Source organism: Crinia signifera, chromosome 1 (assembly GCF_055691185.1).
Source record: "Crinia signifera chromosome 1, ASM5569118v1, whole genome shotgun sequence".
Classification (NCBI taxonomy): Eukaryota; Metazoa; Chordata; class Amphibia; order Anura; family Myobatrachidae; genus Crinia; species Crinia signifera.
Window position 1 is genome coordinate 232,541,492 of NC_139217.1, and position 144,179 is coordinate 232,685,670.

Here is a 144,179-nt window from a genome sequence, read left to right on the forward strand (position 1 = left end):
AGAAAACGGAGCACCAATAACAGGTCCCAAGGCTCCACAGGAGGAACAAAAGGAGACTGAAGGTGCAAAACTCCTTTCAGGAACGTCTGAACCTCCGGGATCAAAGCAAGCCTTCTGCGGAAGAAGACGGAAAGAGCAGACACTTGCTCTTTAAGGGATCCTAATTGGAGACCGGCTGCAAGGCCTACCTGCAGAAACTCCAACAAATGGGGAAGACTGAAAACCGCCTTTGGACATTTCCTTGATTCACACCACTTGATATCTGCCCGCCAGATCACTCATCATAGTGGGGATCACTGCCAGTGGGATCCCCCTGCGCTTGAGGAGGTCGGCCTCAACAGCTAGGCCGTCAAACGCAGCCGAGGTAAGCTGGGGTAAGCGAACGGACCTTGTAGAAGTAGATCTAGACAGAGTGGAAGTCGGAAGGGAGGAGCTGCCAGGAGAATGCGGAGATCCGAGAACCAGGCTCTCCTCGGCATATCCGGAGCAATCAGGATCACCGAACCGGACCCTCTTTTTACCTTCGGAATTAGAGGGAACGGTGGGAACAGGTAGGCCAGTGAAAAGTCCCACCAAATTGATAGGGCGTCCACCGCCACCACTGCTGGATCCCTGGACCTGGAGCAATAAAGGGGTACCTGGTTGTTCAGCCTGGACGTCATCAAATCTATTTGAGGCTTTCCCCATCTTCGGACCAGTAATGGGAAGACCTCCGGATGGAGAGCCCATTCCCCGGGGTGGAAGTCCTGTCGACTTAGAAAGTCAGCCTCTGTTGTCAAAATCGTCCATGTGCGCACTCTGAAGCTCCTCCCCTGAAGGAGGTTTTGTGTGCACAGCCACCACTGAAGGGACTGGCAAGCCATTCTGGATAAGACAATCTTCCTGTGTATGGTGTGGTGTGACCCTGACCACTGTCCAAAGTGACACCACTGAAAAGAGCGTGTATGGAAAAGCCCAAAACGAATCGCCTCGAAGGCAGCAACCATGAGGCCTAGAAGACGAGTGCACAGGTCGGTGGAGTCCCTTGGAGGCTGCAGAATTTGTCTCACAACCCCCTGCAAGGTCACCACCTTGTCCAGAGGCAAGAAAATCCTTTCCAGCCTCGTGTCAAAGACCAGCCCGAAGAAGACCAGCCTTTGAGATGGGAGAAGCTGGGATTTTGGGAAGTTGATAATCCACCCCATCTTCAGAAGAAACTGGCAAGTCAAGAGAGCATCCTGCTGCAACTTTTCTCTGGATGGGGCCTTTAGGAGCAAGTCATCCAAATAGGGTACTATGACGACCCCCTGGAGGCGGAGAGCAGACACCATACAGGCCATGATTTTGGTAAATATTCTTGGCGCTGAGGACAGGCCAAAGGGAAGGGCCCTGAATTGAAAGTGTTGGTGTCTTACCACAAACCGGAGAAATTTTTGGCGGGACTCCCAAATAGGAACATGCAGCAAGGCGTCTTATGTCCAAAGACAGGAGAAATTTGTTTGTTTCTAAGCCTGCAATCACTGTCCGAATGGACTCCATTTTGAATTTGTTGTAGACAATGTACTCGTTTAGATACTTCAAAATCAAAATGGGCCTGACTGTTCCATCTGGTTTAAGAACAACAAAAAGGCTGGAGTAATACCCCTGGCCTCTCTGTCCCACCGGAACTGGCAGAATGACCCCTGCCTCCAAGAGTTTTTGAATGGCCGCGCACAGAGCTGCGCTGGACTCTTGTTTTGGCGGAAGTCCTGTACTAAAAAACCTTTCTGGAGGAGAATGAGAAAACTCCATTTGGTGATTTGCTGGACCCATGAATCCTTGCACTCGAGTGCCCACTCTTCTGAGAAACTCAGAAGGCGAGCGCCCACTTTGTGGTCCCCCAAGTGAGCCAGAAGACCGTCATGCCACCACCTTGTCAGTGAGCTTGGCGTCCTGCTTTCTGGCAATGGGTTAAGTTGAGGCGGCGGCTCTACCACCTCTGCCTCTGCAACCACGGAAGGAGGAGAAAGCTCCTCTAGATCTTCCCGTATAAGTAAAGGACCCTCGAAAGGAATGAAAGGAGGGACCTGGGAGGAAGGCAAAAAGGAGGACTTACCCCCCCCCCCCCCGTGGCTTGGGATATAAGCTTATCTAATTCTGCGCCAAACAGCAAGTCCCCTGTATAGGGAAGCCTTCTTGATCTTGGCTTCAGACAGAGTAAGCGGAGGCTCTTGCCCCCAGTTCAGAAATGTCCCAGTAAGGGAACCAATTCCTCTCTAGGGGTGTTCTGCTGGAGGCCTATGGACAGTTATTCCGCCCACTTTTGCATGGCCCTAGCCACCCATGAAAAAGCTAAGGCCGGCCGTAATAGGACCCCTGCTGTGCTGTAAATGCACTTAAGGGTGGACTCCAATCTCCTGTCTGGAGCTTTCTTAAGGGAGACCGCCCCCCCCGGTACTGGAAGGGTGGTACGTTTAGATAGGCGGGACACTGAAACATCTGGGGGAGGTGTGTTCTCCCATTTACTCCTAGACTTGGGTGCAAAGGGATAAAGTGTCTTCAGCCTATTAGACAGTTGAAACTTCCTATCCGGAGATTTCCATGCCTATCCAACTCTTCAGAGTCAGGAAACACCAAAGGTTGTCTTATAACTCTCCCAAAAATGGAGACCCGCTCCGGGACAATATCCTCTGCTATATTCAAGGTGGATTTGACCGCTCTGTACTTATTTCCTAGCACGGCGCCCGTCTCATTGATTGTATGCCTTAAGTGTAAGGTACTTAAGGCATACAATCAACGCAATGGACCCGATTTTCTGTCAATCACCTGCTAATTTGCCGGTGAAAGAGAAAATCGCTTTGATCGCGTCCATCGCGGCCCATTATAATGGGCCGCGATGCGACCGACACAATCAACGTGATTTTCCCATAGAGAATAAAGATTCAATTATTTTTCAAGTCAAAATCGGGTTAAATCGCGTCGGTCGCGGCCCATTATAATGGGCCGCGATGCGATCAACGCGATTTTGCATAGGGGACAATGGGAAATGGGCCAATATGGCCCATTTCTCATTGAGTATGGTTATAAAGTATGGTTAATGCCCCCCCCCATTGTTAACGCCACCCCACTATTGACATCAACCCGAAGCGTGGCGAGCGGCGGCGGTATGCGTCCTCCGACCTTTCCATACCCCCACTATCCATGTCGAGCCCGAAGCGTGGCAAGGGGACGCGTATACCTGTGAAGTTATGCGCGTCCCCTCGCTGAGCTCGCCACACTTTATAAAATCAACTCCACGCCGACGTGGATAGTGGGGGTATGAAAAGGTCAGAGGACGCGTACCGCCGCCCCTCGCGGGCTCGCTGCGCTTGCCACGCTTCGGGTTGGCTTCAATATTGGGGTGGCTTTAACATTGGGGGGCATTTAAAACATAAGGGGGGTTTTCTATTAAAATGGGGGGTTTTGGGGCTTTTTACATTGAAATCAATGTAAAATCGGGTCTCGGACCATTTTACATTGATTCCAATGTAAATATCGGGTTGATTGCATCGCATGCAATTTGGTTGGCATGCGATGGACGCAATTTTTCCGACCCGATCAATACAATCAAAATCGCGGGCGCCGTTCTAGGAAATAAGTACTCTTATCAAGCCATCAACCCCCTGAGAAACTTCTTCAGCAGTATCATCCTCTTGCATAGCCTGTTGCAATGAAGGCACAAATTCCCCCTCTTCTAGATCGGGGTCATCTAAGTCAGGGTCTGTGAGCAGCACTGAGGAAATTGGTCTCTTCACCGCAGATGGCTGGGAAGAGGTAGAAGGCCCTTAAACAGACTGTGCTAAGTCATTGACTGACTGTATGAGAGAATGAGCCCATTCTGGCTCTGCTGCTGCCAAATTAGAGACCTGCACCTGAAGTGCTTCTCTGTCCCTGCAAGACGCTGCCAGCTCCGCTGCCAAACCCGCCAAGACAGTCTGCAAAGGGTCCCCCGCCCCAGCTGGGGTCTGGGGAGCAGGAGAATGTGTTTGGATGTCCACTGGATGCACATCCACAGGGGCCTGTATATCCCCATAACACTTGGCACACAGGGAAACATCCTTGATGTGTTGGGTGTATTGATCGTTACACTGTTTGCAAACATACAATTTTAATGCAGCCTTTGATGCTGCAGCCTTTCCTGCCATATTGCTTTTAATTGGAAACGCCACACACACGCAAACACACAATAGGTACAGCACACCAACTACACACAGAGCCTACAGGATAGCGCGGCCTGGGTGGGAACAGGGGTAGAGAAGCCACAGCCAAAATCCCCCCAAAGTGCAGCCCAAAAAAAACCTGCAACAACTCACAGTACACTGTAGTGTTGGAGGGTGTGGTGTAGAGAAAATGCAGGAAGCTGGAGGAGCCCAGGCCTGAACTTTGGACGCCTTCAGCAGAGAGAGAGAGAGGCTGACTCCACCCCCACTGTCGTCACCCCGCGCCGCACCTCAGCGTCAGTGCGAAAGACCTGAGGGAGTTAGGCCACTCCCCTCCGCTGTGCGTCTTCAATGGCAGCGTTTAAAGTAAAGCGGCAGGCTGCAGGGACTGGCAGTAGCCAGCTCTGCAAGTGCTCCCTCCGTGCTGCGTGCCCTGGCTTGCTACTCACATTGGTCCTGGAGTGCGGGGTGGCGAGCCGGCGGACTCGTAACGCTAGCCGCAAGCAGCTGCGGCGGGTCCCTGGAGTAAACTACGGTGGCTAGGATACTGGAGGTGCACCGCAAGCGGTGGCGACCAGTGCTCTCCAGGCATCCTCGGCACAGGCAGACCCTCTTGCAGGTCTGCCTGGTCACTATCTGTGTAAAACTAGTATTAAATAAAAGTGAAAGATAAAATAAAACCTAAACTCCCTCAGGAGCTATTGCCCAGGAGACCGACTCCTCGGGCACTTTTTCTAAGACTGAGGTCTGGGTGGGGATAGAGGGGGGAGGAGCCAGCCACTGTAAAACTTTACAAGTGCCGACTCCTCAGTACACCAGCTCTATCCCCAATAGTCTACCAGACTGCAGTGTCCCCTGCTGGACGAAGGGGAAAGGAGAAAAATACTTATCACACATGATAAAAAAACAACCACTGAGGAGCAGAAGTACGGAGAACAATTGTGCAGAAAAATACATACACACTGAATGCATAATAATTAATGAAATAGCACAAAATGAATATATGTATATACACATAGCCACTGATATTAAAACTCGAAATGAGCTACTGTAAGTGCCTGAATAAATACATGGCCAAAGTCAAGGAGCCTGAAATCATAGGATGTTAACTCGGCAACCCTAAGCATCAACAGTCATAGGTGCCGATTTATGTTTTTGCTGGTGGGTGCTCAAGCCCAAAATATAGAGGAGTGGCTTCATGGTGAAGTGGTGTGGCCACAAAATAATACCAATTTATATTATGGAGCACAGTTGTCTCCAATATTCAAATTACGGTGTCACAACGGATTGTTGTGGATCCACTGGGGGCGTGGATTCTGACACGGATGCCAATGGTGGAGAAAGAACTGCTGGTCGAATATACTGGCGTCTCATAGGAGTCTCCAAGGAGTTTGGCTATACTCCTAATCAGAGGCGCGGAGTCTAACTGAGTGGCGGTTTTCACCAGGGACCCCCGCAAGGGGATTTGGACTTAGCTGCGTCCACCCAGCAGGTCGCGGCCCCCCAATCAGGAGCCTCCAAGGAGATTAGGACGCTTGCTGGAACAGATGGATATAGCTGTACTCAGGAGACGCTTGAAATAATAATAGAACTTAGGAGACACTTGAAACGTGAACTGAACTCAGAAGGCACTCGGAGGGTTAACAGAACTCAGGAGACACTCGGAGGGTTAACAGAACTCAGGAGACACTTGGAAGATAAACTGAACTCAGGAGGCACTTGAAGGGTTAACGGAACTCAGGAGGCACTTGAAGGGTTAACGGAACTCAGGAGACAATTGGAAGGTAAACTGAACTCAGGAGGCACTTGAAGGGTTAACGGAACTCAGGAGACACTTGGAAGGTAAACTGAACTCAGGAGGCACTTGAAGGGTTAACGGAACTCAGGAGACACTTGGAAGGTAAACTGAACTCAGGAGGCACTTGAAGGGTTAACGAGATGCTTCTGATTGCAAACAGGACTCAGAGAGACCTGGAGCTGTGTACACTCTCACTGGCTGTCAGCAGGACACTGAGCAGAAAGCAGAAGTAGCAGCAGCATTGGAGGATAGGCGGCCCAGCCTTTTATTCCTCCAGGCAGTGATGTCACAGGCCCAACCTTCAATCAGAGGTTATATCAGACCCTGCTCCCTTCTGCCTAATGCCACAAGCAAGATGGCGGCACCTGTCCCAGGAGCCGACCACGGGAACAGCCGGACCCCCAGAGTACCTACCGCCGTCCCTGCCAGTGACACCAAGTCGGGGAAGCGCTGAGTGACGGGTGTAGCACCGCCAGGAGTACAGCGCCCGTGCAGGTGAGTAATGCATGCGGCGCAATGCTCTGCAGAACCGGCGGCGGCCGGAGGACCTGACAGTACCCCCTCTTTTATGAGTGGACACCGGACACTTCTTAGGATTATTTTTCCAAAACCTTTCAATCAAACGAGGTGCATGAATATTGGAAGCATCGATCCACATTCTTTCTTCAGGACCGTATCCCTTCCAGTCCACTAGAAATTGTACCTTCCCCTGTCGTCGTCTAACATCCAATATTTGTTTTACTTCGAATTCTACATCCTGTTGTACTCGTATACCGGACCTTCCAGGTGGAGTTTTTCGAAACTGATTGAGAATTAAAGGTTTTAAGAGTGAAACATGAAATGAATTGGAGATTCGTAAGGAAGATGGTAGCTTCAGCCGAACGGCTACAGGATTGATTATTTTTTGGATTACATAGGGTCCAATGTAGCGAGGAGCCAATTTCATGGATGGAACCTTGAGACGAATATGCCGAGTTGATAGCCAGACACGATCACCAACTTTATAAGGTGGAGCAGCACTTCTTCTCCGATCAGCACTGAGTTTGTACCTACTGGAGGCCTGTTGTAAGGCTTTTTGTACATTTTTCAAAATGTTTGCAAAAATTTTTACAGAAGATTGAACTGCAGGCAATTCATTACCAGGGAGTTTGGAAAACTCTGGGACACGAGGGTTGATCCCATAAACAGTGAAGAAAGGAGTGGTTCGGCTGGAAGAGTGATAGGTGTTATTGTGAGCGAACTCTGCCCAGGGTAGGAGTTCAAGCCAATTGTCCTGTGAGGATGATAGGTAGAGTCGGATGAACTTCTCCAAATCCTGATTAACTCTTTCAGTCTGACCGTTGGTCTGAGGGTGGTAGGCTGTAGAGAATTTTAATTTAATTTGGAAGACGGAACAAAGAGACCTCCAGAATCGGGCTACAAACTGGACACCCCGGTCAGATATGATTTCAAGTGGTAAGCCATGTAAACGAAAGATCTGGGTTATGAAAAGGTGTGCCAAAGTTGGTGCACTTAGAAGTCCCTTCAAAGGGATGAAGTGGGCCATTTTGGAAAAACGGTCGATGACCACCCATATAGTATTGTAGTCATTAGAGGGAGGTAGATCCGTAATGAAATCCATGGCTATATGGGTCCATGGTTTCGCAGGAACTGGAAGGGGTAGAAGTTTCCCTACAGAGGGTTGGCGTGAGGTTTTATGTCGGGCACACACTGGACATGAAGATACGAAGTCCTGCACATCGGTTCTTATCGTTGACCACCAATATTTCCTTTGGAGGAATTCTAAGGTTTTTCTTGCACCAGGATGCCCGGAAAACTTGGAGTAGTGGGCCCAATGGAGTAATTTCTTTCGGAGGGAAGGCCCTACATAAGTCTTGCCTCTTGGAATATTGACTATTCTGGTAGCCGCGAAGACAGAGGAATCCAGAATAGGATATGGCTGTCTCTCCTCAGCATCAGGAGAACAAGAGCGGGATAAGGCATCTGTTTTAGTGTTCTGGGAACCCGGACGAAAGGAAAGCTTAAAGTTGAAGCGGGTGAAGAACATCGCCCACCTCGCCAGTCGTGGGTTAAGGCATCGGGCGTTTCGGAGATAGATCAAGTTTTTATGGTCCGTGTAGATCTGGATGGGAAACTGAGCTCCTTCGAGGAGGTATCGCCACTCCTCAAGTGCTAACTTGATCGCCAGAAGTTCCTGTTCCCCGATTGCGTAATTTTTTTTCAGCGGGTAAAAACCTTCGGGAGAAAAAACCACATGGATGTGTGGACCCATCTTCATATTTTTGAGACAGAATGGCTCCTACAGCCTCAGAGGAAGCGTCCACTTCCAAAATAAAAGGTCTTGCAAGATCTGGCTGGTGGAGAACAGGAGCAGAGATGAAGGCCTGTTTCAACTGTTGGAAAGCGAATAGTGCCTGAGCAGACCAAACAGCCGGATTGGCTGCCTTCCGAGTTAGAGCGGTGATGGGTGCAACGATGGTGGAGAAACCCCGGATAAATTTCCGATAGTAGTTGGCGAATCCTAAGAATCGCTGCACTGCTCGTAGAGTAGTGGGCTGAGTCCAGTTTAGAATCGCCTGAACCTTCTCTGGATCCATTTGTAGGCCTTGACCAGAAATTATGTATCCCAGAAAGGGTACGGAGGCTTGCTCAAAAATGCATTTTTCAAGTTTACAATATAGATGATTATTTCGAAGTCGTTGAAGAACCTCCTTCACTTGTGACCGATGGGACTCTAAATCTTTGGAGAATATGAGGATGTCGTCCAAATATACTACAACGGACAGATACAGTAGGTCCCTAAAGATTTCATTCACAAAATTCTGAAAGACTGCGGGGGCATTGCTGAGGCCGAACGGCATGACCAAATATTCGTAATGGCCGTCCCTGGTGTTAAAGGCCGTTTTCCACTCGTCCCCCTCTCTGATACGAATGAGATTGTAAGCCCCTCTTAAGTCTAATTTGGAAAAGACAACCGCTCCCTTAATGCGATCAAAGAGTTCCGGAATCAGGGGCAATGGGTATTTATTTTTTATTGTTATATCATTCAGACCTCGGTAGTCTATGCAGGGTCTTAGGGTTCCATCTTTCTTCTTGACGAAGAAGAACCCCACTCCGGCCGGGGACGAAGAAGGACGGATGAATCCCTTCTGTAGATTCTCGGAGATGTAGTCACTCATTGCTTGGGTTTCAGGGATGGATAGGGGATATATCCGACCACGTGGAGGCATCCCTCCTGGAACCAGATCAATGGGACAGTCCCACTCGCGATGGGGAGGCAGGATATTAGCTGCTTGTTTGTTAAAAACATCAGCAAATGACTGATAGGGAGCAGGAATTCGACTCTTCTTATCGGAGGAAACTGACTGTAGAGGTACCACTTTCATTAAACAACCTTGAGAGCAAGATGGACCCCAGGCTACAATTTGCATAGCTGACCAGTCAATCTGTGGATTATGTTTCTGAAGCCATGGCAGACCCAAAACCAAAGGAAAAGTGGTTTGAGGGATAACAAAAAATTCTATACTCTCTCGATGGAGTGCCCCTATACCCAGTGACAGCGGTGTCGTACAAGACTCAATTAACCCGTTCGGGATGTAACTCCCATCAACTGCAGTCAGACGTAGTGGATTTTCAATTGCTTTAATGGGTAAAGAATGTAATTCAACAAAATTGGCAGAAATAAAGTTCCCGGCAGCTCCGGAATCCAGAAGGGCTTGGATCATCAACGTCTGACCTGCGAAAGAAAGTTGCACTTCAATGACGGAATCGGGCATTGTGGAGGAGGTAGAGAGTTGGCCCAATCTTACCTCTTTCTCTTTGCCCTGGGTTACTCGACTGGTGCGAAGGGTACATTGAGACACTTGATGACCGGCCTGTCCGCAGTACAAACAAAGTCTCTCTTGGAAACGACGCTGTCGCTCTTGGGGAGTGAGTCGAGCCCGATTTATCTGCATAGGCTCGTCGACTGTTGCGGGTGAGGAGACCTGAAGTAGTGGTGGAGGAGTGCTCCTGTAACGATCCCCTCGAGATCTCTCCGCCTGACGCTCTCTGAACCTCAAGTCAATTTTATTGCAAAGTGAAATAAGTTCATCTAGCTTGACGGGTAGGTCACGGGACACTAGGTCGTCTTTCAACCTATCCGAGAGTCCACTCCAGAATGCGGATACTAGTGCTTCTTCATTCCAGGCGACCTCGGAGGCTAGGGTCTGGAACTGGATCACATACTGTGCGACCGGACGATTCCCTTGCCTTAGCCGCATGATGTCCTGAGCAGCTGAAGTTGCTCGACCCGGTTCATCGAAGATTCTGCGGAACTAGGTTATAAATTCATCATACTGGGAGAGTAGTGGATCGTCCCTCTCCCAGAGAGGAGATACCCAGTCCAGAGCTGATCCCGACAAAAGGGAGACAATGTAGGCAACTCGGGACTTGTCGGTCGGGAAGCTTGATGCCAGGAGTGAAAACTGTACATCGCATTGGTTGAGGAAACCCCTGCACAATTTTGGGGTTCCATCGAATTTGCTGGGTGCAGAGAGATGTAGATGCCCTGGTGATGCTGACGGCAGGGCTACCACCCGGACCGGATCAGGAGCAGGCGGGACTGGAACCTCTCGAGAAACAGAGGCCTGCATTATTTCTTGTCGATGAGCAATATCCTGGAGACCTTGAGTTAGCTGACCTTGGGAGACCTCCAAGCCTTCCAGGCGGGCCACAATTCTTTGCAGTAGCTCCGTATTAAAATCGACCCCGGGTGTGGAATCCATTTGGCTGCTGCTAACTGTCACAACGGATTGTTGTGGATCCACTGGGGGCGTGGATTCTGACACGGATGCCAATGGTGGAGAAAGAACTGCTGGTCGAATATACTGGCGTCTCATAGGAGTCTCCAAGGAGTTTGGCTATACTCCTAATCAGAGGCGCGGAGTCTAACTGAGTGGCGGTTTTCACCAGGGACCCCCGCAAGGGGATTTGGACTTAGCTGCGTCCACCCAGCAGGTCGCGGCCCCCCAATCAGGAGCCTCCAAGGAGATTAGGACGCTTGCTGGAACAGATGGATATAGCTGTACTCAGGAGACGCTTGAAATAATAATAGAACTTAGGAGACACTTGAAACGTGAACTGAACTCAGAAGGCACTCGGAGGGTTAACAGAACTCAGGAGACACTCGGAGGGTTAACAGAACTCAGGAGACACTTGGAAGATAAACTGAACTCAGGAGGCACTTGAAGGGTTAACGGAACTCAGGAGGCACTTGAAGGGTTAACGGAACTCAGGAGACAATTGGAAGGTAAACTGAACTCAGGAGGCACTTGAAGGGTTAACGGAACTCAGGAGACACTTGGAAGGTAAACTGAACTCAGGAGGCACTTGAAGGGTTAACGGAACTCAGGAGACACTTGGAAGGTAAACTGAACTCAGGAGGCACTTGAAGGGTTAACGGAACTCAGGAGACACTTGGAAGGTAAACTGAACTCAGGAGGCACTTGAAGGGTTAACGAGATGCTTCTGATTGCAAACAGGACTCAGAGAGACCTGGAGCTGTGTACACTCTCACTGGCTGTCAGCAGGACACTGAGCAGAAAGCAGAAGTAGCAGCAGCATTGGAGGATAGGCGGCCCAGCCTTTTATTCCTCCAGGCAGTGATGTCACAGGCCCAACCTTCAATCAGAGGTTATATCAGACCCTGCTCCCTTCTGCCTAATGCCACAAGCAAGATGGCGGCACCTGTCCCAGGAGCCGACCACGGGAACAGCCGGACCCCCAGAGGACCTACCGCCGTCCCTGCCAGTGACACCAAGTCGGGGAAGCGCTGAGTGACGGGTGTAGCACCGCCAGGAGTACAGCGCCCGTGCAGGTGAGTAATGCATGCGGCGCAATGCTCTGCAGAACCGGCGGCGGCCGGAGGACCTGACATACGGCAACAGAATTCCACATACATAAATGCCCCCACAGTGCAGGTACATAAATTTCCCCCACAGTGCAGGTACTCCACAGACAGAATACACTCTTCCCGGCATACTGTTTCCCAGGTGGCGGGTCCGGTGATGTGGGTGCTGCAGCCGCAAATTAGCAAGTTAATGTTTCAGGCTAGCAGCGGGACTCGCGCCTGTGGGTGCTCATCAATTTCCGTGGGTGCTCGGGCCCTTGAGCACCCACAGAATCGGCACCTATGTCAACAGTTCTTACAGGCTCTACATCAGGGCATTCCCTGTAATTCGTTCATTGAGGCCATTGGGGTGGACCGTATTTAAACCGAAAATCCACCTAGCCTCCAATCTTAATAATGCTTTTTGTCTATCTCCTCCCCTGGGGAGGGGGATATGGTCTATGATAGAATATTTTAAGGTGGATAATGGATGATTCATGGCCTTAAAATGCACCGCTACAGGCTGGTCAATGGGCTTATTTTCCAGTGCTCCTTTGATGGCGGATCTATGTGCAGCCATACGTTCTTTAAGCTGTCTTGTCGACATGCCCACGTAATATAGTCCGCATGGACAGATGATGATGTAAATTATAAATCTCGTGCTGCAAGTTAGTATATGCCAAATCTGGTCAATTTCATCTGTGTGTGGGTGTTTAAAGGTGGAGCCTTGGATCAGTGATGAGCAAGTAGTACACTTGATGCAGCGGTAGCATCCATTAGATTTTCAGTTTTGATTAGGGTGAGAACTCGTGTCGAATCCAGTTCTGTCCGTGTGGACAAGCATATCCCTGAGGTTACGGCCCCTTCTGTAACATTCCATAGGTCTTACATCTTTGAAACAGGGCAAGCTTCTGTCTGTGGACACAATTGGCCACAGAGACTTGCTGGCAATGGGAATTACCATACTGTTGGTATCATAAGTGGTGGTCCATGTAAATGTTTTAGACTGTTTGGGTTTATCCAGTGTTTTAACAAGGAGGCTTTCTCTATCCAAACTTAATACCTTTTTCTTGGAAGACTTTAACCCAGCCAGATCGTAACCTCTGTCGTGAAATTTATTGATGATAATGTCCAACTCAGCTGGAAGCATGTTGGTGTCACTGCATATCCGGGCTGCTCGCAACATTTGCGAGTAGGCCAATCCTCTTTTCAGAGGAGGTGGGTGATGGCTGCTAGACAGCAATAAGGTGTTGCAATTAGTTTTTTTTATAAAATATGGTAGTCTTGAATTTTCCATCTTTCAGGTATAAGGATACATCTAAAAAGGTCATCAATGAATCTCCGCTGGCCCTATGCTGGTGACTGGCAGCTGGGACTGGGATTCATTTTCGGTGGCAGCAGCAGCGGGGAGCACAGCAGCAGCAAAGGGGGGCATCGTGGCAGCCCCCCTCCTCTGCAGAGGTATGAGCCGCCATTGCTCAGTTCTATTTATATTTGCTATGGTACTGTATATTATATTTGGTAATCTAAGGGATGGGTTTTTCCCAACTTTATATTGTACATATGTGGCTGGAAACCTGTTTTTTTTTTTTTTTAATTGTACTTCTTTAAACATTTAACTTTTCTGTAAAAAAAAATACAGAGCATTAACAAGATATCCAAAACCCATCTCTTTAAAACACAGAGATTTTATTAAACCATTCATTTTCCTTTTATGAAACAGATACATAAGCAGAACCTATATATTTGCTACAATAAAATAAAACATTAACACTTTTTTCCTTGACATTCTGCATCTATACCTTCTCATGATCCTTTCAAAATACACAAATTTACTTGTTTGTGGGTTTGTTTTCTTTACAAAAATAGTTGTCTTCCTTAGGGACATTCAAAGACCAATAAAGACATTACTTTCAACATCAGAAAAATACATTTTTTTTTAAATACCCTTTCTACAAAAAGTTGCAGTTTCCAGTGTGTACAATGTTATGCCCTAGCAATAGGGTGCGGTGTAGCTCACAATGTCTAGGTCGACAAACAATAAGTTGACCCAAAATGCCAACATGCAATGTCAACACTGAAAAAGGATTGACACAAGCAAAAGCTTTCACGCTTTTCCACACGGATGTCAAAGTTTAAAAAAGGTCCAGAAAATTAGAAAAATAGTGAAGAAAAAATGTCAACCTTTTTCAAGTATCTATCAATGTCATGTCAGCCTATTGCATGTGTCGACCCTTTTACATATGTATGTGGACCGTATGGTGTTGTCCTAGATATTGTCTGCCAGCCATCCAGATCCCCTAGCAATATATGTCTGTAAATGGGCCCAGACTCATCTAAAAGAGTTCAAGGGCAGATATTTTGTTCCTCAATAAAAAGCAATGCTAATTGATTGTCAAAAGTGTAAGGTCCTGTCAGAGACACAGTATATGAAGGAGCACAGGCAATATTTATATTAAAGAGCCACTAAATCTAAAATACCAGCTGGTTGAATATGAAAAGGCATTTTATGACATTCATATAGTTTAATGTCCCTAAGCTTTGACAGTTATTAAGGTAGTTCACATTTTATGTACAGTGGCACAGTGGTTAGTCTTGCAGCACTGGTGATGGGGACTTAATGTTGTGCACAGTGCTGTTCTTTCCATGATTGGGTGAGTTTTTTCTACAGTATTTACTCCAGTTTCCTCACATGGTTCACAGACATTATTGTAGGTTACTGAGCTCCTGACTAAATGCCCCCTCTGTTAAAAGATGTACATAAATAACATTTTCAGCTCAGTGATTCACAGAATGTTGCTCATTGTGTTTTTACTGTATATTGCAGTTTTACACAAAGTGATTTGAATTTTAGGTTTAGTGGTTCTAGCATACAGATGCTCAAAATCACGTAAATGTCCCAATCACTGTTTTCAATGTTTGTTGTAATATTGCTGCAACAAGTATATTCAAGCCTTAAACTCAATCAGGCAATAGTTCCCTACATTCACTTAATTACCATTAGATGAACAACACAAACCACAAATATAAGGAACATACATAATTGTCTGACATTCACAGGTAAGAGCTTAGCAACATTTCCTTTTTGAACACCCAGTGCTAGATTTTGGTATTAGGTGCTTACAACCCAAAATACACAGTTATCCATCACCCCTTCATTTAGATTCAAGACCATATTTTAATATACTGCAGCAGTGTGGCCAGCATAGTGTCTTATTGTGTAACGGAATGGTTCCCAAACTGTGTGCCTAGGCACCTTGGGGTGCCTCAGGACACTTACAGGGGTGCCTTGGGTTGGTGGACCAGGATCAATTCATATTATTTATGGTCAATGTACCAGGCAAAATCAGTGCTGATGGCTGCCAATCATAATATATGTGGACAAACAGGAGCAAATCCTGTCCCTCACCAGATAACTGTGACATATAAACACAATGTACATAATTAAAAAAAAATATTCTCAATTTCTCGATAAGAAGCATTTGGCCTAGGGGTGCCTTGAAAATATTTTGATGCTCTAGGGCGCCGTGATTCAAAAAAGTTTGGGAAACACTGGTGTAACAGATAGAATCAGCAAATTAAGGCCCTTATACTGGTTCACCCACAAAGGCAAATTCCTTCTCAAATGGACAAAACCATGTGCACTGCAGGGGGGCAGATGTAACATTGGGGTGAGTTATTTTGTTTCTGTGCAGGGAAAATACTGACTGCTTTATTTTTACACTGCAATATAGATCTCACTTTGAAGTAAAACCCCACCCAAATCGAACGCTCTTTGCACAAGTTACATCTGCCCTACCTGCAGTGCACATGGTTTTGTCCATTTGAGAAGGAATTTGCCTTTGTGAGTGAACCAGAATGAGGCCCTAAGTCAAATGGGATAGAATACTACAGCTAAGCTGTATAATTGGTGTAGTCAAATGGCGGTATAACACCGCCATGCCGTATTTTTGTATGTCTTTGCTTACTGGGTGATGTGGCAATGTAATCAATGCACTTTGAGCCTACAGACTACACTTGAAACCACAAGAATAAAACCATAAATAGGGTTTATCAGAGAGTTACCCGTGCAGCATACTTGGTGACTTCATAACTGTAATACATTCAATAGTGGTCAGAAAGAACTTTATGTCCCATATATGGCATTATAAACAAAGCACAGAACAATTAGTTGGTCATTCTCAAAAGACAATTCATAATTTATAATGTTAACAATTCATGTAGTTAACAATTGCATCCAGTGCCAAATGGTCTTTGCTGTTCCTTCCATGGAGCAGGTGGATGCCAGGTTATGCACCTCCAAATATGTGTGTGAACTGCAACAGGAACACAGAGACAGTAACAGTAACTCCAACCGTACCACCACATCATTAAAAACCCACTAGTGTTTTGATAATATCCAAAAGGAAGTGGTGATGGGTTTTCTCGCAGTTTATATACACAATAACGGTCATTGCTCTAACTGGTCCGTAGGTCAGTATACTGAAGCTCAGAGCTGAACACTTCCTTATAAAGAGGAGGAAAAGCATTGGCTGTGTCCGGGTGAAAGAGACGGAAAAACTCCAACTTGTCAAAATGGAGGTTGCAGATGGTTTTCATAAGTGGGAGTTTTGAAATCATCTGCAAATAGAAGAAAATAAACAATATGTAATATTGAATTGATAAATCTGTTTTCTAATATTGGATTTATGTCAACTACTTTATGCTAAAATGCATACAAAAATCAACTTATACACATGTGGCAGCCTTCATCTTTTTAACATTGATGTTGTGACCTCTTTTCAGTATGTGGCTCTGTAATGAATACCACAAAAGTGGATCTTAAGTACATTTTTGTAGCACAAATTGTTCATATTTGTATTGTGCATGTCTACAAAACCAATACACAAATAACCAATGTATCTGGCACTTGCAATTCCTTATATATTGAGAGGCAGAAAAAAGGCAAGGAGTGTGCAAAGGCAGTCTGACAGTATTATGTGTACAGAGGAGGAGTGTTCAAACAAATGGGAGGTAAAAAAAAGTAGAAGGTAGTAGGACTGCAAATAGCGCATATGCTCTGTGGGGGGTTGGGGATAGCCGGCAGCACCCCAAGGCTGCTTCCCACTACATTACGCCATCACTGAATTCTGCCTACGATGGGGTGTCCCCAACTACTTCTATAACACTGCTGTATACATTGCTAGATATCTGGACAGGGCAGCAGCTGCCCATCTACTTGCCCCATTACTCACCAGTGCCTCCTCCCTTTGGCTGCAGGGTCTCTTGGGAGAAACCTCATGTGAGCCAAGAGAGTTGCACAAAAACAATGATTAGTTAGTAGAAACCACAACTAAAATATATGACAGTGTGCTGGATCAAGCAATCTAAAAGGCCCATACAACGTGGGACATTTTGAGCTCAGTTTAGCCACTTCAGCTCAAAAGCCACCCAGTGTGTATTACCAGCAGATGAGCGAAGGGGCGGATTTTCAGACTGGTGATTTTCCCCATAATCGCTGTGCATACAATCAGGAAAGTTCTCTGTTCAAGTTCTGTGTCATTGATGTATTGCATGAAGAGTGGAGGGATGAGCCAGTGTAGAAGGTTCCCAAGTAAAGCTGCCATCCAGAAATATAGAGACATGCACCGGAGTCAACGCAAACTCATCCGCAATTGTGTACACATTAATAGCCTACACGCAGCAGCAAGGAACGTTATGGCTAAGGGTTGTCCTATGACAGTGATAGCTAACCTTGACACTCCAGCTGTTGTTGAACTACACATCACAGAATGCCCTGCATCTATTTTAGCATTGCCGAATAGTAAAACTGTAGCAGGTTATGCTGGGATGTGTAGTTCAACAACAGCTGGAGTGTCAAGGTTAGCCATCACTGCCCTATGGCTATGCAGACAGGCTGCAGTACTAGCAACGCTGGCACCATGTTTCTCTGCATACATCATGATCACAATGGAAATCACACACACAGCCCAAAAACAGCAATGAAACGCATTAATTTTAGCTGCCAATCCCTAATAACTCCCCAGTAACCCCTCTGAACGATCACTTTCTGTCAATCTATGAAATCCCCATTGTGTGCAAGATCACAGCAGCACTTCTGCGCCTGCAGCACATGCCAATAATCTTTCTGTTGTGGTAAAAACACCATTGCGTACATACTTTTGTACTCTTCTTTTACTCCCTCCCTTTCTACATTAAAATGTACCTGGTATCTCCAACTGATGATTTAAGTGCACTGTAATACTTTCAATGGTAAATTACACTGAAAAATATATATATACACACACAGTACTATTTTTCTGGAAAAACAGGTCCAGGAACTCCAGGTCTGGGGATGAATCAACTAAATAAAAATATGTATATAATAGAGAGAGGGAGAGAGAGACAGATGTATATATTGTATTTAGAAACAAAGGCACTCACAGGTGACATTAAAATAACACTTATCTTATGGAAAGTAGATTTTCAGTTCCTGATGATGTGATATTTAATTAGAGGTTCAGGAACTGAGTTCCTGCTGGTTCCTGCTGAAAAATAGCACTGTGTATATATATATATGTGTGTGTGTGTGTGTGTGTGTGTGTGTGTGTCTTGTGTTCGCTGTTGGCAGCGTGTGAAACTACATCTCTTTCTCTCTCACACATGCACCAACACAGAGGCAATCACAAGGTAGAAGACCAGCTTTCAAAGCATTTGCTTCAAGCTTCTAGGCTTACTAGTGGAACATATTGTGTTCAGTGCAACTCAAAGTTATGGTGGAGATAGAAACGTACCTTTGCCAAAAGCTCGTCACTACAGGGTCTCTTCTGTAGTTCCTTTTGCAAGGCCAAAAATATTCTGTCTTGAAGCTTTTGTACTTTGTTGGATTCTGTTAGCCAAGGGCGATCTTAAAGACACAGAAATAAGTAATACATGTCATTTAAAAATGTCAATATATATATATTTTTTTGTTTTATTTTAAGCAAAAAGTTATTTTTATAAAGAAAAACATAATATAAACACAACAGAGTTATGCTGTGTACACACGGTCCGATTTCCTTTCCGATGTTGACGATAGTCAACATCGGATCGGCATCGGATGCAGATCGCAAGGTTTTTAACCCTTGCGATTCACGTATCAGAAGCCAGAAAGTCTTGGCTGCCTTGTCTATATAGTGCAGATCTGCACTATATAGTCAAGATAGGATGCAAATCGGATGTGCCTTAAGATCCTATCCACGATCATATCTGATCAGATCATGGATAGGATCTTAAGGCACATCTAACGTGTGTACACACCATTACATTGGGGCTGAAGGGTATGGATTGCAGAGGGGTAGGGATCATTAGGTAACCAGCAAGTAGGTTGACAAGCATTAGGTCGACACCACTAGGTTGACATGGATTAAGGTCGACATGCCGAAAGGTCACCATGACTAAAGGTCGACATGGGTTAGATTGACAGGGTCATTAGGTCGACATGGGTAAGGTCGACATTGAAAAAGTCGACCTTTTTTCCATCTGAATGTCGACACAGTCAAAATAAACAACGTAAACACTAAAACATAGCACTGTGTCCCCTCGCAATGGTAAATTACATTGGAAAACTGTTAGCAAAGGAAAAAGGAGGAGCATAGAATCATCTATATACCAGGCACGGTGCTGACGGACTCCCGGGGAAGGGGGGGGGGGCGTGGGGTGCTGACAGGCTTCTGGGGGGGTGCCTTTGGAACGGCACTGACGGGTAGCCGGGGGGTATCCGTGTCGACGGGTTGTTGGGGGGGTGCTGACCAGGGGGGAAATCGGCCAAATCCGGACCGGCCCACAGGGAAATAGCCCGGTCTCCCAGTGGCCCAATCCGCCTATGCTGGTCGCTGATGAAAACAGTACACTGAGCAATATATTGCTGAGCCAAATTTTTAAGCCAAACTCGCTAAGTGACCAAATCGCACCATGTGTACACAGCTTTAGGCCTGTATTCAATGCTGGTGGCGAGGGGGTTAAATGGTGTGGACCGCCGAAAACAACCCCCGTGCCGCAATAACAACATATAAAATATAATTCTAGGGATAAGAGCAGGGGTAGCCAACCTCAGTCCTTGAAAGCTACTAATAGGTCACGTTTTAAGTAAGTAAGTTTTATTTATATAGTGCATTTTCTCCAACAGGACTCAAGGCGCTTTAAAACCACCTAGCTGTTGCATAGGTGCACTCATTACTCACTGACACATTTTAATAGAATATCTATCCTTGTGTATCAATGCCTATTTCCCTATAGATTGTAAGCTTGACAGCTTGACTGTCTGTAAATAGGTGCCGGACGAGGTCCCGACAGTCATTTACCCGATGTCGGAATCCTGACAGTCAAAACCCGACACACGGGGGCCTGGCGGCCACCAGCTATACTCCCTCCTGGGGATTCATGACCCCCATAGAGGGAGAAATGAATAGGTGGCGAGAGTAGCGAGCCACCGTGCCCGCAGCATGGCGAGCACAGCGAGCCCGCAAGGGGCTTTGTTGCGCTCACCATGCTATCTGGGTCCGGCCAGTCCAGATCCCGACATCGGGATAATGACTGTCGGGATCCCGACTGTCGGAACTCTATACCACACCCCTGTAAATACACAGTTTGTTGTATCACTGTCTCCTATTGTAATGCCCAAACGGAATATGCAGCGCTATATAAGAAACTGTTAATAAATAAATAATAATAATAGAGCCACAGGTGGAGCTAATTACTTCATTTTTTATTTCCAGAGACCTGGAAAACATTAACTTTGGTAGCTCTCAAAAACTGAAGTTGGCTACCACTGGATTAGAGTAAATATGAAACAAGTGATAAGTGATCACTAGACAATACAGGCACAGAAATGCATTAGCATTGACCAGGTGCTGCAAAAACATCAAAAGAATCATACTCTAAAAGACAGAGGGACAGATGTATTAAGCTAAGAAAAGTGATTAAAAGGAAAGTAATAAACTACCAATCAGCTCATAACTGTCATTTTTCAAGCACATACTTGGCAGTTAGGAGCTGATTGGCTGGCTGTTCTCATTCTCCAATTTATCACTTTTTGAAGCTTGATACATCCTTCCCTGAGGACTCAGAAATAGGTTGCCAACTGAGCATGAATAAAATAATCATTTTATACCGCTTTCAGACGCGCTGTGAACACGGGTTATTGCCGTGTTCGCGGGGCTTAAACACGGGTGAAGGTGTGGTATGAAAGCGCCACACTCAGAAGACCCGTGTTGAGTAACACGGCTTTTCAACCCTGTTCTTTACCAGGGTTGAACACGGCTCTAACACGTGTTTCTGTGCGGTCAGAAAGGCCCCGACCCGTGTCATCCGACACTGCTGTTTATGAAATGCCACAATTGGTGGATTCCTGTGAGGTCAGCAGTCTGACCCCGGAAAACAACAAGCAGCACGCTGGAGCTGTGGACCACAGGACACAGGCACCATCCCAGCCTGCGCTCCACACTTTAACAGCCTGCTGTTCCCCACGTTAGAAGCCTATTGTTCCACTTCTACAGCCTGCAATCTACACTTGTCTCTGCCCAAAACTGTGCACTTTTCCTCAGCATGAAATAAGTGTACAGCATGTTGCATAGTGTGACACTATGCTGCATTCTAACACCTGAATCACACAGAATCAAAGCACAATCATCCATGAGGTCAGAGAATTCTGCCATGCTGTTGCTCCAATGCTGTGAACAATCTTCGCCCGAAAGGGGTAATTTAAGAGTCTGACGCGGCTCTCGGCTGAAACAGGTTTGCGGTCTGAAAGTAGTATAAGTAATCTGTGCTTTTCTTATATCCAATAAAAGAGCCAATTTATACATCCTACAATTTTTAAAACTAGCATAAAAATATAAATGATATGCATATTAAAGACATTAGCACACAAGAAAACCACAATGTAGATTATATGTGTATTAGCATACAGCAAATGTGTATCATTGTCTGATTGGATACAAGTGTGTTAATTTCTATTATGTTTCTTGTACCTGGAGACATCAGAACTGCAGCACTGAACAGAGCAATTTCCTTGTCTGACAAGTCCAAATTACAGAGGGCACACCCCAAATCAAAGATGGCCGATACCAAATCATCGCATCCTGTACATGAATACAAACAGAAAGTTAAATGAACATTATATTAAAAGATAATTGAATATATTTATGAAATTTGGTACATTGGTTCTGTAAACTATAGCAAACAATTTGATTTTTGCTTTTAAATTTCTAAACTGTCCTAGAAAAACAACACAAGGCCTACTTAAGTGATGGACAAAATGTTGATGTTTGTTTACACGGTGGAGTGATTTGTTACTGCTGTGCTTCCATCTTGGTCACATCGCACATATGCCACGATGGTCTTGCAATAAAAGTGGGGTTTAATACATAAGAGACCATTTAAGGGAGATAACATGGGAGAGATGACTAAAAGACAGGCATGTTGCGTCCATTTTGCATGGGAGGGGCGATGTCTCAGCTTGTGACTATGATCTTATATGTCTTACTTCCAGTTGCCATGCTGCATAACCCTTTACTCAGGTCAATGCTCAAAAGATGTGATTCCTATGGTATGCAATCGGTGAATAAGAGACTAAGGGGCCCAGTTACAATTTGATCTGGGTGGAATATTACTGCACAGAATCGCATTGTAAAATGCGATCCTAACGGCAGAATGTATCATCCCCTTCTCGCAGGAACAGGGCTCCGAAAGCAGCCCGTCCCTGCGATGAGCTGAGCTGGGCTCCGGGGGGGTCTGCACATGTGCTGATATCGTTGACCCCCCGCTGACCGCACTGCCCCAGCAGCAGTGCAGTGTGTAGCCTATAGGCTACAATGCGCTATCGCCAGCTTAGAATGAAGCAGGGCCACAATCCTGTAGCTCAAATTTCAGGGATATTTCATAAATGCTCTTTTTTTTTTACTAGTTCATAGAGTAGGTAGTATTTAGAGATTGAGATATTTACTTTCAATGTACTAAATCAGTCCGTTACATTCTGCATTGCTAACATGGGTTTCTGCACTGTTGCCTTTGGCAGACTTGTCCACTGTATATGCTGTAATTTAATGCCTTATCGTATCATAGAAAAAATGTCTAAATTCCCCTACACTTGGGGCGACCCGGCCTCTCTTGCTTAAGCACGATTGCTCAGCACACATGGCGGAACACCCGAAATGCACACCGCGATGTGTGCTGAGCGATCTGTGCAGAGTGGGGGTTTGCCTATTAGGTACTTATGTAGTATCTGGGCTGCCGATTTTTTGATTGTATGCCTTAAGTTAAGGCATACAATCAGATGCGATGCGATGCGATATCGCATCGCATCGCATACGATGCGATGCGATGCGATGCGATGACCCGATTTTTCCATAGGATTCAATGTTAAAATGGACTGAGTCCATTTTAACATGAAATTCAATGGGAAAAAGGGGTCCTTTTCATACCCCTACTATCCAAGTGGGCATGGAGTTGGATATAAACCTGTGGCGAGCGTAGCGAGCCACCGAGCCCGAAGCGTGGCGAGCGAAGCGAGCCCCGCGAGGGGACGGTATTCTGTGTCCCCTCGCGGGGCTCGCTACGCTCGCCACGCTTCGGGCTCGGTGGCTCGCTACGCTCGCCACAGGTTTATATCCAACTCCATGCCCACTTGGATAGTAGGGGTATGAAAAGGACCCCTTTTTCCCATTGAATTCCATGTTAAAATGGACTCAGTCCATTTTAACATTGAATCCTATGGAAAAATCGGGTCCATCGCATCGCATCGCATCGCATGCGATTTGGTCGGGTGCGATGCGATGCGATGGACCCGATTTCAAAATCGGCAGCCCAGTTACTACATAAGTACCGCCTATTATTTATAGGCTAAGCCCTGTGATCTAGCAGGATAGACAATGCAAGCACTGCGGGCAATAGCAAGGAGCGGGATTCCACATTGCCATCACCCGGGCCTATAAACAAGGAAAAATCCGTGCTTCATTTCTAAGCGATCTGGTAAGATCGCTTAGAAATGGGGTGAAAATGGCCTCATGTGTATGACCCTTAAGAGGGATATTAGTCTGTTTATTATTTCAGGATTATTAGAAAATACATTTAAAATTAAATAGCTAGAATTAGGGAATATTTTTTATCTTAATATAATTTGTAAAAATTTAATTGTAAATAATGATTTCTTTCTTACCTAGAGATCGAAACATTTGGTTTCCTCCAAACTTTCCTTCAAAAAGCACTGTACTATTACTGGGGTTAAACACCCGGGTCATTCTAATAAGCAAGACTTCCAGACAACCTAATGCAGAGAGATACAAGAGCCAGCGGAGGTAGGGAGAGCGGAAGAAATGTTCCCAGAAACCCATGAGAAACAAAAAAGATATAAATACATTTAAAAGAGAAAGGTTATGTCAAAATGTATTCCCATATTAAAATGTGAAATATTAATTATAAATCCAAAATAGTTTGGCTCCCACCCAGGTCCATAAAAGAGGGAAAAATAAGGATATAATTTAACAGATGATTTAAGTAGGTTGTTTGTGTATGCAGTAAAAAGGGAGCAAATTCCAGTTTGGTTGGGTGAAGGTGTGTTTGATAGAAAGATGAAAAGAAAAGAAAAAGATGAAAGAAAAAGATGGAGGCAGAAGGTTAGAAAGGTAATTGCCAGAAAACAACATGAAAATAGTATTAGACAAATAGAGCTTTCAGTAATAAACTGAATGTATATTCTGTTTGTTTCTTTATTTGTTTTAAAGGAAGAACCACAATGGTCTGCCTTGCAGGTTACAAAAGCTTTTACTACTAATATTATTCCATATCTTATATCATTTGTGCCACTGTATTTCCTGCCAAATAAGCTGCTTCTTTATGTAGTATGTGTACGGTGGCACAGTGGTTAGCATTGTTGTGTCACATCATGCTCCTATAGGGCATGGTCTGATGTTACTCACTACACAGAACAAACGTGCTTTGAATCCCATTGGGATAAAAGTTCTGTATACATCATTATAATTATCAGGTTTCCACAAGTCACCCTTAGCTACGTTTGCCACCTCCTTGGTTTTCTACATACACCGTGTTTAGTTTTCTTTTCCCCTACTAGCTCTGTCAATTCAATTTCAGTCTTCCCAATCTCCATGTTCCACTCTGTCTTCACTTTCCTACCTGATTTAAGCAGCACTATCTGGTCATTTTGACAAAGATCCATGAAACCATCCAGACGTTTTGCAAACTCCACCACGTATTGAATTGCATTCGATAAATGGATGGCACATATCTGCCACATCAACTCACAGGGCTAAGGGGAAAAAAAATAATAATTTTATTAAAGACAATTAAAAAAGTGTGTGTCAATTTTATATCACCCATTTTAATAGAATGCTCTAGGTGAAAGTACCACGTCCAGCAGGTGCGCTAAAACATTAGGGTTTTAGTCACCGCAACTCACCACACAGCTGACATTTGGATAGTGGTGGTAATTATAGTTATACTGAAGGAGCACAGAAGCAAGAAAGTTGGCAGTAGCACATGAGGTAGTCCCGTACTGCACTGTGAGAAAAAAATAAAATAATAATAATAATAATAATATATATATATATATATATATATATATATATATATATATAAAAACACCCGGAGGAAAAAAAAATAAACCCCTCTGTCTCATATATAATATAAACCAACAGAAGGGGAACCTGCGCTTCTTATTGGGTTGTATGTGGTAATATACAGATAATTCATCTGCAATAGAATTTCCATTTTAGTAAATATACCCCTTTATTTCAGGAATAATGCTTCTTTGTTTCACGTTCCCTCCCTGTCTCCCAGTGGTGTGGAGTAAATGCAGACAGAGGAAAAAATAAATAAAGCACTTCATGATCCAGCACAATAACGATGACAACATTATACAATATCCTGCAAGAACAGCATGTCCAGTCTTGGTTGATATTAAAGCAAATGAGCATAGAAGTCCACATGTGCTATTGGGAGGACATTAAGCGACATTTGCTGGATGATTGCTGGTTTTGGGCATGAATGTTTTTTCTTCTTACATGCATGTTGTACAATGAGATACATATATGCAGTTATAGGTCGAGGAAATTTTGTTATATTACCTTGCTTTGAAGCCTACGGACATCCTCCTGTGAATGAACACTCCAGGTCATCCTGCTAAGCTCTTCACTTGTGTACTGGCAAGTGTCTAAATGGGATCGGATTATGTTCTGTGACACACAATCTATAAGAAATGCGAAAAAACGGTCACTTGTGTTTTTCAGATATCACTGAGGTATGCAATTTATAATATTAATATTGTAGCTCATTGACTCTTTAATCCTGCTACTCAAACGATTTTGTAGTTCACAACTGAACTGTCTTCATTGTCAATAGATGAATAGTCCTAAAGATATTTTATTAAGCCTTATCTTTAACTACTCCATGCAGGTACCTACCTATTTCTGTAGCATTAATGTCCATCACAGTTGAGTCATCTCCAGGACCCCTAGAGCAGTGTCCACTGAGTTGTTCTGGGGTAGACCCTTGGCTAGGGTCTGGGGAGGGTTGTGTTGAATGTGGTAGCTCAAGGCTGTAGTAAGAACTACCCTCATCCGGAGTTAAGGGGAAATCGAAGAGTAGACCATCAGGTAAGCCACTTAGATCTTCTAGATCAGATAAGCCACTGCTTACACTTGTGGGATAACCCAAAGGAACTATGTCAGGTCCCTCTCTGCCTAGAACTTGCTCCTGGCTCTGTTGGTGCTTCTGAACCTCAGCATACAAGCTATCCCGCTGCTTTTTTGACATTCGACCAAACTTCACAGCTGAGAATAGAATGAAAAGTTTAAGTTATGAACATAGATATGCTGTATGCATTAATTCACATACATTATAGTTATCCTGTTATCTTCTTTATGCAGAAAGAACAAAAGGAACACATTTGTGTAGTGATAGGCCAGGGCCGTAACTAGGGGGGGGCTGGGGGGTCACGCGCACCGGGCGCTGGAGGTGAGGGGCGCTGTGAGGTCCGGTGACAGGTATGTCCGTCCATCTCCTACTAGCGCGGCTGCAGGAAGCGCTGATGACTTCGAAAAGACTTGCCGGACGCTGATTGGCTGAATTCAGCCAATCAGCGTCCGGCAAGTCTTTTTGAAGTCATCAGCGCTTCCCGCCGCAGCGCTAGTAGGAGACGGACGAAGTCAAAGTAAGATGCGGCTGCGGCTTCAACGGTGAGAGGACTGTGCGGGGAGGGGGGGGTCTCCGGCGCCAGGGACAAGGCGTCATTTGGTCGGTCCCCCCTGTCAGCTGCTAACTAAGCAGCGGGGAATAAACGCTGTGCGCATGCGCACAGCGTCTATTCCCGCAGCCAGGGGGCTGGGGGCATGGCTAGAGGCTCACAGAGCCTCTGGGTCATGCCCCCATAGCGGCAAAATGGGGGCGTGGCCTCGCGGGAGAGCAGCGATTATAGGCCACGCCCCCAAATTAGGCCACGTCCCCAAAATTTCGACGCGCCTCCGGCGCGCAGCAGCATCACTAGAGGGGGGGGCGCACCAAAAGACTGCCTTGCCCCGGGCGCCGGAAACCCTAGTTTCGGCCCTGGATAGGCCCATAATGTATACGTTTTTATTTGATAAGTTGGTACTTGTTTCCTAGCACGCCGCCCATGATTTTGATCTTACTGCATCTTATACATCGCATCGCATACAATATAGTGGCATACGATGCGATGCGATTTTAAGGCTCACACTATCTAAAGTCAACTCCCCGCCGATGTGGATAGTGGGGGTATGAAAAGGTCAGAGGACATGTACCGCCGCCCCTCGCGGACTCGCTGCGCACGCTACGCTTCGGGTTGGCGTTGATAGTGGGGGTTGCGTGTAAAATGGGCGTGCATTTAACATTGTAAGCACCCATCAGGGTTGCACAATTAAAAATCGCATCGCATTGCATAGCATGCCATTTGCTGGCATGCGATGCTGTGCAGTATTTAATTGTACAATCCGGATCATTTACCCGATTATCGCATCGCATACCATCGCATACCTTATGTAATGGTATGCGATGTGCGCTGTGCTAGGAAACAAGAACCGATAAGTTTACATTAATCATTTACATTTAGATTGTTGTAAGCACTTTAAAATCACAAGCATTCATTTAACATAACTAATGGGTATATATCTCCCCAAACCAATATATACCTTTTGTACAGGACTAATTTTCTCTTGCTTCTTTGTACTTCTAATACTAAGAGTTGTGTTCAGAATATTGGGTATATTCAATTAGTGTGGGATCCATTCCGACATTCATAGGTATGTTGTTGGGAGACTTGCTTATCCTTTCAAGGGGCCAGGGGGGGTGGAGGGGGGGGGGTGTGTGGTCATGTGATTTTCGGGAGCCTCCCAGTGGATACAGGAGAGTTTTTATTTATTTATTAACATTTTCTTATATAGTGCAGCAAATTCCATTGTGCTTTGCAGTTGAAAACAGTGAAAAAAAGAAACAGGGTAGTTACAGGCAGTCATAGAGGAAGGCTCTGCTTGCAGGCTTACAATCTAAAAGGAATACACAATACACAAGGAAATATGTGATCTACTGCATAATGGTCCACCAGATTGCAAAGTTATGGTCACTCCGCAATGTTGGGCAGGGGCCTGGAGGACGGGAAAGTGAAAAAAGAGAAAAGAATTGAGGATAAGTTTAGACTGTATAGTGGAATTGGATAGGAAAGGATTTATGAAGCGTGTAGGCACATACGATTAAGGATCACCTAGAAGCAACTCATTATTCACTTCCTGCATGCCCATGTTTTTCAGAATTTCTAATTACAATCCTCAGTGAATATATTTGCCATTAATCATAGGACAGGACACATAACACATACTGTATAAACTATACATATGGTAACATCAAGGCAAAGCAGATGTAGCCATGGAGTAACACACATAGGGGGAAATTTACTAAAGGAAATTTGTAAAAAAAAAGGTGTATTTGTATCCAGAAATACACTTATTCGTATGTGCTATCAATACGAATAGCCGTATTTTCGGGATAGTAAATGTCAAAAATAAGTGTATTTCTGGATACAAATACAAATATTATTTTACAAATTTCCTTTAGTAAATTTCCCCCATAGTATGCTAGTACTTTTTCAGAACTTGCTACCTCTCAGGAAAAATAACCAGAACAGCAACCATTTTTTCTTTCATCATCTCAGCCATCACTATTAAATATCTGCAGAAATTGTAGTCTACTTTGTTCTATGTCCTACTCACCATCTCGGGACATACCAAGTTCCAGGCACTTCTGAAGCCGGCAGTGCTGGCAACGATTGCGGTTAGTACGATCTATTAGACAGTTACGCTGTCGGGAGCATGAATAGCTGACATTATTCTGCTGGCTCCTTCGGAAGAAACCCTAGGAAGAGAGTCAACCGGTGATCAGATGTATTGAGATATAATATACAGTCCAAAGGAAATCCAGAGTCATTAAATAAACTAACTTTGGAATGCTGTTTTCAGATAACTTACAGTTTAATCTAGAAGTGTAAATTTGGTAGACTGGAAATAAATTCTATAATAGTTTTCCGCATTGTGTTCAGTCATTAAGGTTACAGACTTGTGAAGCTATCTTTCAGGAATTCACCTCTATATGGCATTAGCACAGTATACAGGCTTGCCACATAGCGGTTATATCCTTGTTGGGCTCCTTTAGAAGACCCGAGTATCCAGTCACAATGCTGGTATACAGTGTTGAGTTACCAAACCGGCAGAGTAAGCACCAGCCCATGAGCCCCGCACATTTTAGTGGCACGAGGAGAACAGATCAAGTAATGATATTGATTTGATCTTGAAAGAACCACAGAAAAAAATCAACTCAAAGAAATTAATCTTTACATTAAAGAAAAGTCTGTATTAATGTAATGTACCCATTAACATCTTAAAATACATAAACCATAGACATTGATTTCACATTACAGTCAAGATCGTAGACTGTTGGTTGGTAAAATGAAAATGTATTAAGAGGCCCCCAGATTTTTGTGCGGGGGGGGGGGGGGGGGGGAGAGATATCAACTACCTATGGCCTTCCACATGGTTTAATATGGCACTGCTGGTATAGTAACTGATGTTCAATAACGGACCCTTCTAATTTCCAAACAAACTCTTTCAATATAGTGAACAACTAAAGATTGGTAACATGTTCAAATCAACGTTAAACCTTTAAACGTCAGCTGGGAAAGCACACAACTTGCTTGGTAGAGAAGCTGGTTGTAGGTGTTTAAAGAACAGGTTCAGGTAGCAGGAGCTAAGCACACTGAAGGATTCTGGGCCTGATTGAAAGATTGATGCATGCATCAAGATCCGCTGCGTACAGCACACAATGAAGATGATTTAGCAAATTGATTTACAGGAAGTGACAATTTGGTTGTGTTAGCAGGGAGTGGTTCTAAAAATGCAAGTGTCTCAATCATTTTCAGGGCATGTATCTTCGGGCTCGTTGGCTCACTGCGCTCGCCACATTATATAAAATCAACTCCGCGCCGACGTGGATAGTGGGGGTATGAAAAGGTCGAAGGATGCGTACCGCCGCCCCTCGCGGGCTCACCATGCTTCGGGTTGGCGTTGATCGTGGGGGTGGCGTTGGGGGTGCTTTTAACATAGTAAGCACCCATTACGGTGCTTATACAATTAATTATCTTATAGGGGGCACATTTAACATTGAAAACACCCATTAGGGTGCTTATACAATTTTAAATCGTATACCATTGTATATGGCATACAATGCGATGGTATACAATTTAAAACTGTATAACATCGGCAGCCATTGCGTAACAGCGCATCGCATCGCATACCATCGTATGACTTATGGTCTGCGATACGATGGGCGCCATCCTAGGAAACAAGTACCGGTATTAAATAATAACTGCCAAATTTATATTTTATTTATAAAATGTAATATATTTTTATTTGGAATTTATATTTGAGTAAATTCAATAAAAATACATAAAAATATATTCAAATAAAATATTTCCCCCATTAAAAATGAAATGGGATACTTCTTTTTGGTAGTTTTTCAAATGGAAATGACAAGTGAACAAAAAAACTACTGATTTTAGTTCTACCATCTGATTCCACAACCAATCAAACCAGTATATTAAGTAGCTCCTCACAGGTGATGCCAATCATACATTACCAGGGAAGTCAAGGAACATAGTTTTGTACAAAATAAATGCAAATATGAAAATAAAGGTTACAAGGGCTGTGGTGCCGCCTTTATTAGGAAAGGGGGAGACATCCTAATGGTAGTACAAACAGTACATGTTGTGACCATATAGCAACAGATGTGATGCCATTTGTACACCTAAAAACTCTAAGCTAGGGAGGCCAATCCCGGGATCGGCGGGATCCCCGGGATTTGGCCCCAAAATGTCCAGAATTTCAATCCCGGGATTGGAGTATCCAATCCCGGGATTAGACTGCGCATGCGCAGTCTAATGCCAGGCAATGTCTGAGCAGCCGCTCAGACGCTGCCCAGCTGTTCCTGTCCCGGTGTGTGGCCTGCACAGCGTGATTCGGTCATAGGTCACGCTGCGCAGGCCGCAGCGTGGCATCACCAGCACAGGCGCTCGCCGGCGGGCCTATACCAGCCTCACGCGTCATACCCAACGTGCCTCCCAGCCGCCTGCGTCATTCCCGATGCCTGACCCCGCACCTCTGCCGCCTGCCCCCCTCCACAGCTCCCAAAAAGTAAGTTATGTGGGGGGTACAGCGGCAATTTTCTTTTAGGGATGCCAATCCCGGGAATCCCAGGATTGAGCATTTTTCAATCCCGATTCCCGGGATTGAAAAAATGCCCTGGGATTGGCATCCCTACTCTAGGCTTCTGCAAATACAATGAGCTGAAGCAAAGACCATGCACGGATAACACAAAGTACAACATAACACACTGCAAATCCTGCTTCAGGCTACTTCTCAGCCACAGCCCACATTTACATTCTCGTCTCAAATCTGCCTCTCCATTTGTCATATGTACGAGTGCCTTATATGTGACCTTCCAATGTCTCAATGGGCTTGTCTACCTTTTGGCGCTTGGGGGACAAAAAAGACATTGAAATACAGGCCAAATGCCAAACCCTTTGAGTGCCAACATCTCTGTGAGAGATGTTCAAAATATCCGCCAAAAATGCCAGCACTGATCACATTTGTTATATAAATGCAAATAAATGATGTTGTGTAAAAAAATATTTGTATTTCCTATATATGGTAAACATTAGAGGTCATTATGATGAATACAAATGTTTACTTGGCAATTTTCATACCTTGGCACTCAAAGGGTTGATGGAGTTTGAAAATAAAATGTACAGTACATAAAATTAAGTGTGTGGATTGTATTGTCGACCCAACTTAGGTCGACAGGCAACTAGGTCGACAGGGTTCTAGATCAACATGGGTGAAGGTTAACAGGTGTCTAGGTCAACATGGGACAATTTCGACATGGGTTTAGGTCAACAAATGCATTAGGTCGACATGGCTTAGGTTGACAGGTTGCAGGGTCTACATGTTTTTTTCACTGTTTTTTTACCCGAATGTCGACACCGTCGACATGGACACAGTTGGAAGTCAACTGCAGCCCCTTGTTTCTCTCGCGATGCTTTGTGAACTATTTTATTCTCCCATCACGCCCTAGTGGATGATAGGGCATGAAATACCGCCTGTCGGCACATGTCGGCTCAAAAACAGTGAAAAAACCCATGTCAACCTCGCGATCTGTCGACCTAACCCATGTCGACCTAACACATTTGTCGACCATGTCCCATGTCTACCTAGACACCTATCGACCTTCATCCATGTCGACTTAGAACCATGTAGACCTTGTTGCCCAACCCAACGGTGTCGACCTAATGACTGTCGACCTATGTTGGTTCGACAATACGACCGTATCCCAAAATGAAAACGGCAGTACTCTCTACCTCAACCCTTTGATCATATTTAATTTTTCCCTAGACATGCGACTGACAAATTAAAAATATATACACTCATTTATATCCACAGAATTGATATAACTGAAAGAACCATCATAACACATTACACTCAGAGTTAAAAATCCAGACTAGTTTACAGTCATGCTTTGTTTCATTGTTTACAGGTGTAAACACAGATAGAGGATACCTACCTTACAGCCTTCACAGGTAATAACACCATAGTGTATTCCAGATGACTTGTCTCCACATATTTTACAAGGGATAACTTCTATCTGTGCTGTAGATCAAAATAAAGGCTTTATTTTAATAATGCATTTAAGACTGAGCAAAATGTATAAAAATAACTTATATATACTCTGAGGATCCTTTTCAAAAATTCTATATTTTAAAGCAATAAGCTGCAAACCAACATTTTGGGGCTACAATGCCCCTTTGTCAAGGTGAAAATAAATAAATAAATAAAGAGAGAAATAAAGCTTTAACTAAAATGAACGAAAGAGGTAAATGGGATAACTGTGTAGTTAGGGTCCACTTGTATATGTCATTTTAATTTTTTTCTGAAACCCTAGCAGAGCATGTTTTCCTAGTTTCCTCAAGAATCACAAATCATATTAATTCCCAACTGTTTTAGTGAAAACTAAAGAGCAGAATTGAGAAACACTGTAATAGGACATGTACAGTATGTCCGCCTGTCCCTAAAGCTGGATACACACCTGAAGATTTAATATTAACAGTTCTTTATATAGCGCACACATATTCCGCAGCGCTTTACAGAGAATATTTGAACATTTACATCAGTCTCTGCCCCAGTGGAGCTAACACTCTATGGGGCAGATCATCAGATGTATGATCAGACGATATGGGGGAGAAGGGTATCAGCGCACGTTATGTGCACTGATACCGATTCTCCCCCATGTATGACGGCGCCATATAAATGATAGCAGGCTGAATGTATGAACAGCAGCAGACTGGCGAAGCCCTATCTAAACAGCAGGGACAGCGCTGTCCCTGCTGTTAGCTGTGGGCTGCGCTGGGGATCTCGCGTGAGCAGCGAGATCCCACGCATGCCCAGTGCAGCCGGCCGGGGGACAGGAGACAGCGCATCAGTGTAAACTGATGCGCTATCTCCAGGAGGGGACATCGCTGAAGGGGGGAGTTAGCGATCCCCCGCTTCGGCAGACAAGATGTTAATACATCTTGTCGGCCTCCCCTCCTGCTTCGCCTCGTTAATGAGGCGAAGCAGAAAGTATTATAGCGGCGCGATCCATCTGCCTCTATATTCCCTACCACATACATACACTTTAATTTTAGGGTTAATTCTTTATTTTTTTTTATTTTTTTTTTGGGGGGGGGGGGGGGGGGGGGGAGCCAATTAACCTACCGGTATTTACATTGCCAGATATTTGTTCTCACCAGGTGAATTGCACAGAAAAATATGTAAGTGTGTACCCAGCCAAATGCTGTGACAAAAAGTTGCCATTGCCATTAACTAAATCACACATTTTTTAAATCATTAGATGGTTATAAGTAATAGCCACAATAACAATATACATCCAAATGAACCTTTATGGAAGTAGAGATTGGAAACCTGTGAATTGAAATATGGACCATTTATCTAGCCTTACAAAACAGTGTCAGCCAATTAGGAGATGGTAAACTGGAGACAAGTGGTGGTATATATATAGCTTAAAAACAACAAGACTTTCTGGGACTATAAATGGGTGATATTGTATGTAACTGCTAAACAGTGATACAAAATCAAGGTCACTGTGTTCTGAACAATGAGTGAATCAGTGAAGTGCTTATCCAGGATGTGCTGTAAGACCCAGTTTCTGAGATACTCATTAGGTACAACAAATTCTAAAAATATCATTAAAGGACAAGTGTTAGTATTACACAGTACATAATCAGTTAGGAGACCCAGTTTTCCTTCATATAACAAATGTACTCCTGTAAAACACCATAACAGTGGATTACAACTTCCATGGATGCTAATGCTATGGTAAATTTTTTGTGCTTGATTACCAACACTGTTGAACTGACAATTACATTTTTGAGCTATAATACACATCTCTTAAATCTATTTATTACTGTATATTTAAAAATCTTCCCTATCTGCAGTGTAACATAGTTTTGCTCAGATGTAAGGTTACTCCTTTTGTATAGCTTTGCTCCCTTTATACCAGGATTCCTACTTTTAAAAAGTCTCCTCTCTGGGAGAAGCCTGGAAAGCAGGTATAGAGGAGGCTTGCCCACCTTTCCAGGGGGTGGGAGGTGGACCCTCCTGGCCATTCCAGGAAGGTGGGTAATCCCGCTTTATTTATACCTTTTTTCACACCACACCTCAAACCCGAGTTATTGTATATGTGCAGTGTTAAGGCAATTACACCCAGAATATAAGAAGGCTTAAATCTGGGTTGCCCTGTGTATAATGGGAGACCTGGGTTTAACAAGAATGTCCGGACCCGGCAGTTGCGATGTGAAAGCAGTAATAACACAGTAGGTAGAGTACCATACCCTCCAGCATGACCCATTCCATTAGGTACAAAATGTTCTGTTCCTTGACTTCCTTGCCAGTGAGCCTGCAGCACAGTCCAATATTCAAAAAGGGAAGCCACACCAACTGCCACCCCAAACATCATTGTCCTGAACTCACTGACAGTTGATGTGACACCCCCCCCCCCCTCCTCTTTGAATTTTGGACTGTGCTGGAGCCACACCTCTGTAACTGCCTATTGGCGTAACTATAAAATCTGCTCCCCCAAGCCAAAAAAGTTTCCTGTGCCCCTCCATTAGCATTCTAGTGAAATTGGGCCCCACCAATAGATTTTTTTAAAATAAAGAATGCACACATTTCAAAAAAGTATGTGCGACCTCGCTTCAAGGGTTAATGCCCTTTAGAAAAATGCCACACACTGTTATGTCCATTAACAATGTGTCACCCATCTTAATTGCCCTTAAACATTATGCCACACACAGTAATGTCCATTACACATTATGCCACTTATCGCAATGACCATTACATAATATTTGACACACCGCAATGCCCATTAAACATTATGCCACATACCGCAATGCCCATTACACAATATGCCACACACCACAATGACCATTACATATGCCAACCACCGCAATGCCTATTACACAATATGTGACACTCCATAATGCCCATTACACATGGGACACAAACCGTAACGCCACTTACACATTACGCCACACACTGTAATATCCCTTACACCAGGGGTGGCCAAACCGGTCCTCGAGATCCCCCTATATATATGTGTGTGTGTGTATATATATATATATATATATATATATATATATACACACATACATACATACACACACACACACACACACACACACACACACACACACACACTATATATATATATATATATATATATATATATATACACACACATATATTATATATATATATATATATATATATATATATATATACACACACACATACATACATACATACATATATATATATATATATATATATATATACACATATATACTCTCCCCTCTCTCTGTGATGGCCCTGGTGCCCCTCAAAACGATGGATAGTGGGTGAAGAAAAGATGTCACTCTGAGGACTTTTCAATGTAGGAAACCCCTGTATTTACACAGCAAATGAATAGGCTAATGTTATTTATATATATATATATATATATATATATATATATATATATATATATATACATATAACATCTCCATAATTAAAGTAAGCCTTCCGCTATTAACTAGCATTCAGAGAGGCAAAGGGAGGGAAGGGCAGGGGGAGTCGGACAGGCTGTAAAACTGTTAACTTACATTGTTCAAGTCACGGCACTGCACTGCTGTACCGCACGCCCCAATTCTAACCCTCAGGACAGCTGCTGTGCTGCCTGCCGGGGAGTCGGGGACCAGGGAGGAGGACAGACGGAGCCGTGAGCCATTGGAGGAACTGCCCGCGGCGCAGCAGCCCACCCGTGGCCATCTTGTTTTCTGGCAAAATGCCAGTTCGCCGCAGCTGACAGGTGCCCGCAGCCCACCAGCTGACAGGCGCCCACCACATCGCTGCTCCTCCAAGCCACCGCGGGGGCTGCCTCACGGTGGCTACGCCACTGTAACTGCCACTGTCAGAGAAGTCCAGGAACAGATCATTTTGTACCTAATGGAATGGGTCATGTTGGAGGGTATGGGGTACCCATTTAGGAGGGGCGTATCTACATTCAAAATGGTAAATTGCAGTATAAAAATAAAGCTGTCCAGCATCTGTATGCTACATATGCACAAGCAGCCAATATATACCCTGCATAACAGAAAAAATACAGTTCTATTAACAGCATAGGTGTGCCAGGGGTGCCCCTCCTATTGACCTGCACCCCCTGCACGATTTTACAGGGGGATAAGCCGTGCAACTGCATGGGGTGCTGCACGGCTTGTCCCCGCTGTTGCACGGCAGATGACATGGCTCTTACAGAGCCTGTCACTGTCTGGTGTCAATAGTACAATAGAAAGTTTGCACCAGGCCAAACTGCCCATATATCTGTTGTTCAGGAAACCAGGAATATGTTTCATTATGATGCCACTAGATGGCAGCATTTCACTACTATACAACAAAACTAATTTTCCAACTAGCAGTGGAAAACTAGCACAAACACTCAGCCTACAGTTGTGCAAATGAAACTATTTCTTTAATGGAAGAGCATAGATCTGTGGACCAAGATGGAAGCGATTATAAGGGTACAGAAATTTGGCCTTGCTGATGGGGAAAACTTGGGAGAACTTATGGCATTGCCTACTAAGTGCTGATTTAATGCACAAGTGCACCAATTTTCCACTGAAGTGAGAAACAAAAAAAAAAAAGATTGGATTTGGGCAGTAAGAATGATTTAAATGTCAAATGCTATGCTGATATGCAAGCAAACAGCCAATGTTTTTCTTCACTTGCATCCTGATTGTTACTGAATGGACAAGCAGCACAAATTTGGATATAAAAGGATTTGTTGAATTCATGGGCATACCTGGGAGTTAACAGGGGATGGGGTTTGGGGGAAGGAGAGGTAAGGCAGGCATGGATACTCACATGACTCAGATGCAGAAATGGCTCCTGCCATAGAGCTGTTGCAAGGTTTGATGCATTACCATAAGATGTAGCTGCGACTTTGGCAAAAGAGACAGCTGTGTCTGCATGCAACTCTTAACCAGGCTAAAAAAGGTGTCTGAGATTACATTTACAGATAAGTTTCCTGCTTTTCTCCACACTAAAGCCTTCAGTTCTCCGGGAATTCAGAGCCCGTCCCTATTTGTATAATGGGATGTACTGTACACCATTAATTTGAACATCCATGGTAACTTATTTTCTTTTTCTTTTTTTCAAAACAAAAACTATTTTAGGTACTTGTGTAGTTTCACAGCAGCAAACTACGGGAGCGCTGCCGATGCGCGCTCCCGTGTGAGCGCAAAACGGCAGCCAGATAGAGAGGGCAGCCAAGACTATATAGTGCAGATCTGCACTATATAGTCTAAATTGTGCCCCTCCATGCATGCCATGCAATGCGAGTCCCGATGTGATCTGATCAAAACGGGACTCGCATAGCACGGCATATCCTGCCGTGTGTACACACCATAAGACACAGAAAGTACATAAATGTATACTCAAAACACAGTGTGTACAAATTAAGACATAATAATTAAGCAGTTTGTGCAATCAAAGAAAATAACATAGATTTAGTATAGAAGAATAACCTGGGGAGGAAAAAAGAAAAAGAGATGGAGGGATGGGGGATAACTGTACAGCGATCCATATTTTCAGTAGTAAACTGAATGGGCAATGTAAGCCAATTATACAACATGCATCGTTATGAGGTGTTCAACTGCCTATATAAATACCAGGTCATAGTTTCAAAGACTTTAAATATTTTTGAAGAGACAAGTGATTCAATGTGCGCTCCCCATTTTCTTCATTCCAAAACAGGCAATACAGCTTGTATGTCGTAATATAGGGGCAGATGTATTAAGCCTGGAGAAGAGATAAACTGGAGATAAAGTGGAGATAACTTGGAAGAGATAACGCACCAGCCAATCAGCTGTGTTTGAAATATCACAGTTGGGATCTGATTGGCTGGTGCATTATCTCCTTCCACTTTATCTCCAGTTTATCTCTTCACGAGGCTTAATACATCTGCCCCATAGAGTGGTAAGTAAAAGTGACTTAACATTTCCCAAAAATGGAGCATTACGAGAGGTCCAATTACTTAGTATAAATTTCTTTGCCACGGTCACTATAATCATCAACAATGGGATCTTGGAATTGCGATTAGCACCAAGGTCCCAATTAACACAATTAGCACAAAATAAGGCCAGGGGATCACCAATAAGGCGCAAATGTAGGATGCGATTTATAAGAACATAATATTCCCCCAGAATCTTTTCATTTTCAGGCAAAGACAAAAGTTGCATGTGGATGCTTACATTTAAGACATGTACCCGTTTCAACTGGGACCATGTGGTGTCTGCGAGCTTGCAAAATATATACCCTATTGTCTGTAACACAGATGTGAAAAAAAGTACTTTATCCTGCCTTGCAGACTTTTTTCCTGTTATTATTATCATCATCATCCTTTATTTATACAGCGCCACAAGGGATTCGCAGTGCCCAAGTACAGAATACATAAATGAAACCACAGATATAGGGCCTTATTCTGGTTGGAGCGGCCGGGCCGTACGCGCACGTCCCGGGGTTTTTAATGATCTGCGCATGCGTACATTCGCTAATGCGCAGGCGCGAACACTCCACAACGCTCACGGACGGGTCTCTACGTGCGAAAAAACCTGTACGCGAGTGTACGGGCATTGGGGGCGGCATAGGGGCGTGATGAGGGGAGCGGCCGAAATAATGAGGGAAAATGGGCGTAAATATGGGCGTACACGGGGGTGTGCACCAAAAATGAGCGGTGCTACTACCGCACGATCGACTAAAGCACCGTTCATTTCGGACACAAAACAGGCGGCCGCCAACCGCCATCTCAAACCACCCCTACAGATACCGCATGCCAGCGTGCGCCTGGGTTAGCTAATTTACGCGGATTACTACCAAACACATACACCTGAATGTAATAACCAATGCTGCAGTCTATTAAGTCCAAACCATGATTTCACTACCTGCAAGCCACACACAGCACTCAAACACATTGGAAGCTAATCTTTCTATACTTCTCTACATTTAAAGGTTTGTTTAATTTAAGGTAAGAATCTTTGTAAGACCTGCTTATATATGCAAATGTAGGTATTTGTTAAACAGTTATACACATTCACTACGTGCTTTCAGAGACTTTACACAGTAGCACACTCAATCGACACAAGTCGACATGTGTCAACGTGTTCACTCTAATACAAACATAGGTTTTGTATTTATGATACAATAACATAAACCACATCTAACACCTACAAAGGATGTTTCAGCAATGTTTTAAGCCCATGGCCACTATTTTGCACATTAATTAATTCAATCAATTAATTAATTTTCATAATTATAGTTGAAAGGGAAGATATGCTGGTCCATATATGTGAAGGGTATGTCAGCGTACACGGACGTACGCTCACTCTCACGAGCGGTGCCATAAGCTGACTTTTCTATTGAAAACAATAGGGACCCGTCCGTGCAAGCTGGCGTACGCTCAGATAGCCGCAACAAGTCGGTGGGAAGACGGCTGAGAGACGTCCGTAAACGGTGGTGTACGCTCAATTGTACGCCAGTTGTCGGAGTGTAAGGGCTGGCCCGTCCGTGTACGTTGGCGTACGCACATTTGTACGCCACTCCCCTTCGACGTTGTTTCTGGCCGTACGTATGCGGCTGAGTTGTGGGTGGACTTAACCCCAACGGCCGCGTGCGGATAGCGTACGTTATTAGCGAACGTACGCACGTTTGGCCGCTCCAACCAGAATAAGGCCCATAGTCAGTAAGCTTCCCATGATGCCACAGCCTTTATGGGTTTGTTAGAAGACACCTTTTGAATTCTTGTGTTGTCACGAAAACACACCTACATTTTTAGGGACGGTTTCCCTGTAAGGGTTTGATTGCTTTTCTTGATTCTACATGTAATCTCTGCTGACTAAACTTAATTTTTTCCCTTGAGTCCTTTCAGTGACGTGGTTCTAGGCACTGGCATCTAGAATAGCCAGTTTCTCCGGCTGGCAGCCCTCTGGCATGCGGAAACATACAATGTGTACTAAATGCCATTAGCAAATGTGGTAGTTTGTCGACATTATCCATAACACCAAAGATATGTCAGAAATTGGTGTTTTGTGGGGGTTGCCAATGCCTTTTTTAATCTGGTTTTTAATTCTGTAAATAGATATTGTAATACAACAATAGATACAATGTATTCCTCAGCCATACAAACAAATGGCATTAACGTCTGTTTATTTTGCCAGTCTTCTTAATATTGATCTGTTTTTCTAAACCCAGTTCATCTATCCACATCACATCCTTTTATGTCTGTCATCCTTCATCACTTATCGCCTTCTCTTTCTTTTTCTGTATCTCCATTTCTGTTCTTCTATTCTTTCTCATTGATCTCTGCCCCCCATCCTGCGAGTGACTCACTTCTCTCTATCCCACGTCACATCTGCGCTCAGTACTGTGTGGGCTCCATTATGTAAGGGGCAGACTGGGGGGCACGATTAACCTCTTTCTTGCCTGAGCCACATTAATGTGTCCATGCACAATACAACAATATTTAAAGATTGCATAAATCCACATACACATGAATATAGCAGTAGTAGTATGAAGTAAATTCCTATTAATGCTGCAAGAATAGAAAATTGATGGTAGAGGTAGAATTATTCAGACTTAAGAGTTTTCAGGAAACATGCCAGATACTGCTGTGCTGGTAATTTATACATAAAAATATATCAAATAATTTGACGTCAGAAAAGACACAAAGGGCGAGATGCACTAAGCTTCTAAAGTGATAACATGGAGAGTGATAAACAGCCAGCCAATCAGCTGCTACCTGCCAAGTCACAGGCTGTGTTTGAAAAATGTCAGGCAGGAGCTGATTGGTTGGTTATCACTCTCCATGTTATCACTTTTGAAGCTTAGTGCATCTGGCCCAAAGTCATTATTCATCAAAAGGTAAAAGCTATTGTTGTTACAAAAAGTAGAAACAACACTTAGGGCAGGGGTGGCCAAACCGGTCCTCGAGATCTACCAACGGTCCACGTTTTCCAAACCACCTAGCTGGTACACAGCTATAGTCATTAATAACTGTCACATTTTAAAATATGCTGCATTCATTCCTACTATAGATCCACAGGTTGCCTGGAAAACATGCACCGTTGGTAGATCTTGAGGACAGGTTTGGCCACCCTTGACTTAGGGGGATGAAAGTTATATTTCACATGGGATGTTGCTATGGCAACCAATCAGAATCTACTTCTTATTTATTTAGCAAGTTCTAGAAGATAATAGGTAGTATCTAATTGGTTGCCCATAGCAACATCCCATCTGAAATAGAATGCCTATCTTAGTCCTTTAGGGTCAAATGTAACAGGGTCCGATTGTGAAAGAGTGGTCATTTTTCATTCGATTTTGCCAAAGGATACAGTACAGGATTTGGCACTGGGCAGCAAGCAAGGGAAAACATATCTTGTTTGGGAAGTAAATAGATAATTGTCATCCACTACTACCTGCAAGAATTGTAATATGTGTTTGTGTGTGACTGATGCCCAGTTGCATGCAATGTGGGTACTAAACACAGCAAAGATCTGTTATATGATGCAGCATGTAGGCGTAAATGCGTATATTTGACTAAAGTACCATTATACGCTATTAAGAATATCGGCACCACTAGAAATCATCAGCTTCGTGATGGTGACAATTTTGTTGTAGCTGTAAGAAAAAGAAAAAAAAATGTATACAAAATAAGTAAAATTAAACCCATCTACATTCCCCCGTATGTTTTTAATTCCTTCATTTCCATTCCTCAAAATTCATCTGGGCAGGAAAGAAACCTCGGGTTCGTTTCAAGATCTTACAGAGACAAAGTCGTAGGGGTGGTCAGGGCATACCCAATTTCAAACTCTATTATACCTAAGCACAGCTTGCCCAATGTATACTATGGAGCAATCACAGAAACTCTAGAATATGGGTCCGCCTGGAGGCCGAGTTCCTCGGCGACATGCACGAGGAATCCAGAGAAGATAGTAACCCTAGGGCCACTCTCTTCTCTGGATTCCTCGTGCACGTCGCCCCAAAAAATGTTTGTGATCACTTAGTTATTTCTCACACCTTAACACTCTGGGATTCAGCTAATCATAAATATAAATTATCCCTATCCGCAACACCAATCATATCCTTATTTAATTCTAGAGACTTCATGCCTGGTCTGAAACCACAAACCTTTCTATCTTGGTTTAAGGGGGGGAGTTACATATCTGAACAATTAACCCCTGATCTCTCATTCCTCCTTTTTTCTGATCTCTAAATATTCCTCCTGAACTAAATATTCCTACAAAACATTTCAATGCCTACAGATTAGAAACTTTCACAGCACTGTAGGCTCAGGCCTAACATCTTGCCCTTTAACACTATTTGAATCCCTATCTCCACAGCCTCCCACTGCTGGCCTCATCTCCTCCCTTTACTCAGAACTATCTCTTTCCTCTCAGCCTGCTCGTGACCCCTATGAACTAGCCTGGGAACAAGATTTAGGTGAGACCATTGACTCTGAGGATTGGGTCAAAATTAGATAGAAAACAGCTACTAGTTCCACCTGTGTTAGAATAAAAGAAAACGCTTATAAAATTCTCTACAGATGGTACTTAGGGGCAGATTTATTAGGCTCGGTGAAGTGATAAAGTGTCTGTTTTTTTATCACCGGCCAATCAGCTCCTAACTGTGAAGTTACAGGCTTGGTTTGAAAAATGAAAGGTAGGAGCTGATTGGCCGGTGATAAAAACAAGACACTTTATCACTTCATTGAGTGTAATAAATCTACCCCATTGTCCCCTCCAGATTAGCTACATTTTTCCCTGAGACCTCGGACAGATGCTGGCACGGTTGTGGACTAGAGGAAACGTTCTTACACATTTGGTGGAGCTGTCCCAAAATAACTAGTTTCTGGTCCGAAGTCAGAAATTTTATCTCCTCTCTCCTTCAACTCTTTCCCCTCTGATCCCAAGTTTTTTCTGTTATCACTACCAATACCTGTGGCTACACATCACCAGTATAGACCGATCAGCCCCTTCCACCCACCCTTGCCTCTGTCATATCCAGGGTCTGGACAGTTCATCGAATGGAATTTATTACAAGTATAATCAGACATTCTTCTCAATCCTTTGACAAAATTTGGGGTCCCTTTTTTGGGGGCATCTCCCTCTTCATCTAAAACTTTTCTTTCTCTCCTTCTTCTTTATCTGTTTTTCTCTTTTCCTTTCCTCGCTTTTTTCTCATCCCTTTTCTCTGAATTGTTATAGCCACACCATTCGCCTCCCCACCAAACCCCGTTACCCCAATGACCTCTAGTTCTTTTATTTGTGTTTTATTGTTTAGCAAAATTTATTCTTAAACCATGTCTTGTGGTGTCGCACACAACTTGTGGATGGTCATCTATAAAATGATAATGTATTCTCTCTCTTCATACTCTTGTTGGTTCGCTAATTATGTGCTTGAATACGCTTGGCCAACTTGAGAATGTTTCTGTACCAATTTGTCACCCCTGTTAAATACCATTGAAAAAAATGCCCTATAACTATGTTGCATACAATGTGGTTGGGAACAATCCTCCCAGTAATTTGTTGTGAGGGTGTTTTGTAATAAGTACCTTTTTCGGTACTTGTTTCCTAGAACAGCGCCCAGATTCTCAACGTACGCAATCGTAGGGAAATCGCATCGCATGGGCCATTTTAGTGCCGTGCGATGTGATACGATGCGATTTTTTAATGTCATTTATTCACTGGTCTGTGTGCCCCAGGGGATCGCATCGCACCTCCTGCAAAATCGCATGGCAACGCATGCAATTTTATAGGGTGTGCGATGCATTACTTTAGCTATACAATGATATGATTGTATGACAGTCAATGATGTTTTACGCATCCCCCCCCCCCCCACTATCCACGCCACCCAGAAGCGTGGCGAGCACAGCAAGGCCCGCGTGGGGCGGCGGAACGCGTCCTCTGACTTTTTCATACCCCCACTATCCACGTCGGCGTGGAGTGAGGAGACGCGGATAACTTTACATATATTCCACATCCCCTCGCGGGGCTCGCTGCGTTAGCCATGCTGCGCTCACCACACTATATAAAATCAACTCCACGCCGACGTGGATAGTGGGGGTATGAAAAAGTCAGAGGACGCATACCGCTGCACTCGCCACGCTTCGGGGTGGCGTGGATAGTGGGGGGTGTGTAAAACATCATTTTATGACATACAATAATATGACTGTATACCTAATATTACATTTAAAAAATCACATCGCATTGCACGGCACTACAATGGCCCATGCGATGCGATTTCCGTACACAGAATACCCCACTAAGCAAATAGGATTCTAGGAAACAAGTACCCCTTTTTCAATAGAAAACTTATTAAAAACACTATGTTCCAATGTGTATTACAGGTAAACTAGGTTTCAGCGTATACAAATAAGGGATGTGCACCGGAAACTTTTTGTGTTTTGGTTTTGGATCTGTATTGGTTTTGACAAAACCACCTTTCCGGGTTTTGGATCTGTATTTTTTTTTTTTAAACAAAAACATAAAAACTACAACTGATTATTTTTCTCAATAACATTAATTTACACTCATTTCCATTCTATTTTTGCAGATTTACACCTTGCAGCTCACAATATTGTTTTTAGCCCAAAAGGGCTGGATAACGAAGTTAAGAGACACAAATGGGTGGCACAAACATCTGGCCCATCTAGTAGTGGTCAGCCTGTTTCTATCGCACAGACTGCACACGTAAACCTTATCACCCTGAAAAAGCTGTGGGAAAGACAACAAAACATGCTCGTGCCTAGAAGAGCAACCTGCCAGCTTCTACCCTCTGGTCCATGACATACTCCACCATCATTGGACTTTTGTATCTGCCTATTTCCACCATACTATAGAGAGGAGAACATGGGTCTCAGCATCCACTCCATGGATCTTCCTCCAGCGGTCTACTGCTAACTATGCAAATATAGGAAACAGTGCTATTGTGAGGACATTTGGATAGTTGGGGTGACATTCTATGGGTTGTGATAAATAGACTTTTTGCGATTTTTTTCGCAAAAACGGCCGAAATCGCATTGTTTTCCATTTTCGCATATTTAATGAGCTCCAAAAATGTGAAAAAAGTGCGATTTTTGCCAACAAGTTGGACACACTGGAAATGCGATGGCTGCTTTTCGCAGCACATCGCATCCAGATGTTTTCACATGGAAAAGTATACAAATCGCATATTTAATGGTATGCGATTTGTATAAACTGTGTCTATAATTCGCCCAAAAATCAGACCAGGTTCCGATGGGCGAATTAGCCAGAACCCTGCACAGATCGCAATGTTCTGTGCAGGGTTCTGGTGTAAAAAAAACAAAAAACGTTAAAATAAAAAAAAAAACGATCGCGGGGTCCCCCGCCAGAGCATAACCAGCCACGGGCTCATTGAGCCGGTGCTGGTGACATAAAATCAGGGTCCCCGACAAATAGGGGTCCCCTTGATTTAATGAAACCAGCACCAGGCTCAAGGTCCGGCGCTGGTTCCCAAAATACGGGGGACAAAATGACTAGGGGTCCCCCGTATTTTAAGAACCAGCACCGGACCCAACCAGCCAGCAGGGTAATGCCACAGCCGGGGGGACACTTATTATATAAGGTCCCGCGGCCAAAGCATTATCCCCGTGGCTGGTCAGCATGGGCAGGGGTCCTGGGGAAGTGGGGACCCCCCCAATGAAGGGGTCCCCCCCTCCAGGACTTACCAGCCCATGCTGAAAGTCCGGGGCTGTCCCCGATGCCCCTGGGCGGTGGGCATCGGGCTGATGGATAGTGTAAAAAAAAGAAGATAAACTATTGTTTTCTACTGGCAAAACTATGAGTCCCAGCAAGCCTACCCCGCATGCTGGGACTTGGAGAACCACAAGTCCCAGCATGCGGGGCATTAAAGGGCCCGCTGGCACTTGTAGTTCTACAGTACAAAAAATAGTGAAATAAAACACACTGACACCCTGAAAAATAAAAGTTTAATACACACAAAACACACACACACTGATACTTACCTACCTTGAGCCCGTAGGTCGGTCCCTGGATCCTGGGTCCGGGCTCCGGGGCTCCAGGGCTGAAGAGTCCGGTTCCGGGGCCTTGGTCCTGGGGTTCCGGGGCTGGTCCTGGGGTTCCGGGGCTCCAGGGCTGAAGAGTCTGGTTCCGGGGCCTTGGTCCTGGTTCCGGGGCTGGTCCGGGGTCCAGGATCCGAAGAAGTCCACAGGGGTACCTGAGGAAGGAAATCCTACTCACCTGGTCCCCGGCGACGACATCGGCATCCTCTCCGGCAGATGCGCTGCTCCCGGCTGCTGTGGTACCCGCTCTCGGACTGAAGAGGCGCAGAGATGTTTCATCTTCCGCGCCTCTTCTCAGAATGATTCCATTGGCCGCCTAGCGGCCAATCAGGAGCCGAGAAAGTCGGCTCCTGATTGGCCGCTAGGCGGCCAATAGAATCATCCGGAGGAAAGGCGCGGAAGATGAAAATCTCTGCGCCTCTCCAGTCCGAGAGCGGGTACCACAGCAGCCGGGAGCAGCGCGTCTGCCGGAGAGGATGCCGATGTCGTCGCCGGGGACCAGGTGAGTAGGATTTCCTTCCTCAGGTACCCCTGTGGACTTCTTCGGATCCTGGACCCCGGACCAGCCCCGGAACCAGGACCTAGGCCCCGGAACCGGACTCTTCAGCCCTGGAGCCCCGGAACCCCAGGACCAGCCCCGGAACCAGGACCAAGGCCCCGGAACCGGACTCTTCAGCCCTGGGGCCCGGAGCCCGGACCCAGGGACCGACCTACGGGCTCAAGGTAGGTAAGTATCAGTGTGTGTGTGTTATGTGTGTATTAAACTTTTATTTTTCAGGGTGTCAGTGTGTTTTATTTCACTATTTTTTGTACTGTAGAACTACAAGTGCCAGCGGGCCCTTTAATGCCCCGCATGCTGGGACTTGTGGTTCTCCAAGTCCCAGCATGCAGGGTAGGCTTGCTGGGACTCATAGTTTGCCAGTAGAAAACAATAGTTTATCTTCTTTTTTTTACACTATCCATCAGCCCGATGCCCACCGCCCAGGGGCATCGGGGACAGCCCCGGACTTTCAGCATGGGCTGGTAAGTCCTGGAGGGGGGGGACCCCTTCATTGGGGGGTCCCCACTTCCCCAGGACCCCTGCCCATGCTGACCAGCCACGGGGATAATGCTTTGGCCGCGGGACCTTATATAATAAGTGTCCCCCGGCTGTGGCATTACCCTGCTGGCTGGTTGGGTCCGGTGCTGGTTCTTAAAATACGGGGGACCCCTAGTCATTTTGTCCCCCGTATTTTGGGAACCAGCGCCGGACCTTGAGCCTGGTGCTGGTTTCATTAAATCAAGGGGACCCCTATTTGTCGGGGACCCTGATTTTATGTCACCAGCACCGGCTCAATGAGCCCGGGGCTGGTTATGCTCTGGCGGGGGACCCCGCGCTCGTTTTTTTTTTTTTTTGCGCTTTCCTGCAAACGTGCGATTTTCAGGACTAAAGACATCGCACCACCTCGCACCTATTCGCACTATTTGGCCCGTTTTTCGCATCTCATTAAATATGCGAAAAACGGCCCAATCTTGCGATTTTAAAAAGGGCGAAGTGGTGCGATAAAAAAAAACGCGCATTTATCACATTCCATAGAATGTCACCCTTGATTACAAGAACCCCAGCATTCCTCCAGTGGTGAGATCACTCCAACTACATTTATCCTTTTCAGGTGGAACTTTGTGCAGAAGGACAGAAGGTACTTTTCTCATTATGAGAAGAGGAAAGAGGAAGAGGAACAGTGAGGAAAAAACAAGCTCCCAATTACACAAAGTGGCAAATAAAGGCTAAGGCTATGGCCTGTGTTTAGTCTTGCTCCAGGATTACGGACCAAATCTTCAGTTGACTGTCTTATCCGACATGTGTCCGGATTATACTTCAGTCTGTATTCACCAGCTAACTAGTTTATGTACACAGCATTATCAGACAGGCAGCAGCACCCCTGTACTGATAGGACAAAGGGACACCACCACTGGACCTATACGCATACCTCCCAACAGTCCCGATTTTATCGGGACAGTCCCGATTGTCAGGGCCTGTCCCGCTGTCCCACCCGCGGGCGGCAGTGTCCCGCGGTGTGGGGGGGCTGTTGGGAGTCCCCCCTGTCAGCTGCTAAGCAGCGGGGAATAAACGCTGTGCGCATGCGCACAGCGTCTATTCCCGCAGCCAGGGGGCTGGGGGCATGGCTAGAGGCTCACAGAGCCTCTGAGTCATGCCCCCATAGAGGCAAAATGGGGGCGTGGCCTCGCGGGGAGCCGCGAGTATAGGCCGCGCCCCAAATTAAGCCACGCCCCCCGAAAATTTCGCCGCGCGGCAGCAGCGTCCCGACTACTGAACATCCAAAGTTGGGAGGTATGCTATACGGCAGACTTATATGATAGCACAGGGCAACACAGCTGAATTTATACGGCAGCATCGCTGGACTGCTGCGACACCCCTGGAATTATACGGCACACATGGTAGCACCCCTGGAATTATACAGTACACAAGGCAGAACCCCAGGAATTATACATGACACATGGTGGCACCCCAAGAATTATATGGGAAACTTGGCAGCATCCCTGGATTGATAAGGCACATTTAGCAACACCCCTGGAATTATCCAGCACACTTTGCTCCGCCCCTGTGTTTATTTTTTTTAAGATTTAAATATTTTTTCTTTACTACTTTATTATTTTTTTAAATAACATGGCCCCTTAGTAGTTCCTCACTGCAGCCCCCATAGTAATCCCCATAGTATGTCCCCCATAGAAATCCCCGTAACTATTCTCCATAGCAGGTCCCCTCCTACCCTCCCTTCAGCTCCCCTTCACCGCAGCAGACAGCACGGACACATCCGTTCTGTCTGAAATCACAGAATGAAAATGGCATCGACTGCCGGAGCTTATATAGGGTCTGGGTCTCGCAAGATTCCGACAGTGGGATGATGACGTTCGGCCTCATTCTGGATGCGGAAAATGGCGAAGGAGCAAGCCTGCCTCAAATCAGGTTGTAACCAAACCCGCTCATCTCTACTTCAAACCAATAAGCCATATTAGGTCTTGCTGGTACTGTTTTAAACAGACCAAAAACCTGTATACTACAGTAACCAGTTCATACTCTAGTGTTTCAACACAGGGCATTTTTCTTGTGAGGGGAGGTGCAATATTTCTTGTGGTTCCAAATGACCTAGGGCAGTGGTTCTCAACACCAATCCTCAATTTCCCACAACAGGTCTAGTTTTGAGGATGTCTGTATGTGGAACCAGGGGGATAATTACTGGACAAATCCGGTGGGGACCACTGGGGATTTCCCCAGTATCCCTGTGGGCCAATTCGATCTTGGTCTACTCTGCTTTTATACTTATTTTTTTTACACCTTGCTCATTACCACATTGTTATGCTTATATTACAAACATAACATAACATATTAACATATGTATTTTACCTGCACTACAGTGCTCTTATCTTATGTCAATGCAACTTAATGTGAATACAAGAGTACTTGGCGTGTAATTTCATGTCCAATTTGTAAATATACTACATTGTATTACTCTTCTACTGTAGACCTACAGCTATTTACTTACACAATGACTTTACATACAATGTCAAATAGTTTTGTTCTTTTCGGTTTGGGGAGGGGGGGGGGGGGGCGGGACCTTATAAACATACTTCTGTAAATAAACAGGAGATATAGTATCACTGGAGTATTGTAGGTTGCATGCCCCTTTAAACAGGAATATAATAGAAGAGGTTGCAAAACTAGACAAAGTTTAATCTATGGAAGATTTTAATTGTATTGCATAACTTGGGGCACCAGATCAGCATGTTTAGCTGCCAGGTAAGTTAAAAGGAAACTACGCGTCTGACCGTAATAGAAAAAAATGTGAATGTGAATAACAAAGTTTTAGCATGGATTTGGTTTCCAAATTTAGCTGCTTCCGTTGACTTTACTGTGCATTTTGTGAAAGAGGAACAAAGGCCCTTATTTTGGTCTGTTCGCACAGGGGGCCGATAGTGGGATTATGCGCAGCTGCATTTCTGCGCATGTGTGTTTGCTGGGTGCACGCACTCAACATTACAGGCAGGGGGCGGCGGATGGTCATGCCCATGGAAATGCCCAGTGACGTGGGCACCGGGGCTGCCCATTTCCTTCCGAATGCCCACGCACATCTAAGGTTACCTGAGAGTAACCTTAGATGTGTGTGTGCCTTCCACAGTCAGCGACCATTGAATGATGTGTGTGTTTCCCCACAGCCTGCGAATGGATGTTTATGTAAAACATCCATTCGCAGCCAGTGCGATGTGTGAGAGGTGGTAAGAATACCGGCATTTGCAGAGCAGCGTCTGGTGGACTCGCAAGGCTGCGAATTCGAATCAACCAGAATAACCCCCAAAATCAAAATTATTGTTTTTTGTGAATCCCACTTCAATCTAAGGGATAGTGTTTAAAGTAATTTCAATAGTGGGGACTTTTGCATGGCTGATTATATAGCCCACTGAAGCATAGCTGCCTACCCTCCTGCATTCTGCAGGTGACTCCCTGAAATAACAGCAATCTCCCTTAGCAATTGCCTTCATTTCACTTAGCCAACATTACACTGGTACATTTTTTGGGGGAAAAGGGGAATGAGAGATAGATACATTTACATTGAATCATCAGCACCATTTCCCAGCACTTTAGCAAACACAGTATAGTAGCTATGTAAAAAAGTGTGTGTGAGAAAAAACACAGGAACCCTGGCGCTTCTTACTGAAGTCTTGCTGCCCGTTTATATCCAAAAATAGAGACTATTCCGAAAGGAGGAAATATCAACAACGCTGCACCCTCCAGCTGCACCTTCCGGCTGACAGATGGAATAGAAGGGAGACGCACCACAGGAAGTAGCAGGGCGGACATCTTGCTACACCCATGGAACGAAGAAATATATAATACATCATAACGTCTATTTGTATATTTATTTATATTTGGAACTGAATAACAAACGTATGACATTTAAAGTACCTGTAAATCCAGGCTTAAAAAAGGTTTTGTAATGAAATAGAAGTATAGTATTGTTGCAAACAGGAAGCGGAAGTGCCACCATCTTTGATCTGAAACCTCATAAATAGCAAGCTCACTAGCAAGTCCCCCATGCCTTGATAAAGAGATGTGGATCTCGAAACGCATTGGCAGTAGGACTTGCCATTTCATTTGATGCCCTTTTTCCTGCTGGAGGTTCCTTTTTTTGGCAGAAGAACCGTTTCCCTCCTGGGAGTAAGGTAGGACAGAGGTTCTTATTGTACAGAGTCTGTTTTACCGGTCTGCAGCACTGTACCCATGCCCTGCCTTCTCTGGGAGGAACGGAACTGCCCTTCCACCAGTTGATCAAATAATTTTTTTGGAACACGGTTTTATTATGTTTTATGTCAAAAATAAAAACCTTGAAACTGACATACTGGAAAAGAAACCTTTATAAGAGGGATCACACGAATACCATCGTGAGTATTGGTACGCATTTATACACACCTGAAGAAGAAATATTTTTTATGTGAAGGGATCGCAGACAGCACCTGTATACTGGGTTGGGATCATTTGGTCTATTGCATTATGGTAGAAAGTCATTAGGTCGAATCCATTAGGTCGACATGCTAAAAGGTCGACATGATTCTAGGTCGACATGGGAAAAGGTCGACATGATTCTAGGTCGAAAGGTCATTAGTTCGACAAGGTCATTAGTTCGACATTGTCTATGTCGACATTCACAAGGTCGACATGGGGTTTTTCACTGTTTTTTTACCTGAATGTCAACACAGTCGACATGGACACAGTTTAAAGTGCACTGCATCCCCTCGCATCGCTCGCTGCGCTCGCTATGCGTCGGGCACGGTGCCTCGCTACGCTCGGCACACTATTTTATTCTCCCACCACGCCCTAGTGGATGGTAGGGCATGAAATACCGCCTGTCGGCACATGTTGGCTCAAAAAACAGTGAAAAACTCCATGTCGACCTTGTGAATGTCGACATAGACAATGTCGAACTAATGACCTTGTCGAACTAATGACCTTTCGAACTAGAATCATGTCGACCTTTTCCCATGTCGACCTAGAGTCATGTCGACCTTTTAGCATGTCGACCTAATGGATTCGACCTAATGACTTTCTACCATAATGCAGTAGACCAAATGACCGCATCCCTGTATACTGTAAAGATACCTTGATGCGAGAGGTTTTGATCGTTCTTACATAAGTAAGGTACGAATCCACCGAGACTCACGGTCCGTTGAGCAAAAAGAAACCCAGATAGGCTTACCCTCACTGCATCTATATGTAAGTGAGGTAGGAATACCTATGAACTGGGACAAAAATCCTTTTAGACAGAAAATTTACTTTGAAAACTCTTTAAAAGATAAGCATCTAATAACATCACACTAAAAATACGTCCTATTATCTTTTACCCCCCTTTATATCAATCTGTGAGACTGAAAAACAAAAGAGAAAAGGGAGACCACCACACATTATCATCAAAAAAGATAAGTATTAAGAAATCTATGATTAACCTGAAGTAGCGCCACGCAATTACCAAAAAAAACCCCTTTTTATATCAACAGTATAGTAGCTCTCACTAACTGCTTTGGGGCTCACCTACATTTGAATATACTGTAAGTCATTTTAAAAGATTCCTATCACACCCACACTTTCACAATCTATTTTCACAATCTCTCAATATATGGAACTAGACACGCCCTTTGGGAGGAGCATGACACGCCCCCTCAATGGGGAGCTTTGCAAAATTCTATTACCAACTATAATCTCCCTGACACTAGTTTCCAAAAGTAGGCAAGTATGCACTGAAGTAACCAGGGGCAGATTGGCCATATACTTTATTTAATAGGCCGACGGCCATGGGGCACCAATCAATTTATTTAAGGCATCTTTCGGTCAGAAGTTTTAAAAATTATTAATTTATTTTCATCTAAAAGGATGGGACTCTTGGCAGTGCAGATTCATTGGGGCTGACCCTAGTCCATGTGGATGGCACATCCTCGTTATTGCTAGGGCTACACAAATCAGCTACACATCCTCTTACAGTCAGTGGCGAGTTCTCAGAGCTGCTGTATGATATCCTGGGATGTCAGATTTTAAGTACAGCACTTCCTGTACAAAATATAGGGATGAAGGGCAGTAGCTTTAATTCAGCTATTCATTGTCCCCTCCAGACAATACTACAGTGTGCTCTATGGCTGCCTCAAATATGCCCCTGCTGACAGATGTCCACTCTCTGCCCCTGTACATTAGCATACACCCCAATACACACTGGTTAGTTAACACTAGCAGCACTCTTATTCAGGTGCAGTGTTATGTTTAGTTTTTTTGGTACTCTTTACCTAGAACGGCGCCCATCGCGGTGATCGCGACATCGCGGGCAGCACATAAACGGCCGCGACGCGATGCCCGCGATCACCGCGATTTTCCCATAGGGAACAATGTTAAAAAGCCTAATTGACCGCGATTTTGCATTCAATGCCTCAATGCCCGCGATTTTCCCATAGGAATCAATGTTAAATGGGCTACAGAGCCCAAATAGCCCCAATTAACCCTTAAATGTCCCCCAAATTTTTGTACGCCACCCCACGATCCACGCCAACCCGAAGCGTGGCGAGCGCAGCGAGCCCGCGAGGGGCGGCGGTACGCGTCCTCCGACCTTTTCATGCCCTACTATCCACGTGGAGTTGAGAATAGAATAGTGTGGCGAGCGCAGCGAGCCACCGAGCCCGAAGCGTGGCGAGCGCAGCGAGCCCCGCGAGGGGACGCGGATACCTTCACAGTTATACGCGTCCCCTCGCGGACTTCACAGGTGTCTGTGGCGACGCGGACACCTGTGAAGCCCGCGAAGGGACGCGTTTACCTGTGAAGGTATCCGCGGGGCTCGCTGCGCTCGCCACGCTTCGGGCTCGGTGGCTCGCTGCGCTCGCCACACTATTCTATTCTCAACTCCACGCCGACGTGGATAGTAGGGCATGAAAAGGTCGGAGGACGCGTACCGCCGCCCCTCGCGGGCTCGCTGCGCTCGCCACGCTTCGGGTTGGCGTGGATCGTGGGGTGGCGTACAAAAATTGGGGGGACATTTAAGGGTTAATTGGGGCTATTTGGGCTCTGTAGCCCATTTAACATTGATTCCTATGGGAAAATCGCGGGCATTGAGGCATTTTACAGTAAAAATTGGGGGGACATTTAAGGGTTAATTGGGGCTATTTGGGCTCTGTAGCCCATTTAACATTGATTCCTATGGGAAAATCGCGGGCATTGAGGCATTTTACAGTAAAATCGCGGTCAATCAGGCTTTTTAACATTGTTCCCTATGGGAAAATCGCGGTAATCGCGGGTACCCGATTTTGATGTACCCGCGATTACCGCGATTTTTTACCCCCGACGCCCGCGATTCTGATCGCGGGCGCCGTTCTAGGTAAAGAGTACCGTTTTTTTAAATGGTTAGGTCAATTACAAATACATTACCACATACTTGCCTACTTTTGAAAACTAGTTTCAGGGAGATTAGTTGGTAATAGAATTTTGCACAGCGCCTCTTTGAGGGGGGCGTGTCATGCTCCACCCAAAGGGCGTGTCTAGTTCCATATATGGATAGATTGGGAAAAGAGATTATGAATGTGGCACTTAGAAGCGTGGGTGTTTACTGCTACATCTGAGAGGAATCTTTTAAAATGACTTATATCCAAATGTAGATGAGCCCCAAAACAGTTACTAAGAGCTACTATATGGGGCTGATGATTTCATGTAAATGTATCTATCTCTAATTCCTGTTTTCTCAAAAATGTAACAGTGTAATGTGGGCCAGGTGAAATGAGGGAGATTGCTAGACTAATGAGGGAGAGAGGGAGATTGCTGTTATTTCAGGGAGTCTCCTGCAGAATGCAGGAGGGTAGGCAACTATGCATTACCATAAAAATCTATTTTGCACACCAGCAATATATATTGTAATCAGGATTTCAAGAACATTTTCAGGGACATACCCAGAAATCCATTTTAAAGATACCTTTTGCTTGCAAGTTGTGGGCTAACTAATGCATTATCTGTCGCTTTCAGTTATGTATGCTTAAAAAATACATAATACATGAAACTCCATCACCAGTATAGGCTGCAACTGCACATGACTGAGGAACTGGGACCAGGGCCTAACATACAGTATATGTAGCGCTAAACTATCAAAGGAATATGTTTTGCGCCTCCGAAACTGCAGCCGTTGGGGTGTACTTGGTTTACCAAACCCTACAACGCTTTTACAATAAAAATGGAGGACACTAGATGGCGCTCTCTGGTGTCCTTCATTTTTATTTTATACGTACTGTAGCTCCTCTTTGAGAAAAACAAAATAGCAATCTAGCAAATATGATACCTTTTAATGGCTGACAAAAATAAATGTTGTTAAAATGCAAGCTTTCGAGACTACTTAGGTCCCTTCCTCAGGCATGGTATAACAAGGTGTGTGAAGAAACACACATATATATATATACACAGCAGAGTAGGTTACCGACAACCAGCAAACCTGAAAAATATTATAATCCGAAGTTCACTGCCATCCATTACACAAAGAGGAACCTATCCCTGCAATGTAAGGAGCTGCAAAACCTGTGCCCATATCCTCACTACAGACAGTGTACGGATCCCCAACACACAACAGGACTATAAGATCCCAGGGACATTCACATGTTCCACTACCAATGTAGTGTACCTGATTCTGTGCACCAAATGTCCTATTGGGGGTCTGTATGTTGGAGAAACAGGACAAAAACTTAAGGCAAGGATGAGGTCCCATCGCCACACAATAAAGGAAAAAAAGACACACTTTCCTGTGGCCAAACATTTCTGCAGCCCAGGACACAATCAGGATCATATGAAAGTGATTATACTAAAAGGAAATTTCAAATCACAAAGGGACAGGAGGGTCTGGGAATACAAATTAATGACAACGTTTGACACCCTTAACACAGGACTGAATCTATCCGAGGGATTTATGGCCCACTACAACATCTGAGGCATCTGGCCCAGAGAGAGTGAGGGTATCGGAGCTCTAACTCTGGTCTGTCATCAACTTAGAGACAATAAAACTTTCACACTACTTATCTACAAACTAATTAAGGACTCAATTTACAAGCTCATTCTGTTATTTTGTTTTGTTTTGATCTTAAGAATGTCCATCTATCACATCTTGTTCCTACTCTGCTGTGTATATATATATATATATATATGTTTCTTCACACACCTTGTTATACCATGCCTGAGGAAGAGACCTAAGTAGTCTCGAAAGCTTGCATTTTAACAACATTTATTTTTGTCAGCCATTAAAAGGTATCATATTTGCTAGATTGCTATTTTGTTTTTCTCACTGAGGAACAATAAAACTTTTCTTATCAACTGGCTAACACGGTACCAAACTTTTTTCTTGTAGCTCCTCTTGTAATGCTGCTAAACACACGTGTATGGGCGCTCAGGGAATCGCCAGTCAAACTGCCCATGTGCATGTAACGAAGGTTATACAACGAATATGTAGGATCTAATGCTTGTGACATGTGAAGGAGACTTTAGCCTTAGGCTGCTCAGCTGGCATTGTAGCATAATGGCTTCTGTGAATGGGCAATCATTTACAAACCACAGTTTTGTCTTATAAACGATTGCCCCTTTAAAAAAAACTTCCAAAGTTTGGCAGGTATCCCAAATGGCCGCTGGACTCACACTACATCACTCTGCATGTGAACTGTACGCCTTGCGCATGCACAAGGGGAATTAGTGACTGAAAATGCATATGGATCGGAAAGGCAATTTAGCTGCAGTTTGACCGACAGGAAGTCAGCATGTGGGGGTGGAAACCTGTTGTTTTCTGGCTATGCCCCTGCATTTTGAGGAGGTTCTCCGATGTCAGCGCTGACCACATCCAGTCAGTCTCAGCTGACTCACATTAGCAGAGGCGGCAAAGTATCTTTGATGTCTTGAGTGGATTTGACAATGGATTGCGATTAGCTATGCATTCACAATTTTGAAAGGGGCATTTTTGCTTTCTGTCTGGGTGGTCGATTTCTCCTTGCAGTCCACTGCAAATTCAGAAAATTGGTAATCTATGATGAATTAGGCCCTATATATGGTATTTCATGGCTGGGATTCTCTTATAGTGTATATTGGACACCAGGATGCTATTTAATGGCACTCATCTGGATGCTCTCTATATTGTATATCGTTCCTTAGGATGCTGTCAGCATTGTAGGCAGCACACAGAGACTCTGTATTTCATAGCAGTCACTAAAATGTTCCGTCCCTTTATTGCTTGGTGGTGATTAGGATTGCACTCTATTGTATGGCAGTCAATTGTATGATTCACTAAAATGTACTCTGTTTTGTATGGTTGTAACTGGGGTGCTCACAGTATTGTACAACAGTCACTAGGATGCTCTCTGTATCATATGGTAGACACTAGAATGCCCTCTTTTGTATTGCAGTCTTAATGTTCTCCAATTATGTATAACTCACTCTTTGAATTTTTGGTTGTCACTTGGTTGCTCTCTATGTTGTACGGTGGTCACAACCAGTGGCGGATTTAGGGGGGGCACCCAGGCATGTGCCCCCTGTCATTTTGTAGCTGAGGACCAGGGCTTTCCAACGAGCCCAGCTCCATGTCTCTAGCCCACCGGGAACCGGAGCTATCGCCTGGCAAAGCTGTAAGGTTTTTTCCCCATAGGATAATATGGGACTCGTCAATTCCGTCCCCCACCTGGTTCCGACGGCTGCCAGTTTCCGCCCTGGCATCACAAAAGCTTGTGGTTGATCTCATTTCCAAATCGTTGGGCCTTCAAGGTGATACCAGGCTGGTCCAAATCGGTCAATTGGTTTCAGAGATATTGCGTGTAAACCAATTTTTTTATTTTTGAAATGTGATGTCATGGCTGTTCATGTTCTTTGAGGTCAGATTACTCTGGAACCAAACGTTCCAGTTTCACTGGACCAAAATCATTCAAAGCCCACTCAAAAGTTCGTCAATATGATACTTGTCTCATGTAAATGGGTCAGTTGGTTCCGAAGATATAGCCGGTTAAATGAGATAACTGGTTACAGGTGGGGGGGGTGGTTTTCTCTCCCCCTCACACTAGAAAATGCAGGGACTAGGCTGGTGTAAAAGGGGCCAACCTGGGAATGCATTTTCTGGTGTGAAAGGGATATTATTTCAAATAGCCGGGACCTGCAGTGCTCTGAATACAGCCAGGCTCTGCAACTGTCAGTGGCTATCACTTATGCCTGGCGGCGGCTGTCCCCCCATTTACCGCGAGCATGTATTCCCCCTTGGCAACGAGCATGGAACCTCTGGCAATGAGCATGGAACCCTTGGCAATGAGCATGTAGAGAAGCAGCACTTATGTAGCATCATTTTTAATAGGCATTATGGTGTTTGGCATAATACATAATGGACATAATGGCGTGTAACTTGTAACGTGTAATGGACATTATGGTGTAAATGTTTAATGCGCGCCTTTGGTGGACAATGTCCCTGTTTATGAAGCGTATTGTGAATTTTGGCTTAATCTGTGTGGCATTATGTGAATTCTGGCTCAATCCATGTGGCATTATGTGAATTTTGGGGCATTATGTGAATTTTGTCTCAATCTGTGTGGCATTATGTGAATTTTGTCTCAATCCGTGTGGCATTATGTGAATTTTGTGAATTTTGTCTCAATCCGTGTGGCATTATGTGAATTTTGTCTCAATCCGTGTGGCATTATGTGAATTTTGGCTCGATCCGTGTGGCATTATGTGAATTTTGGCTCAATCCATGTGGCATTATGTGAATTTTGGCTCAATCCGTGTGGCATTATTTGAATTTTGGCTCAATCCATGTGGCATTATGTGAATTTTGGCTCAATCCATGTGGCATTATTTGAATTTTGGCTCAATCCATGTGGCATTATGTGAATTTTGGCTCATTCTATTTGGCATCATGTGTAAGGGGCAAGTATAATGGGGTCTAGTATTTTGTTGCATAATGTGTAGAAGTTGTATATGGTGTGGTACACTACACTCAAGGACATGCCCCCTGTTGAGTGGCCACACCCCCTTTTCCACAACTACATCCTTCACTTTTGTCGCCATGGTGGGCCTGCGCACTTTAAATGCCAGGGCCTATTTTTAATCCCATTCCCACCCTCTTTCTGCCGCTCTCTTAGCATGTACACTGGCACCACTAACACCGCCCCTCCCCCACCTAAACCCTCTTGTGTCATGGTGCCCCCCCTGTCATTTTATCCTGGATCCGCCCCTGGTCACAACTATGTATTGTATGGCAGTCACCAAGGTTCAATATATATTATGAAGGTCACTGGGATGCATTCTGTATTTGTAGGGTGGTCACCAGGATACTCTCTGTATTGTTAGGCATTCACTGCAATTCTCTTTATCTTGTTTGCCTGCCCCTGGAATATTTCCTGCAATGAAAATCCATCTATATGGTTTCATTTATTGTATATAGGTCCTTAAAATGGTATCCGTACTGATCATAGACAAACTCATGACAGACATATGGTCGACCACTAATGGTCAACAGGGTCAAAACGGTCAACAGGGTTTAAAGGTTGACACACAATAGGTCAACAGGGTCTAAAGGTCAACATGAAAAAGATTGACAGGGTTTAAAGGTCGACATGGTCAAATGGTCGACGTGAAAATGGTCGACATGAAAATGGTCGACATGAAAAAGGCAGACATGAAAACTGGTTACAAACTTTGCATGAAAAGGACCTTTTCATTTAATGACCCAACTATAAAAATATGAATTTAACCATGGATTAAATAAGTATATTGGAAATGCAAAGGGATATGTGGCAGAAGGTAACCTGCATCAGCTATAAAAAAAAAAGATATTGTTTTATTGAAAAACTAGTTAGGCCAGGTATATCTAATTAAAGTCTGTATGGAATTAAGTAAGAACTTAAGGTGCCCATACACGTACCAATTACTTGGTACTTTTTGTGCTAAAATAGCATCGTTGTGCCTATGTTGTGCATGGGATGCGATGCTATTTTAGCACAAAAAGTACCGGGTAATTGGTACGTGTATGGGCACCTTTACATCTTGGCAATCTGTTGATGTCCTCAAGAATACCTTGATTTCACTACTTTGCAGTAGTTTTAATGACAAATATAAGTAGCTCTGTACCAAATGCTAAAAATAATTTGTCTGTGGAAAAAGATATAAACACTTTTTTTCTGATTTGAATCATTTAGAAACTTTTGGGCTAGGTGTGCCATGAAAAAAAAAATCTGATACTCAAAGGTGGGGAACCACTGCCTTCAAGGTTCATCTTATATAACGTCATCTAAGAATGGCTTTACGAAGGAAATACTTATTTCAGATGAAACCTGTAGGGATTCACATACAATCGGACCTTGTAGGTGGCGGAAACTCCTCCCACTCCGCTCCCATCAATACAATGCCAGTGTACTTGGGAGACAATAGGGATGGCCATTGTTTCCTGTGCCTTCGATGGCAAAAGTGCAACTGGCCATTGATAGTGTGCTATGCAATGGATGACCATCAATGTTTTACATATCGATGGTCATCCATTTTCTTTAGTTGACTTAAAAATAACAGTTAAGGCCCATACACATTGGGTGTTTTTGAGCTTAAAGCAGCTCAGTTTTGTAATTTGAACTCCTTTTCATACACGTTGGGGAAATTCGCCCAGTGTACATAAACCTTCAGTAGCTGATTTTCTGGTGCATTATCATTTTGTACTTTATCGCTTTATCAGGCTTCATACATCCGCCCCACAATGCGTAGTCCATACTGAATGTATTGTCCAGTACTTCAGTGCTGGGCAGACATTGCAATGCACACTGCTGCTTCCTCGTGAAAACCCAACCAGCAAAGGACATAGCAATACACTTTTTGCTAGTCTGCAGTACAGGGGCGTAGGGATGGTGGAGCATGAGCTCCGAGGGTCGAAAGATCACAGGGCGATGGAGCCATGCACTGCAAACTGTGCCACCCTGCTCAATCCCCTGCCCGCTCCCCGCTGTCCCCCGCTATTATCAATTAAGTCTCCTGCTGGACCTCTGGCCAAAAGGCACTTGCAGTCCAGCAGCCAATCAGAAGCAGCATTGGTGGCTGCTGGACCGCAAGCAGCTATTGGCTAGTCATTAGTCCCCCTTGACAACGAGCATGAAGCCGCTTGGCATCGAGCATGAAGCCCCTTGGCATCGAGCATGAACTTCCTAGTAATGAGCATGTAGGGAAGTGGCACTTACTGTATGTGTCAAATGTGTAATGGGCATTACAGTTTGTTATATAGTATGTAATGGTCATCATGTGTGGCCTTATGTGTAATTGGCATTACGGCATGTGGCTTTATGTGTAATGGGTATTACAAAGTTCGCTAAAATGTGCAATGGGTATTACGGTGTGTGGTATAATGTTAGGCATGAAAACATGCCCTTGATCCGGGCACTGTGGCACCTAGCTACACCACTGCTGCAGTATAAACTAGAGACGAGCGGGTCCGGATCATCCGGGATCCGAATATGGTGATCCGAGTCAGGATCCGAGTCGGCTCGGGAGTTCCCGCCTGAATTCCGGACCGAAAAAGAGGCAAAACGTCATCATCGCGCTGTCGGATTCTCACGGGATCTGGATTCTATATAAGACGCACGCACGCCCCGCCATCTTTACTCCAGCATAGGAGAGGGAAGAGGGTGGTTGTGCTCTGTGCTGTGCTATAATAAGAATATATTATTTTGCTGCTGCTCACTCGATTAGGGTCTGCAGGGGCTGCTGTACACAAGTCCAGTGTACAGGGGCTGCAGTGGCCAGTGTCCAAGGGGCTGTACAGGGGCTGTGTTCAGTGTGACAGGGCTTGTGTCCAGTGAGACAGGGCCTGTGTACAGTGTGACAGGGTCTGTGTCCAGTGTACAGGGTTTGTGTCCAGTGTACAGGGGCTGTGTCCAGTGTACAGGGGCTGTGTCCAGTGTACAGGGGCTGTGTCCAGTGTACAGGGGCTGTGTCCAGTGTACAGGGGCTGTGTCCAGTGTACAGGGGCTGTGTCCAGGGGTTGTGTCCAGTGTACAGGGGCTGTGTCCCGTGTACAGGGGCTGTGTCCCGTGTACAGGGGCTGTGTACAGGGGTTGTGTCAAGTGTGACAGGGCCTGTGTCCAGTGTGACAGGGGCTGTGTCCAGTGTACAGGGGTTGTGTCCAGTGTACAGGGGTTGTGTCCAGGGGCTGTGTCCAGGGGCAGTGTCCAGTGTGACGGCTGTGTCCAGTGTACAGGAGCTGTGTCCAGAGGCTGTGTCCATTGTCCAGGGGCTGTGTCCGGGGTGACGGGCTGTGTCCAGTGTCCAGGGGCAGTGTCCAGTGTCCAGGGGCTGTGTCCAGGGCAGTGTCCAGTGTCCAAGGGGCTGTGTCCAGTGTGACAGGCTGTGTCCAGTGTAAAGTAAGAAAAATAAATAATAGTAATAAATAAAATAAAAACACATTTTTGGAGGATGATGGAGGAGGAAATAGTGGGAGATCAGCAACCTGATAGAAGTGCTGAAGCGTCTACCACCAGTCATGACAAGGCCGATACCTCTTTGTATTTTTTGCTCTTTGGAGCATTTCTCTTTTTTTGGGGTAGTTTATTAAACTGCCACCCTGTCTGCTCCTGGAGTGCCGCTCTGCTTCCAAGATGTGCCAGGTTGGAAGTGTAAGGTCCACATGTATGTGATGCCCACTGCTGTCGCTTAGCTTAGTCATCCAGCTACCTCGGTATAACCTTTTGGCCCAACTACAGTAAATGAAAACAATTTTGTGAGCTGTGAAGGTGATCAAAATTGACTAGAAATGAGTGGAAACTAATGTTATTGAGGTTAATAATACTTTAGGGGCAAAAACAGGCCCAAATTCTGTTATTTTAGCAATTTTTTGCATTTCCCCCCCCAAAAAAAAATCCAGATCCAAAACCAAAACCTGCAAGGGTGGTTTTGCCAAAACCAATCCAGATCCAAAACCAAAACCCGAAAAAGTGTCCGCCGCACATCTCTAGTATATAAACACAATGTAAAACAGCTTTTGGCATGACAAAATGACTATTGGAAATATAGCATAGACTATACACTGTGTTCTGTTGCAACAGAAGAAATTAAGGAAAGACAACATGAAAAACATGCATAAAAAAACAAAAAGTCCCTACATACATAATAACTGTGTAATTTCTGTTACACCAGAGCCCCAAAGGCTAAACACATGTGGTAATAGCAGCAAACGCATAACAGACACAGCGAGCATTGGTTGCCGACTCCACCCCGGGCTAATCCTGCTGCTGCCGGTTATATAAGCAGCATCTGTCGCTGTGATTATGTGGAAAAATGGCCTGGTGACTGCTCCCTGCTACTGATTGGTTGGCTGGTCTCACTGAGTTACTCTGATTGGAAGAGCAGTCTGGCTGTCAGGCTCTCTGTCCCACTGACACACTTTATCTGATTGTGTGTAACATGTTTTCTTACGTAATCTGGAGATTAATGGAATTAACCCTTGCTGTGCTGAAGAGCATGGGTGCTACACTCTGCTACAGCTAGAAAGATTTGGTGCAAAGGTGAAAGCCAAAGCAAAATGCTTACGTTACGTATTAGTGTCCACTTTTTATACAGCTCATGTAAAGAATAGCAAGCTGGAAACACTTATAAACCAACTTTCTTATATAACCTGATAGTCTCTTCTTATGATGTGTCCATATTTAATTTTACTTCCATGAGTATGGGTTAACCAGTTATTCATGTTTTATACTGAATATGATCTAGAATCTCTAGTTTATATTTTAACACTATATCAAACTGACATCTGCTGTGATATCAGGGCTACGCCAGGATTAACTATATATTCTGTCACCCGATATTTACTGTGCGCTGTTTATGCAATTGTAATAATTTATTTAATATATAATGTGACCTATTTTTTGACATACTGTATCGCAGTGGTAGCCAACTCCAGTCCTCGAGAGCTACACATTTTCCAGACAACCTAGCTGCTGCACAGGTGCACTCATTACTCACTGGTACATTTTAAAAGATCCACAGGTGGAGCTAATTACTTCACTTGTGATTCTGTGAGGAGATCTGGAAAACATTAACTGTTGGTAGCTCTCGAGGACTGGAGTTGGCTACCCCAGCTGTATCGAGTCAATGCAACAAGTTACAATGACCAGTTCCAAGTCACAGTAGCGACAATAATAGATTCAAAGAAAATGAACCAAAAAAAAAGGTGGAGTGTTTTTTTTGTTTTCCAATGAAAGGAACTAAAACCTTTATTCATCTAGTGCCAAGACACCACAATATAACATCACCCACATCACAAGACATTACATATTAAGAGGGCGGAGAAGAACCATTGACTCATGCAGTAATATTTTATATATTATATACACACATATGCACACACATCCTATATTAATATTTACTGTTGGAAAGTAAATGGCTTTATTTTACATTTCTATATATAAAAATGTTTCTCTTTTTATCATTCCATACTGCATTATTGTATTATGAGATCTTAGCTGGCTACACTCTTGAGCGATGAGCATTCGCTCTGACATTGGAATGAATGCCCATCAGCCCAGATTGTGTATACATGCTGGAGCGATGTTAATGAAGAATGAAACAATCATACTCCATCCTTCATTAGCATAGTACTTGTCAGGTTTGGTGTGCAGCCAGGGCTGGCTCTACCACTAGGCAGCTGCCTAGTGTGCCATGATCTGGGGGCGCCACCAAGTCTGCAAATCAAAAAATCAAGGATGTCTATGAGGATCTTTGTTGTACTTAATGCAGGTGGCGGCTGAGGAACTTCTAAGACCTCACCTCTATACTTTCCCTTGAGTCATACTTCCTACATTGCTGCCCACTCCTCCTTGTACTCTGTTGTAGGTGGCAAAGGGGAGGGTGCAGAAGACCTTCAGGAAAAGCAGGGGACTTGTTCACCTTCCCAAGGGGGAGGGGGTCGCGGGAATTGGATGACCACATGATCTAAAAAAAGTTTGAGGGGGTGGGATTTGGGAGGGAGTAGGTTGAAGTTTTGTCTAGGGTGCTGAGAAGCCTTACAACGGCCCTGTGTGCAGCACATCAATCCTGACAACATTGCATGCATCTGCAGGATCGCACATATTGGGCATACTCACTAGGCAATTTTTTTAAATATCATCACACGTTTTGGCCCTTCTGAACTATAACGTTTAAAATATCGCCCCAGATAATCAATTTGATTATCAAACGTCTGCATGCTCAGCAGGGGACCCAGTGATGTCACTGAGGGGTATTGTTAACCTAAACGGTATCCTTCTACTATACGGCCCAGACCATTCACACTCTAATGTTTAACCAAGCCTCTGGGGTGACTGGTCACCCCTACCACTGCAGTCCCCCAGTGGGCTCTTCATACCCCAGTCTGACAGTGTGCTGCCCCCACCCAGGAGGCAGCCATTTTGAAATTATGCTTGGGAATCAGTAATATATCCAGCACAATCAAATTCAGAGGTGGAAACTTCTGTGTCCAGTTCTGTGGCAAAGTAATGGGAGTGATAATATCCAAATTATAGATTCACCCTTCACCTTGTGCATTAGCATACTAGAATGTGCAATCACTGATACAGTATGTCCACTGTCTGCACCTGTGCATGCTGTATCCCTGCTGCCGGTTCCAGACACTCCACCTTCGATGCAACCTTAGCGTTACATCAACATTTGCACCTGCTCTATTGCAGGCAACATTTCTTGTGGAACCGACTGTATGATAACACCGCTGTTTTTTTGGAAACCACCGCAATGCAATGGACTTTTTTTTTTTTTTTTAACTACCTCTCAGTCACCACTGAATAAAACCCATTGCTTTTACACTACCTTCCTGCCACTGTCTGAATGGATTTCAACAGCTCCTTTGTGTGCACACTCAGAGTTCTGTATGTGTCATATGTGTTTTCAGAATTTTTTGTGCAGTACCAACAATTGCAAAACATGATCATCAGTATTGCATATTGCTTACATGGTCTGATTTAGTCATTTGGATTGCTACTTTTTTAAATTGACGGAGTTCTGAAACGGCTTTTGCCAACACCCATTTATTTGCTACGCTACTTTCTTGCCTTTTATACAATAGTAAAAAGTCTGACAGTATGCCATCTGAGAAGTATTTCACTGATATTTTGGGGCTCATTTATTAATATTACAGGTCCACAATATGTACTAAATTATATTAACAAACCAACACATCAGGTGTTTTGGTTTCTACTAAGATTTTATATGGTTTCTTTACAGATGTGTACTGTAATTAGCTACAGCTAAGCCTGTTAATATTATTGTGGGTGCTGTCTGCCAATTTGGTATTATGTTGTAATACGTGAATCTTTCAGATGGCATAAACTTGAATCACCTAGGAACGCCCTGAGACAATTTTAACTAGTACTTATAAGGGTGACTCCCTGTGATGATGGTATTTATCATTATGTGTGCTATATATATATTACACACATATACATACATACACACACACACACACACACACACACACACACACATACACATATCTACATACATAATACATTTATATATATATATATATATATATATATATATATATATACACACACACACACACTGTACATACATACTGTACATACATACATACATACATACATACATACACACACATAAATGAATGGACCCGTCATTTAGGACTTAGCGCTCAGTATATAATACTTGCTCCGTTGCCCCCTTGAAGAGGTGATGAGTCCGCCAATATAGACAGAGCAATGAAGTGGCACTCTGAGACTTTTTAGGCAGTGGAAAAAATGTAATCCATGAAATCATTGTTTTGGGGCTAGAAAACCCCATCTTCAGGACACAGGTTTACACATACACACACACACACACACAAACACACATACATACATATAATTGAGCATCAGTGCTCATCGCTGCCTAAACCAGTAAACTGAGTGCTCGTGCCCATAACAAAATCTTTAAATGGCCCCCCACTACAATGCCCCTAAAAAAGGGCAGGAGAGAGACAGAGATAGATGAGTGAGAAAGGGAAAGAGGGGGGTCAGGAAGAGAGAGAGAGGATTTCATGGAAAAAGAGGATTAGAGAGAGAGACAGAGACAGAGAGTTGGGGTTGTGTGAGAAAGAGAAAGGGATGAAAGAGAGAGAGAGAGAGAGAGAGAGAGTACATAAAGGAGACAGAGGATGTCAAAGAGAGGAGCAGGAGCAAGAAAGAATTAACAGTTATTATTAACAGTATCGGCAGTGGCCAGGGTTGACCAATGTGTGTATGGGGCTTTAGTCTCAGTAATGCAGAAGGACTGTGGTCCAAACCTATTTGAAGAAAGCCATCCCACCAAATGTTATCTACCTGCCACCAGCCTAAAGCTGTGTACACACGGTGCAATATATTGCTGAGCAATATATTGCGAAGTGTCCAGTTTTCATCAGCGACCAGAGATGGTCGCTGATGAACAGTAGACTCTGCCAGGCGAGCCGCAGAGGGAAACAGCTGATCGCAGGAGCAAGCTCCGCTCATCGACCATATTGCCAGCAATATTGCACCGTGTGTACACAGCTTTAGATTAGTTAGATTAGTTCACCATAAATACATTTGTACCCATCTGCAGTTATAGTATCATTTATTTTAAACAAAAAAAATTAAAAAAATAAACATTAAATATATTTACGCAAAATCAATACGAAACTCAGCAGACTATAAAATAAAAGAAAACTTGTGAAGCTTGTGATATCCTGACATGGTTTCACTTTTGCACATATACGTGGGAATGAATTCTCATGTGGGTGGGGTGAGCTGGCATCAGCATGTGCATACATACTTGCTGATGCCGACAGCAACGTATTGGGGGCAGTGCCACGCAGCAATCCGCATGGCCCTCACTTGCTATCTCCAGGGCCGGTGTAATCTTAGCACCCTAGGCAAAACTTCAACCTACCCCCAACCCCCCCCCCCCCCCCCCCAAGAAAAAAAATCATGTAGTCCTAAGATTTTGTCATTGAAAATACAGTCTACTGTGTAACCAACATAAGTTTCTGTACTTTATAATATGGTTTAGAAGAGAGCTTTAATATGAAGAAACAATGCCCCATAGGAGAGCAAATTTCCTGTAACGCCACCAGGCTCTGTAGAAAAAAAGTTAGTAAACATTAGCTACAAAACAGCATGTAGGATCACAAAAGTAGTCTAATTAAATGTCCGTAAGCTCAATATTTGTTGTTATTTCCAAGTCTAGTTTCTTTAAAAAAAAATATGTATTCCCATAAAGAGAAAACCGGACTTTCCAATTTAATTGTGACCATTTTCTGAAGGGTTTTTAGTCCTGTTTAGACTATAGGGACAGATTTATTAAGCTTAAGGCCCCCATACATTAGTCCGACTTGTCCTAGGGACAAGTTGGACCTGATTTCCCCTGCAGCTCCCCGGGAGGGGGACACACGATTAGGCACTTGATGTGCCAAGGTTTGCATATGATAAATCGCATGGATTTATCATATGCAGTCCCCGGGGAGCTGCAGGAGGAGGGAGCCGTGCAGGGGACGGCAGCGGGCGGGGGATGCCGGCTAATTGAGAGCCGAGCAGGGAGAGGCAGGAGGAAGCTGTTGCGGTGGGGTGACAGCGGGAGGCGAGCAGGGAGAACTTGATGACATGACGCTGGCTGACGGGCAGCGCCGGGAGCCGGGAGGAACAGATAACTTGGGAAAAAAAACGCCCATAGAGATGACTAGCAAGCCATTGATTGGCTGAGACCTCTCTCAGCCAATCGCTGATTGGCTGAGAGAGGTCTCAGCCAATCAATGGCTTGCTAGTCATCTCTATGGGCATTTTTTTTTCAAGTTATCTGTTGCTCCCGGCTCCCGCTGCTGCGGCGCTGCCCATCAGCCAGCGTCATGTCATCAAGTTCTCCCTGCTCGCCTCCCGCTGTCACCCCACCGCAACAGCGTCCTCCAGCCCGGCGCCATATGCAGCCTCCCCCTGCTTGGCTCTCTATAGCCGGCATCCCCCGCACGGCTCCGGGGCTGGGCTGCACTTATAAGATTTGACAAATCTTATGTGCAGCCCGTCCGACTTCCCGACCCCGATCCGATGCGCACGGGACCCCGCATCGGATCAGAGGGGATGTCTACAAGTGCGATTTGGGCCGATTTCACTGCCAGATTCATCCGAATCGGGTGAAATCGTTCCCATATCGCATAGTGTATGGGGGCCTTTAGAGAAGAGATAAACTGGAGATAAAGCGGAGAAAAGGTAAAAGGAGATAAGGCACCAGCCAATCAACTCCCAACTGTCTTTTTCAAAGCCATCTGATTGGCTGTGCTTTATCTCATTTTACCTTTTCTCCGCTTTATCTCCAATTTATCTCTTCTCCAAGCTTAATAAATCTGCCCCTAAGTTATTTCCCTTTTAAAAGTCGAAACTCCATTGGCAAAACATGACTAAAGGCCCCCATACATTATGCGATTTTGGGACGATTTCATCCGATTTCGGCACTTTGTGCCGATAATCGGATGAAATCGGCCCAAAATCGTAGGTATGTGACATTTGATCCGATCCGATGCGTGGTCCCGTGCGCATCGGACCGGATCAGGGAGGTCGGACGGTCTGTACATACGATCACGTCCGACCTCCCTGTATGCATATGCCTGCCACCTGACAGGCATATGCATACAGACACCGGGGGAGTAGTGGGGGCGGCCAGCGGCAGCGGTGGTGGGGGCGGCCAGCGGCAGCGGTGGTGGGGGCGGCCAGCGGCGGTGGGGACGGGCGGCGTGTGCGGTGAGCGCAGTGTACTTACACATAGCAGCAGCGGCGGGGACGGGACGCGCAGTGGCGGCTATTATATTTTTAAAATACTTGTCAAATGACCGGCCGCTCTCTGATTGGCCGGAGAGCTCTTAGCCAATCAGAGAGCGGCCGGTCATTTGACAAGTATTTTAAAAATATAATAGCCGCCACTGCGCGTCCCGTCCCCGCCGCTGCTGCTATGTGTAAGTACACTGCGCTCACCGCACACGCCGCCCGTCCCCACCGCCGCTGGCCGCCCCCACCACCGCTGCCGCTGGCCGCCCCCACCACCGCTGCCCGTCCCCACTACTGCCGCTGCCCGCCCCCACTACTGCTCACCGCCCTGCAGCTCCCCGGGGGTTTTTTTTACATGGTATAAATCGCATGCGATTTATCCCATGTAAAAATGGCACATCAAGTGCCAAATTGTATGTGAGCCTCCCGGGGAGCTGCCGGGCGGCTCGCAGGTAAATTGGGTCCGACTTGTCCCTAGGACAAGTCGGCCTAATGTATGGGGGCCTTAAAACAAAATAGTCAAACACGGCTACAGTTTTGACAAAACAGGTTGATCTGCTAGGTATTTGCCGATCCATGTGTTTTTCAACTGTGCCAGTTTTTTCAGCAGGTGAAAAACCGGCACTTTAATTCAATTTGTGGAATTCAAATTACCTATAAACTTAAAGTGCTGCATCATTGAATAAACCCCCCCCCCCCCCCCCAATCGTAATAAAAAAGGTAGGGAATAAAGTATGTCATGGTGCACCTTTAAAATACAATGCTGCACCTCAGGTGGAGCAGATTTAAAATATACACAGATTAAGATTGTGGGGGGGGGGGGGGGGGGGGGGAGTGTACAAACTTCTAAAAATAAAGTTGTCCAGCATTTGTGGACTACATACAAAAGGTTGCAGTACTTACTCTGCATGGGTTGCAGGGCCAGTGCAAGGTTTTTTCCACCTCAGGCAAAACTTCAACTTCCACCCAATCACCAATACTGACTTTGCAGAACCCCAGGTGAAAATGTGGAGGTGGCATCTTAGAAGTTCAACAAGGATGCCTCTCAAAGTCATCCTTAATTTTGTGATGGTCAGTCTCAGGTGCGCCCCCAGATTCTGGAGCAGTTGCCTAATGCTGCCTAATTATAGAGAAGAGACATGCCTTTGTCTGGCGCACGCACGGCCGCACGGGAGTAGCGATGCCCCGAACTGAAATGTTAGAAGGTATGAGCAGCCGCTCTCACCAGCAAATGTTGCTGTATGTTGGGCTAGGGATAGTGGCAGCTACAGCAAAAGTCAGCCCTCGCCCTGTGTGAGGGAGTGATTTGCACCCACCTAACCCACTGAAGTATGGATCGGACACCGTGACCCACCCGTACAATATTCTCTACAAAAGGACAGGATCTGACTACACCTCCCCGGAATTGGCCATGCCACTCCCTGTACCAGGGCCTGGCAAATCTCTCGTGCCCTTAACTTTCTGCAAATAACCATTCACTCAACTGAAAAATGCTCAGTGCATACAGACATTTCACCCGTTTTAGCAATTTTCCCCAGGGTGGATGGCATTTCATAGAAGGACGCTATGAAAAACCATCTATTCCGGCGTTCATCTGCTGGTAATACCAGCAGATGAGCGGCTGGGCCAGCAATGATGCGGGAGTGGGCATCAGCACTCACCACTGCTCCGTACACACTGGGTAGCATTTGAGCTGAAAGCATCTCAGACGACTAAACTGAGCTGCTTTCAGCTCAAAGTAGCCCAGTGTGTATGGGCCTTAACTTGCTAGATCTTCTAAACCAGACTAACCTTCGAATTTCGCTACCTCGATTCTTAATTCAGTGTCATATCTGATGATGCGGCAATGTTTAATTAACCAAGTTCTGTAAGGCACTGTTTTTTCTTGTTTTTCCCCTTGGTTTGTGTAATTTGAGGAGCTGGAGATCCCTGGCGGTGCCATTTAAATAAAGGATTAAAATTATAATATACAAATTATTCTGTCCGCCTCTCCATCTGATATACAGTATCAAATGAATGGTGTCACTGCACAGCAAGCATTAAAAAAATATAAATATATAGTCTCCTAATTATGTATCAAATAAAGTGGTATCTAACAAGGTTATGATTTACAAAGTTGTCTGCCTAGTTGTAAGAATCTTGCAATGAGTGGATAAAATTGAAGTTCGGGAAGTGGTAATTGCCTCCCATCGGAGGTGGTAGAGGCTAAGACAGTAGAACAATTTAACATGCTTGTGATAGGCATATGAATATCCTTACAAAGAAATAAGGATAAAAAAGGGTTGATATTACATGAAGGATAAAAAAGGGGCAGACTAGATGCGCCAAATGGTTCTTATCTGCCGTCAAATTCTAGGTATGACCCTAACTCCTTCGGGGGCTGAGGGATGGGGGTCTCTCAAGGCTTCGGGGAGGAAGATCTACAGACTTTTTTTTTTAAACTTTGCTCAGTGGAGTTACAGTACCATAGCCTATGAGGTCCAAACTGAGGATTGATTATTGCATTGCCCATCCCCTGCCCCAGCCATCTATGTTTCATGTGGGTTTTTGTCACGTTTATTGGGCTGTAGGCACGATCCTTATAGGCTGTCCTGCTACCAACGCACTGAGGCTACAGGGAGAGATTGAGGTCTCCGATTCCCAGAGGATGCTTTGACCAACCTTCGGATAGTCCATGGAGCCCATCCCTCAACTCCTTCGGGGGTTGAGGGATGGGGTCTCTCCCCATAATAATAATAATAATGTTTAACTTGTAGTTAGGGAAAGTGCCAACAAATGCTGTATATACAGTGATGTTATATGACAAAGTTTCTGTACTGCCGATAACACACAGTGATAGAATTACAGAAGTAATGAGGACAATAATGATTTTTCAAGTGAATGTAATACCTGGCACAAGCAGGGTTGGTGCTCGAAACGGAGACTGTCAAGGTGATGTGCTGAGTGAATGTCTGAAGCTTCTGAGAATGCATGATTGGTCTGGCAGTTGTGCACTGGGGCTAATTCCAGCGGCAGATCCCTGGGAAACCCTGCCAGAACCACATACCGTCAAGTGTAGACCATAGGCTACAATGAGCTACTGCAATAAGAAGATTTTGGTAGCTGCGAGGACCAACATTGGGAATTCCTGATATTGGTAAAATTGGGCAGCATCGCATACGCAATAGAGAACTATGGGGGATATGGCTGCGGGAGGCAATGGGAGTAATTGCATTGCAAGGCTATTTATGTCTAGCCCCAAAACTGGCATTTTTGATAAATGGACCCTAATAAGCACCAAAAATTTAGCTGCAATAAATTGATATACAATTAGATCTATAATTCTGTGCCTCCTTTTGTACTATGGTTTTTGTGTTCTTATTCATTCGGAAATGTTTAGAAAACAAATCTATAAAATAATATAAGAATTATAGAAAAATGAAGTTGTAGCTTGTTTGACTTCCAAGAGTGATTTTCTATGTAAGTTATCATTAATGGAAACACTTTAAAATTCCTTTTTTAATATATTTCTTTTGCCATATAGCGCAATATTCAATCCCAGGTCCTGACTGTTGGGCAGGCCCGACAGACATGACCCGATCCCGTTCTTGGCCCGCTCCACTGCATCTCAGCATGCAACATATAAGCTCAGTTTACCTGCCATTCCTAAATTATAACAATGCGTGGTCCATACGGGGGATATTAAAATGAAAGAAGAGCTGATCGCTTACTCACTGATGTTTTAGCATAATTATGGAAAGGTGGAAACTCAGCCTACACTGATTAATTCATCTTTTAAAACTTGAAGAATAAAATACAATTCACATCATCTAGATCAGTAGTGTCAAACTCATGGCCCTCCAGCTGTTGTGGAACTAAACGTCCCAGCATGCCCTGCAACAGATTTTATATAATGGATTGCTAAAACTGTGGCAAGGCATGTCTTCTAATATTTACTTGTTTCTATGTATATGATTACTGTAAATGGTTAGGGAAGAAAGATTCCAAAACGATTTTGCGCTTCTTGTTGGAGCAGCCCTGTAAGTGAAAAAAAAACGTATGCTGTGGAGTTTTTCTAAAAAGCGAAAGACTACTAGGCGCTTGTATAATGTATGTGGGAAGGTTGAAGGAGAGGCAGTATACAAGTGAAAGATGAAGGTAAATTCAAAGGAAGTAAAGATAAAGGTAAAGAATTAAAGAAATACAAGAAAAAAGTGAAATTAAAAATATAAAGTGATATAAAATAAAATTAAAAATAAAAATGTGCAAAAGTTGTTCACACTCTTTTGGACGGTTGGGAGGGCAACAGTCCAGTTGTGGGGTATTTGCTAGCTCATATGATTAGTGTAATTAGAAGTGTTGCGAACGCCTGTAAAATACTCTGAGCTTGCCATATTTGTGTCCATTAGGACTTGTGTTATCATTTATTATTACTGCTTCTATGAGTGGAGACTAATTTTGTACCAATAATTGGCATTAAGCCACCGCATATTAGTGATGTTACTTTAATTAAAACAATTGTTACGAGAAATTCTGCTCTACAAAACCACATAACATTTGTTACAAATGTGAACTTTAAATAGTGCAAAATTTAATAAGAAACATGCACACAGTAAATAAAATCCAGCCATATTGACATTAGATAAGGATCTCAAGGTGATTGGGTTGTACACAGGTTTGTACACTACCATTTAGGTTTGTACACTACCATTTAGGGAGGGCATTTAACCAACAATGGACCAGCTCAGTACTATCCATTAATATCCCTTTCAGACATACTCCAAAATCCCTGTTTTTTGCACATGAACACGCATCAACCCAGGATGTCTGAAAGGGTCTGCCCGGTTATTAAAACCCGGGTTTCCGACCCTTCTTTTTACCTGGGTTGAGGAACCGGGATTTATGACCTGGGTTGACCCTTTCAGACATAAGAAAAACCTGAGTTTTTCAGCAAATTACAAGGTAGAACTGCTTCACCTGGTAATTTGCTGGTGTAAGTGTAAAAGTATGCATGCTGCACCCAGGAAAATTACCCAGCAGTCAAAATGCCAGGTAAATCCCGGGTATTATGTCTTATACCCCGTTCTCACTGCAGGCAAATTCCCTGGGTCTAGCATGTCGACCCAGAAATTTGCCTTTTAACACAGGTTTTTTTGCAGTGTCGCATAACCGGATCTCATACACGGGTAAAACCCTTCTTCTTCTGGGTATGCAGACAAGGGTTGACCCGTTCTCACTGCATAAAAACCCTTGTTAAAAGGCAAATTACCGGGTAGAACTTCTTCACCCGGGAATTTGCCTAGCAGTAAAAACGGGGGTCTGTCGCTGCAGTCCCCTAATGAAATTGTAATGATGGATATAGTTATTAAAAATATATATATATATTACAGTTAAACATGGCTGATATTGCTTTAATTAAAAGAAACGAGTTAAAACATAGGAGTGGGAGGGGCTTGGTAGTTATACTGTACCTGCAATTTAGAACCTTATAAAACCATACACAACCTGTTTCAGCATTAAGCAGGAACAAGATGTTCTTCTGTAACATCTCCCATGTAACGTAATACCCAAACAATTTATATAACACTGCCGCCACTCGAGAGCTCATCAGCTAAATGGCTGTATTTGAAGTATTTCACTATTAAAACTGATACTCATAATACCTTATTAGCCACAAATATAACAATAAGGCAATCATAATTAACATGTTTCTTATTTCTATTTGCCAAAATGGCTTTAAATATAATTTTATGGGTTACAAATATTTTTTTCTCTTGCACCTTGAAAAGGAAGTTAGAGATAATTAAGTGGCAAGCTGTAACAGTACCAAATAAATATGCAAATCTCCCACTTACAGAATGTGTTGATATAGCATAGCTGCCAACTGCTCATTGTTTTAGATACAATGTCAGTTTTGTCCCCGTAAGCCTTTGCGCAAGTTTTATTTTTATATAGTTCAACTCTATTTATCTGGTTTAGTGAAAAGGATAAAATGAACATTATATACTTGTACCATATATGTAGTCTGGAAATATAGGTCTCAACCAGGATTGCACATATTATGGTCATCAGTATAGATTCATAACATTACTTTTTTTTGCTACATCGCAGAAAAGTAGCAAGAACCATAATTCGCCAGACCTGGCAATGTATCTATTATATTCCAATGTCCAGTGTTGCTGTGTTCTGTTCATTCACTTTGCATTTTGTTAATTGATAAAAAATAAACTATTAACATTTCTATTTTTGAAATCATTCTTTCTTTGCAGCATTTTACCTGCCGAAAATGTTTGCACAATACTGTATATATACACATTACGGTTTCACTTAGAAACGTCCTTATTTTTTAAAGTAAAGCATTGTTTTTTTGTTCAATGAAGATTTAATTTATTTATTTTATTTACCGTATATACTCGAGTATAAGCCGACCCGAATATAAGCCGAGGCACCTAATTTTACAACAAAAAAACTGGGAAAACTTATTGACTCAAGTGGGACCCTCACTCGAGTATAAGCCGAGGGGGGCTTTTTCAGCATAAAAAATGTTCTGAAAAAGTAGGCTTATAATCGAGTATATATGGTATTAACAATTTCTTATATAGCGCACACATATTCCGCAGCGCTTCACAGAGAATATTTGAACATTCACATCAGTCCCTGCCCCAGTGGAGCTTACAATCTATATTCCCTATTACATGTACACGCACACACAGACATTCTAGGGTTCATTTCGATGGAAGTCAATTGGCCTACCAGTATATTTTGGGATTGTGGGAGGAAACTGGAGCACCCGGAGGAAACCCACGCAAGCACGGGGCGAATATACAAACTCCGCACAGTTAGAGCCATGGTGGGAATCGCACCCATGACCTCAGTGCTGTGAGGTAGTAATGCTAACCATTACACCATCCATACTGCCCTAACATTAAATTAATCAGAAATACAATATATACATTATTAATGTGGTAAATGACTATACTAATGTCTGGCTTTCAAAGGAATATCTACATAGGTGTATAGAGGCCCATTTCCAGTAACCATCACTCCAGTGTTCTAATGGTAAATTGTGTTTGTTAATCAAGTTAGAAGACTAATGGAGGATTAGAAAACCCTTGTGAAATTATGTTAGTACAGCTGAAAATGGGTTTCCTCATTAGAAGAGCTACAGGCTACTGGCCTTCCTTTGAGCTAGTTCAGAATCTGGAGCATCACATTTGTGGGTTCGATTATAATCTCAAAATGGACAGAAAAAGAGAACTTTCATGTGAAACTCGACAGTCTATTCATGTTTTTCTAAATGAAGGCTATTCCATGCGAGAAATTGTCAACAAACTGAACATTTCCTACAACAGTGTGTACTACTCCTTTCAGAGAACAGCACAAACAGGCTCTAAGCAGAGTAGAAAGAGAAGTGGGAGGAACCGGTCCATAACTGAGCAAGAAAACAAGTACATTAGTGTCTCTAGTTTGAGAACTAAACACCTCACAGGTCCTCAATTGAGAGCTTCATTAACTGGTACCCACAAAACGCCAGTGTCAACATCTGTAGTGAAGAGGTGACTCCGGGATGCTGGCCTTCTAGGCAGAGGGGCAAAGAAAAAGCCATATCTGAGACTGCCCAATAAAAGGAAAAGATTAATATGGGCAAAAGAACAGACATTGGACAGAGGAAGATTGGAAAAAAGTGTTATGACAGACAAATTGAAGTTTGAGGTGTTTGGATTAGAGATGTGCAGGCTCTGATTTACTCTGATTTCAAAGCAGGATCTTATTGGCTATCCCAAATCACATGACAGTTGTTGACAGTTGATAACCAATAAGATCCTGCTTTGAAATCAGAATAAATCAGAACCTGCACATCTCTAGTTTGGATCACACAGAAGTACAATTGTGAGATGCAGATCAAGTGAATAGATGCTGAAAGTGTGCCTGTTGCTATCTGTCAAACATGGTGGAGGCAATGTGATGGTCTGGAGCTGCTTTTGTGCTGGTAAAGTGGGAGATTTGTACAAGGTAAATCTCCCAGAGGCTTCATGGTGTGATTTGTGGTGTATTGCATCATTGCTCGTACTCCGCAAAATGATGCAAAAGTGGAAGAGGTTTGGATTATTTAAAATTCTTCACCACACAACCCCAAAAAATTCCATTTGGACCTTTCCTGTTATTAATTCAAGTCATGCACTTAAATTATTGGACCTGTTTTAGATTGCCAGGAAACACGCAGACCCTGGACACAACCCAGCTCTATCACATGGAGCTAGTTGCTACACTTAAAAAGTAAAAAGCATGCCAATCATAATGTGGCTAAGGGAGGAACCTGTTCTGTCCATTTGCAGAATGGGTCTAACACATGCCCACCCCCCTTAACTATCAGATTTATAAATAAAGCATTGGGTTGGTGTAGAACGGGGATGTAGAACCTTCGTCCCTCAAGCTGTTGTGGAACTACACATTTCAGCATGCCTTGTTACAGTTTTGCTATGTGGCTGTGCTACAACTGTTGCAGGGTAGCCTGGGATGTGTAGTTCAACAACAGCTGGAGGGCCAAAGGTTCCCCATCCCTGGTGTAGAAAGTGGTTGCCACTATCATAGCGGTTCAAAATATGTACATTTGTACCTCTGGAGGTACTGCACCTGAATGTCAGTGATGTGCTATATGTGAGGTACTAGGCTTAGCCACGCACTGCAAACCCAATCTGAGACAGTGAACCAGAGCAAATGACACTTTCGGGGGTAAATTTACTAAGAGGTGATGTTGCGATAAGCAACCAATCAGGTTCTGTCTATAATTTTCTAGGAAATGGTAGACATATCTGATTGGTTGCTATGGGCAACATCACCTCTTTTAATTTTTAGAAGCTTTAGTAAATGTACACCTTATTCTCTTTTGCTTACCCAACGAAAGAAGTGAGGAGACTGCAGTTCCTGAGGTACGGTGGGCAGAGGGAGATTCTGTGGCCTTGATTGCACCCAAGGTATTTGCACCAGAACTGGGCAAGTCATTAACTTAACTGTATTACTTATAATGCTAATAATGTTATTAAGTCACCATGACTAAAATATAATACCCACAATAATAAATCAATGGAAATACAGGTACTGTACAATATGTTGGTAACTTTCCACTGCTCTCTTCCATCATAAATGATCCCCATAGTATAAGCATTGTTTAGAGAATGAGTGTACTGTTGTGTATCTGTATGTGTTATTGTATGAGAAACTTACAGCAGGTTGTGTCACTCTGCAGCCTCCACCTACCACAGAAACCTCCTCTGCATCCTCTTCAGAGTCCCACTAGGTTATAATGCATTGTGACTGTGCTCTGAAATCAACCACTTGTGGTTTACTATTATCCTATTTCTCCAGTTGTGTACAGTATTAAGCAGTTGTAAATATAAATATAACAATAGTAAATGACAGCTATTTTCAGGCTTTCTAATTCTGGCATCTATGATAGCGAGAAAAGCTCTAAATCCAGATAAAGTTTTTCCCAAATAAGAATCCCATGGCTGGTGATTGCCATTGCTGAGTACAGTATGGGGGTCCCTAACTCAGAGACACATTTAGACCTCATGGAGCCCAAGGCATGATAATAGTTTGGGCCCCCTATACCTTTTTATTTTAAATACACTTTAAGATGTAGGTACTTATGTAATATCTGGACTCCCGTTTTTCTTATGAGACCGCGTCCCCTCGCGGGGCTCGCTGCGCTCACCACGCTTCGGGCTCGGTGGCTCGCTGCGCTCGCCACACTATATAAAATCAACTCCATGCGTAGTTGGATAGTAGGGGTATGAAAAAATGGGGTGCATTTAACATTGGAGTCCAGATAATACATAAGTACCAAGATGTATTATTTGTGGTAAGTGGTGAGTGAATAATACTGCCTTATATTACAGAAAACAATAAAGCACCCAGGCGTCAATCGGGAAAAAAATATAACACAATGGCCACCAATAGGGAAAAAAAAATAAAAACGTTATCTCTGAGAAGTTCACATTGGGCCCCACAGGAATAAATAAAACACAATAGGAATGCAAACAATATCACTGGCCATACACCTACAGCTGGCCATACACCTAAAGATATAGGCCCATTTATTATTTATAACATTTACAATGCGATATGGGTGGAATGTAACCAGACATGATCGCATTGTAAAATACTAGCGCTGGGATGTATCATCCCACAAGCGCAGGGACAGGGCTCCGAAAGGAGTCCGTCCCTGCAATGTGTTGAGCTGGGCACCAGGGGGTTATACACCTGATGAGCACTCCATAAAACGCAGACACAAAGGAAATATTCTTAAAAGCTGTAGGCTAAGTAAATACTTATCAGAAAGTGTTTACATTAGTTTTTTTTTGTATTATCAACATTACTTTAAACTACAATTATCAATTTTAAGTACACATATGAAATTCATTAACAATTGTGTGCATAAGCCCACAGAGCGGAAACCATTTTGTCTTAACTATATACTTAATTGCTTATGTTGGAAGCTTGCCAGTATTGTTACATATTATTATGTTACATAGTATTGCCTGGCATTACTTACAAGGGCATACAAAGAGTTGCCAGGACAGACCTGAGACTCTCCAGCTGCCAGCTCCACCCCCTCAGATCTGGGTCACTGGGACATTGTCATGTGCCCAGCAGGGAAGCAAGCAGGCTCTTCCATAGACACAAAACATAAGACTAGGAACAGACTACAGTACAGCACTCATTTCTTTACCAAAGGTCAGCTCTGATTGGAGGTTTGGAGATGCTAAAGCCAAGAGTAGGGATAAGAGTAAGACAACATATGCTATATTAGAGTCCACTAAGAAAGCGTAGATTCAATAAGAGGTGATATGTATAATTTATGTAGAGAATTGTTCTTGCAGAGGGGTATATAAAGTAGGACTTTTTACAAATAAAAGAACCCAGTAGAATCATGCCCTCCAACATGACAAACTCCATTAGGTATTAGGCCCATTTATCACATAATATTTGAGGCTAATTCCCTAAACACACACACACACGTTTTTGGGGGTTAGCTGCAAACATTAAGGGTGAAATGTAATAGGGCGAGATAATCAGAAAGTGAGAGATCTGGTAAGAAATGTGCAGTTTTTTTAAAGTGGCAATCATTTACACTGCAAAACCAGTTTCATTTTGCAGGGTAAATAATTGCCGCTTTAAAAAACCTAGAGATTTCTTACCAAATCTCTCACTTTCTGATTCTCTCACCCTATTACATTTCGCCCATCCTATCCCTCGAATGTATCTGGATGGACCCCAGCATTAATCTCCAATGAGTGCTGTGATCCCTCCTGCTCCACAGCCAGCTGTGTCCCCCATAGGTTTCTATGGGGGATGCGATGCTGCCCGATGTAGCATTTTCAGGCAGCATCGCAGGGGGTCCCGCAGCTACCACCAATTTGAAATGAATTGTGAGCTGTGGACTGCAGTGCCAGAGTGGCAGTGCTGTCAGCTGGGACAACACTAACTGCACATGCGCAGACCCCCAGCACCGGGCGAAGGAGAACGCAGGGACATACATTCAGGGGAACGATGGAATATTGCAATGCGACCCTGGATGGTAAATCCTGCCCGGATGGCATTGCATATGCAATCCAGTAGTAAATGGGTGTAGAGCATTTGAACCTTATGGAACGGGTCATGTTTGGAGGCCATGTAGAAACACAAATAAAACTAGTGGCACTAGAGATTCTTTAAAACAGGTTAAAATATAAAGAAAAGAAAAGAAAAGGATGTAGTCATTATAGAAAAACACAACCAAACAAATAGCTTTCTCTTTGAATGGTAGTGTAGGCAGGGTCATACCTAGGACCTAAGTGTAAGTGCACATGGAAAAGTAACAGGACTTTACCCTCCATATCAACCCCATGAATGCTGTATAGGGATTATTATTATTAAAGACCTTGCCGATAAAAGCGGGGTAAGCTACATTAGGGAATAAGTGTCACAATAGGCTTACTGGTCCTTAGGGGAAATTGGGGAGGATGATACTGTGCAGGAACAGAAGGGTGGGAGTGTTGCTCAGGAATGATAGAAAGAGGTATAGAGAGTCACATATTGGGCATACACAATTAACACTATGTTCAGTGACATCATCGGGCCCCCACTCCATACACGCCGTTGTATAGAAAGAAGTTTCTCATTCGTACCATACACACTGGCCGATATTTTCAAGAATATCAATAAAGAAGTGGTATTACCTTGTGGAGGCCATCAGCTCCAAGCAACATGAAGGCAGTACTATACAAAGGTATCTGGACGATAATTCCTCAATCTGTCGACACCACATGGTCGACAGGTAAAATATTGACATAAGCAAAAGGTTTACATGGTAATGGTCAACACGACATGGAAAGTTGACATGAGTTTGTTCTTTCATTTTTTTACCATCTACGTGGACTATTGGGAATGGTAAAGTGCCTGAAGCAATAGGTCACTAATTTGGAGTTCATGTGCTGAAATCTACAAATTCACACCAAAAAACCCCATTAAAAAAACTCATGTTGACCTTTTCATGTGTCGGCCATATATATATCTCTCTCTATGTAATATATAAACAGAGCTATATAAACAGGGCTCAGTATATTTGGTGTCATTTCTAATGAACCATTTTATGATCACAGCTTTCTCAGGCATGATTGTGTCACCTTGAAGCCCTGTGGTTATGATATGCGAGGTCGCCCATGTCTAAGTCGACCTAGGGTCCAGATACCAAGCCTTGTACACATTTATGCGGCACCGCTGATATTGTTAATGATACCGCCCATGGCCCCCCCTCCCCCCCAAAAAAAGACCCACGAGTAGACAATATGTTAACAATATTGTTCAATGACATCACCAGGACCCGCGCCCAACATGCAATCACTGATGATATTGCCATATCGGGCTGCAGTTCAAACAGTCAGAGTTATTTTTAATGATCCACAGTAGTGCGAATCATTAATGATATAGTGGGTACACCCTGAATGATATGCACAATGATATCGTTAATGAAAATCATATAGTGTGTACCCAGCTTTAAGCCCTAAACCAGGTTGCAAACATATATTCATTGTGACTATGATGTGACAGCAGTTTCCAGGTTCTTAAAGGTCCATACTGTACACACTGGGGGGCAGATTTATTAAGCTCGGTGAAGTGATAAACTGAGCGGCTTTTCCCCTGGCCGGTGCCGTCAGCGGGGAGAGGACGACTTTGCATAGTGCAGCGCTATGCAAAGTCGTCCTCAAAGCCGCTTCAGCAGATGAACGGCTTTCCTGGTGATGACGTGGGAGCCCGCAGCAGCGCTCACCGCTCATTGCCAGGGCATACACACTAGGCGGCTTTGAGCTGAAAGCTGTTTAAACAGGCTGTTTTGAGCGGCTTTCAGCTCAAAGTCGCCCAGTGTGTCCGGGCCATTAGAGTCTGGGTGATACAGTAGAACTTTGGTGGAAATGGGGTCCCTTGATGGTGGGCTGCAAGCTGAAATGCATTGATGAATCCATGAACTAAAGAGTTGAACTAAAGAGTTTACTATGAGGAGTGCTGAGCTCTGTTTCTTTTTTTAAGCAATGCGGTCACAGACTACTGCACCCCAACATGGGAATGGCACATGCAGTGGATTCCTGTATGTTTATATATATATATATATATATATATATATATATATATATATATATATATATATAGATATATAGAACGTCTTGACCCGGCACTGTGTAAATTGGCAAATCTGCTGAGTCCGGTGCCCCCACATCCAATGAAGGAGAATATAGCAAGCGTCAGCGTGGCACTCCGGACAATAGTAAAAGAATTTCAGACGGACACCAACTGTAGTCAACGTTTCATTTCTTTTATCAGAAATTTCATCCTGATATATAATATATATATATTTAAAAAAACTTACACTTCCCTGTGGAAAATCATTGCTCTCATGTGCTAATTTTTTATAAACACACTGAGGGGTATGTAACAGTATCCAATAGATTTGGTTCTTGGAGAACAGCAAATCAATGTCTGATGTTGGAGTTAGATGGAGAATGATGAAAAAGTTTGTTAGTCGTGAAACATAAAAATAGAATGCAAGTAAATAAATAAAAAATAATGACACGTTCCATAGGTCTAGAACACAGCTTTAGAAATTAAAGACAATACTGTATATTAAAACTAGTTACCAAGCTGTAAAAATGACCAAACATCATGAAATTCAGCACCAGTGCTGTGCACGACCCAACAGAGCGACAAATTGCTGTCAGGCTCCATCTAGTGGCTGCCAGAACACAAATCACTTACATTTCCCCCATAGAGGTGAGGAGCAGCATTTTTCTTTCTTATATAGAATATATAGAATGATAACACTCTGCATTTTGCATCACTGTTAACAATATGTAGACATCTGTGCAGTTCCATAATTTATCCTAGGAAGAAAAAAACTTTTACAAATATTTTATATCTAAATTGATATATTACAGTCTGGCTAACTCAGCTGCCAATTCCGAAACTCCTCCTTAACAACACGAATCGGTTTGGTGTTGGTGCCATAGCCCATTCCTAGCATAGGCTCGCACCATACTGGTAACCAGTCCTCTACCGTAGCAATCTGCACAGTAATGCTAGGTACACACCAGGACGACTAGGGCCCGATCAGCACAATCTAGATCCAATTCCGATCAATCGGATGTAGATTGTGTGCTGATTGGGCCCTTTTCTGACCTGGTGTGGAGCGATTCCGATCCGATGCGCGGTCCCGCGGGTCGGTCGGTCGTTATTGAGATCCTACCTGCTGCAGGTAGGATCTCAATGACGACCATAGAACCGGGTGCGGGTCGCCATCGGATCGGACCCGCTCACGGTGCACATCGTGAGCGGGTCGTGCCCTCCCGCGTCATCGTGAGCGGGTCGGACGAGACACTGACGACCCGCTCACGATGTGCATCGTGAGCGGGTCGTCCTGGTGTGTACCCCGCATTACAATGGGGAGGCAGTTCCTGCACAAAATGTCAAGATCAAACGATCCTTAAATATACTGTGTATATAGAAATAGCCTTACCTCTCATTGTTGATAAGAATAGGAAGATGGTTCAAACATTAATGATATGATATGGTCTTGAAAGTGAGGTTGAAATCCCTATGTTCTGGATTAAGTCGCTCAGTGATGTTGCATGATATGCTGAAGTGGAACTCAATCCTCTTGTAATTGCCAATTTAATAGTGCTGTGACAGCGGCCATTTATTCTGAGGTTCGGCTAGTTGGTGCAGGGTCCGAAATCTTCTTACTTAGCGGAGTATTCGGTGGTAGGTGGTCTCTAGGGTGCTTTACTTGACATTCCAAGATTTAAAAGAAATCAAATTAAACTAAAAGGTGTGAAGCAGAGGCGGCGCTTCCGGACACGTCCTGCATAAAGTACAGTACCAATGTTATCTATATGTTGGTATAGTCTTTTTTTTTTTTTTTAAAGGACTTTTATGTCATCCCCTTACAGAAAATACGCAGGACAGGTTACTCTCCAGATGTTTTAATGGGTGAGTGTAAAAGCGAACCAGAGCTCTATACGCAAGCCGGAGCTCTATGTAGCAAAACGGGTCTTTAGATCTCTTTATAACCGCCCGGATGATATTCTCTCTCCGTTCCAATCTGCTGCCAAACTAGTTATTTTCCCCAGCATGTGCCAATTCACATGACATTGCCAGCGGTGGCACGCCCACTGTCTCTGGGAGACACCACCCTATTCCCCTTTTAAGGCAAAAACCGCCCCTTTCTTTGACGCAGAGACACACCTCCATCAGCTGATAGTCCAGTGTCTTAGCATGCTGCCGGAGGAAAACAAATGTCACATTCTAAAAAGCTTGCTGCTGTAAATGCGGTCCCCGGCAGTATACGTTTGTATGGATGCATCTAAGCAGTTATCATTGCACAATAATAATAATAATAATAATAATAATAATAGTGTATTCTCAAAATCACTGAAATCCATAAAAAAAAAAAAATACTATATGGCAGGGGTGGGTAACTTGAAGCACAGCATCTGCTGTTGAACTACCAACATGTATCCCCACAATATTACTTTTTGGTTGCAGAAAAACTATGACAATATGGGAGCAGGGACGAATTAAGGGGATAGGCATAACATATCATATCATAATAACTGAAACAGACTAATTACACAAACTGTACTGCACTTTCTAAGGTCACAATCTCCCACTTCATGGTAAGGCTCTTGTCTCTTCCTCCTGGCAGCTACTCTCTGGTCCATAGCGATGTTTGAGGGCTCAGATCCACATATACAGTAAATGTGGTAGAAGAAGCTGATACACTAAGCATGTGCAGCAGCTCCCCACTCTGTCCCTTACACTGCATGATGTGGTGGCAGCTCCATTGATCATATTATATACCATAATTTAAATATTTATTAACAGTTTCTTATATAGCACATACATATTACCCAGCGCTTTACAGAGAATATTTGAACATTCACATCAGTCCCTGCCCCAGTGGAGCTTACAATCTATATTCCCTACCACATGTACACGCACACACAGACATTCTAGGGTTAATTTTGTTGGGAGACAATTAACCTACCAGTATATAGGAAACCAGAGTACCCAGAGAAAACCCAAGCACGGTGGGAATATACAAACTCCACACAGTTAGGGCCATGGTGGGAATTGAACCCATGACCTCAGTGCTGTCAGGCAGTAATGCTAACCATTACACCATCTGTACTACACGTTAATTTCAGGGGAAGTGGGGAATGGGATGTATCTGCACAAGCAAGTGCTATAGCACTTGATTGTACCCCAGACAAGACAATTTGAACAATAGTACTCCAAGGGGGTGCAGCCAAAGACAATATATAATACAACAAGGAAAAGACAGAAAATAATGTATTTTTGTTGGCGCACAAAGATAAATTGAGAAAAATATGTACATGTATTTAAAAATCTTAATGTTTTTAATAGGTAATATTTAAAAACTGTCCAATAAGTGAAATATCCATATTCACTAGAAATAAGAAAAAATGTACAAAATGTTTTGTATAATTGTCAGAATAAGCAATGATATATGGGGCGTGGCTTGGCCAAGCATGTGAGAAGAAGCATTCTCACTGAGCTCCTCAGAAATCCTGCATAATCCTTCATCCTGAGCCCTCCTAGTGACCTGGGTGCCCCCCTATCCTCTGCATACCCCCCCTGGAACCTGTAGCCGCGGTTTGGTGTACGCTAAGTGCACGGATACCTGCTGGTGGGTGCTCCGGCTCTCTGCACCGCTCACTACATGCCGCAGCCTCCGCCATCTTGGAAGACGGAGTGATCGGAGACCGTGCCTGCTGAGACTCTCCCCTGTGGGCGCGCTGCGGACTGACAGTCTGCTACACCTTGCCGCCGCCGACCGTCCTGATCCCTAACTGCGCACAGAAGCTCCGGCACCCGGCTCTGACGCGAGCCCGCGGCCTCATCCCCCCGCCCGGCATTCGGCACCTGGAGGCGGCTGGCTGGAAGCGGGGACTCGGTGCCTCCCAGCCCAACATCCATAGGGAGGCGGCGGTCCCCCCCAGAGGCTACGCAAAAGGGTGAGTCAGGCCGGTGTGACCGGCAAAACAGTTGGCGCCAATCGGGTGCGAAGCGGAGGAGGACGGCGCCATCTTAGGCCACCTACACTATCTGGCCATAGGGCCTTGGCTGGAGACCGGGAGCGCAGCCTGCCCCCTCAATTTTGCTGCACGGCCACTCCTGCATCCCCTATGCCCACTACTGGACGGATGCTTATGAAGCACCCTTTATAATCCTAAATTGAGGGGCTCACCACTAACACGGTGCCCTTATCTCCTTTGCTCTCCCTGAGACCCTGTTGTCCAAAGCCAGCAGACACCCTAATAACTGCCCTCTAATACAGTGGCCCTGTGCTCTTTGACATTGCCTTTGTGACCCTGCCACCTGCTGCAGTCGATACCTGAAGGGTTAACCTCTGACTCAGTGACTCTGGAGCTCTTTGATATTGCTTAAATGACATTGTCATTAACTGTGGCTCACACCTGAAGGGTTAACCTCTGCCTCAGTGACTTGGGTGCTCTCTGATATTGCTGCTGGGACTCTGCCACCCCTCATGACTGACACCTGCTGGGCTACCTTGAGATAAAGTGCCTTTGGGACTTGTGTCACTGACCCCTGTCACATTGCAGCTACATACTCTCGCTGCGGTCACCCCAGTACACACTCATCCCAGTACGTGCTGGTTAACCCTAAACCCCTATCACTCTGAGCCATGATGAAAACTGGAGGCTCATCCGCTGCGACCAGGCTGGATAAGTATGCCCGCGGCTCCCAACCTCCTCCCCCAGCACAGCCTGCACAACAATCTAGCCCCCCCGCAGTCCCCGAGTGAGGGAGAGGACTCTCCTCCTGTTGAAAACCCTGCCCAGTCTACCCAGTAGATTCTCATGGCCATCTCAGCTACCGAACAGAGGGTTATGGACAAAATAGGTCAGGTGCAATCTGACATCTCTCTTATCCGCCATGATATGCAAAAAGTCCGGGAGCAGGTGGGGGAGGCCGAACACCGCATGTCTGATCTGGAAGATGTAACTAACCCCCTAAAAACAGCAGTGGCAGATCTCACCACACAAATGGCAGCTGTCAAATCCAAAATATCGGATATGGAGGGGCGATTACGCCGCAATAACGTGCGCTTTGTTGGTCTGCCAGAGAGGGCGGAGGGCTCCTCCCCCAAGAAATTCCTTGAGAGGTGGCTTCTGGAGACGTTTTCCCCTGACGACTTCAGCCGACAATTCACTGTGGAGAGGGCCCACCGTCTACCCACTGGAGCCCCGCCACCAGGAGCTCCCCCATGCACCTTTATTGCCCGCTTCCTTTACTACAAAGAAAGGGACGCTGTCCTCAGGCTGGCCCGTGAACGCAGCCCGCTTAAAATCGACAACCAGGTGGTGGCAGCATACCCGGACTTTGCAGCAGACATCCAGAAGACCCGGGCCCAGTTCCTGCAGGTTAAACGCAAGCTGCGTGACCGTCAAGTACAGTACTCCATGCTATTCCCGGCATGCCTTTGAGTGGTGGCAGATGGCAACACCCACTTCTTCAACTCACCTCAAGAGGTTGAGCAGTGGCTGGATCGGAGGCCGCGGTGACCGAACTGACATCCCTTCCGTGAGCATAATGGTTCTATTCCCCCACAAGTGGGGCATCTGACTAATCTGGTCAATATTATGTTCTATATTTTTGCTTGATTTCCTCAGGATAAATACCATTTAAAGGAGCTCGATCCATGTAAGGAAATAGCTATTTCTATAGGTGACCACTGGTCTCTATACCCCTTGGTTAACACCGTTAATAGTCTGGTTAGGAAAATTTAGTTTTAGCTGTTAACTGGGATCCAAAGTGTATCTAATGTTCGATAGGTATACCGGGAGGGATTGGGAGTTAGGGTTCTTTCTCTTGTTAATGTTTCTAATATGTTTTCCTTATTTCGTATTTCGTATTTCGTATTTCTAAATGCAATGATGTGTAAGTGGGCAATATACTCTGCATTTGTAAGATGTATGTACATTGACCGATGTGACCTATTAAGTGGTGCGGGGGACCGTGGTTTCTCTTCTACCGACTGCTGCTTGGGTGATGCTGGGTCGGACAGGGTCTCCTTTAAACGTAAATGTCCGCCACTCCTTATACTCCCCTACCTGCCCGGGATCTGTCTAACCACCCGCGGTCTCGGTGGCGATCTCCCCCCTCCTTTCTTGCCTGTCCCTTATCTATCCTATGTCTCCTCCGAGTGGTGTAGCGGGGCTCCGCATACTCGGCTGGAATGTTAGGGGTCTCAACGACCGGGTCAAACGCTCCCTTGTCCTAGCTGAGATAAAAAAAAACATGGAGCAGATGTAGCCTGTCTCTCAGAGACTCACTTGACGGGCACCAATACAATGTCACTCAAAAAGCCCTGGGTGGGACATATGTTTCACTCCACCTTCTCCAATAATGCCCGAGGGGTAACTATATTGATAAAAAAAACATCAACTTTCACCTCACCCACCATCAAATAGACCAATATGGACGTTATGTCTTCCTTAGGGCCAATGTTAATCACACAACTATGAATATTCTTGCGATATACATACCTCCCCCCTACAATAACGACATCCTTAAGAAAGCTGTGACGTTTATTGCCTCCTTCCCGTCGGCTCCTATAGTTTGCATCGGGGACTTCAATAATATCCTTGATAGATCTCTTGACAGATGGACGGATGGGGGGTGTCCCCCCTCCTCCCTTGCTCCCTTGCCCACCCCGTTTGCCAAACTAATAAATTAACTGGTCTTGATTGATGCTTGGAGACATAGGCACCCTAGCCAAAGGCAATTCTCCTGCTTCTCCCCAGGCCATCAATCCTTCTCTAGAATCGACCTCGCACTGGTATCCCCTGACTAGTTACCCAAAATCTTGATGGTGGAGTATCTCCAGAGAGGGATATCAGACCATTCCCCCCTGTCTATCACGCTGGATCTGATGCCCTCTCGAGGCGCCAGTACCTGGAGGTTTAACCCCTTCTGGCTTACCCTATTGGCGGACAGTGATGTGCTTCATGGGGAGTGGTCTGGTTTCCACGAGGACAATGCTTCATGCCAGGACCCAGTTATCAAACATGAAACATTTAAAACTGTTATCCGTGGCTCCCTCCTAAAGAGAATAGCCAATATTAAGAAAGCTGGCAGGGAAGAGGAGGTTGGGCTCGAGGGTGCGTGCTCACGAAGCGAGGGCGAGTACCTGAACTCTGGCCTCCCTGAGGAAAAATTAAAGTGGGATGTGGCACGTAAAATGTGGACCTACCATTTATTTGATAAATCTAAACGTAAGCTCCATTTCTCGGCCCATGCTAGGTACTCCCAGGCAGATGTGGGGGGTAGTTACATGGCATATCTCGCCCGGGTTGAGAGATCTTCCAGCTCCATACAAAAAATATGCGATCCGCAGGGAGTGGAATACTATACCATGCCGGAGATTGCACAAACCTTTCTGGCCTTCTACTCTTTGCTGTACTCGTCCCGTGCGACATATACCTTGCACCAGTTAGAACAGTACCTCTCAAGGGTTAATATACCTCCCCTGTCTCAACAATCTGTTGGCTTCCTGGAGGCAGACATCACCTCCTCCGAGATTGAGTCTGCTATTGCCTCTTTTCCCAATAAAAATGCCCCTGGTAAGGATTACTTTGTGCCTTATCTCCTCCAGTTATACGTGGATCTAAAAAGGGGGGGGGGGGGTGCCCTGCCCCCGTCCATGGCGGAGGCAATCATTGTTGTGATCCCTAAGCCTGGGAAGGATCCCTCCCTCCCTGACTCCTATCGTCCCATATCACTCCTCTCGACGGACGTGAAAATACTGGCTAAAATCCTGTCGACCAGACTTAGGGCCTTATTTTGGTTCACTCTTTCTGACAAAATCCTTCTTAGATGGACAAAACCATGTGCACTGCAGGGGGGCAGATGTAAAATGTGCAGAGATAATTAGATTTGGGTGAGTTATTTTGTTTCTGTGAAGGGAAAATACTGACTGCCTTATTTTTACACTGCAATATAGATCTCACTTTGAAGTAAAACCCCACCCAAATCTAATTATATCTGCACAAGTTACATCTGCCCCACCTGCAGTGCACATTGTTTTGCCCATCTAAGAAGGATTTTGTCAGAAAGAGTGAACTAAAATAAGGCCCTTAACGTGGTGGTCCCCTCAGTTATACATGAAGACCAATCTGGCTTTATGCCAGGCCGCTCCACTACTCGGAATCTCAGGAGACTCTTTTGTCACCTGCAGGGGAGCGTGGGGGCTGGGTCGGGGGCAGTGGTGGTGTCTCTGAATGCTGCCAAGGCCTTCGACTCAGTAGAATGGGACTACCTGTGGGAGGTTTTGCGCCGTTTTGCCTTCGGCCCCAACTTCATACAATGGGTCCGCCTGCTATATTCTTCCCCTGTGGCCCGCATTTCGGTCAATGGATTTGTGACTTCGGCATTTCCACTTGGTAGAGGCACCAGACAGGGCTGCCCACTATCACCTGCCCTCTTCGCCCTTGCCATCGAACCCATGGCCATTATGCTCCGTGACTCCCCAACTGTCCGAGGTATTCCCTTGGGTGGATGGGAGGACGTTGTCGCCCTTTATGCAGATGACACTCTTCTATTTATTAATGATGCCGAGACCTTGTTACAAATAGTGGAATCCTTTGGGACCTTCTCGGGCTTGCTTGTTAACTGGGGGAACCACAGCTTGGCACTATGAGGGTAAGTCCTACTATACATATATGCTGAGTGTTAGTCTGTGGGACTGTGTTTGGGGCGCAGGGCTCTTTGGGCTGCTGTTGCTGGGCTGCTCCATGGCATCATATCGTACACTTTCCATCACCCCTTTAGTTTGTTTAATATATATGTAGCACCCTCCACATTTATTATTACCTCTTACTTAGGAAAGAAAGACAGGAAAAGGATTGTCTTTTTTGCTGGCGCACTTTTAAAGAGAAAGAAGAAAATATACCTAAAATTTACCTTTTATTCATATATGTATAAAAGGTAAATTTTAGGTATATTTTCTTCTTTCTCTTTAAAAGTACACCAGCAAAAAAGACAATCCTTTTCCTGTCTTTCTTTCTTGTACCCACTTATTGTCTTTGGCAGCACCCCCAACTTTGGTTGTACCGTAATCTAACCCAGAAACTAATATTTGGGGACCAAAACAACGAACCTCTATATATCTGGTGCAGAAGCAATTCCAAAACCCCTTTTCCCCTTCTTAATACCTCTTACTTAGGTAAGTCTTATCACATATAATTTCCCCTATCCCTTTTACTTTCCCTTCAATTTCACACTAATGTGATGCCATGGGGTGGCTCTACTGGGCTGGCCTGGGGGGTCCCGTGCCCTGGACCTGTCTCAGAGTAGTGTTAGGGACTTGTCCTATTGAGGTAACCTGGACGCGGTGGACAAGCCCATAATAATGGCCATCATTATGCTAATAACCTCCAATGCAATATAGCAAAGATATTGAAAGGTTTAGCATTTATATTTAGTGTGCACCTGCAAACTCCTCCTCCTGCTAACTGGGGGAAATCCAGTATCCTTCCCCTCTCCGGTGGGATACCAGACAGGTTGCTGGCCGCTTCTCCTCTCCAGTGGGTCCTTAAGTTTAAATATTTGGGGGTCTGGGTCACTCCTAAAATCACCGATTTTGTACCCCTTAACATCAATGCGGTCACTAAGGAATCTAAAAATAAAATACATTAATGGAAGAAACTCCCCCTAATTGTTATGGGCCGAATCAACCTGATGAAAATGTCTATACTTCCCAAGTACCTCTACCTACTCCAACACTCCCTGATCTATATACCCAAACATGTATTCATGGCCATTAATACCCTCCTCTCCTCCTTCATCTGGGTGAATAGACCACCTAGGATTGCACTCAAGACCCTTACTAAGCCTAGGGTGGATGGGGGTTTGGGACTCCCGGACTTCCGACTCTACTACCTAGCAGCCCAACTAACGCACATATCAGACTGGATACTGGGTAGATCCGGCCCTACATTCGAGGGCTCCTACGCCGAGTGTGTTGGCTCCCGTCTCCCCCCCTTCAATTCCTTCTTTCCTCTCCCTTTAAGCCTCCCCTCTCCCCTCTCTTTAGACAGGCGCTACTCGTGTGGCGCCAGGCCCACAGGATTTGCGGTTGGGATGGGGTGGATGGGGAGACTCCTCTATGGTGCAACAGGGCGTACCCGGAGTTTAAACAACTCTCCTCTGATGGTTTTTGGTTGAGGGCAGGCTTTATATCAGTCTCCCAGCTGTTTCATCTGGGAGTGCTTAAAACATTCCAGCAACTCTCTGGGGAATTTCAAATACCTAATCGATCCTTTTACCGCTACTTGCAACTTAGACATGCGGCCCAAGCTCAGTTTAGGGACTCTTCCCAATCCACCTCTGACTCCCCGATTAAAACCCTCCTTCAAAACCTGGCCACTACGAAACAAGTCTCCACTATATATAAATGCATAGTCAGTCGAATCAATGCCAATAGCCTCGACCCCCTTAAAGCCAAGTGGGAGCTCAGCATCGGGGCATTGGATGGAGAGCAGTGGGCCGAGATCCTTGACTCTGTTAGACATGCCACCCCCTGTTTGAAATATCAGCAAGTTTCATTTTATGTATTACACAGGGCCTATCGCTCTCCAGTCTCCATGTTGCGAGCGGGTCTTAGACCTGATGACACCTGTCCCAGATGTGCTTCAGCCGGCGTGGACTTCTGGGACATGCTGTGGTCTTGCCCACCGATTCTGGCCTTCTGGGAGGCGATATGGTGCCGACATAACCACCACTGAACCATCTCTCCCCCCCTTTGATCCCAGGTATTGCATGTTTGCTCTAGGCCTTCAGGAGTCCCACTCGCCCCCAGTGTACAAATATGTCCTTTGTCTTACCGCCCTAGCTAAGGTCCTTATTGCCAGGAGGTGGTTCGATGTCACACACCCGAACATCTACAACTGGAGGGCCCTAGTCAATGAGGTCGTAGGGCACGAGAGATTTACCTACAGATCACGGGGCTCACTTACTCCCTATATAGCCAAATGGAGTAGATGGACCTCCTCTAGACTGGCCTTGTCCGCTGATCCCCAACAGGATTCACCTATTAACTAATCCCCACTCCTTACGGTCCCGCCGTCGACTCACCCTCTCTCTACCACGGTCTAAATTAAGCCATCCACTCATAACCTGGGAATGATATCCCCTATGATGTGAAGTGCTCCTATTACATTGCATCTTATTGTGATTTATACAAATTGTTCTTTTGCCCTGTTTCTCGTCTTCTCTTTCTTTTCTTTTCTTTTACCTTTCATATGTTAGGGGGGTGGGGTGATGGTACTCTATCTTATGGGTACCGGGTTAAGTTTATTAGGGAGAAAATGTAATACTTAATTGCGCCATATGCACTCTCTGTAGTGTCACTAAACCTCTCGGAGTAAGCAGTACCATCTGACACAGAAAACACTCAAACACGGACTTCTTTGGAAAGCTTATGCTTGTTTATTGTTAACTGCTTTATCATCCAATGCCTATTACAATTGTTTATGTTATATGTCAAAATGTACAGATGTGCATCTATTTTCATTCGTGTCAATAAAAATTACTCAATAAAAAAAAAAAAATAAGCAACGATATATGGTGTCAACTCAGTCTAACTGCGGGCCCAGAAACTGAAAGGGGCTAACTGTAGCAGTAAACTGTAAAATCATCATCTAATACAGAACCTCATTTAATATCCAATATTTGGGGATATAGATAAATAAAATTATCCCAATAAAAACACGACACAAAGACACAAAGGACATTGACAACTATACAAAAAAAATTCCATTTTTTTTTTAATTTCTAGTATATATGGATATTTCACTTATTGGACAGTTTTTAAATATTACCTATTAAAACATTAAGATTTTTAAATACATGTACATATTTTTCTCAATTTATCTTTGTGCACCCACAAAAATATATTATTTTCTGTCTTTTTCCTTGTTGCCCCATCCGTACTTGCTTTTGTTGGCACTTGCCAAGAGGAGGGGGGGTTCCGGGCAACCAGGACCCCCCCCCCCCTGCGTTTGCCTATTTCACCGTAATGCCCATTACAATAATGACACATCCCTTAATGGCATGCGGTCAATATGCCGGCGGTCAGAATCCTGGCGGACGAAATACTGACGCCTGAATCCCGACCGCCGCAATGCCGGCACTTTGTCCGGTACTTGTGTATTATCTGGGCGCCCGATTTTTGGATTGTATGCCTTAACTTAAGGCATACAATCAGATGCGATGGATCCAATTTTTTTGGAAAAATCGGGTCCATCGCATCGCATGCGACCAAATCGCACGCGATGTGATGCGATGCGATCGACCCAATTTTTCCATTGGATCCAATGTTAAATGGTCCCTGACACCCGATTTTACATTGGGTCCAATGTTAAATGCCCCCCAGACCCCATTTTTCATTTTATAAGCACCCTGATGGTTAATTATGTGAAATGCCCCAACATTGTTAACGCCACGCCGCGATCAACGCCAACCCGAAGCGTGGTGAGCGCCGGCGGAACGCATCATCCGACCTTTTCATACCCCCACTATCCACGTTCGCATGGAGTTGATATTATATAGTGTGGCAAGTGCATCGAGCCACTGAGCCCGAAGCCCGGCGAGCACAGCGAGCCCCGCGAGGGGACACAACATACGAGCCCAAAGCATGGCGAGCGCAGCGAGCCCCGCAAGGGGATGCCGATTACTTAACATGTATTCCGCGTCCCCTCACGGGGCTCGCTGCGCTCGCCACGCTTCGGGCTCGTATTCTATAACGTGGCGAGCGTGGCTGGTCACGCTCGCCACACTATATAAAATCAACTCCATGCAAACGTGGATAGTGGGGGTATGAAAAGGTCGGAGGATGCGTACCGCTGCCCCTCGCGGGCTCGCTGCGCTCGCCACGCTTCGGGTTGGTGTTGATCACGGCGTGGCATTAACATTGTTGGGGCATTTCACATAATTAACCATCAGGGTGCTTATACAATGAAAAATGGGGTCTGGGGACCATTTAACATTGGATCCAGTGAAAAAATTAGGTCGATCGCATCGCATGCGATGCGATTGACCCGATTTTTCCGACCCGATGAAAAATCGGGCTCCCGGATATTACACAAGTCCCCTTTGTCCCTCTATGGGTACCCACAACACCCATAGAGGGGCAATAAAATAGTGAGCACAGCGAGCCTGGAAGGGGGGGGGGGGTTGAACCACGGCCCCCCTTGTTGGCATTTCAGCAGTCAGGATTCCATCGGGATTCCGACCACCGGCATTTCATGCCGAATCCCCTTAATGCCCATTACACATAATGCCACACTCTGTAATGCCCACATAAGTGCCACTTACCTACATGCTCGTTGTCAGAGGTATATTGTTCAATGCCAGGAGACACATATTTGTTGCCATAGTCACAAATCTGGCCCTGTATGGGAGGTGTAGTGCCAAAAATCCGGGGAAAGCACATGTGGCTTACTAATACCATAAGGCAAGCCTTGCAAAGGGTGCGAGGCACTGTTGCTGCAGTGTTTAAAAGCCGACATCGCATCGGCACCCATTTGCTAGCTGCCTGTGGATGTATTGCAGGTAATAGCTATGACCTAATAGTGCTAGAGACAGGAAGCTAAAATAGGTCTTCTTACCACATACAGTATGCACGAGAGGGGTATACTAATTACCCGGGCCTGGGCTTGCTGGAGGGGCCCAGCGGAGGCCCTGGTCCGACCCCCTCCTTCCCTCCCAGGCAGAGCAGTAGCACACAAGTACAGCATGTGGTGTGCTTACAGCAGGCTCAGCATGAGCATCTCACTAACAGCATAAGAGCTCATGCTGAGCCTGCTGTCAGCACAGCACATGCTGTAGGTGTTACCTGCTGCTGCTGCTGAGGTGGTGGTGGTGGGGAGGGGGGGAGGTGGGCAGTAACTTTAGACTGTTGACTTTAGACTGCTTTTTCACCCATCGTAAACATTTTGGGGGTGTGGCCTAATCGTGGGCGGTGACTACGCCTCCCGCAATCAGGCCACGCTCCTAAAATTTTACTGGGGCCCGGCATACCTCTTGGCTGCCCTGTGCACGAAGCAACAGAATGTGATAGATTCATGGGCTTTGATGCAGTGGGCAATGCCATGTTCACATGGTGTTGTCCAATAGAGTATTCTATAAAAGGGTTGACAGTGTCTTGGTCGACAGTTAGTGGGGTATATTTATTAAAGTGATAGTTTTTAGAAGTGAGAAATGGTACCCATAAGTAGAATCTGATTGGTTGCAACATCTCTTCTAAAAATTCACACTTTAGGAAATGAATCCTAATAAGTCAACTCCAAATGGTTGACATGAACAAGGCTGATGTAGACAAAAAGTCAACACAAGCAAAAGGTCTATAAGGAAATGGTTGACACATGAAAAGGTCTAAAGAGTTTTTTTTTGGTGCCAATTTGTAGATTTTAGCTTGTGGACTCCAAATTAGTGTAACACTTTGCTTGCTATGCTTTGGGAGTCCATGTGAATTGATGGTAAAGTATGAAAAATTCCAAAAAACTCATGTCGACCTTTTGGTGTCGACCTACTGACTGATGGCTTTGACACGGTTGACCTATCGACCAGATATCCTTTAATAATTGTTGTTCATTGTAAGTTGCATGCACCATTGAAGGGTTTTATTCAAGTGAAAGAAAGGTGTTTGAAGCAGACCATCGGCTTGCAAGTGGTACAGTCACCCAAACATATATCCAAGCCTCTGATGTGGGACCTCTAGCATGTAAACACATTCACATTTGTAAACTTACAAACTAAACCTGAAATAAAGACTCAGAGACTTAGGTTTGGCAGAAATTGTTAGTTGATTTATTTAAAGCACTTTTAAGATAGATTAATGTATTAATAATTAATGAATTAATGGTGGCCCAGAAAGAAACAGCTAATTAACTAAGCTCCACCCTCACAATCTGCATACATACACAAGCCCACCCTAACAAGCTTTATCCGCTCGACCTACAGCATTGACTACCCACCCATCTGGGTGGGGTCGCTGTGCCCAAGCGGGTGATCCAGCGAAGGCCTAAGCCAATGAGAGGCGAGCGCACCAAAAAGCATATAAACATACGTAGCATCATCACTTGAATAAGAGCTAATTCTATTAACCTGCCGTTCTGTCCTGCAAAACACAATTAACACCCACCCAACCATCATACCACAAGGGAGGGAGGGAGGGCGGAAAAACCTTCAGGAAAGAGAGGAAGATTCCTCCCTTTCCTGCACTGATATCCCAGCTAACACTGCCTTTCCCTGAGTCCTTATTGGTCCCTCGAGTGACATGCTTTCCAAGGTTACACAGCCTTAGATGTTTAAGCCAATGAGAGGCGAGCGCACCGAAAAGCAAACATATATGTAGCATCATCACTTGAATAAGAACTAATTCTACTAACCTGCTGTCCTTTCCTGCCAAAGCGGGGACTCTGAGCCCAGAATCCCCACCTCGCCACCAACCTAAAGCAATTTAGCTACAACCAGAAACAGATCCTCCAGGAAAATACACAAGCCAGCCCTAACCAAATGCACTCCATCAGGCCAGAAGAGATGATGGCACCTAAACCTAATCCTAGCATGGGGGACAACCGCATCTCTGGCTGTCAGAACCCCCCGTGCCACAGCTGAATTAAGCTTCTTCTTAAGGAATAGGAATGCTTTAAGCTCACGTCAGGACATCCCCCATACACCTAGCCATCTGTTCAACCGGGAGAATTCACAAACCGGCCCGCCCCCTGAAGAGGCCAAACCGGCTGCCCAGTACACAAAGGAATGCCCAACTATCCACACCCTGAGCCTATCGCCCCCTACACCTATAAAGGAGAAAAATGTAAGAGGCGATTAGTATGGGAATTATGATTATAGAGCACGTAAACATGATAGGAAGATCTGCCAAAAAGAAAATTTTTGGTGCTTAAAGACATGCTCCAATACCAATTGGAGCTATACCAGGAACAAAAGGGGAAGAGACAAACAGGGGGAGGTCAAGGTAATGGAAGGGTTAAGGAAAACGGGGTGTACTCGGCTGGAAAAAAAGGGACTGGACCTGCTGAGGAATTCTTAATTGGAGACTATAGCCGAATAAGAGTGGTCAAATTCAGTCCGTCAGTTCAGGTAAAAACTCTGGACGCTGGCCCAACAGCTAAATCCCTGAGCAGGAAGGACAAAAGGAGGGGGGGGGGGTAACAAAGGATATCAAACAACCTCAATACACACACACAAGCATAAGAACCCTCAGGGCAGAAGGTGAGGCCTAATGTACTTTCTATAACTCGCAGAACGCCATCTCCCTAGTGACTTTATGTCAGCCGCAGGCCTTACTGCAGCCGCCACAGACGTGGCAGCCCCAATCCTGCTAGACAATGCTTCATCATCCAAGCGAACTAATACTTGGTTACAGGGGAGCCACTGTAATGCATGAGCCAAGAGCCTTCCAGACTATTGCATAGCTGTCGGTCACTGCAGGACACAAGGACACCCATCTGCCTTTGTCTATCTGATCCGTCTTGTATCACCGTATCCTAAACCACAGCACCCCGCAGTCCAGCCGAATATATGAATGCAGCAAGATTGCTGTGCGAGTCCTAGAAGGCGCAACTAGCTCAGACACCCTAAGGGCACAATGGAAGGCCATGGAAAAAGCCAGGTAGAACAAGAACCAAAGGCAGAGTCGGCATAAAGTTCTACCTGACCCAGCAGGGACAGGAAAAGGGAGGCAACTATGGGGCGATGGCAATCGGGGGAAACTGGAATTGTGTGCGTCCAACCTTTCATAGCCCTAGCTATCAGGAAACTCTTTCTGAAGTCTGGGTACCCCTTAATTCTGGAGAAAAAGGAAATACCCGCTAGGTAGCGCGCTGCCACTGCCCTGGATTTCCCAGCACTAAACAGCCCCCACAGAAAAGACAGTATAACCGTCTGTCCCTGCCTACCTGACTGCGTAGACCGGCCAGCAAAAGACTCCCACTCCGTCCAAGCCTGATGATACAGGCTAACCATAGCCGGGGCCACAGACAGCTCCGCTAACCCCTCCAGTCCGGCTTGATCACCTGCTAAACATAAGGGGGCAGGGAACCCCCACAACGTCAGCCCCCACTGGAAGCGTGAAAGCGCGTCCGCAACCTTGTTCTCTATGGCGGGAACATGCTGCGCCCTACAGAGGTTGTTAAAGCGCAAACATTGTAGCGTGGGCTGCCCCAACACACGCAAGACTAAGAGTGACTTGGCCTTCTGGTTATTAATTGCATTCACCACGCTAAAGTTATCGCACCAGAAGAGCAAATGCCTGTCAGCCAAGCGGGGCCCCCAAATCTATATTTCGACCATGATGGTGAAAAGCTCTAAGAGCAACAATTCCCTAGTAAGCCCATCACTCGCCCAACTCTCAGGCCAAAGAGCCGCACACCAGCTGCCAGCCAGGAAACAACCAAAACTAGTGGAGCCATCCGCGTCGGTAAAAAGCTGTAACCTAGCATTGTCGACTACAGGAGCCAGAAAGATCCTCACCCCATTAAAGTCCTCCACAAAGGAGGACCACACTGCTAAATCCCGCTTAAGCTCGGCATACAAGCGGACCAGGTGATGAGATCTGGCGATGCCCGCAGTGGCTCGTTCAACTTTGCATGCCGAATGATACCTATGGGCCACTTGTTCTGTCGTAAGTTTGAACTGCCCCAAGACCGACTGTGCCTAGTGCAGCGTAACCTTCCACACATCCCAGCACATGTCCAGGGGGAGAGAGCAAAGGCCCTGCACTGCATCAATCTGGATCCCCAGAAAGGACAGGCAGGTAACTGGCCCTTCCATTTTGTCTTCGGCGATCGGACGCCGAAATGCCTGAAGAGAAAACGGAAGCTGTTCAGGAGCCCAGTGCATCCTTCAGAATCGGCTGGGCCGACACACAGGAAGTCATCATGGTAGTGAGCGATTCCGCTCTCCTCGATGACCTCTCCACGCACCAGTGTAAGAAAGTGCTGAACTTCTCGAAATATGCGCAGGATACAGAACATCCCATCAGTAAGCATTTGTTGATGAAATATTCCTCACCTATTCGGAAGCCCATGAGACGGAATGCATCCAGGTGCAGCGGAAGAAGCCAAAAGACAGATTCCACATTGATCTTTGTCATGAGAGCCCCCGAACCAAACAACCGCACCATGGCTAATGCATCACTGAATGACTGATATGTCACCGAGCAACACTCCATGGTAATAGCGTCATTGACCGAGGACCCCGCAAGATAAGACAGATGCTGAATTAAGCGTAACTTCCCCAGAGCCTTCTTGGGAACAACCCCCACCGGTGAGATTACCAGATTTGCCAATGGGGCCTGCAAAAAAGGCCCGGCCATGCGCCCTAACTGTACCTCCTTATCCAATTTCACCCTCAACACAATGGGAAGGGTCCTGAAGGTTAAGAAAGGAACCCCCCACCCCCCGCCCGCCAGGGGCAAACGCAGGATTTTCAGAAGGGGGTTTCCAGAGTGGCGGAGCAAAGCACGGAGATGGAAACTTAGATGAGACAGTATATGCCGGGTCAGTTAAAGTATTATAGATAGACCAATTGTATATAAATAATAATTATATATATATATATATATATATATATATATATATAATATACAGGTAATCCGGCACTCAGGTCTGCTCAATGGGAGCTTGAAAATGCAGTGAGGACAACTGCTGCGGTGCCTTCGTAGGTAGGTCCTGGATGGGGGCCTCCAAACACAAGTACAAGAAACGAGGCGGCACTCAGGAGGCTGTAAATATGAAGTCCTTTACTCCAACAGTTTCGGGGCAGGTACCCCTTCGTCAGGGACAGACAGCATACAATACCTATTGTATAGTATTGTATGCTGTCTGTCCCTGACGAAGGGGTACCTGCCCCGAAACTGTTGGAGTAAAGGACTTCATATTTACAGCCTGCTGAGTGCCGCCTCGTTTCTTGTACATATATATATATATATATACAGATGGGTCAGGTCCCATCTTTGCAGGGGATGGCGCTGGCGTCGCCAGCCGCCATCCCCCGCCAGCGCCATGGCGATGGTGAGAAGGGGACGCGCGCGCACGAGAGGCGCGCGCGTCCCCTTCCGACGGCGCTTCCATCCGTTCCCCGGGTCCCCGCCGGCTTACCGGCGCTAACCCGGGGTCCCCGCCGCCTGCCCGCACCCCCCCCTAACCACCCCTAACCCCTGTCCGTCTCCCTGAGGCGGAGACGGACAGGGTTTCCGTCGCGCTAGCGACGGAGACTGAGATGCGCGTGCGAGTGACACCATCATGGTGTCCTCCTGCAGTAGGAGGTTTTCCAACATACTTCATGTTGCCCCATCGATGATTATGTGTACTTTGCTGACTCATGCTCCTTGATAAAGGTCCGCCTATATTGGACCGAAACGTCGGAGTATCATTGAGCACAATATATTGTACCAACTTATTGGATGACTAATAAATCAAAATACTTGGATTACAACAAGTTTATGACTTTACTTAGGAGAGTGCCTATTTTCTCCCCGGAGAAACCCTCGGATTATATATATATATATATATATATATATATATATATATATATGTATGTTTTTACCCAATAGTGGTATGGCGCCTAAATTCAGAATATAAATGTCCAAATACAGTTTATATGGCCCACCTCCAATGAAGCACAAAGATGATATCTTCCGATATTTGTTTATTAGTTACTTGTGTATTATCACGGCGCCCATCTCATCGCATCGAATTCCCCTAATTAAGGTATGCAATGGCATGCGATGGACCCGATTTCAGTCTTCTCTCGGGCTGAGTATACAATTCTTAAATCGCGTCGCATCGCATGCCATTACAATGGCATGCAATGCGATGCGACGTGATTTCCCATTGATTCCCATGTTAAATGGCACCCCCAGACCCATGTTAACGGCCCCCCACTAACAACGCCAACACAAATCGGTCACGCCGTTTTGTAGTCCATAGGGAACATACACATCAATTTATATATATATATATATATATAGAGAGAGAGAGAGAGAGAGAGAGAGCAAGACAAAACTGATAGCCAGCAACTTCAGATTTTTTGAAAAAATAACAAAACATTTTTTTAATTTTTAAAGTGCAGAGTGACAAAAAAATTCATAAGGAGGAGTCCAGTATAGGCATGATATACTTAGCAGTCACAAAGAGACATAAGGAACAGAAACCGGTCCTCCTCCACCAACGGCCATCGCACGACAGCTGTTTCGGTGCTAAAACAGCACCTTAGTCATGTGCCATAGGGAACATACACATCAATTTATATATATATATATATATATATATATATATATATATACAAACGAAGGTGCGGCACTCACGATCAGTCAAACAATAAACGATATGCTGCCACAGAGGTTCAATCAACGTTTCAAAACTTTATTGTTTTGTCATCAGGATAAAGATAACATGTAACACTGACCTTAATATAGCAGAGTATACACACCATGTGGAAAATGCTGTTTCCTGTGGGCGGGGCTGGGTACCCGCCCCTCAGTCCAGCCTGAATGACATCACTCACTAGGGACGCACTCAGATGACATCACCATCACCATAACAACATGAATACAAAACAAACACGCGGGGAATAATCCAGCACTGTAAAGAACAAGAGATATATAATCAATAAGCAGCATAAAATGAACAAAAAATGCACAGAACATGATGACCAAACATGTTTAACGAAATATTCCAAGAGGTAGCATTTCATTTAACCCCCGAGGGGACATCGTGTCTAACTGGTGAATCCACCAGGACTCTTTGCGCAACAGTGCTCTCGCACGGTCGCCTCCTCTTTTGGAAGCTGGAACACAATCTATGGCTCTATATTTGAGGCTGGACAGGGGATGTTTTTTAACAGCGAAATGCCTCGCAACCGGCTGATCGCTTTTCCCACTTGTCAGGGCACTGCGTATAGAGTGCCTGTGCATCGCCATGCGTTCTTTCAGTTTGCGTTCTTTTTTCCCCACGTAATACATACTGCAGGGGCAGGTGATAAGATACACAATGTGTGTAGAATTGCAGGTAAAGTGGTGTTTGATGACATATGTTTTACCCGAATATGGGTGATTAAAGGTGTCACCTGTCTGTAAAAACTGGCAGGTGACACATGGGCATCTGAAATTACCTGTGCGGATGTTGTCAAGCCAGTTACTACTGGTGGCATCAGGTTTAAAATGTATGTCAGTTTTGACCAGGAGTTGTTTGAGATTTTTGCCCTTGGTGTAACAGGGCATAACTCTCAATTTGTCAAAAGGAAGGCTTTTATCGCTGGCCAAAATAGGCCAGTTCTTTTTTACGGTAGACACAATCAGAGGTGCTGCGGTGTTGAAGCGGGTGACCATGGGAAGGATCCCCTCCATATTTTTATTATCTGCGGCTCTTTTTTCTAGGAGTAACTTCCTGTCAAGATCAAGAACCTTGTCTTGACACTTTTTCAACCTCTGCCTGTTATAACCCCTTTGTTCGAGTTTTTCACAAAACTCGCTGATTTGTGTCTTGCAGGTTTCATGGTTGCTGTTAATGCGCTTATAACGCAACATCTGCGAATAAGGCAGACTTTCTACAAGTTTTCTCGGATGGCAACTTTGGGGTTGCAACATGGTGTTGCGGTCCGTACTTTTGACAAAAACTTTGGTCTCCAATGTCTCAGTGTTATACGTGATATCTACATCCAGGAAATGTACCCTGGTGCAGTTTATATCAAACGTAAATTTTATAGGGCAGGAAGTATTATTGTGGCCATTAATGAGATCTGAGAGGGAAAGAGATGTACCCTTCCACAAAATAAACAGGTCATCAATAAAACGTTTAAACAAAAGACAATTGGATGAAAAAACGACATTTGAAAAAAATACATCTGTTTCAATGGAAAACATAAAAATGTTTGCGAAAGAAGGGGCTACTGAGGACCCCATAGAAACACCACATAGCTGCAAATAAAACACATCATTGTACAGAAAAAAATTGTTTTTCAATAAAAATTCCATGGCACCCACAATAAATTCAATTTTGGTCCCATCAAAGTCACTCTGTGCGACCAGGAACCTATGTAGGGCCGTGAGTCCCATCTCATGTGGTATGGCCGTATACAATCCCGTCACATCAATCGTTGCTAGGCAACCAATATCCTTGGATTTATAAAACGGTTCCAGGGACAGCAAAAAGTCAGTGGTATCCAAAATAAATGAGGGTTGCTTTTTGATGAGGGGTTGCAACCAATCATCAATTAGAGTTGCCAGCGGTTGTAGAAGAGACCCTTGCGCGGCCACAATGGGGCGCCCAGGTGGAGGGTCCAACCCCTTATGCACTTTGGGCAAAGTATAAAATATAGGCACCGTAGGGTGCACCGGTAACAAGATGTCTTTAATGTTATTAGTCAAAATGCCCTGTGTGACCCCCAGATCTAGAAGAGAAGCCAGTTGACTCCTACATACCTGGGTCGGATTGCTGGTCAGTCTTCGATAGGTGGCGATGTCTGACAGCTGGCGTTGGACTTCTTTGTCGTAATCTGCGATGTCTTGCAGCACGATTGCGCCGCCTTTGTCCGCCGGGCGGATTATTAAGGCATCGTTGGATCGAAGTCTCTGCAATGCTTCTCTTTCTTGTGCTGATAAGTTGGGGTGAATAGGGGGTAGATGCGGGATGGAATCCTCAGTTTGCTGTTGGATGATTTGGGCAAATGTCCTGATGGAGGGATTAGTGGTATAGGGCTCAAATGTCGATGGTGGTCGGTATTTCTTAATGGAATCCGGAATGATGTTAGGTGGGTCAGGGATATACCCGGGATTATTTTGAAAATGTTCTTTCAGTTTAATTTTCCGGAGGAGATCATGTTGTTCAATTCTCCATTGTAGGTCGTTGTAAGGGACAGTCGGGACATATGAAAGGCCATGATTTAGTAATTTGTACTCACTAGGAGAAAGTTCGTATGATGAGAGATTAAATATCAGGTTCTTGTCGACGGACGACCCATCCTTCTGCCGCCTCTCGTGTTGTTTTCCCCTCCGGGTGTAGCGACTCTTCCGCGTCCACCTCTTATCGGGGGTTGCCGGGGTCCTGGCCCTAAAGGGCCGGCATTGGCATTGCGTCTGTCATTGTCGCTATTAGAACTCTGTAGCTCCTGTGAGGAATCAGTCTCAAACTGGCTGTAGGTAGGTTTTCCACGTTGTCTGCGGCGGAAGAAGGGGCGTTTTGGTCCCTCACCGGGATTCCCGGACAGCCATTTGTAGACAGTGTGGCGTTCATAATCGCCTTGTACCTTAAACAATTTTTCTTGCTTGTACTGGATTAAGTCTCTTTTATATGAGGCAAGTTGGATTTTCAATCTGTCCAGCCAGTCTGTATCAAGGTCGGTCGACAACGTGGCCAGATGTTCATCCTCAAATTTAGTTATTTTTTCTTTAATGATTACCAATTCTTTAGAGGACTGTTCCACAACTAGGACCATTAGGTCCAACGAACAGCGGTTAAGGATGCCGACCCACCGCTTGCAAAACGATGGATCAAACCGGCCTATGGTGGCACAGTTCCTCACCCTGAAACCTCTAGGGATCATCTTTGCCTTAAAATAGTCACTTAGGGACACTGCATGCAGGTGGTAGTCCACCTCCTTCTTTTTGAGGCGCAAGAGGTCCCGGTATACAATGTCTGCCGACATGGTGCCCACTTCTTCGGCCATACCGGATTTCAAAATGATGGACCCGATTTCCACATCTGAAAACGTATATGTATTATCCCTGGGAAAGTCAAACAGGTCTGGTACTTCATCTTCTGCCATTTTAGTGCTAAAGGAAGCACACTAGCTTTATGGCTGGTCGACACGCTGTGTAGACACCTCCGTGCAATCACCAAAAACAGAGAATTAAAATGGAGATTTGGATTAACCTCCGGGATGGTAGCCTGTGGTGTGATAAATTCTGTCAAATCGAATGCTGGGTGCCAAATAGGACTGGTGAGTCACATGGGGCGCATGAGACTCCCAAACATAGGGAAGACGGTCCGGCACTCCCAGTAACAGTACCTCTCAGCGATCGGTGCCTTCACTGCAGGGACTTGCTGTGATATACAAACGAAGGTGCGGCACTCACGATCAGTCAAACAATAAACGATATGCTGCCACAGAGGTTCAATCAACGTTTCAAAACTTTATTGTTTTGTCATCAGGATAAAGATAACATGTAACACTGACCTTAATATAGCAGAGTATACACACCAACCAACGGCCATCGCACGACAGCTGTTTCGGTGCTAAAACAGCACCTTAGTCATGTGCCATAGGGAACATACACATCAATTTATATATATATATATATATATATATTAGTTTTGTTGTAGAACTACAAGTACAGTGGGCCCTTTAATGTCCTGCATGCTGGAACTTGTGGTTTTCCATGTCCCTGCATATAGGTGCATGCGCAGGTACCCAGAAACCCAGTCCTGGTATTCTTTATCCAGTCTGAGAGATTGTGTTCCAGCATAGCAGTCGGCTTTCCAGTGTTAAGGCTGCCATTAAGCCCAGAGTGCAGGTACAGGAAAACAGGGAATGAAGGGTCAGGCGTGAGCCCGCAGCTGGGACCGCCGGTCAGGACGGCCACAGCGAAACCTACGCTGACTCTGTTGAGAACCCCGGGCAGATGACAAATCCCTGCGGGAACTAGGCTTCACCTGTGGCCGCCGCGTCCGAAGGAGCGAGTTATGCCCGCTCCAACCCCGATGCAGCTAGGTCTATGTGAGGACACGGGATAGGGGATCGCCAGGGGTAACTCAAAAGGATAAACTGACTACAGGGCCTAACTGGGAATAACCCCTGTCTGCCGGCACCTGGCCAAACCCGGGAGCGCCACCCAGTCGCAAACACCTGGGACCAAAAAATGGGGAAGCACCACAACACTGAGGGACACCAAGGAACGAATCCCCAAAACACACACACTGAGGAGAGAATACAAAGACCCCTGCCTATGAAGAAGACTAAATGGAGGAAGGAGAACGAGAGAGAAAAAAGGGGAGCAGGGTACAGGCAATGGGAATGACTAAAGCCCACGGTGGGGCAAGTCCAGCATTCCTAAGGGAACTGCACAGGTGACAGTAAGAGATGGCACAAAAAACAGGAACTCGGCAGTCCCACAAGAAAAACACCAGGCTCCACTGGAGCACTTAAATGAGACTGTGAGCACCAACACCAGGCAGATAGGGATCCCAAAAGCTGGCTGGAGAAGGGGAGCCACAAACAGGACTGACCACAGAGACCAGGAACAGGTCCTAGGAGCTGAGGCAGCTGACAGTGCTCCTGGCCGGGAACACACTGGGAAGAACGCTATAACCGGCGTCTGTGCCCAGCAGACGCCGGCTACTTATTCAAATTGCGCGCCGCCATGATGACGTCAGGCGTGCGCTCGAGTTGCGGCCGGGCGGAAGTAGGGGACGTTGCCTAGCAATGCCCCGACGCTCTGCCTCAGAAGGAGGATTGGAACGCGGCTGACTCGCATCAGCAGCGCTGCTGCTGCATTCGCCATTTGCCGTCCGTCCGGGCACTGGGAGCACCGGACGGCAGCGTGCAACATCCAGTTTGTCCAGCCTGCCACCTTTTGGAATTCTGGTCAGAGCTGGATTAAGACTTTGGGGGGCCCAGGATACTTAAGATAGGGGGGCCCTAAGGTCTAAAACAATATCTAGGAAATATATTGGTAATGTCAAAAGTGCCAGCATAGATGAATAGCCAATTGCCTTCCACCTATCGCCATTGTAGGCGCGGTCACATCGGGCATTAATAACGTGCATGTCAATCAAGAAGCAGCCTATATCTGGATTCAAAACCTGCTCCCAACACTCGCATCTGTCAGTGTGGCACACTGCGAAAAGGTGCTAAATATGTGTTCAACCTACCATAATACAGGAGGCAGATTCTCCTCACATGAATAAACATATCAATAGTATATATATCTATATATATATACTACTCCAGAGTCCAGACTACAGCCGCCTTGTTTTTTCTGATAGGTGCCTGGTGAGCGCTGGGCTGCCCCTGCCTTTTTCACTTGTGTTGACCCGCAGCAGATCAGAGCACTATTACCAATCTGATCTATGGCCCAGCGGGGGATTGCTGGTAAGAGCGATCCGATCTGGGGCGGGGAATGGGGGGCCCTATCATAAAGGGGTGCCCAGGGGTACTGACCACCTTGTGCTCCCGCTTTAATCTGGCTCTGATTCTGGTCCTGTGCTGTATACTCTGAAAGTCACCATTTTCATCCCTCGTGGTAGCGTGAGTCTAGAGGATTTGCCGCACATTGTATCAGAAGCCGCCTTTCTTCTGTATTATTATTTTATTACGTTGTATTGCACTCTGCGGCAGAAGCAGCAGAAGCCACACATTATTGTTTGTATGGTTTCATATTACATTATCGCAACAGTGTTGCATATTAGTGGTTGGCCTCTAGATCTTGGTTGTCAGTGTTATTCGCAGCAGAGCTGTTCATATCGGGTTTTTTTTGTTATTATTTTGAGCCTGGTATTTGTCTCTTGTGGTTTGCTAGTTAGTTTCCCTCTTACTTTTACCCTTTCTCTGTTGGTACCTTGTCACCATGCAAAACCTGGTGGCATCCAAGTACGGGGTGGTCCTAATTTGCCCCGGAATGGCAGCTATTATAGGTGAAGACATTAACCTGAAGGTGCTAACTGACTTCAGAGTGTGGTAACAGAGTTAGGGTAGGCTCAGGTGCCTTTGTGGCCTTACCCCCTTGGTCACAGTAGTACTGTACAGACTGGTACCTACCAACCACAGTCTTATCAGACAGATCTTGTGTTCGTCTATCCTTGGGTATTATAACAGTTCTGTGCCAAAATGACCATTCCGTAAGATAAGTCTTATTTTAAAGTCACCAGTGAGTGCCCCTTGCCTTTGTTTCTAAACACAATCAATCTCTCTCTCTCTCTCTCTCTCTCTCTCTCTCTCTCTCTCTCTCTCTAAAATTAAAGTTTGCATCCATGTACATAGTGCATACTTATTAGATAAGTGATACCTACAGAACTGTATGTACAAACACACACCTACACTTCACAGCAGACACAATAGTTTATAAAACAGATAGAATTCATGCAATGAGCTTTTGTCGGGTTAGTAGGTCAGTATCTCTGTTTCTCACTGCACAAAATTAGGATAACAAAGACATGATAATTGACGTCACTTGTTATGTGCAGAATGGAGATGCACTGTGGGTGGCAACTTGTTTGTGCTGTGCATGCTTTGCACCTCTCGATTAACCATTCTTTCACTTGCAAATGCAAATGTTCATTGTAAAAATGTAACACCCTCTGGAGTAAAAATTCTAAATTGTGTGCCTAAGCACCCTAGGGTGTTGCAAGCATTTGCAGGGGTGCCTTGGTAGGTGGTCTTGGAACAAATCAAATTATTTATGGTCAAAATGACAGGCAAAACCAGTGCCGGTGGCTGCTAATCATAAAACGTGGACAATCAGAAGTACAACTGACAACCCCTCCATAACTGACACTATGGAGGACTGGTAGGCATCATTTATTTATTTTCATAATTTTCATAATTTTTCCTAAAGAAATACCTTATCCTAGGGGTGCTGTGCAAATAGTGCAGATGCTCTGGTGCTGCCGTGAGTGTAGAACGTTTGGGAACCACTGTTCTAGGCATTGATTTTGGAGTTTTCTGTAATATTCAATCAATTTGCAATCTGAGATTTACTAAAGGCATATCCGCAGATAAAACTCGCTGAATAAACTGGGCATTGGGTTGTAAGCGCCTTGAGTCCTATTGGAGAAAGAGCGCTACATAAATAAAATTATTATTATTATTTGTCTTATAATAAGTGTTCCTAATAATCGTCCTTAATGTCATCGTGACGCAAATAAAAGGGAATAAAATAATTTGTGCTAACAATTCCATCACTCTTAATAGTTACTACAATTTGTGAAATGTATAACCATCATTTTTGAAATGCAACACGTACTTAAACCACTACCATGGGCGAGATTTATCAAAGCTTGGAGAAAGATAAAGTACTAACTAATCAGCATCTAACTTGGTCGGTACTTTATCTCTCTTTCTCTAAGCTTTGATAAATCTACCCCAAAATGTGTAAAGTAAATAATAAGAAGAATAAAAAAAAAAATCATACTACAATATACAATGAGAGGTTGGTGGTGGGCATCCACGCTCAATTTAGTAGGAGGTAAAGGAGCTGCTATAGTATAAGGGTGATCCGGACCCTATGGGTTAGGCAGTATTTAGAAGAGTACTATGTGCTCAACTTATATGTCAGTGTGCTGTGTCAAAAAAGAATGGAGGATGTACTGATATGAGTGCAAATAAAGATTTTTATTTAAAAGAAATAGAGAATACAGTATGTGTCATCCTGGATGATGTCACAGGAATAGGCCAGCGAGGTATCACTCTATAGGACCCTTCTAAAAGGGGCTTTAGGGTGTCATTTAGGGACCCCTATTACCATAGGTCCCTCACCTGGGACCTATGTTCACAATAGGTGACCGCAGCAGTCTCAATTGGGAAGGGTAGGGCAATGGGTATTGTGCTTTCGCACTGGGGATGATAACGCTTGCAGAGTCTATGCTTCAATAAGCTGCTGAAAGCGAATTCCAGAGAAGTTGGAGGTGTAGAGTCAGTGAGATAAAAGTTAGTGCAATTGGTCTGGTAAGTACAGTATGTAGTTTTCAGGAGGCAGCCTCCCCTAACTGCTGCTTATCATTCTAGTCCTTGTCCGTGCAGGGGTGCCGAGAGAGGGGGGGAGCAGGTACAATTTACCCGGGCCCAGGCCTGTCAGGGGGGCCCTGGTCTGGACACACAGGTTTTTTTTTTTACTTGGTGGCAAGTACGCCCAACATGACCCATTCCATTAGGTACAAAATGCTCTGTTCCTGGACTTCCCTGCCAGTGGTAGTTACAGAGGTTGGACTCCAGCACAGTCCAAAATTCAAAGAGGGGTGTCACATCAACTGCCAGTGTGTCCAGGACAGTGATGCTTGGGGTGGCAGTATATGTGACCCCCCCCCCCCCCCTTTTGAATATTGGACTGTGCTGCAGGCTCACATCTGTAATTGCCACTGGTAAGGAAGTCCAGGAACAGAGCATTTTGTACCTAATGAAATGAGCCATGTTGGAGGGTATGTGTAAATCCTTTGCAAAGAGTATGTAACGCCGGGCAGAGCATGTTAACCCCTGGCAGAGCATGTAAATCAGGGCAGACAGGTTAATCCCTGGCACAGAATGTTAACCCCTGGCAGAGCATGTTAACTCCTGGTAGAGCATGTTAACTTCTTAATATGCAATGAGCATTACGGTGTGTGGCATAACGTGTAATGAGCATTATGGCATGTGGTATAATATGTAATGGGTGTGTGACATGTGTAATAGACATTACAGTGTAAATTTTTGCACGTGTATCCACCTTGGAAGCAGTGGTGTAACACCGGGTCCGCAGAGTGTGCGGGGATCTCCGTCCATGGGGGCCCCAGGAAGTTGTTGTACCGGGGCCCAGGATTTCTCTTGGCGGCCCTGTGTCCGTGGTTCCTGCCTGGCTGGATGCTGCCGCCGTAGCTCGTATTCTCTGGCTGGGAGACAAGGCCTGGCTCCACAGGACGCTGTACCTGCTCACTTCCGGGTTGCCTTTCTCGCAAGAGTTCGGCACCCTGAGTTCAGCAGTATGCGCCTGTGCGCTCCACCTCCTGCGATTAGGCCACACCCCTAAAATGTTTTGGGGGTGAAAAACCACTCTAAAGTTGAGGAGGGAGTGTAATTGTCCTGCCTTCAGCAGCAGCAGCAGCACACCTACAGCATGTGCTGTGCTCACAGCAGGCTCAGCATGAGCTCTCATGCTGTCAATGAGGCGTTCATGCTGAGCCTGCTGTCAGGCACATGCTGTAGGTGTGTGCTGCTGCTGCCTAGGAGGGAGGGGGGGGGGGCAGAGGGGGGGTCAGACCAGGGCCCCTGCCAGCCCCCTCCAGCGAGTCTAGGCCAGGAAAATTGGTATCCCCCCCCCTCTTGGCGGCCCTGGGTCCGGCTGATACTCTTTCCTAGAGTGACACAGGAACATCTTCCGGCTGGAAACTGGATTATTTCCTATTCCTATATCAACAGCTCTTTCTAAACTGAGAGCCAGTGGCTATTCAACTTGTTATTTTCGGGCATAATGGGGAAAATGATGAACATGGCTTTCTCCCTCCACAGGAAGTATCTGATGATAACATGTAGTTATGTTTAATTACTTTATAACCCTTAAATATAACGGCAAACGCTGCAATAATTGCACATCAACACAAACTTGTAAAAAATGTATGACAATGCTTTACTTGAAAGATAGCTTGATTACAGGGATTTGCAAATGCAGACTACCACAAGAAACATAAAATTGATTGACTGACAAACAATAATTCTAGATCAAATCAAAATGGAAACCTATCAAGGACAGTGATCAGCCATTAAACCTCATTCATAGTCACCTCCAGCCATCAAATGATTGTCAACCACATTTGAAAAACAAACACTCCCATAACTAAAAATAAAGTTTTATGCCTGCAAACAGCAGCCTGCACTAAGCCTACAGGAAGCCCTAAAGGCAATACAGGCTGTTGACAAAGAAGAAGTCAAGAATCCAGATGAAGCATTGATCACCCAACTCATTGAGGGAGCCTTAGGAGCGAGTGTCCGAACCCATCTACGACTACCAAGAAGACAAATGGTGGGCCAGCCATTTCTGAGTTTTAAAGAGACTGCCATAACGGTAATGGGCACCAATGCAAATCTGGAGGAAGGGTTCCCAGAATTTACAAAATTTCACGAACACCCCCATTCACATGGAGCCATGGCACCCATCCTGGAAACATCAATGAGGAATAAAAGCATGGTGATCCAAAGCAGTCAGACTCCATCCACTGACTTGCTACAGACATTGAAGAGACAAATGAAGGAAATGATCGCAGGACCAGCAGAAATGCAACAAGAAAGGAAAAAATATGTTCAGTCGACCAGCACTTGGCGCGGGAAAATCCAGATGGAAACCAGAACGGAGAAGATCATTGAAACTCCAGTGCCCTGAGGAGAGAGGCCGAGCATCGGGGAAGGCAAAAGTAAGGTCAATTTCGGACAGTAACTTGCTATAGTTTTCCTATTGTTAGAGGCAAGCGCACACAACTTTCTCATCACAAAGTGTACCTGTATTTTTAGATTTACTCTACATGCAAATGTATCCAATTTGATATTCTTTATACATAAAAAAAAAGGGGCAAATATATATGTAACACCCTGCTCAGTGGGTGAGATGTAATGCACTCACCGGGGTCGCTGTGTGTTAATCGCCCCACCACACAGGTTCTTCTTTTTCCTTGGAGAGTTAGTAGAAGGAATACAGGCTCACACGAGTGTTGTCCTTTTAAGGCCTTGCTTTGAGGTCATTTATTTTGCGTAAGAGGTCAGGTGAAAAGGGAGAAACCCAGAGGGACACTGCACGTGGGTAGTCTCCTATAATTGCAGTGGGTTATCACAATAAATGCAATGCATTTCTGTATTTACTTCAATGGTTCAATATCTACCTTAGCAGACATATATATCTGAGACTTAACTGTTTTAAAGTAGCATAAATCAGAACATACATCACATGCACATATCCACAATTAGCAGTGCAACATACTGTAGGTAAATATCAACAGTCTCCTTTATAACTGTACCGTTTAGTGTAACTGGCTGCTGCGGGAGGGGGGGGGGGGGGGGGTTTGAGAGAACCTGTCTTTGCGGCTGCTGAGGGGGGAGAGGGGAAGCTGTCTGCGGGTGCTGTGGGGGTAAGCTGTCCCTGGCTGCTGTGTGTGTGTGTGTGGGGGCGCGAGAAAGAACCTGTCTGCGGCTGCTGAGGGCGGGGGAGCTGTCCGCGGGTGCTGCTGGGGGGAGAGAGAACCTGTCTACTGAGAGGGGTGCTGCTGTAAAATTTAAATCGCTTAACTGACAAGTGACAACACACTGCAGAGTTATCCGGGCAGTGTGGGAGAGGGGTGGTGCTTTATTAGATATTAAATTGCAATGAAGAGTAGACACACTGGAGTAAAACAAAGGTAGTTTGTGCCCTCCTACCTCTGTATAGGTCTGTTACTAGTACTACGCAGTTTGTTTTACAACTGTTGTTCCAATTGTAATGCGCAGCAGAATATGCTGCGCTATTCCCACCAGGTCCACCAGAAGCCTAAAAAATGTATTTTCTCAAGCGGCTCACCTGTTGACATGTGAACTCATGAACACTTCACTGTCTAGTCACGCCTTAACCCTTTGCCCTCAGAATAACTTTCTGTATGATTGTACATGTCCCCCCAACTATTTATATTGTTTATTGTTTATACTGTATGTTGTTTACTTGTTACCCACCTGGCTGCTGCACAGCAAACCGAAAACTAATTCCTAGTATATATAGTATATATATATATATATATATATATATAGTATGCCTGGCCAATAAAGCTGATTCTGATTCTTCAATGTACATACCATGGTCTGCCTCAATGTCGATACTATTGACTTCCTCAATGCGGATAATGTAGGCTTCTGCATTGTGTACACTGTAAGCTTCCTCATTGTGGATACTGTAAGTTTGCTCAATGTGAATATAGTAGGGTTATTTAATTTATTTTACACATTCGCATTATTGGGGTGAGTCACAGGGGAATGCTGTTTCATTAACATCCGTTGGATGTCCTGTTGAGATGGTTACCTGCTACTGCCCAAATCTGCTGATGTGCATACAGAGATGCACTAATATAGCATAATTCACTACACAAACAAACATTGCAACTGTCTATATCATGTTTAGAATGCCTATTGACAATGGCCACCTTTAGGCAACCCCCAGTTACTGCCCAGAAATGCCATTGGATTTGCATGGTTCTCAATGCAATTTTGATCTGCATTCATCAGTGGGAAACATCACCGTAGATGTGGTCTTCCTAGATTTTGCTGAAGCTTTCGATACAGTCCCACACAAGAGGTTGATAAATAAAATGGAGGACCTGGAATTAGGGGTAATAATTTGTAAATGGGTAGGGAACTGGCTATGTAATAGAGAGCAGAGAGTGGTTGTGAATGGCGCAGTATCAAATATGATACCAGTACTAAGTGGAGTGCCACAGGGTTTTGTTCTAGGGCCAATTTTATTTAACATATTTATCAACGATATTGGGGTGGGAATACTCAGAAATGTTTCCATCTTTGCGGATGACACAAAACTGAGTGGAGTAATTAGATCACCCGAGGATGTCTCCGCGCTTCAGAGCAATCTTAATAAACTAGATGAGTGGGCAAAAAAGTGTAAAATGTGGTTCAATGTGGATAAATGCAAAATTATGCACCTTGGGAGATATAACCAGTGTGCTAGTTATAACCTAAGCGGGGAGGCATTGGGTAATTCAGTACTCGAAAAGGATCTAGGAGTCCAAATAGACAACAAACTGGGGTGCAGTGCTCAATGTCACATAGCAACAAAAAGCCCACAGAATTCTAGCATATATAAAAAGGGTATGGAAACTAGGGACTCAAAAGTAATTATGCCACTGGTTAGACCACACCTAGAATATGGAGTACAATTCTGGGTCCCACACTACAAAAAGGACATCATAGAATTATAAAAAATCCAAAGACGAGCAACAAAGCTTATTAGGGGAATGGAGAATTTAAGCTACGAGGAAAGTTTGAGCAAATTGGGACTGTTTACACTAGAGAAGAGACATTTAAGGGGGGACATGCTTAGCATGTACAAATATATCAGGGGCCAATATAAGGAACTGTCAAGCACCCTTTTTACTGCAAGGAAGGATTCTAGGACATGTGGGCACGAGTTTAGATTAGAAGAAAGAAGATTTCGTTCCCTTAGAAGGAAAAAAAATGTCACGGTCAGGGCAGCCAAACTATGGAACTCTCTATCTGGAAAGGTGGTGTCAGCAGACACAATAAATACGTTTAAAATAAGGTTGGACAAACATTTATTGGTTAAAAACTTCAAGGGGTAAAAACAAGAATCATAATCTGTCTTTAAAAATATCAGAATACACTACATACAACAAAACACTACATACAACAATAAGCTAATTAAAACTAGGTTGAACTCGATGGACGCAAGCAGGGCTATTTTTGTGCAGGCTCCAGCAGGAACTGTGGCCCTTATTCTAGTTCACTGTTTCTGACAAAATATTCCTCAGATGGACAAAACCATGTGCACTGCAGGTGAAGCAGGTGTTACTTGTGCAGAGATAATTAGATTTGGGTGGGGTTTTACACCTGCCTCACCTGCAGTGCACAAGGTTTTGTCCATCTGAGGAATATTTTGTCAGAAACAGTGAACTAGAATAAGGGCCTCAGTTCCTGCTGGAGCCTGCTGAAAAATAGCCCTGGACGCAAGTCTTTATTCAGCCTTATCTATTATGTAACTATGTAACATCAAGACACATGCATAGTGTGTCTGTCTCAGATTGATGGGCAGCAGTAGAACATTGGTCAATTGCACCTGATTTTTTACCTGCTTCCACCTCTAAATTTCAACCTCTGTATCTAATAGCTGAATAATATTTTAAATAAATTAAGTAAGAAAAGCATAATACATCAACAAGAGTGTAGTGTTATGTCATGTGTATGTTTTTTTTGCACAATACATTGTAGCATAAAGTTGCAATACTGTATGTTATCTATTTGACTGTTATCTATTTGACTGCAGTATTATATTACACATACTGTATGATGCATTTGACATAACTGGTCTATTTGCCAGTATACACTGTTATTTTTGTGGGGGGGGGGGGGGAGCACATGTTGTGCTGGACCTTTTCCCCTCAGTTATTGAGATTACAGTTATTAATTTGTTGATATCATCATCACTCAATGATGCAGTTAGCTATTGTTTAAATTCATAAAAAAACTGGAAAACAAATGTAATGGTTGCTTTTGTGTACTCTAATTATATAACATGCTTGAGAGTACTCTGCTTTGCACCTGTAAACACTTTTATACTGTACATACATGGCGTGATTTAGAGTTAATGCACTTTGCATCTTTCCCAGGTGGCAGGATTATCTGCAATGTATTTCTGCATGTAATGCATCGGATGCTATCCCTGTACTCTGCCGCTGGGAGGGGGTCCGACCCGGAGATCTTACATGCAGCACATGATCTCTGGGACCACGCTTCAGATCAAATGTCAGACACATGCTATTTGGGCCCATATTACCCAATTTCTTGGCCCGATCCACCAAAAAGTCTTTACTGTAAATGTAGATATACAGTGGACTGTGCTTTTTTTTTTACTACTTTTGTTGTGCATATGGAGACTGATATGGGTCCTAACAGAGTTGCGGCAAATGCCGCAAAGTAGAGATGTTCGTACTCTATGTATGCGTCAGAATCGTACTGTTCATGACCGGTACGGGTCTGTGACCTTGCACGAAGATTGGCATCAGACTTGCAGTGATTGACAGACTGCTGCCATTTGGGAGTGGAGAGGGGGTGGCAACGGCTTCTGTTTCCCAGAACTGAGGGGCAGATTTATTAAGCTTGGAGAAGAGATGAACTGGAGATAAAGCGGAGAAAAGGTAAAAGGAGATAAAGCACCAGCCAATCAGCTGTGTTTGAAAAAGACAGTTGGGAGTTGATTGGCTGTGCTTTATCTCCTTTTAACTTTTCTCCGCTTTATCTCCAGTTTATCTCTTCTCCAAGCTTAAAAAATCTGCCCCTGAATTGTGATGTTGCCATTGTGGGGTAGCGATGGGTCAAGTTTCTCTGTCAGAGGATGGAGATTTCCCAGCCTCTTTCTAGGATCTGCGACGTTCAGTGTATGCAACCCCATGGCAGCTCGGATCACTAAGGCAAGCTGGAGCCATGACGCCTCCTGCACATTAACATATAAGTACGATTGCTGCTGCTTCCATATAAGCATCAATGAAAGCTACTAAAACCACATCTCAATCAGGTAAATTATGCTTTTTTCCTATGAATAACAATTTACCACAGCATTATGAAAAAATTATATAATGCAATTTTGAATATTACTATTGCAGACAAAACAACACAAAATAATCTAATAAGAAATGTAAAATAAATATAAAAAAATCTAGATCCTTTTTCATCTTAAATAATGTGTCAATAGGCAAAACTCTTTGTCAATTTATGAGACACATTTTCATCATGGAACACACCTGACAGTGTATTTACTAAAGGTTTGTTTTAAAACCAGAGAGCAAATCCCACACCAGTAAATATATGTCAAATATTGATATTGTGGTTTTTTTTTGTCCTCTCTAAAATTTGCTTAATGAGGTGCTACCCCAGTGGCGTAACTATAGCTCCGCAGCCCCCGCGGTGGCGGGGAGGCGCAGAGAAAGTTTGGGCGCCGGGGGTCTGCGGGGCTATAGTTACCCGCTGCTGTCTCTGCCGGTACCTGCCTGCCGTGCCCGGTGCCGTCACGGTCCCAACTCCCGTCTCTCCCAGCGCTGGCTAGTGGCTCCTGCTGCTATAATGAAAACGGACACTTAAAAAATGGCTGCCCCCATACTGCAGACAGTTTCCTGTCTGCAGTATGGGGGCAGCCATTTTCTAAGAGACTTTTCATTATAGCAGCAGGAGCCACTAGCCAGCGCTGGGAGAGACGGGACCGTGACGGCACCGGGCACGGCAGGCAGGTACCGGCAGAGACAGCAGTGGGGGGCGGCGAGGGGAGGGGGAGTGGGGGCGCCCAAAAAATTTGTGGCGGGGGGGCTCAAAATTCGTAATTACGCCTCTGCGCTACCCCCTACTTAATATGAACATCAAAATATAAAAAAGAAGAGAGACAGTATTTTAACAGGGTGCACTGGGACTCAAACCATTTTATTACAAGTTTATGACACTAGACTAGATGCACTACACTTCAAAAGTGATAAAATGAAGCGTGATAAACAGCCAAACAATCAGCTCCTGCCTGCCATGTCACAGTCTGTGTTTGAAATATGTCAAGCAGGAGCTGATTGGCTGGCTGTTTATCACTCTCCATTTTATTACTTTTGAAGCTTAGTGCATCTGGCCCTTTATAAGTATTCATTAAGATATCTCATTATTTAATTGTTAAAACCGTTAAATGTCAAATACAGGATAGTGAAAAAGAGAAGAAAAAGTGTATATAATAAAACTATCCAACATTAAAGGTGACCATACACTAGTGCAATTTGGGTCCTTTTTTTGTATACAATTTCAACACATTGGGCTGATATATCACGTGAAAGTGTCAAATTGCATGTCAGTTACTTACGATTCACAGATGTTCAATGCCTCAAAATGATTTGTCGTCAAAAGGTGCACATCATGAGTTTTTTTCCTACCTGCAATATATTGCAAGATACATCTAAAGTTGAGTCACTTGACTGTTCAGCCCATTATTTAAACTTAGAAGGAATCTTCAGATAAATTGTAAGTATAATATGTGTGCTGTAGATATATCTTATGTGATCTTTTATATAAGATATATCATGAGTAAAGCCGTGTACACATGGGAACCAGCCACAACCAAATACACTGTGTGGCTGGCTTAGTGAAAAACTGCCTAGCCTGCATGGTCTATTTGGCTGTACTAGTGTAAACACAAACACACACACACACACACACAGCTATTCTGACTAACTTTCTAGGCGATTTTGACTGTCTAGTCAAAATCGCCTGTCCAAATTGCGTGTGTACACCCCTTAAATCGTAAGTGAAAATAAGCAATTATGTACAAAATTGTAAGTACAGTCCTCCTGGATAGCCAGGGAGTTCAAGAGAAATCACATGCAACATCAACTTTAGATATGTCGCGGTAGTGTATGGCCACCTTAACTGTTGCCTATTGGTCTTTTTTTTTTTTAAACAATGCAATGCGAGCACAGTGGCTATTATCTCTCACAGGTTTGTTGGTCTTATATTTCAATAAGGCCATTTGTCTATGTGTTCTTCAGTTTGCATAAGGGATAACAATTGTTGCAATTGGTTATGGTGTGACAGATTCAGAATCACCAACTAATGTTATGCCAAGTGCTCTATTATAACACAATGGGAGGGATGTAATGCCAACCGAGTTAGGTGGCCATGTAATTTTTTTTAATAAAGTCTGAGTTTGGCCTGCATTCCGCATTGCTACCAAACTCGGGCAGCATTACACAATGCCATATGGGGACATTTAATAGGAGAGATTCAGAGATTCAGAAAGTGAGAGATTTGGTAAGAAATCTCCAGTTTTTTTAAAGCGGCAATCATTTACCCTGTAAAACCAGTTTGATTTTGAAGTGTAAATGATTGCTGCTTTATAAAAAGTGGAGATTTCTTACCAAATCTCTCACTTTCTGATTCTCTCATCCTCTTACATTTCACCCATTGTATTTCAGTAACCACTTCAGTGAGAGAGTATATACTAGTCAGCTGATTTTAATTATTGCAGTCTATACATTCTGATTACAGCCATTAGTATTATATCTTCATGAACCTTTTGTATTGATATAGCTGCTAATGATGATATATAATGTGCTATAAACTGTATCCCAATAACAGCGTCAGTGAGAGAGTATATATTAATCAGCCGTAAGTATTATACCATAGAGAATTGGACCACTCCAGTGTTATAGGGTCTTCTTAGTCAGTATCTGTGCTATAATGTATGTTATTTCTGCTATCACACAGTGAAGCCTGCACCTATGGTGGCTTGTGGGATAGGCTAATCCTTCTCAGTGACTGTAATATTAATGGATTTAAGTATGCATGTACAATTTTATTCAAATGTTATTATATTTTTACATTAACCTGCTTTTATAACATAACACTGCTCAACCAAGCCCCAAAAAAGACAGACAGATAACTAGGTGTGCACTTCTAATGACTAGATGGGCAGAGCTGTGCAGTAACTAGACATTTTGGCAAATTGGGAGAGAGCATCAGCGCCCCCACATGTCATTTTTTGATATTACTGATAGTTTGCAACACTGGAGGGGTCATAGCCAATGCTACTGAGATGATGTCAAGCTGGGCTTCTGGGAAGCTGACCACTCGTTTCACTCACCTCACCCTTTTCATAGGGCCTACAGCTTGTGGAACATTGCAGATTCCATGAAGAGTTATCTTTCTAAACTCGCAAACTTGCCCGCTAGGGAAAGAAACACTAGCAATACCACACACATTTACAAGTACTTGGGACCACCTGGCACATTTATTAAGACAAAGCCCAGATACCCTATGGCTCCAGGCCCATTAGGCCCTTAAAGTGCAACTGGGGTATGTAGGATTTGTAGTGGCAGCAGCCTTTCCTGTCCCGACAAGCAGCTGCTGCTGCTGCCACTACTTTTACAAGCAGGCTGCACTCCCACATGCAGATATCTATAGGGTTGGCCAAAAGGGTATTCCCAGGTGCTGGTGTTTTTGAGCTGCAGGAAACATACCTATAAAACAGGCCAGAGCCGGCCATAGGCAAACTAGGCAATGGCCTAGGGCATTTGGAATGCCTAGGGGCACCAGCAGCTTCTGCTGATTAAAATGATATGCAGCATGCCTATATTCTGTGTGTGAGTGAGGCTGTATCTGCATATGAAATAGTGTATTCATGGAAATCATTCCGTATTCAGGTATAGCATTCCGTATTCAGGTACAGGCACAGTCACACACAGAATATATTCATGCCACATATCATTTTAATCATCGGAACCTCCTTGTGTGTCCTGGTCGCATAACAATGCAAATTAGACACATTTTCAGCAAAAAAGGCACCCAACGTTAGCAGAACTGGCCAGGAGCTGCATGGCCTAATGAGGCAAGATGTATGAGGAAACATCTGTATCCAAGCAAAAGCAGAGGTCATAGTGTTAGTGGCTGTGCAAGTGCTGTCTGTGGGTGGGTGGGTTGGTTGTGCAATAGTGTTCAGCATATGTGTAAGGGGCATTATGTCTATCATGTGTTTAAGGGCATTAATAATGTGCAACATATGTGTAAGGGGCATTATGGGTGTCATTATGTGTATGAAGGGCATTAATAAAGGTTGGCATAATGTGTAAGGGGCATTATGGTTATAAGGAAATTAATAATGTGTGTCATGTGTAAGGGGCATTACTGTGTGGTATTATCAGGGGTGCCGAGAGAAAGGGGTAGGGGGTACAAATTACCCAGGCCAAAGTCTGATGGAAGGGCCCCGTGGGGGCCACAGGCCCCCTCCCCTTAAGTGACAGCAGCAGCTGCAGCTCTTTTCCTCTGCCCAGCACACACTGCTTTGTGCTGGGTTGCAGTGTGACAATGGAGGGTGCTTAAAATACAATAATTTCTCAGGATTTTTTTTCTAAGGGTATAATGTGAATAATGTGAGGAGTAATGTATACAAGGTAAAGTGGTACTACTGTGTGATGTAATGTGAATAAGGGACACCATCGCATGATATAATGTGAATAAAGTTGCACTACTGTGTGGCATAATTTGAATTGGGGGTACTATTGTGTGGCCATGCCCCTTCCCAGCAAGAACACACCCCTGTTTGGGCTGCGCACCGAATGTGTACACTGTTTCTATTTAAAATATTGCGGGTAGGAGCACCAAAATGATGACTGCTATGATGAGGGTTGATGGTGCTGGGAATGGGGAGCAGGGTCAGAGGCGGAACTAGTGGCGGTGCTAGGGGGCACCAGCCAAAATCTTGCCTAGGGCATCATTTAGGCTAAGGCCGGCTCTGAAACAGGCAGACCTGTTTTCACTCCCATTTTCACGTTTTTTTTTAATATTACCTGAATGCATTAAAGGGATTTTGATGCAGCTTTTGTGAAAATCTTTTCCAAACCCTTTAATTTACTTTTTTTTTTAAGTAAGCAGATGGCATTTCACAAATATATAATGGGAAATGCGATCTGCCCGAAATTAGTATAAAAAAAAACTGGGGCCCAGTGATAATACCGCCAGCATCAGCTGGCCCCAGGCAGAGACAGAACTGTGCCAGTGTGGATTTAAAAAACAAAAATTTGTATTGGGAAAGGAAAAATTGTGGAATACTTGGTTATAGGTCTTCAAAAAGATGAGACTCCCGGTCTCCCTCCAGTAATGATGTATACAGGTGGTTGTAGCTGGATATTTGAGGCCGTTTTGAGGAGGATGCTGGGTTGGGTGGTAGTGGGTATGGGCATGAGGGGGTTTGGGGAGTAGCCTCTGGTGTTTCTGGTAAAGGACAAAGCCCAACTATACGGCTGTCATTTTTAAGGCACCCTAAATGCCCTTGAAACAAGAGCTTTCTGCTTATTCGCTCAAATGCCATTTGCTGGTTTGGAGCAAGCTGGCGTAAACCATCTGCCGAATCGGTTTCAAATGTATCATATCGGTCAGGGGGCCTTAAAACCTGCTCTGCCCGCATCAGAAAATTGTCCTCTGATGTGTCACTTTTCTTGCCCTTGCTGTGCATTGTTGTGTTGTGGTGGGATGGTTGTCAGGGTAGGTGTAGTGCAAGGGTCGCTTGATAGGCCTGGAGTCTCCGATAACAGATAGAGGTCCAGGGCAAGAGCTTGGTCTGTCTTGGCACTGTGTTGCTGCAAAAAAAAAAAACACTTACTAATCAAATTTCTTTACTTTTTTATTTCAGTTCCCTACCAACGCTAAAGAATGGTAAGCCATTGCAGAGGAGTTTAACCAGCTGTCAAAGATGAGGGTTCTGATGAAATCGTGTGGTGCTCAGGGACGGAAGACGGACCAGAATTTGGAAGTTTGAAATGGGCAGGTTTATTAAAGTTGCTCATGTACAACTGAGGTCAAATACGTCTTTGACAAATAATAGTGAACTGAAAGAGCAGCACTACCGCTGGAGGGGAGAAGGTAAACTTAAAGTAGCAAGTCCTTGTACGTGGCAAAAACAAATAGCATTCCTCTGCAGGGTTCACAAATATAGAAGTTCGGGAGCGTGGGTAGGATATATATATTGATGATGGAGGCTGAGAGCTGGAGGGTACTGTGATGATCTACGAGGTTCTGATGTTGGAGACGGTGGACGGACGAGTAGTGAAAACTGCAGTAAGGCTCTAAGGAATAACTTAAGAGCTTGCAAGTATTGGCACTATACTTGGTAAGGAGAGTCCCAGGAAGTGCACAGCAGAAGGACCTGTTTGCACTGACTCAGAGTGGCCTAGGCAGATCCCCTTTATAGCAAAGGGATTACTGCCATTGGCCCTCTGATCAGGAGGCAGGGAACTCCAAAACCTGGCCAAACACACTCTTGCACTATTGTAAAAACAAATCTTGTGAATCTGGTAAGCACAATTAGTGAAGTGGATGCAGCTTACTCAAACATATGTAGAAGGTACACCACCTTCTAAGTAACAAGCAATGGAAAACAAATTAATGTATGAGTTGAGCGCAACCCCTTTCAAAAGATGTTCAAATAATCCTCAATTTCACAAAATAAGATTTATTATGCCATACATGAAGCAAACAAGAATAAAAATGAGGTATACTTTCAACAGGATAAAATGGACTTCTCAAGTTGCACTGATGTGTTCACAAAAAACATACAGAGGTCTTGATCTCACCAAAAGCAGGGATTGCGGTGGGCTATGCTTCTTATGAGAAGGTCTGCGGCACCACCACAGATGGCTTGCCGTGATCAAGGTCCTCAGTAGTAAAGTGCTGGTGCGTCCATAAAGTGTCCTGTGCCTTCTTTAAAGTGCAGAGTGTCCTATTGCACTAATAGAAGGAAATGTGTCCCAAAAAAGCTGCAACGCGTTTCGGAGAAACAAAGTCTCCTTTTTCAAGCTGGACGCACCAGCACTTTACTACTGAGGACCTTGATCCCGGCAAGTCATCTGCGGTGGTGCCGCAGACCTTCTCATAAGAGGCATAGCCCACCGCAGTCCCTGCTTTTGGTGAGATCAAGACCTCTGTATGTTTTTTGTGAACACATCAGTGCAACTTGAGAAGTCCATTTTATCCTGTTGAAAGTATACCTCATTTTTATTCTTGTTTGCTTCATGTTTGTCATAATAAATCTTCTTTTGTGAAATTGAGGATAATTTGAACATCTTTTGAAAGGGGTTGCGCTCAACTCATACATTAATTTGTTTTCCAACACTCGTGCACTATTCCAAGATGGCGGCGCCAGCCTCCCGGCGCCGTCAGACACAACCCCCAGCATGCTGCTGCTCCGTGTCACCGGAGCAGAGACCAGAGACCGACGGCACCGGACCACCCGGGAAGCCCGCTGGAGGCATGCCAGCCGTCGGCAGACGCGGACAGGTGATTACTGTGCCCGCCGCGTCCAGCCACGGCGGCATGTGACACCAGCATTGGAACTTTCTGAATTGTGGAGTCAGTGACGGCAAAAATGTCCACATAGCCCAGCCTGTCAACAATGGTTCATAGTACTACAATTATAAGGGCTATTTTAGTGTTTTTCTGATAGCAGTTGATTCACAGTGGTTGTACTCCACATACCCTTCTACTATTTACGTATCATTTTTGGTAACCTAGGACACGGTGATTGACACACGCCCCCAGGTGATGCAGGAGCGCCAGTGATGTCATCAACTCCCAGCACAGGTGGTGGTGACACAGAGTGATTTGACTGTTTGACTGCTATATATGTAAGTACCTTTTGCTTCACTTGTTATGTCTTGATAAAGGGCTACCCGCCCGAAACGTCGATTTGCACTATACTTGTGTCTTTTGCTTCATTTTGATTGCTGCCGCCGTGCAGCTTAAAAAACCTTAGAGTGACTTCAGAGATTTATTTCTATACATCTTCCCTGCGGAATCGAAGAGCACCTAAGTCTCTGTCCAACACATCTGCCAGAGTGCCGGGACCCACATCTTATATATATATATATATATCCAATGTGAGGTCGCACTCCAATCCAGATGCAAAACAAAATGCTGGGGTGTCACCCTTGATGACCCCAAAGGGAAATCCAATTTATATAGACATATTGAAGGGGCACTCACCGGGCTTATATCAAGCAGTATTTAATCAGCATCCAAGAAGTTTTACAAAGTTTTGGTCCCTTTAAGTACCTTCCTCAGGTATATGCATCTTGTTACAAAGCACAGGACCAGTGAGATAAGCAGCTGATCTTACTGGTCCTGGGCTTTGTAACAAGATGCAACACAATCAGGTGTCTGGGGCCCCGTAAAAATAGCAAACAGTGGTTACATAACATAATATCACTATATCATTTATATAAGTGGCATCAGTGATGACAAATCACCTACCAGGTTCAAATTGGATTGGGATGGAATCCAGAATTGAGAATAGTCCCACTACTGCGACTATACTATTCACGATACTAAAAAACATGGCGGAAAGGTGGAGTGTACAGGAAATGCCACTGAAATAGGCAGGGTCCCAGAATGGTTGAACAATGGTTTTACGTTCAAAAAAGCACACAATCTGTCTGTCCACCAGTTCACATGTTCATGACCAGCACATTGGGGACAGTTTCACTGTGACTGTTTCGACATCCTGTGATGCCACCTCAAGCAGGTCCTGCCTATGTGCTTAGTCCCGACCCCCAATTTCTGATGGAACCACTTCTGCAAGGCATCAGCATTGTGATTTATCAATAGGACTGGACCATGTGACAGGTAACTGAGTGGATGGGAGCAATGGGGTTGGTGCAGCCAGATGGATACTTTTTTTTCTCAGTTAACTGGTGAGTCAGTGTATTGGGCCCTGTAAAGAGTATTTACCCTGCTGTCCCATAGTTTATAATCCTCAGGACCCCTCTGATCATCGTGAGTGTTCCCATTCCACTCCCATGTTGCCAGGGCTGGGCTTCCTAGGCTCTGGTCAATCTATTTCTCCTGTAGACATCCAGAGATGAAAAAAATTATAAACACACATGATTTGATCCACCAAACACAGCATGACATTAGAAAATGAAGGAATCTATGTGCATTAATTCAGTGCCAGCAAATAGTAGGCTATTGATTGTCTGTGAGTGGTCTGTCTCAAAGTCAAACAGTCTGTTCCCACTGTAGTGGTCACTGGTTGTCTGACAGGGATGAACGTAAGAAACACATGTGGGGGAAGACTGACTGATGACCTAGAATGGCTACAGGACAAGTGAACAGATTGAGACTCCCCCAAACCAATCAGAGCTCAGCACAGCCCTGATTGGATGTAGGCACCTCGATGGAGACTCCTTCATCCAATCAGGGCTGCCCTCCTCTGGAGCTGAGCTCTGATTGATTTAAGGTAATCCCAGTGATGGATGTCATTGGGATTCACGTGATGGACATCACTGGGATTCACTTGGGGTCGGGAGAGGAGAAAGTTATTAATGCTCCTCTAGTCCGGGGGTATGGACATGCGTTTTTTTTTTTTTTTTTACTGTGGACGCTCTACTGAAGAAGAGAACCAGTCCAGCATGGAAAACGGGCATGTTGAGTATGTCTGATTAAGTGTGTGTTTGTGTGTGTCTGCATGTATGTGAATAAAGTTGTACTATTCGTGGTGTGTTTGCATTTGTTTCTACATTGGTTTTGCAGGGAGACTACAAGTCCCAGTGGAGTTGGAGTTGCTGAGAGTTCCACTGCATAACCCAATATCATTTTTAAAATCTATATTTTGCACAAGAACCATCAGAAAGCCACATTTATCTAGGCCAGCCCCAGGCTTCATCCCTGGAAGGGTTAAGCCTGGGTGGATCCCTTTATTGGGGGTATCTCCACTCCTTCAGGTACCCTGTCCAGGGCTGACCAACCAGGGTGTTCATGTTTCGGACAGGGGACCTTATATAAAAATTGTCCCCTGGTTGTGGCATCACCTCTGTTGGAGCCCAGTGCTGGTTCCAAAATATGGGGGACACCTATTCTGTTTGTCCCTAATATTTTTGGAACCAGGATCAGTCCAAGAGCTCAGTTCTGGTTTCTTAAATACAGGGGCACCCCATCACCTTTTCCCCCATATTTGGGAAACCAGGCCAGGGCTGGTTATGCTTGGGGGAGGGACCCTACGCTGTGTTTTTATTTTTAAACTTTACCTAAAAATCGCACATTGTTGTTCTGTATTTCATATATTTCCATCAGAACATGTGAAGATAATGGAAGACAGAAAAATACAATGGGAGAAATTTACTAAGAAGGGAGTGCTATTTTACATGGGATGTTGCTATGGGCAACCAATTAGAATCTTATTTAGCACTTTCTAGAAGATAATAAATAGCATCTGATTGTTTGGTTGCTCATAGCAAATATTACATTTGAAATAGAACTCCCATCTTAGTAAATTTCTCTCAATGTGTGGTAACGTCTGATGTACTTATGTTTAATTAAAGATAGCTAATCCTTAATAGAAGTTTTAGATGGGCAGTGGCGTATTTATAATGGGTGCACACTGCAGCTATTTTGGAAATACTTACCCTCCGGAGTCCTGCGGCGGCAGCTGCAGGATCGCTGCAGAAATCGCCAGAAAAATGGTGCTGCGGCCATTTTCCAGCAAACTGCACATGCACAGTGAAGTATTAACGCTCTAGTGCTCAGTCTCCACAGCACAGCGGATGTTCGTACATGCGCAGTGGGATCTGAGCATTAGAGCCCTCAGACCCTACTACCCCCAGCGCCGCTCCGAGAAATGAGGAGGGCGCCCAACTTAGGAGGCTGCACAGGGGCCTCCTCCTCTCTAAAGATGCCCCTGTAGGTGGGCATACCACACTCACAGTAAGAGCACCCAAAGCAAAGTGCATCACGGTATCGTTAATATAGTTATTATCTGGTGGTACCTTCAACTAAAGAGGTTATTTTTAATGTGGGAGTGTACCTCACTCACATAAAGGTTAGTGATATTCATCATATAAAGGTATCTTTCAGTGTTAGTAATATTGCGTACCACACTCATAATTCACAAGGTGGAGTAACTCCTATCTGGGTTTCTTTGTGGGGGATAGCGAGACTCCAACATTTTTTCCAAATATACCAACCTGTACCATATAACATTCAAATAAAATGAAGGTGTAATACCAATAGTACCATTTTTTTTCATTAATGTATTTGTACAAACATATATCCCATAGTTGGGATAAAAACATATCAAATCAGGTTTATTGGCCAGGTATACTTGCGTGTACTAGGAATTTGTTTTCCTATATAAATGTTACACTGGTAAAAAATACCAAGTAAAATCGTATGAAAAAAAAAAGGTAAGTATAAAGTATATACCATAACATATTTAAGTACACAGGTATTTTTGCAGTGCCTCAGGTCAACCAGTTTCGCCTCACTGGGAGGCATTATCATGAACTCAAGAAGAGCAGCAGCACAGGGGTACACTTTAACAAGCCTCTTGAGCTAAGTTTAAAAAGTGTTCGGATTTTAATCCAAGCAGTTTTGCAACCAGTCAATTTACTAAGAGCAAAGAAAGCACACTTTAGAATAGAATATATTTGAATGTCAAAGCTCCTTTGAGTGCCAAGGGAATTTGTCAAAATAGGTGTGAAAATTGCCAAGCAAACATTTTTATTTATCATAATGACCTGTAATGTTTACCTTATATAGGAAATATAATCTTTTATTACACAACACTTCTTATTTGAATTTATATAACAAATGTGAGCAACACTGGCATTTTTAGCGCATCTCTCAGAGATGTTGGCACTCACAGTGTTAAGTACATTGAAGGAATAGATTGGAAACCCAGGATTCATGAAGCAGTGGTTTTGAAAAAGAAAAATGGCTAGCTTGAGAAAGGCACGATTGTAAATGAATTGATTTTAACTGACTGACTGACAGGAATAAAATCCAATTTAATCCAAGGAGGACTATGGAAAGGAAAATTTAAAACTTTACAAACACACACCCCACACAAAAAAACTCACTATAAAAAACAGACTGAATGAACAGAAAAAAAACACCTCAATAGGTAATATATAGAAAACACAACAATTAGCAATCACTTTCTCTGTCTCCTACTACTTCCCTACAAATTTCTACTTCTCCACTTAAACGCCTCACAAACCCACAAAGTGAAAGTAGCCAGCTGTTTCTATTGTGTCAATTGAATGGCGCTTTCTATAACAAATAGAGTAGCACAAGTTATTAATATGAATCGAGCAGTTTCTAATCCTGGTCTGTTTCTATGATGTCAATTGAATGTTGTTTCTATAATAACACTATTAAATGATTATGTATAGAATAGCGTGTAATCCACAGTGTTTTCAATAAAACTGCTACCATATAGAACACACCATTTCTAACAGATGGGGATCGGCGATGGATTATTCTTAGGCATCAAAATTGACCTTTAGTAAAGGCTATCAATTTTATATAACTATCATCAATAAACAGTGGTTTTAGACAAGTTTTCAATTACACCAAACCCACTGCTTAGTAAATTTATTTCATGGCCTCCCAGGGGATTATGGGGACATTTACTAAGAAGATTTTTTTAATCCTTCAGTGGTTTTTGGTGTAGTTTACTGGTGGGATTGTATCCTTCAGATTTACTAAAATCAAACCAGGCACAAAACCTTCAGAGAAACTACACTGTACAATTTAAAAAAAGGATCTACACTGACCCCACATTTTGATTTTGGATCTGGGTAAATTTTTGTGTTATTGGTGTTGGGTCTGTTTTTTTTTTAAAACAACCCTCAAATTGTTCTTGTTTTGGATTAATGGGGCAGATGTAACAAGAGATAAATGCAAGGGTGATAAAGAGAGATAAACATCCAGCCAATCACCTGCTAACTGCCATGTTACAGGCTCTGTTTGAAAAAAGTCAGGAAGGAGCTGATTGGCTGATTGATACCACCCTTGCATTTATCTCTTGTTAAGGCTTAATACATCTGCCCCAATATTTTTTTAAATACTAAAATTAGCTAAAATCATGTAATTTGGGCCTGTTTTTGTTCTTACCGTATTATTAACCCCAATAACATTCATTTCCAGTTCATTTTGACTACTTTACACCTTACAGTATTGTTTTCACCAGCCTATCCTGCCTTGTTGGTGACCCGCTCACCTGCTTAAAGTATAGTATGCAGAAAATATGTATTTTACATAACATAACACAGCTAGCTAATGCTAACTTATTACTTAAAAAGTAGTTTTTCAGCATATTGTACTTAAGAATATAAACTGGAAGACAAATACTTAAGTGTTTAAATAGAGTGACATCTACAGTGTCTACTCATCACAACAAATATGAATTAATAAGAATAAACAACCATTTTGTCAAACCAGTAACATGAAATCACCTTTTGTTCAAATCTACAAAGAAAAGGAGAAAAGCGACACTTTGCAGTAACAACACATCAGGAGGCCCAATCATCATCACTTCATTTCTAGAAAAGTAGGTGAAATTAACATTTGTAGAAATAAGTTTTTGGGCAATTTATCAAGAAGGTAATGCAGGAGATATCACAAATACCTCCTGTTTGCCTTTCAAAGTTGATGTGGCCCGGCATCCCTATACACTAATATGGGGACCTAATTCATCAAGCTCTGAAAATACAATAGAGTTTGACTATAGGAAGCACCAGATCACCTGTATCCACATTTGGTGCTTGCAGCAAGATAGAATGTTAATTATCGGGGGCCACTCTGCATGTCTCTGCATGACACTTCAGCCTGACTTGCCACAGATAGATGCAGCTGAGAGAGAAGTCAGCATGACAGGTGGCCATTAGTATGTGCACAGTGTAGGGTCTAATGGGTGCTGTGCACAAAGGAGGCAGGAAACCATTCCCCTATGACGAGGGAAGCCAGAAGGCCTGCCCCTGCCCAGGTAGTCTGGCACAAGACACTGTCAGGAAAAGACTTCTAAGATGTTACCACACACAGGGCGGAATGAGGCAAGAAGCACAAACAACTTGCGATGCTTGCTGCCAGTCTCCACATACATACCGGTGTTTAGTAATGCTGTATGCATGAAGAAGTTGTCAAAGAATGGCTCTTGCGGTAAGAGCTGTCCTTTGCGATGATTGATGACCCAGAGTCCTATCTGTGCATGTGCCAGTGACACGCGCACCGCCAGGGAAGCTGGGAGGGATCCAATTGAATCTATCACTGCAAAAAAAGCTGCAATAGAAGTTCATTGGCTTAGTTGGGCAACTCAGATATGAAAATCGTGTTGACCACTGCATCCAAGCCCGGAATTTACTGCATTCCGGGTTTGATGCATCTGGGGGCTGTGTCCAAACCTCTGAAAACAGCATTTTCAGAGGTTTAGCCACATTTTTTACTTTCCTCCATCTCACCCACAGGGAGATTGGAGTCACTTCCTGCAGCTCGGAGGGGAGTTACAGGCTGCTCAGCACAGTGGCACAAATGTGGCTTCCTAGCAGTGACTACTCAGCCCCAGTACCCATTCAACCGGCCCCAGCACAGAATGGACAACTTACCGGAGAGAAACCAGCTCCAAACTCTCTTTCTGCACCCTGTCCTGATCCTGCAGAGGAGGGAATTATTGGGTCAGTACAGCTACAGCACACAGGAGGGTAGTCAGCTACAATGATCACTTGCAGAAAAGACTGTCGTATCCAATCATCAGATGCTATCATTTAAGCAGGCCACTGGTCAGCCAAGCATCGGACTGTTACCATGGTAGCAGCCACTAACTGGATCTGAAACAAGACATCTTTCTGAACCAAAACACTGAAATTCATTGCCATTAAGATGACGTTGTGCCATGTTCTCAAATCCGAGCCTGACAGGAAGACCTGATCCAGGACTCGGATCAACTCACAACCCCTAAGTTCTGGTGACCAAACCCGCTCATCTCTACAATAATATAGAACATTGAATGAAACCACAGATTCAGTAGGCAGTGAGTTTTATACTGCCACAAACCTGCAAACAACGCTGCAGAAAAATTCAATAGCTGTCACAGGTAAGAAACCTCAAAATGCATGCTGTTTGAGCTACCTGCCAATGAGAAAGACCTGAATCACAGTACACTTACTGTGTAATGTATCATTATTCATTGAATAATTAACATTGGTGGAAATACGTTTTATTAATATGTAAGAGGGAATATTGCTTAATTTACTAATATAGCAATATTATTATGTTTGGTACTTGTGTATCACGGCATCCAATTTTACTACGTACGCCGGCGTAGATATTGCATCGCATGCAATCGCGATGCATCATACGATGCAATACCCTCCAACATGACCCATCCCATTAGGTACAAAATGCTATGTTCCTGGGCTTCCCTGCCAGTGACAGTTACAGATGTGAGCCTACAGCACAGTCCAATATTCAAAGAGGGGGGGTCACATCAACTCTCAGTGATGTTTGGGATGGTAGCTGGTGTGGCTCCCTTTTTTGAATATTGGACTGTGCTGCAGGCTCACATCTGTAACTGCCACTGGCAGGGAAGTCCAGGAACAGAGCATTTTGTACCTAATGGAATGGGTCATGTTGGAGGGTATGTGGTACTTGTTAAATTTCACGGCACCCCTGGCCATGGATCACATCGCATCGCACACAAATCGCATGCGATGCAATGCAATGTGATTTAGCACACCCCCACTCTCCATGCCACCCCGAAGTGTTGCGAGAGCAGCGAGCCCCGCGAGGTTACACGGAATGTGTCCTCCCAACCTTTTCATACCCCCCACTATCCATGTGGGTGTTTAGTTGACTTTAGAAAGTGTGGTGAGCGCAGAGAGCCCTGTGAGGGGCCACGGAAAATGAGCACAAAGCATGGCGAGCCCTACGAGGGGACGCAGAATATAGGTCAAGTAATCCAGGTCTGCTTGCGACGCTACGGGCTCATTTTCCGCGGCCCATTGCAGGGCTTGCTGTGCTCACCACGCTTATGAAATCAATTCCACGCCGAGGTGGATAGTGGGGGTATGAAAAGGTCGGGAGGATGCGTTCTGCATCCCATCGCCATGCTTCAGGGTGACGTGAATAGTGGGGGGTGCTAAATCGCATTGCATAGCATCAACGTGGATAATGGGGTTGTGCTAAATCGCATCACACGCGATAAAATCGCATGCGATCGCATGCGATTTGCATGGGATGCGATCCGCGGCAAGGGGTGCAGTGAAAATTAACTAGTACCATCGCATTGCATGCAAATTGCATGCGATGCGATGTGTTCTCACTATGCTGAATAGGGCACTAAGCCTATCAAGGGCTGCCTATCGAACCAGTTTCCTGTTGGTATGGAAACAACAGAAATATCACAACAATGGAGGGATGGCGCCCACTGAAATAGACTCTTATATATTAAGCCCTTATCAACATCATTGTCATCAACAACAGTCCCAAAGTCCTTGAAGAAATTTATTTTCATAAAAAGTTCAGAAAATTCAGTAAAGTTTCACTTTGTGATAGATGTTTTGTTATAGTTCTTCAACATTCTCACAGTAGCAAGGCTTACTTATAAGGGCTTAATATTTAAGAGATTGTTTCAGTTGGCGCACGTCCTCTTCAATCAAGCAGTAGTCCAGGGGTCTTGGAAAAAAAATAAAACGAGTATGCGATCCAAGCCGGACTGAGCAGAGCCGCACGTGTGTTTGTTTACAGTGTGCGGCTCCACCCCCCTAATACCGCTATTGGCCAATATCGGTATTCGGGGGGGGGGGGGGGGGTCGGAGCCGCACAATGTAAATTAAGACACCGTGCGGCTCTGCTCAGTCCGGCTTGGATCGTGTACTCGTTTTATTTTTTTGCCAAGAGTAATAGTCTGACTGATCCGTGCAGACTGCCTATACGAATTCGTATTAGCGGCCATATATACGGCCGCTAATACAAATCATTATGCCATTAGAGGGTTACAAAGCAGTCGTATTTTACTGCTTTGTAAATCCCCCCCCCCCCCCCCCCCCCCCGGTACATGACTTTGCATATGGCTGAAACAGTCGTATGCAGTCGTATTCATTCGTATTAAGAATACGAATACGATTTTTGGTTTTCGGATTCTTAGTAAAGTTCCCCCTTAATGTTTTCTCCTTTTAACTTTATTTTCCACACTGAACATTGGGCCTTATATAGGTTGGTTTGCAATAGCAAACTCCTTCTTTAATGGACAAAACCATGTGCACTGCAGGTGGGGCAGATGTAACGTGCAGAGAGAGAGAGAGTTATATTTGGGTGGGTTATGTTCAAACTGAAATCTAAATTGCAGTGCAAAAATAAATCAGACAGTATTTACTCTGCACAGAAACAAAATAACTCACCCAAATGTAACTCTCTCTGCATATAACTTCATCACCACCTGCACATGGTTTTGTCCATTAAAGGAGTTTGCTTTTGCAAACCAACCTGGCTCTCCCCCTTAAAGTCTTCAATTCCTATTGTCATGGCATGTGGACAATACAATTATAGGTTATGTATTTTTTGCTGCTGATAGTTTAGAGGATTAAACAGTTAGGTTTTTTCCTATGCATGATTATGGACAAAATAATACATTTACCCAAAATACATTTTAGTTCTCTTTAATTTATTTTCTCTCTGCTTTCTCCCCTATTACATTTGTTCATTTCTGTTCTTTCCCTTTCTGTCTTTATCTTGTTAATCTGGAGGATTTCCTCAATTGCATGTTGGAATTAACTGATCGTGAGGAAGAAAATTCTTCATAATCCAATTTCCTCTCAAGGCTACCCAAGGAAAGCAGAGGAGAGAAATACAATCACATACAGCATGTACATAAAATGTAAGGAATAAAGGGTGGGGAAACTGTCACTCTGGATTTTGATATAAAAGTAGGTCATCTTAATAATAATATACACATATACTAAGAATGTGTCATTAATCTGATGATGTAATGAGCTGACTGGTATGTACAGATACATAGAAATGTGTAATTAAATATCAAGTGGAAGAGTGGAATGTAGCCATATAAAAAAAATGCATAAAGATAAATAATAGCATCCAACAACATGGGACACCACTAGTGAAGGAGTAAAACGACTCAGCTGTGCAACAGTACCCCCTCCTATGCTCTCGGTGACCCAGTGAGCTCTGCTATTTCCATTGCTGGGATTAGAAATTGCATTAATCCTGATTAGATCAGATCTATAAGATTGTTACATGTGTGTACAAACAGTGTGCGGGAATACAATGTGTTTTATGCTATGGATGAAAATAAAGTACTGGAACTGTGAAAGACAAATATATAGACTACAAAACACATGGAGGGTGGTATCTCTCTAAGTAGTATCACAGCTGTCTCTGTTCTATCCGCATAACCTAGGAATGACTCGAAGTGAAGGTTAAATATAAACACCTTTGCTCACTAACGTTTATTGCTTTTGTCACTGAGCCAATGTGGCTTGGGGTCATGTACTGGAAATTAGGATAAATTGTGTTTAGCCTTTTTAGAGCATAGCTCTGTATAATGATTGTGCAAGCAACACCTGTACTAAGGGGGTGATTCAGGTTTTCTCACTTAATAGCGAGTTCGGTCCGGGGTCTGATATTTTGGGTCTGCATGCGTATATTCGCTGCCGAATATACGCATATGCAGACTTGATGTGCGAACACCTTTGGAGGCTATAGCAGTTTCCGAGACCTTCACACAGAGGGGGCAGACAGGGGCGGGCACATGGAAACTCCCAGCATTTTTGAGGCGTGCCCACAAAAACATTGGGCGTGCCCAGAAAAATGCTGGTCGACCCCATGCGAACGCAGGCATGGCGAAGCCTGCACAGGGCAGGGGGCAGATGTCACATGCCATCAGTGCCCACCCCCTTTTCGGCTATTTCCGGTTAAAAAGTTAGATAAGACTGACTTTTGTCTGCAAGCGGGCGAAAAATCATTTAATGTTCAGCTACCATCAAATGATTTTTCGCCCATACACCCGCATACAAATGGGTGTGTCAGTGGACACATCCATTTGCATGCTGGAGCAGACATTCACTCGGTGAAGAGGGGATGGGTGATCGCTCCCCTGGCGGGTGGTGTTTACCTGCTTGTTAAGCAACTAAAGAACGCTGCTTAGGCAGCGGATAATGTTATTGTTTACATTCTCTGCTCCTCCCCTGAAATGCCCGATTTGCCATCTAGCTAGGTGGCCAATTGCGCATTTCGGGGGAGGAGTGGAGACTGTAAACAATAAAATGTTCCGCTAATTAGTCTGTGGGAAGTTGATTACCATTCATATTATTTCAATGGCATATGCATTCATACTCCTGAATAGGAATACAAATACACCTGTAATATGAATAGCCATATATCGGCCATAGTATGGCTACGAATAGGCGTATTTGTAGCAATTTCTGCTTAGTAAATCCCCCCCCCCCCACCCTGTGTTAATTGATGGTCAGAAGTGGAGGATCCCCAACCAGATGAAAATAGAGCCACTCACTTATAACTTGTTAATATACATGATCTATTCCCCACTCGTAAAATGGTCTTTCTAGACACATAAAAGTATCATTATAACATCTTCAAACAAAATGCTATCATTTCCGCAAGGTCTCCAAATAGTTGCATACTTCAGGTTAGGATCTCTCATATAAGGGTATCTTTATACATAATTAGAGACATTAATTTTTCATACACTACTGTATAACGATATCTTTATCATAAGTGAGCTAGGTACACTAATTATAGTTCTATATATAATCACTTTCATTATTGAGGACTACAGTACTTCAGTACTTCAATGAGCCATGCTGAAGCTAGTGGTTGTAGATGCAGCTTCACTGGCTTCAACAGCATGATTTTTACCTTAGTTACTCAGATGTCCATTGTTCATGCAGTCAGGGGCGAATTTTGGAGTCAGGCCGCCCCTAGGCACATTTTTAAGGTATGAGTCCTAACTTGCCAGTATACTGTAACAGTAAAATGAGCCTGGAGATAAAACCTTTTTCAATATTTTTTTTATAGATATATATGTGTACAGGGGCGGATTGGGGACCAAAAGTGGCCCTGGAAAATTTCTGGAAGTGGCCTCATGTGGGCAGCACCACATCAAAATGGGCAGGGCCAGCATAACAATAGGCGGGGTTATTACGTACATCAGTATACCTGCGAACTTGAAGCTGAAAGATGCACGCGTTTCTACCTAGTCACAGGTGTTGCACAGAACCAAACAATTCGGCCGCAGACTTTGCAGGAAACAGGGCTGATTACTTTGAATACATATACTTAAACATATGTATATGAAGTTTTCAGCCCATGTATAATTCTGAACAATGGGAGGAGGGAGAGCACCTCTCAGGGAGGGGGAACATGTTCCTGAGCTCACCTCCTAAAGCCTTAAAGGGTGTACACATGGGGCGATTTCAGACCCTTTTCTAAGGTATCTGACTGGATCACATTCGCTTGCCACAACTTTATTAAAGGTAATAGATGGTGGTGTGGACACAGGAGGGTAGAGGCTTGGACCCAGGGTGGTGGCGTGGTACACTGAGTGGCGCTGCTTTATCTATATCAAATTCCTTTGCCCCTAAAGGTGGTGAAAAAACCCCACTATATATACAGTATATACTTATTTATTTTAAGTACAGTTGGAGCCATTTTCATTCAACCCAACTATGCGGCATGTCTGCCCGTCTTGACGCACCATTAGCTGAAATACACAAGCTTGACACTTTCACACCACATTCGCGGCAATGGGACATGCAAGCATGTGAGATGCTAGCGTGTCCCCATCTTGGCGCATTGCAGGGCTGAATGAAAACGGCGCCATCTGTAGATACAAATGCTGCCTCATACACGCACTTGTACTTACTGTAAATATTGGGACTCAGAGCCTGAAAAGCAACAGCAGTATTTGTGGTTGCTCAGTGTTGTGACTAGACATAATTAGTCCCCTCCATTGTGTTTTACTGCAATTCTTGGGCCTGTGGGGAGGAGGGGCCATATTAAATTACAATTACATTATGTCGGCTTTGCTATCACCCCACAGGCCATCGAATCACGGTAAAATGCTGTGTGGAGCACGGCGCTACGATTCTGGGATGGAATGCATTAGAAGAACACATTTGTGGTCAGGGCCGATGCTAGGGTGTTCAGCGCCCTCCTGCAAACTTTACATTTGCGCCCTCTCATACTTTACAAAGGGACCACGCACCCAAAAAACAGATGTGTGGTCTCACAAGGAAGGGACGTGGCCACACAATAGTACACTCATTTCAAATTACACCACACAGTACACCATCTTATGCACATTATATAGCACCAGTGCCATAATTAGACATTTTGGGGCCCTGTGCCAGAAAGTGAATTTGTGAATGCCCCACTACCACAGCAAGAACTGTGAGAAGAGCCGTGGCAACGTGACAGTACCAATAACACTGTAATGCCCATTACACATTATGGCACACATGGTACTGCCACACAGTACTGCCTATTTCACATTATGCCACACATTGAGATGCGCTTACACATTATGCCACACTCCGTAATTCCCCTTATACAATATTCTGCACACTTTAATGCCCATATCACATTATGCTATGTGTAATGCCCCAAGTACTCCTGCTTATACACATAATGCCACCAGTAGTGTCCCTTACACAATGGCCAGAGAAGTGCCCAACGCAGTATGCCTTCAGTACTGCTCACTGTGTAATCCAGTCCTGTCCAGCCCTGAGCCCAGCAGAGCCTGCAGAGGCACTGAATAGATTTTTAAATATGGCACTAGCTTTTGAGCCAATCAGAGCTCTCAGTCCAACAGCCAATCAATAACTGCAGCTGCTGGACCACATGATGTATCCACAGTGCAAAAGGGGAAGGCACCACTGGCACACACCTAGTTATTACCCTGCACAGCACCTAGTGCCCCTTAATCACATTCCGCTTTACATTAGTGCCCATTACACAAAATGTCCACAGTAGTAGTATTGCTTATACATAATGCCCACTGTTACCTCAGTAGTAGCGCTGACTATACATGACACCCACTAGGGGGCTGGCTGGCAACTTTTAGCCTAGGGGGCAAGTACAGAGCACTGGCCCATACCCCCCATCTATTCAGAAGGCTGTATGCTTATGCGCGCCGGAGGCGCGCTGAAAAATTAGGCGTGTGGCCTATCATAAGGGGGGCGCGGCCTGTACCTTGATTGTATTGTGTACCTGCAGATTGCACATTGTGATGCTAATTACACATTATTCCGCACACTCCCCACACCGTAATGCCCATTACACGTTATATACCAAACACCATTATGCCACGCACTGTAATGCCCATTACATATAATAACACATGCTGTATGCCAGGGGTCACATGCTCTGCCAGGGCTTGCATGCAAATGCCAGATGATAGCAGCTTGTCGCTGTAAGGAAGCTAGCTTAGGGCCAGGCATCACTGACAGGACACGCTGGGATCTGTAGTTCCACAGGGGACCCATACTTGCACCATTGATGGTATTAACATTCAGCTCGCGGCAGTTATTGAAGTGTTAGTGAACTTACTGTACAACTAAGTACAAATGGCTGCTTAAAGAGAGCCAGCCAGCCAGTCACACACATACCACCCTCCATGCGCCGCTACATATGCTGCTCCAGTGCTACTGGTGCTCAGCCTCTGACATTTCCGGGCCACGTGTCAGTAGCGATGGTCACATGACACAGAACTTCGGCTGCAGCGCTCTCGCCCTCTTTAACTTTTGACAAACTACAATTCCCATCATGCCTCGGGGTGTCCCTAGGCCGCTAATGCGTTGCTGTGACTCGTAATGAGTGACTGGAAGTGTAGTTCAGCTGCGCCTGAATGCGATGGCAGTAGCAGCTGTCATGGCGGATAAAGTGACCGAGATGCGGAATCCCAGCGCCCTGTTTGAGGCGCCCAGCGTGGAGGAGATCTGCGGTCTGTAACGTAAGGTGCGGGCAGAGATCGAGCAGAAGAAAGAGGAGTTGCACCACTTACATATGCGCACATGCGCAGAAAGCACTTGGGGGGGTAGTTGTTATGGCGGTACGGGGTACCGGCACAATATGTTTTACCAGAAAGCCGTACCACCATACTTACACCCCTGGTTACCGACATTCCTACGCTGCTTTTACAGATGGAGCCAGCCTCATTGTTGTCGCTGGCGCACCAGATGCTCCGATCTGGTGAGCACCCCGCCAGCATAAATGGACACGCAAGCGTCTCAGACACTCGCATGTCCATTGCCGGGAATTGGGTGGGCAAGCAGTGAGATGCACACATGCCAGAATCCCCAGTGCACCGTGGTGATTGGCACGCCGGGGACAGGTACAATGAGGATGGCTCCATCTGGACATAATTTGGTGACAGTACTACTCTCTCTCACACACTTTTTTTTTTTTACCTTAAACTCTGTGACAGCTCTCATCCTCTGCTTTCTTCATCCCTGCTGTGTTTCAGTGTAGCTCCGCCCCCTCGCCCCATGTAGCTCCGCCCATCCATCCCGTGTAGCTCCTCCCCCTTTTCGGTGTCTGCTGGATTGACACTGAAGTAGTTAAAGGGGACATGGGAGCTGGGAAGTGGGAAGGAGCTTCAGGATGCTGGCGCTGCTGCCAGTAGTGTGTGACAGGCAGCAGCAGCCACGCACTGAGAGCAGCAGCAGCAGCAACAAGGGGGAGGGGGGGGGGGCTCTCTGCTGCTCCTCCGCTTCTGGCTCCCCTGGGCTCCTTTGATGTTGTGCCCGATCCTCGTGCGGCACCCCCGCTGTCTGTACAGCCGCAGCTCCACCACCTGAGCTGCTGCAGGTGTCTGCTCGGCTGGCCTCCTCTCCCTGTAATGCGGGGAGCAGGAAGA

At 44.5% G+C, this 144,179-nt stretch overlaps 1 protein-coding gene across 3 annotated transcripts; it reads right to left on the bottom strand.

The window, feature by feature from the left end:
- Positions 1–13,494: 13,494 nt before the first annotated feature.
- On the bottom strand, positions 13,495–86,579 carry LOC146071165 (nuclear receptor ROR-beta-like). Of its 3 annotated transcripts, none has more exons than XM_083179427.1 (10): positions 85,941–86,579; positions 32,975–33,060; positions 29,092–29,218; positions 26,260–26,628; positions 25,924–26,045; positions 24,974–25,106; positions 24,000–24,107; positions 21,814–21,924; positions 18,598–18,710; positions 13,495–16,444 (listed from the first exon to the last, which is right to left on the bottom strand). In XM_083179427.1, the coding sequence occupies exons 1-10, from the start codon at positions 85,945–85,947 to the stop codon at positions 16,283–16,285; spliced, it is 1,338 nt and encodes a 445-aa protein (XP_083035553.1). In that variant the 5' UTR covers positions 85,948–86,579; the 3' UTR covers positions 13,495–16,282. The 3 variants fall into 3 exon arrangements, with proteins under 3 accessions (XP_083035553.1, XP_083035552.1, XP_083035554.1); XM_083179426.1 differs by having other exon boundaries at positions 29,077–29,218; positions 85,941–86,578; XM_083179428.1 differs by lacking the exons at positions 29,092–29,218; positions 32,975–33,060; positions 85,941–86,579 and adding an exon at positions 28,003–28,814.
- Between the last annotated feature and the right edge of the window lie 57,600 nt (positions 86,580–144,179).

Coding starts and splice junctions, on each gene's coding strand:
- LOC146071165 (XM_083179426.1), bottom strand. Junction 26,046..26,259: donor CATTAATGCTACAGAAATAG/GTAGGTACCTGC, acceptor CATTTCTTATAG/ATTGTGTGTCACAGAACATA. Junction 25,107..25,923: donor TCCGTAGGCTTCAAAGCAAG/GTAATATAACAA, acceptor TTTTCCCCTTAG/CCCTGTGAGTTGATGTGGCA.